A 144,179-nucleotide genomic window follows, 5' to 3' on the forward strand; every position below is an offset into this window, starting at 1 on the left:
GTAGCAGGTAACTTCAGATGCTGGCTAAGTGCGGAGCTAAAGTTTCAAAGGGAATTAAGGTAATGGATAGTCATGGAGGGGGTGCAGCCTGGTTGCTCCACAGAAAAGTAAACCCAAGATCCACTGATTGCAACACTTTTGCCAGGACAGTACGTAGCTCTTCATCATTCTCTCCTGAACAATTTTCTAGGGACCATGTGCCACTGGTGAGAGAGACCAGAGGGAAAGATGGGTGGAGCAAGGACTGAATGTAAATTTCACCTTTACAGATGCTCTGCCACGAAGTTAGCACTGAGATTCAAGTCCTAGACCAGCAAATTAGGACGCCCTGCTGTAAAAAGCAGGCACAATCAATTTCGCCTCCACCCCTAGTGAAGAATTACAAATGTGACAATGAACTGACTGACTACTCCACCTGTAGGAACCTGTAGCTACTCTTTCAGAAATAATCGTTTCAGAGTGCCGTTTCCCCCCAGAGCAATTACCTTTTTTCAGGTAGTCTGCAATATTACTTTGGTCCATTATTTCAATTGTCGTTGAGTTTCAGACTCAAAATGTTCTGACCATTAATAAATTGCTTCAAGTATGCTTTTGAGGTCTACACTTGCCTTGGTTACGAAAAACAGCCGAGATGAACTTCAAAATGTGGACAGCTGCTCATGAGAACAGATTCCTTGAAAGATGCATTTTACTCACACGTTTTTTGAATGCTAAGATTCAGGGCAGCAGTCATCCTTATTTTTCTCACCCGACACTCTGAATGTAAAGATGGGGGAGAACTTTGATTTGGGTCACATTTCGGTGCAAACTTACATATTTCACAACTTCCTGAAATGATGTACCAATGGAAACATAGCTATCCTTCAAAATTCTCAACTCTCCAGCCCAGAAAAGTGTAAAGAAATAATGTATATCGGGGTAAACGTGCATAGAAATACATAAACTAATGAAAATGATGTACCAAAAAAATACATTTTATTGGGGAAGTTTCTTGCAAAAATGTGCACATGATGGTGAATATTCGTGAGGACTATTTTTTTATTTTTTTTTTTAGGCAAAGTATTGTGGAAATGTGGAGAACTGAACTAGTTTGGTTTTTTGATATTCTGCTGCACACTTCACTTGAGGTCCTGTTAGTTTGAGAATCAAGGTCAGGAGGAAGAAAAGGTAGAGTATATAAAAGGATCCCACTGTGCTCAAAGGAAGATGCTGGGTACCAAAGCTCACTTTCAAACCTCACATTTTAAAGAATGGTATCTGGACAATTCAAGCTCCCCAGATGTCAATAACTTAGTGCACCGGGTTTTAGTTTTAACAGGAAGGAGACGAACAGACACTTGAATTTACAAGTTCTCCCGGCTCTCCTTCAGGATTCCTTGTTAATGGATGGCAAGACTTGTTATTCTATATGCTTGATTATCTTTAATGAAGCTTTCCACCAATTACCCAGAGTGGATGTGAAGCTCACTGGCCTGTAATATTCTGGATTCTCTTGCCCCCACCACCTCCATTCCCATATAACTTTTAATAATTCATGTTATGTTAGCCACTTCAGAAACGAGTACCATGTTTTTGCTCTGAGAGCATGCATTCCTAACAACATAAAAAGAGCCAAAGGCCAGGGCCAGCCCAATACATTTTGTCACCTGAGGCAAACCACAAAATGGTGTCTCTTTCTCCCCACCAGGAAAGAAGGTGTGAGTGAAGATCTATATCAGGAGCAAGGGGGAAATAAAACAAGGAGCAAGGGGAATCACTTGCCAGCTGAGGCTATCACCTCACCTTGCCTCATGGGTGGGCCAGCCTTGCCAAAGACCCATCCAGCATCCTGTTTTCACAGTGGCCAGTCAAATGAAGACATAGGAAGAGTCACAGAGAACCAGGCTATCAATAGCTACTAGCCACTGCCGCTTTGTTCTACCTCCACTGCCAGAGTCATTATGCCTTTCAATACCAGTTGCTGGAAACTGAAGATGGGCAATGTGCTGTTGTGATTCAGTCCAACTTGTTGGCTTCCTAGAGGCATCTGGTTAGCCACAGTGAGAACAGGATTGTGGACCTGATGGGCCATTGGCCTGATCCAGCAGGCTCACCTTACCTTCTTAGGCTTGTAGCCAACTAAGTCCAACTCAGAGTAGACCCACTGAATTTAATGGACCTATGTTAAGCACGTTCAATGGGTCTATTCTGAGTAGGACTAGCATGCAACACAACCATACATATATCATAGGAGTCCACATGCAGCCCCTAGGAGGAAAGAGCCCCAATGGAAAGAGAAGGTCAAATCATCTCAGGAATGCCATCTTGAATCCAGGAATCCATGAACATGGAAATCTTGGAATACAAGGTCCAGGAGCGAGCAGAGTTTGGCTGGGGGATATGCTGGGCACATCTAGTAGGGATTCTGTATAGGACTTGGAAGGGAATCAGCCAGAACATGCAATAAATGTGAAGGGTGCATTAACATAACTAGGACCTAGAAATTGTAGCTGACTTCTTGTTGTTGCTTAGTCATTTAGTCATGTCCGACTCTTCGTGACCCCATGGACCAGAGCACACCAGGCACTCCTGTCTTCCACTGCCTACCACAGTTTGGTCAAACTCATGCTGTTAGCTTCGAGAACACTGCCCAACCATCTCGTCCTCTGTCGTCCCCTTCTCCTTGTGCCCTCCATCTTTCCCAACATCAGGGTCATTTCCAGGGAGTCTTCTCTTCTCATGAGGTGGCCAAAGTATTGGAGCCTCAGCTTCAGGATTTGTCCTTCCAGGGCTGATTTCCTTAAGAACTCAGGGCTGATTTCCTTAAGAATGGATAGGTGTGGTCTTCTTGCAGTCCATGGGACTCTCAAGCGTCTCCTCCAGCACCATAATTCAAAAGCATCAATTCTTCGGCGATCAGCCTTCTCTATGGTCCAGCTCTCACTTCCATACATCACTACTGGGAAAACCATACTTTTAACTATATGGACCTTTGTTGGCAAGGTGATGTCTCTGCTTTTTAAGATGCTGTAGCTGACTTAGACCTACTCAAAGTAGACCCATTTAAATTAAGGGACCTAAGTTAGTTATGCCCATTAACATCAATGGATCTACTGCAAATAGGACTGGCATGGGATAAAACCCCAGCTGCTCACCAAGTGAACCATTGAATCATAGGATTTTAGGGTTGGAAGGGACAAAATGGATCATCTAGTCTAACCTCCTGCAATGCAGGAATAAAGATGCCAGCTGTCTTGAAAATATATAAGTCCTAGCTAGGCCAGAAGCAAAAGAATGCCTGCCTGCCTGCCTGCCTGCCTGCCTGCCTGCCTGCCTGCCTGGTGGGGGCAGGAGCTATTTTCTGGAACCAGGGATAATAATAGACCTGCTTCAACCTTAATTCTGCAGCCTTGGTCTGTCTTCTCCAACAAAGCTCCAGAGCTCCGGGTCCTAGCCCTCGTGAAGCCAATTCCTATCAGAAGTGCTTTTCTTAAATGTAAACCATGACATTCATTTGTCCATAGGATGCTGGCTAAAGAGGAAACTGCTGGAAGGACTGATATTGCGGAAGCTCAAAGGGCATTTTTGATGCTCTCCGACAAGCTGCTAACTTTGCAAGAAAGACGACTGTCAGTTCATATGAATCTGCACACAGCATCTCAAAAGGGCACCAGAGGCTTCAAGTCCAGGAAGTGGGTCTAACAGGTAGATCAGGGCGGGCACAGTATCCGCTTCTCCAGCAGATATTGCTCTGACAGATATATTGTCTTTTCCAGATTGCCAGCCCATGGCGCTGTGATGCTCCTATGAGCGTTCTGGGCTTTTCAGCTTAGGGAAATGACACGTAAGAGGTGACATGAGAGAAGCTTATAAAATTATGCTAGGCAGGGAGAGAGTGGATAGAGAAAGGTTTTCCTCCATCACTCATAACACTAGAATTTGTGGGCATCCAAGGAAGCTGAATTTTGGAAGTTTCAGAAGGGAGAAAAATAATAGACGTAGTTAAACTATGGAACGTGCTCCTACAGGAAGCAGTGATGGCCACCAACTTAAAGGTAAAGGGACCCCTGACCATTAGGTCCAGTCGCGGATGACTCTGGGGTTGCGGCGCTTATCTCACTTTACTGGCCAAGGGAGCCGGCGTTTGTCCACAGACAGCTTCCGGGTTATGTGGCCAGCATGACTAAGCTGCTTCTGGCGAACCAGAGCAGCACATGGAAACACCGTTTACCTTCCCACCGGAGCGGTACCTATTTGTCTACTTGCACTTTGATGTGCTTTTGAACTGCTAGGTGGGCAGGGGCTGGGTCCGAACAATGGGAACTCACCCCATCGCGGGGATTCAAACCACCGACCTTCTGATTGGCAAGCCCTAGGCTCTGTGGTTCAGACCACAGTGCCACCCACACACCTGGCCACCAACTTAGATGCTTTTAAAAGAGGACTGGACAAATTCGAGGAGAGGGCTGCCAATGGCTGCTAGACATGACGGCTGGGCTCTGCCTCCACAATCAGAGGCAGTGATGCTCCTGAATGCCAGCTGCTAGAAACAACAGCTCTCGCACTCTGGTTGTTGGTTTCCCACAGACCTCTGGTTTGCCACTGTGAGAACAGGATGCTAGGCTAGTTTGTTGGTTTCCCACAGACCTCTGGTTTGCCACTGTGAGAACAGGATGCTAGGCTAGATGGGCCATTGGCCTCATCCAGCAGAGGGCTCTTCTGGTGTCCTTATAACAGCCAGGATCCCCCTACATTCCAACTCACCGCCATCACTTAGATCCAGACGCAGATTGCCATGTTTCTATCTTACCTGGCTGGTGGGTCATTGATACTTTCCAGGAGGGAAGGAAAGGTGACAGAGATGCAAATGCACCAGGAGGAACATTGGGCGGGTTCTGCCACCACACTTGCACCACACCACCCTCGCTGCTAATTTGCCCCTCCCAATAAGCAACAGTGACTCATCTTGCTGGGAAGCTTGCGGAGAGACTCCCTTCCACCCAGTGAGTCGCGTCTGCTCGGATCCGTGGGTGGAAATTTGTGGATGGTGCCCAGGGCCAGATTTAGGTTTGATGAGGCCCTAAGCTACTGAAGGTAATGGGGCCCTTTATATGTCCAGCTGTCCTTTGTCAACAACAAATTGTCACTGTTTTTTGTGTGGAATATATGCTATATGGTAATTTATGGACCTAATAGGTATCTACAGGACACAGGTGGCGCTGTGGTCTAAACCGCTGAGGCTAGGGCTTGCCGATCAGAAGGTCGGCAGTTCAAATCCCCATGACCGGGTGAGCTCCCGTTGCTCGGTCCTTGCTCCTGCCAACCTAGGAGTTTGAAAGCACGTCAAAGTGCAAGTAGATAAAAAGGTACCCCTCCAGCAGGAAGGTAAACGGCATTTCCATGCACTGCTCTGGTGCATGGCTTAGTCGTGCTGGCCACATGACCCGGAAGCTGTACGCCGGCTCCCTCGTCCAATAAAGTGAGATGAGTGCCGCAACCCCAGAGTTGGCCACGACTGAACCCAATGGTCAGGGGTCCCTTTACCTTTTACCTTACCTAATTTGCACTTCTCAAAGCAATGCATGGGCTGAAACATAGCCATCCTACAACATTCACACTCCTCCAAACTTTGCAATGCAGTTCTCCGACCAAAATAATGTGCAAAAAAATACATATATTAAGAGAAAGTGTGCATAATGATGAATTAATCAATGAAAAACATTAGACGATGCACTATATTAAGGGAAAATATTTGCAAAAATGTATGTATTAGTCAATCATTCATGCACAAATGGTTTTATTGGGAGAAATTTGCACTAAATGATAATGAGCTTTCATGAGGATTAAAACACAAATAAACGGAAAATAGCTGTAGAAATGTAGAGAATGGAATTTTAGGCTGGTAAACTGAGGAACTGAGACAAACAAAAATTGACAGATGTGTCCATCCCTACCTGAGATTAAGGCCTATTGAGTTCAAAGTGACTTACTTCTGAGAGTATGGGTTGTATTACAGCTTTAGTCTGTTTTATTTTTGCAGATTTCAATCCCTGATGGATTTTTAATGTTTTAATACTGTTCTGAGGATCAGTATTAGAGCGGTTTATAAATCCTTATGTAAAAATAAGCAAATTTGTGACATAACACTGGATCAAACCACCCAAAAAGGGTAGCCGGGCACTCTGGATTGGATTAAATTATCAGCACTGGAATCTTTGAATAGTCTGTCTGAACTGGTGTGATGACCCATTTACTCTCCCAGCTCTATTGTAAAACAGAGCTCTGTCGTAAACAGAGATAGATGCAAAGGGAGAGAAGGCTTGAAGCTGAGAGTCGTGTTGCCTAATTAGGTGAATGGTGCACTAATTGTTGGGGTTGCGAGTTGCTGTTGGGTGTGGGTGAGCACACACATTCTGCCTAGGTGATTACACTTCAGCTAAAACCCAGGGGAAGATGTGATGAGGTACCGTATTTTTCGCTCTATAAGACGCACCAGACCACAAGACGCACCTGGTTTTTGGAGGAGGAAAATTTTAAAAAATTCTGAATCTCTCTTACTGTTCTGGCTTATGGGATAGTTGTGCAGCCTGCGTTCGCTCCATAAGACGCACACACATTTCCCCTTACTTTTGAGGAGGGAAAAAGTGAGTCTTATAGAGCAAAAAATACGGTAACTCCTCCGAAGGAGCTTCTGTTGGCAGAGTAGCAGAATTGCAGCTAGGAAGCCACATCATGTGAAACACTGTCCCTTTCCTTGAAATTAAAACAATGTCCAAACACTTGTTAAAATATCCCAAAGCTTGCAGAACATACAGCTAAAGAAAAATATATGCAGAGTATTTGCATTTGCATGTTTCTCCAAGCATGGCCTTGGTTTTTCTTAGTTGAAGATTACAGCTTCTTCCTTAAACATTCAAACAAGCTGCATCTTTCTCTCTTTCCAGTACTTGCATCAAGCCTTCTCCACATGCAGCCAGGTCATAACGTTCCTTCCTGAAGGTTTCTACTTGCTCCTTCCAGCAGACTACTGCTTGCTGCTTCTTTGGGAGAACATCAACTTCTGTACCTCTTTCTGTCACATACACTCACACAGAAACATTAGAACTCTTCTCCTCTATTGCATTGAGAGTGAGAGAGTTATCTAACACTGTCTCTTCAGTGTTCATGGAGATGCAGCCATTACAAGTCCCTCGCACACAAAACAAAATGGAGGATGCAATAAGATGCCTCCCGTGTGACCAGAGTTAACCTATCACACGAGAGTTCCTGGGGAACATTCCAGAATCGAACACACAGTAATGAATTTGAGCAACCCCAATTTCAGTAAATGAAATTGCTATACTTAAATGGCTTCTTCCCGCCCTTCAAAGTTCAGGAAGTGCAGGCAACTGAAGAGGCTGCACAGAGTCGGAGGAGTATTTAACAAAAAAAAGAGAAAAGGACAGAGTGCCAAGTCTAGCATCATTCTAGAGAAATTCTAAAGCACCCTGAAAAGGAGGCTTTTTAAAAAATTAAATTTGGACATTTCTTTTGCAGGAAGAGAAAACCTATGGGAAATGGGAGGAGAGATTTCAGCACTGCACAAGTCCTTATCCAGTCAACACCAGATGTCAAATTGATGTTTCTTTGTGGAAATGGACCACTTGCTTCCGCCCTCCCCTCTCCCTTCTGCTGTCCCTGAAGGAATTATTTGTGGGTTAGTTTGCTTGTTTTTGACAGAGAGGCCCATACAAATCGATTCATTAATTCAGTTACAGCTCTCTGGGTTAGCCTGAAATTGATACACTGCCCTGGACTTAGCATGCTGTGCTAATCGATCAAGCAAGTTCAACATGAGGCAACTGTTACTGCTCAGAATGGGTTTCTCTGGCGTGTCAACGTGTAGCATCCTATCCCCACCCCAAATACCCCCCAGGACAAGAATGCAGCCTATTTATGACTTGATGTTTTTTGACATTTCACTTGCCTTGCTAATAAGATGGGTGAGATGTCAGGACGGATTAAATCAGTGTGCACAGCAAATCCCCAAAGGCCAATACTGGGAGAATTGAATGTGGTTTATCTCTCTCTCTCTCATGTGTGTGTGTGTGTTTTAAAATAAAACAGAATTCGCTACCCAAATCTAACAGCTTGCAATCACAGCGTTTTGAAAGGCTTGGAGAAATCATGCAGTCTGGAAAGAGGCTCTGCTTTTGTACAAAACAAAAACCCCGTGTCTCAGTAGAAATCCATTTGGATCTTTGCTTCGGAGAAAGAAAAGCCACTCAGGTGCCAGAGGAAAGAGAGGGAGTGGCCAATCGTCAGCTTCCTCAAGCTCCTGACGTGATCCAAAGGCTGTAGCTCAGTGGCAGAGGACCTGCTTTTTATGCCAAAGGTCCACAGGTTCGATCCCCACCGTCTCCAGGTAGGGAGGGGAAAGTCTCCTGTGTGGAAACCCCTGAGAGCTACTGCCAACCTGTGCAGATGACAGGTGGGGAACCTCAGACCTGGGGTCTGAATGTGGCCCTCATGTTTCTATGTCTGGCCCTTGGGCCACATGAACACTGGCTTTGCCTCGCACCACCTTGAGGTGTGTTGGTTGCAATGTGTCCTTGAACATTAGGCCAATATTCTGTCATCATTGTCCAACTCTGCCTAAATGTACTAAGTATATGAGCGCCTTCTTTCACTCTTAAGTAACTTTTACACTGTTGCCATTTTCTTACATTTTCACTTCCTATTCTGTAATGAGTGAGATATTATTATTATTATTATTATTATTATTATTATTATTATTATTATTATTATTATTACAGTGGTACCTCGGGTTACATATGCTTCAGGTTAAATACGCTTCAGGTTACAGATTCCGCTAACCCAGAAATAGTACCTTGGGTTAAGAACTTTGCTTCAGGATGAGAACAGAAATTGTGCTCTGGCGGCACGGCAGCAGTGGGAGGCCCCATTAGCTAAAGTGGTGCTTCAGGTTAATAACAGTTTCAGGTTAAGAACGGACCTCCAGAACGAATTAAGTACTTAACCCGAGGTACCACTGTATTATTATGCCTTTTCCCAATATCTAGCCTCATTGTGCTGATGGAAATTGTAATCCAACAACATTTTGATGCCACCCGGCTGTGGAAGTGTGATCTTGCGTTACATAAACTTGCTGCAACAGCGGTTTGTTAACTCTACTTTTGCAGGTCCTTTTTCTTTGTGAATTGGTTAATAATGGAAATAAGTTACAAGCTAGATCTAAGTGTACTTCTTATTATTACATTTAATAATCACCTTCTAAACCACCATCTCAAGGCAATTTACACATAAGATCATTAAAACAGTTAAAACCACAAAAACAACAAACACCTGTGAAACAAGGCTAAAAGCCTAAAAACATTCCTTCTTTGCAACCAAAATCATTTTGCTTTGTTACGGAGCCACCATAAATGGACAAAGCTTCCAGTCACTGTTCCACATTTTCCAGCACTGACGTGGTCAAAATTCCAGGAGCAGAGGAGGGATAAAAAGGCATTGACTCATCACCGCCATTTTTGCAGTACCAAACCCCTCAGAGTCTGGGGCAGCTGCTCCTTGTTCCCTTAGTCTCAGACTGCAGTTTGTCTTCTTGACAGACCAGACCTCAGCACAGCGGGAAGAAGATAAACCCCACCCCACCACATCCTTTAACCCATCTTGTGGTGCTCCAAGTTTTGCTAGACCACATCTGCCAACATCTTTGACCTCTGGCCATGTTGGCTGGGTGTGATGGGAATAGAAATCCAGCAGAAGGGGGATAGGCACCAGGTTCCTTATCCTTGTTTTGGACTTCCTTCAAGAGGCATCCTTAGGTTTCTCCTCCTCTCTCTTCCCTGGGATTCCCTTCAAGGCTTATTATAAGCCTCGAGGAGGTGTCTAGAGTAAGGTTACCAGACGTCCCTGTTTCCCGGGGACAGTCCCCGGATTTACAAATCAGTCCCCTGACAAAATCCATCTACAGTGGTACCTCAGGTTACAGACGCTTCAGGTTACAGACTCCGCTAACCCAGAAATAGTACCTCGGGTTAAGAACTTTGCTTCAGGATGAGAACAGAAATTGTGTGGCAGCGGTGCGGCGGCAGCGGGAGGCCCCATTAGCTAAAGTGGTGCCTCAGGTTAAGAACAGTTTCAGGTTAAGAACGGACCTTCAGAACGAATTAAGTTCTTAACCCGAGGTACCACTGTATTTAGTAGGAAGTTGAAAAGTTTTCCTGGATTCATTGAAAAAATATGGTAACCTTAGTCTAGAGGCCTGATGCCAACCTTCAATCCTACTCATACCCACCTGAGCTAATCACTACTCAGGCGACTCATGAGCAGTGGCGGAGCAAGCTGATTGGGTGCCTGTGCTGGCACGCATGCCCTGTGCCTAGGGGCGGAGCCAGCTGCCCATGGGAGTGGGGCCAGCCACTCATGGGGTGGGGCAAGCCAGGGCAGGATGCTCCACAGGGCCTCCAAGGAGTCTGCCTGCCTCCTGCCACTCAGCCACCCTACAGCTGAAGGGGAGGTGACGGGCAGACCATTTGGTGCAATGCAGAGCCTGTGGTCCCGCGGTGAGTGCCGCCCGGCATTTTGTCACCCCGCTCAGTGGTGACACCCAGGGCGGACCGCCCCACCGCACCCCCCTTCCTCCGCCCCTGCTCATGAGCAATCAGGTAGCCTAGCAGATTCTTCCCCACATTTATTCCCCATCAAAGAAGATCCTGACAGATTTCAGTTCAACTGATCAGGAGCTTTATTAAAAGAATAGAGCCTCAGCCATGCCAAAGAGAAAAGGACTTAATCTATTTCTGTTAATCTAAGGTTACCAGACATCCCTGTTTCCCAGGGACGGTCCCCGGATTTACAAATCAGTCCCCATACAAAATCCATTGAAGTTGAAACGTGTCCCCAGATTCATTGAAAAAAAATCTGGTAACCTTATGTTAATCTGGAATCAATTTGGGGGAAATCAAGTAACAGTATATGTAAGTCATTACATACTCTCCAACATTTCTCTGATGAAAATAGGGACATCTAGCTTCAATTGTTATTGTTTCGTTATTGTTATTTTACTATTTATACCCTGCCCATCTGACTGGGTTGCCCCAGCCACTCTGGGCAGTTTCCAACATATATGAAAAAATAAACAGACATTAAACATTTTTAAGAACCTTCCCTATACAGAGCTGCCTTCAGATGGTACAGTGGTTGGATAATTCTATACCATCCAACATTGATCAAATGAAAATAGGGACCTCCTAAGGAAAAGTGGGACATTCCAGGATCAAATCAGAAACTGGGATGGCTTTTGTAAATCTGGGACTGTACCTGGAAAACCGGGACACCTGGAGAGTCTATCTTTATAATTGTTGTTATTTGTTAACTGTGTGGATTTTGAGTTAAGCTGTGCGATTTGCAAAATTGTGGCTCCCTCTAGTGTCAATTTTGGAAGCTTACTTTCAAGCTCACGTCAACCTTTTCAGGTGCCTAGAAAACTAGATAATAAATAATAATAATAATAATAATAATAATAATAATAATAATAATAAATTTTATTTATATCCCGCCCTCCCCAGCCAAAGCCGGGCTGAGGGCGGCTAACAACAATAAATGTGTGTTTATAATTGCTGCATTTGGCAATGGAAAATAGTTGCTTTTCAAAGGACCTTTGCTTTGAATCTGCATTGCACTGATGTCAAGGATTTAATATATGAGGAGTGCACAAGAGATACTGCATCTGTTTTTCCTAGAAGAAGGTCTCCAAGGATATTACTAAAATTCTTAAGGAAAAGATCTGTTTCTAAAGTCTCTTTGAAGGCTCCAGCTGAATTACAAAATATAGGGAACTGTTCATTTCTGCCATCTGCACAATTATATACCCAATTCAAGTTGTGCCCCACTGCTTCAAATTGGGCCGCACTGGCTAGCCCTGAGTCAAATAGTTGCTGGACCTGAGTTGCCCTGCCCTTGCATGAAGTCTTGGGTTTACAATTTTGGGAGAGGGGAGACTGTGGCACTGGGGGGTGAACAGGCTGGCAAGGCCCCCTAGATTTAGAGGCCCAAATTGTCCTGTCCTCACAGGAAGTCTTGGGTTTGCAATTTGGGGAGAGGGGAGACTGCGGCACTGGGGAGGAGGCAGGCTGGCGAGGCCCCCTACATTAAGAGGCCCTAGGCTTCAGACTACATAGCCTACACACAAATCCTGCACTGCCCTTTGAAATTCCTACACTGCATCAGGCAGTCCCCAGACAGGTTACAACAATCTAAAATTCAGCCTTGAAAACAGTTAGAACAAATCATAGCCACAGGGTAGTCAAAAACATGCATCTCACGTGTCAAAGACTAGGGCAAAGAGATTCACATAGCAAAGCCATGAGATGAACCTCTGTGGAGAAGGGATTCCACATCCTAAGAGCTACCATGAAAATGTCCTCTCACAAGCTACCACCATCCCAGATGTCTGAGGGTGGTAGAACTACCTTTGTGAACAGCAGCACCAGAGAGGGTCTATTGAGAAGTAGGCAGTCTTTCAGATATTTGGGGCCTACGACATTTAGGGCTTTGAACACTAACCTTGAATTTGGCCTGGAAGCAAACTGGAACCAATGCAGCTGTTTTAAAGCAGCTGTTCATTTGAGTTCTAAAGGCAACCCCTGCCAGCAATCTGGTGGGTGCATTTTGGAGCAGTTTCTGAGTTGTCTTCACGCGTAGCCCCATGTAGAGTTCATTGCAAGAATCCATTCTGGAAGTTACTAGAACAGAGTACTGTTTCCCCATATATATTTCCCCTAATTTGATTCCCCTAATATGACTCATTTGATATTCCCCCTAATATGATTCATTTTCACATGCTATTCAGTTGTGCAGTTTTATGTCTACATTACCCTAGTTTGGGTAATTCTGCACACACTTCTTGGCTGAAGAACCACACTGAAAAATTCGGAGAAGCTTGGATTTTGAAGGAGGCCGATTTTCAGTTTGTATCCTCCCCCCCCCGAAAGTGCAAATCAGGAAGGCCCATCTTTAAATGGGAACCAAATCCAGTTACTCCCTCTAGCCCTAGTTCCATTACATAAAATTTGTCCCATTGGCTATAAGGGTCTCTTACCAATTGCTCAACTGCACCTCCACCCATTGAAATCTTCAGCCCTGATTCATATTGTCATCACAGTTGTCCGGTCAGTAGTTTAGCAGAGGATGCTCTCCGTGGATCAGCTGCAGCTGGCAACGGAAGCTCAGAAGGCAATTGCCGCTGTCCGCTGTACGTGGCGGCAGACATGCACATCACCCATTGAGCCCATGGCAATTCAGCCAAACCCAAATCCACAGCTGTCAGAGGCTGAAAGGAAACGTTTGTGTCTACAGCTGACCCTGAGTTGGTACCGTGCTGTCTTTCAAATTGGCCTCATGAAGGGCTCTGTGGAAGGCCAGCAACTAGAAATAAGGAAAACTGAATGAAGAAATGAATGGTTTATCGCCAACCAGGCCTAATGCATAAACATACAAATGCACACATCACAAGGCAAAGGTAAGCATCAAAATAAGCATATGTCAAAAAAGTGCCTTTAAATACCTCCTAAAGACCCATCTTTTCAGTCATTCCCAGGTTCAAAAGTTCATCGTACTGTTGAGTTTTATTATTCATTTAATGGAATGGCTTCAAAGGTTTATTCCTTTGAATTTTTCATTTAAATGTTGCATATACATTCTTCTTTCTCTTTGCACAAAACACAGTAAGATAATTTTTTAAAAACTGCTTAGGGAGTTGGCATTTCAGCTGACTTCCTATTAGTGCCAGTTGAGTCTTTCCTTGCTGAGAAACTGCAGCTTCCAAAAGGCACTTTTGCGGGGATTGTGCAGTGCAGCCTAGTGGATAGAGTATCATGCTAGGACCTGGGAGATGAGGGTTCAAGTCTCCATTCAGCCATGAAGCTCACTGGGTGATCTTGGGACAGTCCCCATCTGCCAGCTTTACCTACCTCACAGGCTTGTTGTGAGCATAAAATGGGGAAGGGGAGAACCACGTACGCCTCTTGGAGCTCCAGCAGAGGAAATGTGGACTATAAATTAAATAAATACTCTTTGCTCTGTTTTTAGTGGTGCACATATGTCATTCTGCACATTGGCAAAAAACACCGCAAGAAAAGTCATCATGGTGTGAGAGTATGATCAGTTATATTAGGGTGGGGTTTGCATCCTGTAGCGCATCAGAAAAACCACTATTCCTCGCTTTATAAGAAATCGTGATGAATTTGCACATGGAATTGATTGAAGTGCAGGTTGTTGTTGTTTTTAGGCAATGTTTGCTGAATACATGCAAGAGCATCATTAACGTATTAAGGGGCAGGAGGAGCTGCAAAGGAAATGAAGAAAAGAAAATCCTGCAAACTGCACACACAGAGAGAGATTCCATAATCATAGAAATGTAATACTGGAAGGGACCCCAAGCGTCATCTAGTCCAACCGCCTGCAACGCAGGAATTTTATAAATCAATTTTATAAATTCTGCTAGTGAAAACCAGAGTTCTGTTTTTGGTCTATAGCTTCAATCCCCAACCCCATGGGGCTGATAGGAAGATTGGGAGGAGACAATACCTGGGAAGACATCACCCTCCCTTTTCAGGATCTTCCAGGGTTCACCTAAATTCTTACATGGGTTCACGTAAATCCTCACTATGCCAATGCAGTCACCACCACTCCTGAAATGTAGGAGACTTAGTCTGCCGGATCAGGCAATGGCTCCTCAGAGAGGGCAAGGTTGACAGAGAGGGTCCAGGTCAACCAACCTTCAGAAGGCCTGACCCTCCTTCTGAGACAACCAGCCAGCACCTGTCACAGAGATCTGTCCAGGGTGCTGACAATGCTTTGCCTTGCCTGATTGTCATCCTGTCCTACTGGGTTTTACTTTGCCTTTCTTGGGAACGGACCTCCAGCGAGGCTCAGGCTGACCACTGAAAGAAGAGTAGAGTGTTGATGTCGTTTCAGGGACATCAGGGGCACCAAGTGGGGGAGGGGAGGGGCTGCCCCCTCCCCAAAAAATCAGCAATTTCCATGTGCTGATGTCACACAGCCCAGGGCCACTCAATCAGAGGGGGAATGCAGTGTGCATGAATGACACTGATTGATTGATTGATTGATTGATTGATTGATTATTTTAAATCTGTATACTGCCACTCATCCACAGGGGTCAGTTCACAACACAAAAATACAAAATGAGACCACAAAACACACAATAAAACAAAAACAAACCAATAACCGCCCTCTCTCACAAACACATTTAAAAGGCCATAGAAAGTTAACCAGCCAATCGTGGTTGGTTGAGAGTGGTTATAGAGAAATGTTTTGGCCTTGCACCTAAAGATATGCAATGAAGATATAAATATGTGCAGGAGCGGCAGTCGTGTCTTAGTTGTAAGCTTCACCTTCTCTGTAATGTGTTTCTTAAGTTAAACCCACTCCAGAACACCTTCACTCCCATGAGGTGTAGGAAACTGTGGTTGGACTGGGTCTCCTGCAATGGAGACTCCTGAGTTGGAGGGTAGCAGAGTGACATGTTCTGGCTGAAGGGGCTCTGGCACAACAACCGTGTGGGCTTGCTTCTGGGGCGGGTCCTGCATGCAGTCTCCTTTCTGATTCAAAGATGCTGACCTCATCCCCTGAAAAGAGGGGATGTGGCCTGGATAGAGATGACTCTACACATCTCGATGGGACCCTGCCCTTCCGGTAAGTGTGATTGCTGCAACCCAGTCTGCCCTTGAATCTTAAGTCAAGGGAAAGCAGGGCAAATCCAGAAGGACGCAGGAGGGTGAAGCAACAGAGCAATAAAGGAGCGGAAAGGAGGGAGTCCTCCCATCCCTTGACAACACTAGCAATTGCCAAGTGCGAAGGCAAAAGTCTGTTTCCCTGGCATGGCTCTTCTTCACGAGGTCTGTGTGTAATTATTTTAAGGGAGGAGGTGGAAAAGGTCATTGAGTACAAGCCACTCGTTTGTTTTGCTTTCATAATCTGTTTTCTCCTCTGAAATGAATTGCCAAGTCTTTCAGCCTCCTAAGAGGCTGGGCAAACTGTGTATTGTGAGAGCAAGTTGTTTGTTTGTGTGTGTGTGTGTGTGTGTGTGTGTGTGAGAGAGAGAGAGAGAGAGAGAGAGAGAGAGAGAGAGAGAGCTCTGATACTTACAAAACATGTAGCCAAGCACATCTCAGAGACCAGACATTTTAGGGTGTGGTGAGTTTGAATGTTATTATTGGAAGGCACTGGTTTATAGTACCACTGAGCATCAACATTCAGACCTCCGTGAATGTAATAAAAGATACCCAAGTTCTTTAACTATCACGCAAATAGTTCTAATAATTTGTTTGCCTGTTTAAAGATCCCACAAGTACATCTCTCAAGAGGATCCTGCATGAAGAAAGCCTTGGAATTTAAATCCAAGAAGAACTTCACAAGTACAAGCCAAACAAGAACTGAAATAACAACAACAACAACAATTCATAGACCCAAAGATCCCACGACAGAAAAATACAAATATACAAACTACATAAAAGCAGAAAAACAGAGAAGAACAAAAATACAAATACATAAAAAGCCATCGTTTCTAGGGAAGGGGAAGAAATTCACCTGGTTGGCAGAGTTGCACTTCCCAAACCAATACATACACCAAAACGCAGGTATCTTTTGAAATTTGCACTTTTCAGAATTTTGCAATGTAAGCTTTCCAATTAAAATGATGCGTACAATAAATACATATATTGGGGGGACAATTTGCACAAAAGTACTTTAAAAAGGAGCAGGATGGTACAAAAATGCATTGTGCTGCAGAAAACTCATAGAATCACAGAACTGCACACACAAATGAATATGTTAGCCAAAATCAAAGGCAAAAGTGCATACCTTGGGAGCAGGGTACATGGAGATGCACACAAATTTGCACACCCAATCTCCATCTGATGTGGATAAATAGTGTGAACTGAATTGAAGATCGGGGTGGGGGGAGATGAAATATCTGAAACAGGCAGCTTCATCCATCAGCACATTAGTTGGGATTTGGTATCTATATGGACGTGTGCTTAGAGACAGGTTGTCTCCACCCCCATCCCAGTGTGTAGAAAGGATTATGTTAGACCAGTTGTTACTTTTAGTGCAGCTAAGATTCTTCCAAGGTTCTCCTCATCCACTTTCTCTCTGATGATTTCAGTTTCCCAAACTCTCTGGTGCAAATCATGCTTTGGGAATTCTCCCACCCCCTTTTTGATTTTTCAATTCCCAACCAACCCATTAACCATAGAAAATTGTACAACGCCAATGCATTACCAAGAAAAAAAAATCAGGTTTTTGTTTTTTTTTACATATAACCAATATTCTCCTGTCATCATCACTCTCGCCACTCCACCCCTCTACCCTCCTGTCCAATTAAACAACAGCAAAATAATTCTTTTTTAAAAATGTGTTAGCAATAATGGAAAATACAGCATGCCCTTGTATGCTCCTCGAACGTAAAGGAGGGTGTTCTGTCTTCACCTCTCTCTCTTTAATCTTTCTTGTGCACATCACTATATATAACTGTCTCTGTAACTTTAAACCTGAGATCGTTTTTTTTTTTATGAGTGACCAAACAGATTGCAGAGGGAGGGCCTTCCTTTCAGGACCACTTTGAATGCCTGCTCAGCCTTCCGTTAAAGTAAAAAACACTGGTTCTTTTCTCAGTTACTTTCCCGTCGCTCTTGTCAATGCTTCAGAGAAAGCAAAACTTTCAACTTCTTTGGCAGGCGGAGGAGAACTTGAAAACCCAAGCAAACTTTTTTTGCAAAACAAGAAGGCGCTTGATATAACTGGATTGCTCAAGACCAGACTTTTGTTTTAAAGAGTTTATCGAAGATGTTTATCAAGATGCAGCTCCTTCTTTTCCTGATAGGGAGCTTATCATTCCATGTTCTTGCTGAGGAAGGTAAGGAAAGTTTTCTTAGATATGCAGATGTCCAGAAAGGGATATATTCATACTTTCCTTTTTCTCTTTTTGGTGGCTGGCTGTGTTGTGTGTTATCAGTGCAAAGTTTTGCTTAGGCTGCGATCTTAACCCCACTTCTCTGGGAGTAAGCCTCATTGAAGTCCATAGGTTTTACTTCTTAGTAACCATTTTTAGGATTGCACTTAGTTCCCATCCTATCTTGAGATTCTATTGCTGCAGAATTCAGTATGACTGAGGCTGGTAAATTAAAAGTTTTTGGCTTTCGACTGGTTTTCGAAAGTGCACTAAAGAAATTCCACCTACCTATACAGTGGTACCTCGGGTTAAGTACTTAATTTGTTCCAGAGGTCCGTTCTTAACCTGAAACTGTTCTTAACTTGAAGCACCACTTTAGCTAATGGGGCTTCCCGCTGCCGCTGCGCCGCTGCTGCACGATTTCTGTTCTCATCCTGAAGCAAAGTTCTTAACACGAGGTACTATTTCTGGGTTAGCGGAGTCTGTAACCTGAAGCATATGTAACCTGAAGCGTATGTAACCCGAGGTACCACTGTACAGTGTAGCAGAGCGCAAAAGAAAAATAATGAATTAGTTTGCAGTAAATATATACATTATGGACCGTGGATTCTTTCGGGAAACAAAAATACAGCAGTGCAACCATCCCTGCCTTTTTTCAGGCATTTCTTTAAAAAACTATGCTTTTTATACCATATGAATTTTATTTTTTAACCAACCGGTATCTATTGATGTTTTGTTGATGCTTTGGATTATACTTTTTTTAGGAAGTAATTTAATTATTGTTTGATTTTATACCAATGTTATACATTTGATGTTAGCTGCCCTGAGACCGATTTCGGCCGGGGAGAGCGGGCTACAAATAAATTTATTTTTTATTATTATTATTATTATTATTATTATTATTATTTGCAGATACTGATTGATTTTGTTGTATTTTATGTTGTAAGCCTCCTTGATGTTTTATTAAAGTGCAGATCATAAATAAAGATAATACATGCCTACTCCAAAGTAAACCTCACAATTTCATTGGGAATGTATCTCCCCCAAGGTAAGGTAGCATAGGACCGCAGCCAAAATCTCCTCTATTTAGTAATAGCATTTTACTATTGGGCAATATTTCATATGGGAAACTTTCCAGTCGGACTGCAAATGATGGGGGGGGGGCGGTTATTGGCCCCTGGTTTTCCTAGGTTGCAGACTCAATTCCCAGAATAGCTAGTTCAAGTGATTTCAGGTATCAGAAGCAGCAGAGATCCAGAAGAGCAGTTGGCAGTGGAATTGGACTCAGTAGAAGACAGATTTCATGTATATGAGGAACACCACCACCCATAGCTCAGTTGTGGACAACATGCTTGGATGCCAAAGGTCCTATCTCTTGCCAAATGATGTCAGATATCAAGCATAGGAAAGACCCCTCTCTTCTCAAGAGCCAGGAGAGATTTCTTCAGCCAGAGCAGATAGTATTGGTCTACCTGGTAAAGAAGCCATGCTGATACTTCCTCCTCCTCCTTTTAATTTATTCTTTTTAAAACAAACACACACCAACCCTTAACAACAAAAACCCCAAAGCATACAGTGTAAGTCAGTGTTGGAACACACTGCAATCTAAAGCATAGAATATTATTTAAATCAGAGTAATCAAAAAAGTCTGGATGTCTGCAAAAGTTCAGGGTTCTTCTTCTTCATTAAAAGAAAAATTCAGTACCGGTCAGTTGTAAATGAGTCTTTGTGTCTCTGTCCTTTAGCTAGTCATATATATACTTTTAGTCAATTTGGGCCAATGGCCAAACTCTGTTAAGCCAATTCAATAAGGATGTCCCTTGCAAGTCTTTCCAAAACCGGGTTATATAACAAGTCTAGTGGCTAATAACAGATAATCAGCAATTCTTCCTTCTGTATGGGCTCCCACCCCTTTCTGTTTGGTCTGGTCTAAAACATGAAATAGCACATGCTACAATTGTCCCAATTTGCTAAGAATAGTTCCAGGTTTTTGGTCTTGTCCCTGGTAGGACATAGTTTCTAGTTTTGCCTTTTGATGGTTCCATTTTTAAAATATTGTTGCTTATCAGGATAAAGCTATCAATAGCCACAAGTCATGATGGCTATGTATTTCCTCATCGGAAGCAATATACCTCCATATCCTCGGCACTGACAATTATGTGTGCTGAAAGTGCTGTTCCTTTCCTGTCCTGCTTATAGGCTTCCGATCGGGCCATCTGGGTGGCAACTGTGAAAACAAGATGGTGGACTACATGGGCCTTTGGCCCGATCTAGCAAAACTCATTTTATATTCTGATGTTCAGAGATCAGCTCTCTTTGCAGAGTCTCTAAGCCAAGAGTGGGGAACCTGCGACACCCCAATTGTTGGTAGACTTCAATGGCCACCATCCCAATAGGCACTGGAGTCCAGCAACACCCCAAGGGCCACATGTTAGCCACCCCTGCTCTAGACAGTAGGCTGTACCCAAGAGCAGACCCATTGAAATAAATGGACATGTCTCGTTTAAGTCCATTCATGGAGGATCAAGCTATTGGTGGCTACTCATGCTGATGGCTGTGTTCTTTCCTCCACTGTTGGAGACAGTAGGCTTCTGAATACCAGATGCTGGAAATCACAAGGGGAGAGATCCATTATTTTAATTGGTCTACTCTGTGGAGGCCTTAGTTGGATGCAACCCAGTGACTCTTGGAATGAGAAAGCACATTGGCCATAGCGCACAGGCAATGTAAAGACAGCAGAGGAGGCAAATGAGAAACCCATAACAGGAAGGCATATTATTCATTTCAAATGGTTGGTGGACTAAACTCATTCTTGCAAACGTAAAGTAATGGGGGAGGGGTTGGTTTGCAAAAGCAAGCCATAGACTGGTGGTTGTTTTTTGCTTGTCATCCTGTAGGCTTCGTGCCAGCTGCATGTTGGCATAGCACAGGCCCCAGAGGGTGCCAGGCCCAGGTGTCAAGAGGCTCAACACCCACAAAGAGGATAGACAACATGTTGCTGGGTCTGTTGGCGTTGAGTTGGGCTGCCTCCATCGGCAGGCTGAATCAGTGTTGCCCAGAATCAAGGCGTTCTCAGCTGGCTGCCTCACAGATTCCTCCTGTTTCCATTTCTTGGCAAGGGGAAAGGAGGAGGAGGCAGAGACAAGGAAGCGAACATGGAAGGATGCAGATCAATACTGAGGATTGTTGTTTATTTCCCAGATGAGTCCTGGGATGTCTAGCCAAAGATGTCCGTCTCATGACGGACCTGCAGAAATACTTTGTGGCTCTAAGAATGTAAGGAAAGCCTGGTAGACCGGGCCAATGGCCCATCTAGTCCAGCATCCTGTTCTTGCAGTGAACAACTAGATGTGCCCACAGTCAGGATTGACTGTGGTTCAGTGGCAGAGCATCTGCAGAAGGTACCAAGTTCAATCCCTGGCACCCCCAGGTTGGGCTTGTAAAGACGACTGCCTGAAACCCTGGAAAGTGGCTGCCATTCCATGTAGGCAATGCTGAGGTCTATGACTTTGTCTAAATCCACTTCCTAGGTTTTCTTTTCCTGCACACTGTATCAAAAGGAATGTATCTTGCTATGGATGAATTCTTCTCTTCAGAGGTATTTGTGGGTGTAACCTACAACCCACCTGAAAGAAAACATCCAAGATGAAAATTCAGAGTTGCATTCCAGAGAGACTGGAATTCCTTGGTGCATTCTTGGAGCTTGCAATGTCATCTTCCCGGAACAATCTCACATACTTGGGTCTGAGGCAGCCTCCCCCAACCCGGTGCTCTCCAACTATTTGGGACCATCATTCTTTACCGCTGGCCATGCTGACTGGGGCTGATGAGAGATGTGAACCAAAATATCAGAAGGGAGCCAAGATACAGAAACATTTGCTTAAAAGTGAAGCAACATGCGCTCCAACTGCCCCTAATTACTGATGGTAGCTCCCATTTTCTGGTCATACCCCTAGTAAGACATTGTCTCTAGCGCAGCCTTTCTCAACCTGTGGGTCCCCAGATGTTGTTGAACCACACCTCCCATCACCCCTAGCCAGCAAGGCCAGAGCTCAGGGATGATGGGAGTTGTAGTCCAACAATATCTGGGGACCCACAGGTTGAGAGAGGCTGCTCTAGAGTATAAGAAGAGGCTGCTGGATCAGGCAGAGTCCAACATCCTGTGCTCAAAGTAGCTGACCGGATGCTTGTGAGAAACCAGCAAGCAGGATTCAAGCACAAGAGCACTCTCGCTGTCGGACCAACAGGATGCTGGACTAGATGAGCCATTGACCTAATCCAGTAGGCTCATCTTATGTTCTTCAGTTATATGTTGATTGGATCACAGATATCAGTCAGATTAAAAGGTAAAGGTAAAGGGACCCCTGACCATTAGGTCCAGTCATGGCCGACTCTGGAGTTGCGGCACTCATCTCGCTTTATTGGCCGAGGGAGACGGCGTACAGCTTCCGGGTCATGTGGCCAGCATGACTAAGCCGCTTCTGGTGAACCAGAGCAGTGCACAGAAACGCCGTTTACCTTCCCGCTGGAGCGGTACCTATTTATCTACTTGCACTTTGACGTGCTTTCAAACTGCTTGGTTGGCAGGAGCAGAGACCGAGCAACAGGAGCTCAGCCCGTCGTGGGGATTCGAACCGCCGACATTCTGATCAGCAAGTCCTAGGCTCTGTGGTTTAACCCACAGCGCCACCAGTGTCCCACAATCAGTCAGATTGCTCGTCTCCTAATATTGTGATGTAGTTCCAGTTGTTGTTGTTGTTTTAAAGTGTATAGAAGTGAACATTTTGTGGGGTTGTTGTTGGCATTCGCCTTTTTTGAGAGACAGTGGAGTACACCTCTGTGGGTGAAGTTAAACAGCAGAACTGGGCAAGCCTGGGCAAATATGAAGGCCCTGGGCTGCCCAGATGACAAGACCCCCTCTCGGTTTCACTGATGTGGTCCAAAGGAAAACAGAGCAATACGTTTGGCATCAGCTTGGCTGCAGGAATTGCTAGGAGGCGTACAAGGCACCATCCAACTGCCTTAGGGACTCCACTGCAGATTTGTGTAGGGTTTACTCCTTAGCTTTTTCTTCTCCCAAAGAGTTCCCACAAGGCAGCAGAGATTTAGGACCAGAGTTTTCCTTCTCCTAGATGGGCTACCTTCTCAGGTTGATGAGCCCAATCGTCCCCTAACTTCCCTCTACAGCACGTGCAGAAATAGATTTCTTGACCGTTGGACTCACTAATAGTCTGGAGTCTGTCTTTGCATGCAGGGGAAGTCCCTAACTCACTGAGGGTTTGAGACCCATCAGCTACCCTCACCTGGCTTAGCCGGCCAATCTAAGCCATTCCCAGGATTGTGGCTGCTGTCACATGGTGACAGCTTCTAAGAGCCACAGGTGAGAGCTGAGTGCAGGGTGGGGACCAAAGGTGGACAAAATGCCCCAGAAGGAGCATGACATGTCCCACACCAGAGGTACTATTCTACAAGAAAAGACATTGAAAAGCAATATGTATTTTAGGAAGTGAACAGAGTGCAGAAAATGTCATTTACATGCTTTTTGGGGGGTATGTGTTTCTTAATCTTCCAATTCAAAGAAAATTCAAACTCAAAGGTGGGGGAGGAATGGATCTATGATTGAGCAAGTGGGGGGTCTGACACATAACAGAAATAGAATGATCCCTTCCTCTATGAGACGTCAGAAACATCAGAGACGCAGAACTGGAATGTGCTATATCAGATTTTTGGCACAGCGAAGTGCATTGAGTAATTCACATCTGCACAAGCCTGCATCTGGAAAAACAAGAGAAATTTGGGAAGTGAGCTCATCACAAAGCCCTCAAGAGAAGAACACTGACAGTGAGCTGTCTGTATCCGCTGCTAATCCTACTCAGAGTTGACCCATTTAAATCAATGGATACGACTGATTAGGCCCATTCATTTCAGTGGTTCTGCTCTGACTAGGATTTAACTGGATGTAACCCAATGTTACCTCAAGTCTATTTGGACAGTATAGAAGTACCAGCCTCTATAAATTAAAAAGGGGCAGAATCTTGTTTAAAAAAATAAATTATTTGGTTTTTCAGATTACAATTCTGCAATCACATATCCAACATACAACATAAAAGCAAGATTCCAAAACTTCCCTCCTTCCCTTTGTGGGTCCTATTGTTAATCATTCCCTCCTGCATCTTTTATTATAATCCAAATCTTTTACCTCTCCGTTGTGTCCAAAATTCACCACTAAACTACAAGTGTTATTCCAATCCTACTAACGATTTTAACTGTTTACAATGGTTTTTAAGATAAATTACAAATTTCCCCCATTCCTTATGAAAATTTTGGTCTTCCTGATTTCTGATTCTTCCGGTCATTTTTGCCATTTCGGCATAATCCATCAACTTGATCTGCCATTCTTCTCTGGTAGGGACTTTATCTTCTTTCCACCTCTGGGCCAATAGCATCTGCGCAGCAGTGGTTGCATACAGAAACAGAATCTAAGTTTAAATCAGTGTAGTCTAAATTAGCAGTGCCCATTAATTGCAATGGGTCTACTCTGAGTAGGGCCAACAATTTCCAGGCAGAAGATCCTAGGTTCATAAGAACAGAATATGGGCTTGTTAGATCAGGTCAATGGCCCACCTAGTCCAGCATCCTGCTCTGGCTGTGGTTGACCAGATGTGGGAAGCCTGCAAGTCAGACATGAGCACAGCAGCACTTTGTCCACCTGTAATTCCCAACAACTGGTACTGTGCTGGTCCCGGGGGGGTTACCATGCGTCATGGTCTGAGTCCGGTCCTGGGTCGAGGGTCTGGAGGCTGTCTGTCAAGGGCGAAGCGGGGTCCAAGGCAAGGAGTCGGGCGTGGTCAGGAACTCCGGAAGGGCAGGTCAGGGTGCTGACAGGAACAGGTTTCCAGCAATGTTGCTCCCACAACCTGGGACTGGGCTGACTGGCCTTTATCTTCTCTGAGGCATAGGCCCACAGGTGACTCGCCTCTCCTGGCCTTAAGGCGAGCACTCCTTCTGTGAGAACTTTGTTCCCTCCGCCTCTCTGCCCTGAGCCTCTGCAGCTCAGGAGAGGCTGGAGGGTTACTGGACCCAGAGGCAACCTCACCTTCCCCTGACAGGGCTGGGATAGGAGCACCTGCAGGCAACAGATCCTCAATCACCTCCAGAGCCAGAGTGGATTCAACCAGAGTGGATTCATCTGGTGTCTGCTCCTGAGGATCCGGCACAGGTGCGGGCCCTTCAGATTCAAGCCCCTGCCCTGGCTCAGCCGGCCCTGGAGGCAGGGACTCCTGTGCAGGCTGGGATTCTTCAGGTTCAGCCTCTGAATCAGATTCCCAGGCCATCACAGGTACTCAGAGGCATTGCTGCCTCAGATGATGGAGGCAGAACATGGCCATTGTGACTAGTAGCCGTTGATAGCTTTCTCTTCCATGAAATAATAATAATAATAATAATAATAATAATAATAATAATAATAATAATAATTTTATTTATACCCCGCCCTCCCCAGCCAAGACCGGGCTCAGGGCGGCTAACACCAAGTATAAAAACAATTGATTAAAATACAACTTAAAAACAAGATAAAGTACAACATTAAAATGCAGCCTGATTTCAGTAGAAACTCAAATCAAAAACATTTTGGGGATGAAAACGTCAAATCTTCACCAAGGCCAACTATACAGACTGGTCCTAGGTGGGCCAGAAAATAGCCAGGGAAGTCCCCAAATAGGAGTTCCATCACAGAAGGAGAAAGGAAAAGGGAAAGAGGGGGAGGGGATCAAGTTGATTCCAAGCCAAGGCCAGGTAGAACAACTCTGTCTTACAGGCCCTGTGGAAAGAAATCAGATCCTGCAGAGCCATGTTCTCATGAGACAGAGCATTCCACCAGGCCGGAGCCAGTGTTGAAAAGGCCCTGGCTCTGGTTGAGGCTAATCTGACTTCCTTAGGGCCCGGGACCTCTAGGGTGTTGCTATTTATGGACCTTAAGGTCCTCCGCGGGGCGTTATATAATCCTTTTAAAGCCATCCAAGTTGGCAGCCATCACTGCTTCCTGTGGGAGAGAAGTTCTATAGTTTAATTATGTGCTGCATGAAGAAATAATCAATCCCTGGCATCTCTAGCTAGGGCTAGGAATGCCCCCTGCCTTAAAATCATTAATGATACATTGGGCTAAAGATATTGGCTATCATATACAATTAGAAGAATGGGAGAGGTTATGGAATGAAGGTATAAATTTCACTGCTTGCAGTTTGCTTAAAGAAAATGTAATGAAAATTATGTATAGATGGTATTCAACACCAGTGAAATAGGCTAAAATTTATAGAACAAAAAATGAATGTTGGAAATGTAAGGAAAAGGAGGGTACTTTTTACCATATGCGGTGGACATGTAAAAAGTTAAAAGCTTTCTGGGAAATGATTTATAATGAGTTAAAGAAAATGTTTAAAACACTTTTGTTAAAAAAAACACACCCCTATTGGGTATAGTGGGTAAAGAGATACCAAGACAAGATAAAAAATTGTTCTTGTACGCAACAACTGTGGCAAGAATTTTGCTAGCCCAAAAATGGAAACAACATGAAATACCAACCAAAGAACAATGGCAAATGAAAGTGATGGACTTTGCAGAACTGGCGAAACTGACAGGAAGAATCCAGAACCAGCGAGACCAAGCATTCCAAAAAGACTGGAATAAATTTATACTATATTTGAAAGTCAACTGTAGGCAACTAACATCACTAGCAGGGTTATCTGAAGATTTGTAAGATGAAATTGCTACCTGTTCAGGTTGAGTAATGTAACTTTTTAGGCAATGACATAATAAAAATAGGAAAGGAAGTGAAATTTTAAAAAAGCAAAACCTAAGTTTCTAAACCATTAGGCGGGAGGGAGGGAAATCGTTAGGCTCAGTTGAGCCAAAAAGGTTAAATAAGACGATATGATGTTACATAATGTGATTATATGTAAAACTAATTTTAAAAAAATATAAAAAAGGAATGTCCCCTGCCTGACACCTTCAAAGGCCATTGATAATTCCGCACAGAAAATACTGGGCTAGGTAGGCCAACGGTCTGATCTGGTAGGTAGCAACTTCCTAGGTTTCTATGTTCCCACATCCTCTCGTCAAAAAAAACAAGGAACCAGCAATAAAAGCTGTTGGCCACGGAGACAAGAGTTTTAATGCATTTCCCTGCTTCAGTATCTAGATTTCCTGTTCAGTGAGTGGATTTCCCCCCGCCTTTAAATATTTGATGCTCAATGCTCAAGGCAAGACTTTTATTAAATATTTGATGTTGACGTACCACTGCAGGGAGAAGCTGGACTGTACATTGTTAGATGTTTTTTCTCCCTCCTTAAAACTTTTGCCAAAAAAACTTTTTTTAATGGATTTAAGAGAGAGAGAGAGAGAGAGAGGGAGGGAGGGAGAGAGAGAACATAATATTCAAACCTCATAAAAGCCCTTTGGATCTTTGGATGTAGAAACACATGTTAGTGTGCTTTTGCTTTACTGCAAAGAGAAGCCCAGTATAAAAGATGCAAGCAGTCTGGATCTTAATTTATATTTTTGTGCTAGGGACGCTGGTGGAATTTGATTGCATTTTGCCTTGAACTGAGCAGACTGATAGCTCCCCAAGTAATGTCCAGGTGGGAACAAGGGCAACAGTATTTGCCAAGTCCCTTTAGGGTTTACTTCTGAGTAAACACACAGAGGAGGGACGCAGGTGGCGCTGTGGGTTAAACCACAGAGCCTAGGACTTGCCGATCAGAAGGTCGGCGGTTCGAAGCCCTGCGACGGGGTGAGCTCCCGTTGCTCGGTCCCTCCTCCTGCCAACCTAGCAGTTCGAAAGCACGTCAAAGTGCAAGTAGATAAATAGGTACCGCTTGGGCGGGAAGGTAAATGGCATTTCCATGCACTGCTCTGGTTCGCCAGAAGCGGCTTAGTCATGCTGGTCACATGACCCGGAAGCTGTACACCGGCTCCCTTGGCCAATAAAGCGAGATGAGCACCGCAACCCCAGAGTCGGCCACGAACTGGACCTAATGGTCGGGGGTAAAGCCTTTACCTTTACCTTTAAGCACACAGAGAATGGCAGCTAGTTAGCTGGTGGTTGAGTGCTTCCCACATGTTCCAGCCCATTTCTCTGCTCAAAAAGAGAGGAAAATGTGTTTTAAATTGTGTATTTTGCATAGTGTGTAGGAAACTGTCTTATACTAAGTCAGATCGTTGTTCCATCTAGCTCAGTATTGCCTGCACTGACTGGCAGTGATTCTCCAGAGTTGCAGAAAGGGAGTCTTTCCCCCCTACCTGGAAATGCCAGGGATTGATCCTGAGCCCTTCTGCATGCAAGGCAGATGCTCTAACCACTGAGTTTTGGCACTTCTATTTTGATTTTTAAAAACACACTTAGAAATTTGTACTTTAAATATTTAAGTGCATATTCAAAAGTGCATTTAGATGCATGTTTAAACAGGTATTTAAATATGTGGGGAGGAAGTGAGAGCTGGACCATAAAGAAGGCTAATCACAGAAGAATTGATGCTTTTGAATTATGGTGCTGGAGGAGACTCTTGAGAGTCCCATGGACTGCAAGAAGATCAAACCTCTCCATTCTTAAGGAAATCAGCCCTGAGTGCTCACTGGAAGGACAGATCCTGAAGCTGAGGTTCCAATACTTTGGCCACCTCATGAGAAGAGAAGACTCCCTGGAAAGACCCTAATGTTGGGAAAGATGGAGGGCACAAGGAGAAGGGGATGACAGAGGACGAGATGGTTGGATAGTGTTCTCGAAGCTACCAGCATGAGTTTGACTAAACTGCGGGAGGCAGTGGAAGACAAAAGTGCCTGGTGTGCTCTGGTCCATGGGGTCACGAAGAGTCGGACATGACTAAACGACTAAACAACAACAATATATGTGGGGAAGAGTGGCAGCTCAGTGGTAGAGCCTCTGCTTTGCATGTAGAAGGTCTCAGGTTCAGTCTTCGGCACCACTATGTAGGCCTAGGAATGTCCCTTATCCAGAACTCTGGAGAGCTGCTGCCAGCCATTGTAGGCAATATTCAAAATTTTATTGCAGTCCAAAGACCCACAAAACAATTTCAAAACTAGACCAGACAGACAGATGGAAGAAACCAAGGCAGTCATTTTGTTTTATCTAGGGCATAATGATCTTTGTTTCTTATAACCTCCAAAAGAAACTTTGCCACGGCCAGTGTAACATCCTTTGACCTGTCTTCCAAAAGATATTTAATATGGGAGGCTTCGGATTTTCCCGGCAAATTTGCCAGTAAGGGTTTGATCAGTTGACCCCTTGCTTGCTCATATTGCCCACAATGCAATAGGATATGCTTCATGTAATCGACGTCCTGAGAACATAAACAAAGCCTATTCTGATAGGGGATGCCTCTTAGTCTCCCATTTAGAACTTCCAAAGGAAATACATTTAGTCTGGCTTTGGTAAATAAACGCTGATAGGTAGGTACAGATAAATTCCTAAGGTATGAGGATATCTGAAAGTCGTACCCATATTGGATTCCAGCTGCGACTGGGCTACAAATTACATAAGATTGGGATCGCAGGTCGCTATGTGAGATGTCCCAAAGCCTTTGTCTTAGGGATTCAAGGGCAGTGTCGTAACCCAGATGATATAAGAGGGATGATGGCAGTGTGTAGGCAATATTGAGGTAGATGGGCCAATGGTCCGACTCAGTATATGACAGAGCCCAATGTTCCTATAGCTCATATATTCAAATACAAAATGTCCGTTTATGAATCCCTTCCCATGAACTGTCCCAAAGCCATGTAACAAGTGAAACAAGAAAAAATGTGAAATATATAGACGGTAACCATTTCAAGTTCAATACAGGAAAAGATTGCGATAAAAACAACAGCATCAAAAGGCTTGTTGCAAAAGGAAGATCCTTAGCAGGTGCCCAAAAGGAACCCCTTTCTGATACAAAATGAGAGAGCGTTCCAAAGGGAAGGCAACACCATACGGTGACCTGATTCCTACCCTGAAAGAACCAGGCCTCCTTTCCTGCAGAGCACAATGGTGGGATGAGCATATAAGGGGAGAGCTGATCTTTTGAGTGTCCTAGAAGCAATGGGCAAGAAAGTCAATTCAGTTTGTGCTTAAAGAAGAACGAGGTCAACTCTCACTTTCCAAAACCATGCGCGAATCAAATCCTGCGGAATTTGCACTTCTCTAAATTTCACTATGCTGTTCTCCAGCCAAGTAACACACAAAAAGAATGCACTCACAGGTGCTAAATGTGCATATATTACAATGTGCAAAAAAATGCAAGTATTTGTGAATGTGGTTTATGTGAATGGTAAGGAGAATCGCTTGCAAGAATATTATCAGGGGAATTGTTGTGAAGTATCTGTATGTTTTAGGAGAAATTCACACTAAAATGTGGATGGATGACTTTTTATGAGGGTTCTTTGCAGGTTCCATTTGAGTCCAAACCACCACTGCAAGTGGACAATGAAAGGGGCTTCACACAAGTACCGATCAGTTGATTGGTGCCGATAACAGGCCCCTTTGAACTTAGATGGGTTGCTGGGAACCACAACTGGGGAGGGTGCATTTGCACTCAGGTCGTGCTTGGAGACTTCCCATCAGGGCATCTGGTTGGCCACTGAGAACAGGATGCTGGACCAGATGAGTCATTGACCTCATCCATCAGGGCTCTTCCTACGTTCTAAGAAGAGTGCTATTTTTGACTGCAGCTCTGTGATGAGTGCAATGCATACTTACACGCCTAGCTCCACACCACATGGGCCTTAAATCTGAGGTATGACTCTCCTCTCTCATCGCACCCTCTTTTAAGTGGGAGAACTTCTAATAGTCTGGGAATTCTATTTGCAGCCAGTTATCTGTTGACATATATTAGAAGCTTAGCATCATTTCCTCCTCGGCTTTTCTCTTGTATTTTTGAACCAAAGGTTAACAGACAGAAGTGTCCCATTGCACACCTTTCCTGTCCTGATGGGATGCACACGGTGATGAGTGATGCATGAATAGTGCTGCATGGTACACTCTTTAAGCCAGGAAACCCAACCGTTCAGAGCTCAACATTTACAACAGAGCAAGCACATCCCAACAGCCCATTGCATTGCATTATTTAAAGGGGAAAAACGACTTAAGAGGAGGATGGTTTTAATATTAAACAGCAAATCTGCCCAAGTTAAACCTTGTTTTTTAATGGGTTGACAAAACCTCACTAATTTATTACATGCGGACGCTATGTTCCTGAGGTATGCATGGTGGACCACAATGAGTCGGAGTGGAGAAGGCAATTCTCTTGTCTCAGAAGGTTTGTTCATTTCACTGGGTCAGCTCCCGGTTGGATACAACCCAACTAAGTTGGCCAACAGAATCTTGATCGTAGCTCAGTGGCAATATGTAGCCAGTATTATCAAATCTCAGCCGCTTCTCATCTGTTTCATTTAGCAAGTACAGTCTCACTGGAAGATGAAGCACCAACTACTGACAGCAGAGATAGTGACGTTTCTGAATTTCCAACGGTGAGTATCATTTGTAGGGGGATAAGTCTGTTTCATTCCTGAAGGTTACTGTATGTATGTATGTACGTATGTATGTATGTATGAAAATTGCATACCGCCCTTCATGCAAAGATCACGTAACAGTTCACAACATAAAAATACGAAATGAGAACACAAAATATGTAATAAAACAAACGAATAACACCCCCCCACACACACAAATATTTATTATGGTGATCTCAGGCTGTCCACCCAGCTCTAAAGGCCTTCATTTATTATGGCAGACCATGAAGACCAGACCAAAAAGTATCTAGGTTCATTTCAGTGAGGAGTCCAGTGGCCTCATATTGACAAGCTGAAACATGTGCAGAGGTGGGAAACCAAGGTGACCAAGGGTCTGGGAAGCCTTATGAGGAACAGTTGAGGTTGTTGGGTGTGTTTAGCTTGAAGAATAGAAGACTGAGAGGTGACATGCATCTTCAAATATCTGAAGGGCTGTCACATGGAAGATGAGCAAGTTCGTTTTCTGCTGCTGCTCCGGAGGGTAAGAGCTGAACCAAGAGTTTCAGGTGAAGAGAGACTCCACCTAAACATCAGGAAGAACTTTCTGGTGGTAAGAGCTGTTCAACAGTGGAACAGACTCCCTTGGAAGATGCTGGACTCTCCTTCATTGGAGGCTTTTAAGCAGAGGTTGGATGGCTATTTCTCATGGATTCTCTACCTGTGATTCCTGCATTACAGTGGTGTTGGACAAATTGCCCCATTAGGTCCCTTCCAACTCTACAATTCTATGATTCTAACAACTTTGTCTTAGAGTCCACTTCATCAGACAAAGCTGGGTTTGGCTAAGGATTTTTTTTGCTGGGGATGAGGAGGGAAGACTTCAGGGATGGGGGATGAATGGGCCTTAATTATTCCCCAGGCCACACCTTCTTCCCACACCCTGCTTGAGCGCTTTAGCCTGTCTGAAATGTATCCTTTTGAATTGTGATAATGCCACCCGTTTGCCTGCTGGATGAAGGACCAAGTGTGAGTATGCAGAAATCTCCGGCTTTTGCAATTGCCGGAATGTAACTGACTGTGCAAAGGTGAGAGCCCCATCCAGTGTGCCAGACATTTCGGCCATTTGCTTACTCAGAAGGTTAAACAGCAGCAAAGTACATACAAAATGCACTAAAATATGTGACGCTAAAATATGATTGGACTAGGAGCTGTGCCTTCTCAAGGACTCTGCTCACCAACGTGGCTCAGCTGGTTGGAACGGTGGTTCTGATAACGCCATGGTTGCAGGTTTTATCCCCATAAGGGACGGCTGCATATTCCTGCTTTGCAGGGGGCTGGACTAGATGACCCTTGGGGTCCCTTCCAGCTCTATGGTTTGTTTATTCTATTAAACCAACTGCCATTCCTCTCACATGATCGTTATTGTTATTGATTAAATTTCTAGACTGCTCTTCACCCGAGGATAACGGGGCATTTTAGAATACAAAAACACAAAAATACACAACATGGTAGCAAACAAAAGCAATGCCCCTCCCCAACACACACACACACAGAGTTTAAAAAGCCATAGGTTGTTTAATTAGCCAAAGGCTTGGTAAAAGAGTGCCCGAAGATATGTTATGAAGGTGCAAGGCAAGCCTCCCTGGGGAGCACATTCCACAAATAGGGAGCCACCACCGAAAAGGCCCATTCTTGTGTTGCCACCCTCCAGACCTCTCACAGAGGAGGCACACAAAGAAGGGTTTCGTATGATGGCTGCAGGATCCAGGTCAGTTTAGGGCTTCCTCTTCACAACCCAGTTGGCTACTAAGCTTTATTTTCCCTGATCCCAGCTTGCTTTATTTATTTATTACATTTATATACTGCTTTTATTTTCCAAGGATTTCAAGGTGATGCACATGGTTCTCTCTCTCCCCCCCCCCCCAGCTGTCGACGTTTCCCTTTTTTTAAGGGAAATTCCCTTATTCCGAATTGGATTCCTCACAAGAAAAGGGAAAAGTTGACAGCTATGCCCCCCCCCCATTTCATCCTCACAACAACCCTGTGAGGTAGGCTAGGCTAAGACATGGTGAGTGGCCTAAGGTTACCCAGTAAGCTTCATGGCTGAGTGGGGATTCAAACTCTGCTCTCCCAGGTCCTAGTCCAACACCCTAACCATTACTCCATGCTGCCTCTCAATGCCCTATTCTCTCTTAGGCTGTAATCCTACACATGCATACCTGGGAGCAAGTCCCCTTGAAATCAGCAGAACTTCCTTCTGCAAAGACTTCCATAGGATTATGTTGTTACTGTTTCAAAATAAACAAATAAATACTGGCATTTGTAGCAGAGTTGCATCAAGGTGGATCAGCATTATGCACGTTTTGAGAAGAGAGACATAGAAATGAATTATGCTTGCCTTTGTTTTCCTCTCTTTAAAACACATATATCCCTAAAACGAACGAACATAGTTCCCGGTGACAACAGAAAGCTCTTCCTTGGATGATCTGGTGACCACAGACAGTCCCCTCCCAACCAGTGATGATGCTGAAAACTCAACTGACCCAAGCTTACCAGAATCTGATGGTATGTGGTGTGCATGTTTCTAAAATGTTTCCTATGCAATGTAGGGTCATTTGCAATGGAAGATTTTCTAATGCCCTGGAGAGCTACCTAAATTTAGTGCTTAATAAACAAAACCAAAAACTTTGAAACTCTCAAGCCTGCCGAAGATTGCATTCGCAAATGGTATCTAGTCCTCTCTTTTTGTTAACTTGTTTGCTAATGCACTTAGGAAATGGATTTTTTTCCATGTAAACAAAGTACTGGGGGAAGTCTGAAAAATTTAAAAATGTCCACGTCTTTCTCACACACACATATATGTGAAAGATTATGATTCTTAGTATTTATTCAATTAATAAGACACACGCTGCTTGCAAATTTTAAAAGCAATAAAGCATAACGTAAGATCAGAAAAAGAACAGTGTGCTACAGCAATAGCTATTCAATACCAGCAAAACGCAAGGAAAACATGTTGCAGAATAGTTTTATATTTGGCTAGATGGAAGACAAGCAAGGCTATCAAATGCAAACTGGATCCTTAGAGCCATCAACCATTACTGGTTACAACAAAAGTGAACAGGAAAGGTTTCCCCAATACTCGCTGCAGTGAAATATGTCACTATACTCACTACAGAGAAGCTATACTCACAACCCACATAGTTTTCTGCGCTTGGATACATTAAACACTTGAGTGTCTTTTTCTTCTCAATGTAATGAGTCTTAATGAAAGGGCGTTGCTTGTTCTAGCAAAACATACCATCCATAGGCAGCAAAAATCAGCACCAAACTCATAGAATTGTACAGTTGGAATGGCCCAAAGGGTTCATCTAGCCCTGCAGTGCATCATAGAGACAGAGATTCTGCGGGTGACACCCAATTTGCATGGGGGTTCCTTCCCCTTGCACATTGGCGGAGCATGCCCTGCAGCATGGTGAATAGACAGGGATGATGGGAGTTGTCGTATGTGGGTATGATGGCCAGGATTCCCTATTCTCAATGCAGACACTATCATTTTGGCTTCTTCTTCTTTTTAACAAATCACAAAGCAGTTTAAAATAATTTTAAAAAATAAATACATCCCTGCCAGTTTCCACGAAACCAGCTAGTTAGTCTAGCCAGCCATTGGAAGAGTGCTCCTCAGGCTGAGATTTTGGTTTCAAGCCAAAGGTGAATTAATAGTTACATAACAATGGTATTGGGTAGCATCCCAAATTAGTAATCTGGTCCAAAAGTGTACTGTCATCTCCTTGGCCCATGCCTGGTTCCAGTCCAGGCGGACGACTGAAGCCAAACTTAATCCAAAGAACAGCACTGAGTGATTAGGTTCCTTTCTTAAATTACCTTAATCCGTCTTTGAACCTACAGGCATGCTAATGAGCCTCAGCCCTCTCATGTAATGAATCCGGCAACAGGCCCTCTTTCCTGATGAAGTAGAAACCCTTTTCATGTTCACTGGAAGGCAGCCAGATTCTGATTATTCCAGAGAAATCATTGCTGGCTACTTAGCACCACTGTGACATCGCAATCCCTTGTGCACTGCGGACTGCAGCACAGGAAAGAAGCCTCGGGGACATTAAAACATGAACATAAAGATTTGCCAATCTGCTTGCACAAAGCTTACATAGAGGTTCAATTATATTGGTCATTCATTCTGATTTGTTTGATGTGAGATTATATGACAATAGGCATTCACCCTAACCAGCAGGCACTTTTCAATGCATTTCCCATCACTTTCCTAACTGCAAAAATGTCTGTTCCTTTTTTTCTAAAGGGAATCCGATGATTCCATGATTCTAAGTGAATTCCACTGCAGGGGGCTGGACCAGATGACCCTTGGTAATCCCTTCCAACTCCACAGTTCTGATTCCATAGTTGAACCATGTGCTGTGTGAGGACATTCACGAATTCCATGTGCTATGAGAGAGGGAGAGTAGGGTTGCCATATTTCACACAGTGAAAATCCAGACAGTTTAAGCTTCTATTTATTTTTGCCCAAAGTTGATCTTTTTTAGCAAATTTGCAAAAATGGCTCTATCAATTTCTGCCTGGACACTGCTGCCGAATGCAGAATTCTGTATATGTCCAGGAAATTCCTGCAACACTAGGAGAGGAACTTTTCTTTAATCACTATTAATCATCCAATTATTTTTTGTTCTTGTTTTAATTTATCGTATATGCTGCTCACAGTATATATTGTACCTGGCTCTAACCAAACGCCTTTGAAGCTCCTACCAGCTTTAGATGCGAAAAGAGATTTCAGAAGGAAATACTGTAAGGGGCAAATGGCTTCACATTGCCCTCTGCCCCTGGTCCAGACCCCCCACTCCCTGGTAGCTAAAAACAGACATCAGCCGATCTGACCATAGATCTCACCAGCCTAGTTTAGCTCGGAAGGCTCTCCTTCCCCACCTCTGCCACAGGCAAGCACTAATAACAAATGTAGTGTGAAATGTTCGCATCACATTTCCAAATTAGATGCTGTGCCTTGGTTTCACATTCCATCACAGGATCTGACCTCAGAAGGCTGAGCAGCTCATGGTGACACTTTATTTCAAAGTCAGCCCCCGAAAAGCTGAAGGCTGTGTCTGTGATGACGCATGGAGATGTCCTCTTGTGGGTTTTGTACAAAATTTGGAGCGACTCCTGCGTTTTCTTTCTGAGGTCTGGGTTTGTTTATCAGCTGGATGCAGAACTGCATGTTCTTAATTCTCCGTATGGCACATGCTTCCACCAGCCACATTCCTCCCACATTCCTCAGGAATGACCTGACCTCGATAAGGTAACAACGCATCAACCAGGAAAGGACTGATCACATCCCGGGCACATACCTATAGAATGACATTTCCAACCTAGCGGTTTCATTTTGCTTTTTGTAACTGTGAATCGTTCCCTCACTTCTCCTACAAAATAACAAAATTAAAATCTGAGAAACAACTCTATAAATGTGCACCCTGAGGCTGAAATCAAGGTTGAGTTGTATGTAGGCTATTCCCCAAATACAAAAAGCTTCTGAGACCTGTCCCCAGGGTGAGTGTGAGACGAGAAAACCTTACAGTAAAACCCAAGCTGGAGAATAATCCATAGGTTGCCATCCTCGACAAAATGCAACACTGGAGAGGCTGAGTTAGTGACCCATATCCTCCTGTTTTGCTCCTGTTACCAAGATCTGAAGAGAATCTTCATCAAACCCCTCTCACCAAACCTGCCAGGATGATCAGACACATTTTATGCCTTTCTACTCCTCTCAGATCAACATGCATCTACTACTCTCAGGGTTGCCAAGCAAAATCCACCAGGAACTGACCCCAGGGATGTAGCAATTTTCCTCTTTGGAGTTTGTGGCATGACTGTAACTTTCAAGGTGTCAATGCTGATTTGATGTTGAACTAACTTGGCCATTTGAATTCCCCTCCCTGCAGATGGCCTGGAAACAGCTACACTGGTTGGCATCATCTTTGGAGTCATTGCTGCTATCGCAGTCGCCACGGGGATTATCCTTTTGATTGTGAAGAAAATGGGGAGGTACTCGTAAGTATCACACAAAGCAGACACTGTGGCAGGGTTTTCCAAACTTTTCACGTTGGTGGCACACTTTTTAGACATGCATCATTTTGTGACACAGTAATTCAGTTTTGGGATGCGGGTGGAATGTCCAGGTGGGAACAAGGGCAACAGTATTTGCCAAGTCCCTTTAGGGTTTACTTCTGAGTAAACACACACAGGAGGGACGCAGGTGGCGCTGTGGGTTAAACCACAGAGCCTAGGACTTGCCGATCAGAAGGTTGGCGGTTTGAATCCCCGCGACGGGGTGAGCTCCCATTGCTCGGTCCCTGCTCCTGCCCACCTAGCAGTTCGAAAGCACGTCAAAGTGCAAGTAGATAAATAGGTACCGCTTGGGCGGGAAGGTAAATGGCGTTTCCATGCACTGCTCTGGTTCGCCAGAAGCGGCTTAGTCATGCTGGCCACATGACCCGGAAGCTGTACGCCGTCTCCCTCAGCCAATAAAGCGAGATGAGCGCTGCAACCCCAGAGTCGGCCATGACTGGACCTAATGGTCAGGGGTCCCTTTACCTTTATCTAATTCAGTTTTACTAGCAATCGGGGGTTAAACTAACCCCTTTCTGGCCCCTGGAGGAGCGCAGGGAATGTTCACATGAAAAAACCTACACACTGCAGCCGACACACTAATGTGTCACGATCCAGTTTCGAAAGCTCTGTAGTATGGTGCAGAGATGAGGAGAGACTCAGTTCACATAGACTTCTAATATAAACCTACCTAATTCACACTTCCCAGAGCCCACATTGTACAATGACATTTTGCCTAATCCATCGGGCTTCTAAGGCAAACATAGAAACTATATTCTGGCAAAATAACTGTCCTTTCCATCCTTGCTTTTCTTCTTCTTTTTAACAGTCCCTGAAACTCACTGAAGAGAGAAAGAGGAAATACGTCAGAAGATTTCTTCCTTTTTTGAGTGAGTCTCCTCCCATGCTAACCATGGAAGATGATCACAGGCAAAAAGCAATTTGAGGACTTATAAGCCCACAGAGGAGATCTCACACAATTTCCTGGAGCAAGTTTTTTAAAATACAAATATGCCTTAAAAATTGAGTATTTCTTCACCTAAAAGAGGGGTGAGGTGGGGAAGATTTTGTCGGGAAGATTTTGAAAAGAACAATGCACAAAGCTGTCTCCTAACAGTGCTGTTTACAGGCAATATATAAAAAAAGTATGTTGCTAGTAGGAATTCCTGAAAAAAAGATGGTTTCTGCACTTTGTTTCCTATAGGGCTGGCAAAATGGTAGGGTTGCCATATTTCAAAAAGTAAAAACCAAGACACCTCAAAAGTTGTTGAGCTTTTTTAATAAAAACCCCAAAATTGTATTTTTAGAAAAAACCATCAGCCCTAAAAATGGTGATCTGAGGGCCCTCCAGATGTGTTTGGACTCCAAATCCCATCAGACCCAGCAAACATGGCCAATGATGATTGGGAGTTGTAGTCTAGCAACGCCTGGCAGACCAGAGGCTTGCCAATCCTGCTATAGGGTTGATTTTGGGCTGCAACCCTAAACCCGAAGAGTAAACCTCATTAAATTAAGTGAGTCATACTTCTGAGCAGTGATTTTTTGGGCTGCACTGTTTGCTGTTTTTGTTTTGTTTTTCAAGAGACAGTTTTCAAAGTCATTTTTAAATAATAATAATTTATTATTATTCTGCTCTCTTTGGGGAGGGAGAGTAAAATAGGGTTGTGATAGATTCTGCACTGGGAAATTTTGAATTTTAGAAACTCGGATTTTGCAAACTGCACTGGGAGATTCTGAATGTTTACAATCAGAATAAATTGTGCCAGAAAATGCTTGATATCCTGTTTTCGAGTTTAAAGTCTCCCAAACTGCCTTCAGATAAATTGAAGGGGTCTAGATTGGCTTCCACGACTGCCTTCTTCCAGTGCTGGATTTAGGGCCATGTGGACATTTCCCCTGCAGAAGGCACCAAGCTGAGGGGGTGCAAATTGAGAAGATCCACAATTGAGAAGATCCATTTGGGGTCACAAAACATAGGCCATGCACAGGGTGCACCATATTACAAAATACTGCTGAAGTCTGCACCTGCCCCTTCTGACCCAGGTGAATTTATTTTATTTTTACTGAATCAAACTTATTTAACACATGATTGCAGTAAGACCTCTAAGCAGTTTCAAGAAATATTAGAAATTAAAAAACAGTTAAAAACAATTAAGAACATTTAAAATTAACAGCAAAAGACTTTTTAAAAACACACACACAAACTGATGTGGAAATGTGGAGAACAAAATTGAAGACTAGAAAAATGAGAGATGCAAATTGACAGATTTCCCCTTGCCAGACTGTGAGGGCCACCAATTTCAGAACTAATTTTAGGCTTTGAGCAGGAGTGGAAGAGAGGGCAGTGCAAAGCCAATCGAGAAATGATATGGGGGAAGCGTCTTTCATTTCTGGATGAGTGGCTCTTTGCAAAGTCGTTGCCTTGCATCATGGCAGCGGGTGGGATGAGCTGATCTTCTGGGTGCCATCCAGCTCTGACATTTGCCACAGCCTACAATATGTCAAGCGCATGGCTTGCTTCCTCTTCCTCTCCTGAGCAACTTCAAGAGAGGATGGGGAAGTGGGGGTGGTAGCCTCTGTGGAATTTCAACAACAGAGGGCAAGTGCCCGCTATCCCGTTTGTCATGGGCTAAGCCAGACATGACACAAAATTAGCCACAGAGTTGCCAAGTTTGCTCCAAGGGAATATTTTATTTTCCAATGCAAAGAGCAATCACAGAGACCCGACTCACAGTGGGAGGGAAAAGGTCAAATCCTTGCTACACACACAAGCACACACAAGGGTCCCAGTTGGGACCCTACACACACACACACACACACATACACACACACACCTGCTTATTTACTTTTAAGTGCATGAATCAGTAGAAGGTGACTTTTCCTAGCCCGGGGGCGACATTCCTTTCAGAAAAGCCTTCCAGGGGCTGTATGCAATGGATGCAACTCTTACCTTTGTTCAGTAGCCTACAGTTCCAGCCACACAATTCCAGCTACACACAAGCAGTCCATTTTGACATTATCACATTTCAAGGGCACAATCCACCCAGGCAAAAGCCTCCAGGGCAGGACCAATAAGAGGTGTGGTTTGGAGAGAGGCGTGTGGCCTGGAAGAGCCCGGAGAGTCCCATAGTGAGACCTAGAGCCCCCCCAAGCCCAGGGGCACTGGCTCTATGGGAACAAGCTGTCCCCCCCCCCCGCATATTTATTGGGAATGGGCTGGGCCCCCTCAATGTTGAGAGGGCAGAGGCGGACGAGCATGGAGCCCAGCACAGCGCATCTTCAGTGGCCAGAAGAGGAGCCGCCAGCCATTGCAGCCATGCTGGGCTGCGCTGGGCTCCGCACTCTGCCTCCTCCCAGCAATGCGTGCCACATATGTCGTGTGCATGTTGTTACATGCATACGCTGTGCATCAGGCCCCTGGTGCCTCTGCCTGAGCCAGAGTTTCCCTGCCCCTGGCACAGATGGTGTCTCATTTGGACCTCAAAATGATTGCCTTTATCTCAGATTGTCCCCTGAGGCATCGCACGCCTCTTCAGTCATGCACAGCTGGAGTTTATGAGCCAACCTCAAACTGCACCAATTTGACTCACATGGGCCTTGACCAGCATGTTCAGCAAAGCCTGGGCCGGATTTAGGTTTGATGAGGCCCTAAGCTACTGAAGGTAATGGGGCCCTTTATATGTCCAGCTGTCCTTTGTCAACAACAAGTTGTCACTGTTTTTTGTGTTGAATATATGCCATGCACCCAGTCCATGCAGAATGTAGGCACCCTATATATAGAAATGAGCAAACCAGTGATCTTTTAGGGAGCAGGCTAGCAGGCGGGGCCCATTACTTAAATCATAGGAGCCTACACAACACAAAACACTGTTACTGTATGTAGGTTTTATTTTATTTGTTTTTTTATCTTATATTTTGGAAATGTACATCTAGTTTTTTTCCCTTTAATTTTTTGGGGGCCCCTAAGCTATAGCTTGTTTAGCTCATATGTAAATCCAGCACTAAGAAAAGCTCAAGGAAGTTTCCGAAGTTTGTTCTCCAAACATGCAAGCCAAAGATAACTCATCCTTTCCAACATTTTGCTTGGGACACTCCTATTTTTATACAGAGCATCACTGCCCTTTCCCACACCTTACCCCTTGGTGAAGGCTCTTTTTATTCCTGCTGTACATCATATTCACTGACAGTTCCAGCCCATAATAGTCTGCTCTCTTCTGATTCCCAAGCTGAAGGGCTGTTTGTTCTTTGGGTTAGGGTTAAATGGGGATGTGGAATCCCCAGTGCTGGGGCCCAAATTCAGCCCACCAGCCCACCAAGCAATATCTTCTTTTAAAACCATCCAGATTGGTGGCCATCACACCTTCTGTTGGAGTAAGTTCCCTAGTTTAAATCTGCACTTTGTGAAGCTGTGCTTTCTTTCATCTATCCTGAATCGCCCAACATCCAGCTTCCTTGGATATGTTCTAGCAGTGGCGTGTGGTGAATTTGTTTGTATTAATATAACAGATAATGGTGTGCTGTCAAGGCAACCTGAAATTTGGGGATTCCTGCATATGCATGATTGTGTTGGGAAGTTGTCCTGCACACACACACACACAGCCCTGAAGAAGCACAAGATCAGATTGTGCTCACATATTTTGGCAGGTAGCATGGATCAAATGAGGGCAACTCCATGGGTGGAAATTGATGCCCTGCGTTGATGCTGTGGCAGGCTACCTTGGAACTACAGCCCTGCTTCTGAGGTAATTTTAGGACAAAACTAAGCTTCTCTTCGACCTGCAGGCACAGTGGTGTGAACCAGAATAAATATTTGATTGGGCCCAAACAGACCAAAATAGCACTGGTTCAGCCAACAACTTAAACTGTGTTTGCTTGTTTTTTAAAAGAGTAAATACAACTGTCTGAATATTTAGGATCTGTTTGCCCAGAGATAATCCTGAAGAAAAGGAGGGGGAAATGATGGCATTTAAGGAGAGCTGTTCTGAATCAGGACAAAAGTCCATGTAGTCCAACATGGTGCTGTTACAGTGGCCAACCAGATGCCCCAGAGAAGGGGTGTCCAATGTGTGGCCCAAGGGCCCTGTGTGGCCCTCAATGCCTTTTTTTGACACCCCCACCCCACAGTACTCTTGCTGCCTTCCCAAAGCTGGGTAAGCAAGGCACCATCAATCCCAGGTAGCAGGTTCAAGGATGCTGGGAATTGTAGTCTAACATCATATGGACGGCTTGCCCTGACGGTTCATCCACTCATCAGGATACAGTGGTGTGACATGTCCCAACTTCTTGTTTGGACATTATAAGAACATGATGAGTCCTTCTGGATCAGGCCCATCTAATCCAGCATCCTGCTCTTGCAGTGGCCAACCAGATGCCCCAGTGGGAAGCCTGAAAGCTGGACTCCCCCCCCCCCCCCGTTGAATAAAAAATGCTGTAAAATGGCTACATACAAATTCAATAAAACAGAGAATACAGCACAAAGCAATACATAGTATAACAACAGCAGTTCCAAAGCAGCTCAAAAAGCCAGCCAAAGGGAAGAAGAAAGTAAACCTCTCCACCCAGCCTCACAAACCTGTCTGTGGGAGAACCTATATGGATTGCAAGCAGAACTTGAATGCAACAGCTCTCTACCCACCTGTGACTTACCAGCAACTGATATTCAGAGGCATACTGCCTCCCACAGTGGAGGGAGGACATAGCCATCGCTAACACAGTTGGAGTTGTCCCTGAAGTGGGGAGCTATCTATTCCTCCAGAATTCCTGATTATTGGCAACAATAATCTGGGCCTCAGGACTACTGCAGAGCAGGAGATCTGTGGAGATGCCAAATCCAGGACGTTGAAATGGTCTTCTTGAGGAGCAGAGGGAGATGAAGCCACTAGGCTGAAAAAAGTTAGCTGCCCTAGCATTATAGCAAACCAGTGATGGGGAACTTGTGGTTCTCCAGATGTTGGTCTCCAAAGCTCATCAGCCCCAAGCACCAGGGCCAAATGGTCAGGGGTGATGATGGGAGATGGAGTTCCACAAAGTGTGGAGAGCTATAGGATCCCTAAGCCCGCAGGAAACCCACACCAGTGTCACAGCGGCCAAGAGAGGCCAGATGGTTGCTGTCTGATGCGGGCCAGAAGAGAGCAGCAGTGCAGGCCAGTGAAAGGTCAAGTTGCATAAGCAGCCGCCAATTATCCAAAGTGATGGAGGAAGGCAGGGTGTAATCGAAGGCAAGCAGGAGGTAAGTTCCCAAAGTAGCAGCTGACATTCAAGAAGGTCAAGTAGAGGCAGCCAAGGAGGGGCAAGGAGCAAGCACTCAGTTGCTCAGCCAGGCAACGTCCCTTCCAGCGAGACAAGAAGTTAGCATAAGTGCATAAGAAGTGCCTGCTGGATCAAGCCAAAAGCTCATCGAGTCCTGCACTCTGTTCTTGCAGTGGCCAGTCAGATGCCCATGGGAAGCCAGTGAGCAGGACCTGAGCGCAACAGAACTACTTGTAAGCATAAATAGTAAAAGCAGCATGAAAACAGTGCATGTGCACATGGCATTCCATGGTCTGATAGACTGGACTACTGCAATGCACTCTACATTGGGCTGCCCTTGAAGGTAAGAACCTAAGAGGCCAATGGAACAGGTCAAATGCCCATTTGTTCCTGGAGTAAAACTCCTACCATCCCTGACCATTGGCCATGCTGGCTTGGTGGTGACAGGTGTTAAGAACATAAAAACATATGAGCCTTTGGATCAGGCTAAAGAGCACCAAGAGCCTTCTGGAGGTTTCCTTACTGCGAGAAGTGAAGTTACAGGGAACCAGGCAGAGGACCTTCTCAGTAGTCGCACCCATCCTCTGGAATGCCCTCCCATCAGATGTCTAGGAAATAAATAACTATTTGACTTTTAGAAGACATCTGAAGGCACCCCTGTTTAGGGAAGTTGTTAATGTTTTATCGTGTTTTTAGTATTCTGTTGGGAGCCACCCAGAGTGGCTGGGGCAACCCAGTCAGATGAGTGGCATACAAATAATAAGATTTATTATTATTAAATTATTATAAAGGCACATTAGGTCCATCGTCCTGCTCTCACAGTGGCCAACCAGAGGCCCGTAGGAAGCCTCCAAGCAGGACCTGAGCAAAGGAACACTCTCCCTCTTCCAGTGGTTTCCAGCAACTGGTACAGTTATACCTTGTGCTGCGTTCTGCTCATTACAGACTTTCAGCTTATGAACGCAGCAAACCCAGAAGTGTTTACTTCTGGGTTCGCCACCCGCGCATGTGCAAAATCCATCTGCATGCTTCGCGCATGCGCAGAAGTGATGTGTGCTTCACACCCACGCAGAAGTGCTCGATCACACCACGCACATGTGCAGAAGAGGCGCTCTAGTTGCGGACTTTTCGGGGTGCAAACGGCACCCCAAAACGGATTAAGTCCGCAACTAGAGGTACCACTGTATTCAGAAGCATTGCTGCCTCTAACTGTCAAGGCAGTGCAAAGCCATCTCCTCCATGAATCTGTCTAATCCTAAGCCATCTAAATTGGTGGCCATCTCTGCCTTGTGTGGTAAGGAGTTGTGGTTGAACAATATCCAGAGAGCATCAGGTTGCACAAGGTTGTCCTTGAAGCACATGGAACTAACCAGGTTAAGTCACTGAAACCTATGCTGGTGAAACAAACTGGTGATGTCAGAAGCAACGGAACCTTCCCTGATTTAAACGCCAGAGCCCTGCAGAATACCATATGCCAAAGCATCCCCACATTTCCCATATTTGATTACAGGAAGCCATTTCCTCCAACGTGTGATTTATCTGTAACTTGGTGTGTCTGCAGTTTGTGTTCCTCTGCAGTGGAGAAAAGGCTTGGGGGCAGGGGGCATGCTCAAGCAATCTGCTCCGTAAGCAACCCTTTTGCAATGCACCTGTTCTTTTACACCTGCGGCTTGGGTTCCGCAGCTTGGCTGCAGGGCTGGATAGGGGTCCAGGGATAAGATGTGCCACTCGCTAACATGCAAAACCCAAAAATAAGCACAGATGGATTAGACAGCTGTCAATGGAAACATTTCAACAGGAGGGGAGCAAGGACCGCATCAGAGCTCAGCAACACCGATACTGTTCTGGATTAGGGCTCCAAGGACTGAAAAGCCTCCTTGCCTCTTTTGGAATAGTGACATCATCCCCTTTCTCGACCACTAACAGGGAAGAGTCATGCTTTCCAAGTAGCAGAGGCAATGAATATTAGCATCATGCTTCTCTGAACTTTGCGTTGTGACTGAGGAAACACTAGAATGGAAAACCTTTAGCTGTCTGGGCAGCTACCCTCATGTGGTGAGCTAGTAGAACGACAACTTAGGACATCAAGCAGGCAAATAAAGCTTTCTCAGATTCTGGGCTGCCGTTCCCTCCAGAATGACATTTGGGCTTTCCAGGACATGAAAGAGGCTTCCTGTTTCACTTTACCTGAAGAGGAGAGGTCTTTTTGCCTTCGGTGCAGTCACTGCCACTTACTTAAAGCTCAGCCCTGACATACAGACCTGTACAAAGGAGGCTGCGGAAGAGACTTATCACAATTGCCCCGTCATTAAACTTTTGGTGCTGTCAGCCTCCTCTGGAGAAAAGATGTGGGAGCCAGCTGCATAACACCTGCCCCTCCTCTCCAAACTGTACAGTGGTACTTTGGGTTACATATGCTTCAGATTAAAGACTCCGCTAACCCAGAAATAGTACCTCGGGTTAAGAACTTTGCTTCAGGATGAGAACAGAAATCATGCGGCGCGGCAGCAGCAAGAAGCCCCATTAGCTAAAGTGGTGCTTCAGGTTAAGAACAGTTTCAGGTTAAGAACGGACCTCTGGAACGAATTAAGTACTTAACCCGAGGTACCACTGTATTTAAGCCAGGCTCCTTGGAGTGCAGCGAGCAAGACCAGTATCAGAAACTTTATTGTCGGATAACACTGGTTTTGCTTTGAATTTATGTACTTCAGTCTAGAATAGATTTTTGTTTTGCGATATTGAATTGATTCTGTGTTTTCTAAACTGCTGTTTTTTGTCATTTTTGAATTTACTGGCACGCTCTGTATTTTGTATATTTGTATTTCCAATGCCCTGCATTTTGATGTTTTGAATGTTTGCTGTAAGCTGCCTGGGGCAGAGCTTAGTGTAGAAGTAAACTCAATCAACCAAACTCAGTTATTTGCTATCTGGGGAAATGGCCATGGAAGGGTGAGAGCAGGGCGCTGGTGTCTTGTGGATGCACCTACAAGCATGTACATAAGACTCAGTTTGCACCAGACCAAACTTTTGAAGATCTCAGGCTGAAAAGGTTCACAGGGTGTATGTGCACACTCTAGCAGTATGTTTCTAAAGGCACCTCCAGGAAAGGCAAATAAACAGTGGCAATGGGTAGCATCCAACTACTCAGAGTAGACCCACTGAAATGAAATTAAAATTAACAGACATAAGTTAAGGGTCAGGCTGTAGCTTGGTGGCAGAGCATCTGCTTTGCATCCAGAAGGTACCTGCTTCGATCCACAGAATATCCTAGGACTAGAACAGACCCTTGTCTAAAACTCTAAGAGTAGGGGCAGCACAGACAATACTGAGAGAGATGGGCCAGTGAGTCATGCCCATTAATTTCAGTAGGTTTACTTGGAGTAAGACCAACATTGGATACAACTCAGTACTTTGAACAGGTGTCAGAAAGCAGGAGAAGCTGAAACAATAGCAAATATGAGAACACAAAACAGCCTCTTCTGTCTTGTCCCTGAAGGGCTTCATGCTTCACTCAGATTAGGAAAACAGGACTGTTTCCTGTTATCTTCCAGCACGTTCCTCCAGCAGCATTGGGGCATTTGAAATGTTTGGCATGTTCTTCACATTCCAACCAACAAAGCATTCTTCGGCAATGTCAGAAAGAGGGAAGGCTGCAGTCGCATCAGGTTCCACCCATGGGATGGAGCTGTCAGCGATTGTGGTGAGAGAATTTCTCCAGTTCCGTTCCTGTATCGCTCCTTTTGTTTGCTCCCCATCTGATGCCCCACTCTTCCTGGATTCCAGTTTGACTAGAGCAGTTTCTAAAATGGATTCTCAAATTCAAGCATGCCCCCTTTGCTGCAGTTTCATCATTCCCTTTCATCTGCATCTGTCTTGAGTCCAGAGCAGACATCCTGGAGGGGCTGGTTGGGAGTTGCAAGTGCTCAGGTCCAACCCTCCAATTCTAGTTTGCTTGCCCAGTCCGCTCCTATATAATGGGACACAAGGGGGCATGTCACTTGCTGGATCAATGTCTTAGCTTGCTTAGCCATGCACAGTACTGATCTGAGCATTAAAGATTTTGGAAGAAAATGAGTTTGAATTCCTTATCCTCCAGGGACAGCTAAGACAGCACCATTGCAACCTTCCTGATTTTTCTGTGTACATGTGCACATCAATAAACACATGAGAACTGATAAAACACTGTTTTATTGAAAAATCTTGCTGCGATTGTATGATGACCGCAACATTATTTGTGTGTGTGTGTTACTGGTCCACAAATATGGTCCTGTGTGTTGGCTGAAAAATATCTCCCCCTGAAAAACTTGATACAATATGTGAGAAGCTTCACCCCAATGTTGCTTAATCAATATGAAAAAAGGACAGGGGGAGTCCCAAATTTGAACAAATAAATAAAAGAAATATCAACAATATAATCCTAGGCAATTATCCTAGGCACCCCTAGAAGTGGGAAATGGGGATGTTTCTAACTAACGTTTTTCAGGGTGGCAGGACAGAGGGCAGCTAATAACAATGGATGACATATTCCAGGAGTGAGGACCTGAGGGCTGCATTCAAATCTGGGCAAATGTCTGGGGGGCCACATGACAGTGGTGGGCAGGGCCAGATGCAGAAATGGGTGGACCAATGTACAGTATTTCCCCGTGTATAAGACTAGGTTTTTTCCCTAAAAGATAATGTCAAAAATTAAGGGGTGTCTTATACACAGATACATCTCTCCCCATTTTCTTAAATCTAAGACCCCAAGATAGGGGGCATCTTATACATGGGGCATCTTATAGACGGAAAAATATGGTAACTTTGTTCAGTAGGCTAGTTTCCACACATGCTCATCCTGCTCCCTGTCTGCCCTCCATACAGACAAACAAGGCATGTTCAAAGTTCATGGACACATTCCAGCCAGGCAAAAGCACTCAAGGAGGGTGCAAAATTGTTGAGTCTTCGGGACCAGAGAGACTCCTAGCTAGCACATTTGCAAAGATAAGCAGGGTCTGGTATGGTTTCAAATTGGATAGAGGATTGTTGAGATTCCTGCATTGCAGGGGGTTGGATCAGATAAGCCTTGGGATCCCCTCCAACTCTATGATTCTATGACTCCTGGAGGGCTGCATTCAGTTCCTGTGCCTCAGGTTCCTCTACCGCAGGCATATTTGGAAAACTCCCTGCTCCATGAGACATCACAGAACAAGTGAGCAACAGGAATTCCTTGGCAGGGCCTCACTATCTTTACCTGCACCCCATCCACTGTATTAACTGATGACTAATGATAAGATTTTCTTTATAGAGCAGGATGCTTTATAAATGGCTTTCTAGCACCAGCTAGTGGCAACATTAAGTGAAGACCAGTAAAATAATGATAATATTAATGAAGCAGCAGCAGCATCCTGGCTCCCACTCAACGAAGAACTCAAACTCAGGTTGCAGCTTCTACCCAACAAAAACAAAACAGAGGAACCAAAATTAGAACCGTTTAAAACATTTTAGCCAGTTGCCCCAACCCAAGAGTGCATGCATGAGAAAGTAATGTGGGGGATTTCTAGATCTGAATAGCGAATGACCTGAAGAATGACTTCTTCCTAAGGTTTAGTTGTTATCTCCTTTCCTAGTTTGAACCCACTGGTTTGGGTCCTACCCTCTGGAGCAGCATAAAACAAGTTTGTTCCGTCTTCCATGTGGCAGCCCTTTGGAAACTTGATTTTGGCTCTCATATCACCTTCTCAGTCTTCTCTTCTCCCTGCGATGTGATCCACCCTGCAAAGCCCTTGGGTGCAGGGTCAGTTTGGTGCCACTGCCAGTGGAGGAATGGCTGCAGCTTAGGGTGCATTGCTTAGGGCAGGAGCAGCCAACCAGTGGCTCTGCATATGTTCCTGGACGCCAGATCCCATCATCCCTGATGACTGGCCACACTGGCTGGCACTAACAGGAGCTTTTCCTTTTTCAAAGTTACATTGCTATCTTGTCTTTCTTCTGAAGAGCTTAAAGTGCTGTCCATGGTTCTTTCCCCATCCCATTTAGCCTCACAACAACCCTGTGAGGTAGGTTAGGTTGAGAGGCAGTGGCTGGCCAAAGGTCACCCAGCAAGCTTCATGGATGAGTGGAGGATTTGAACCCTGGGCTCCCAGTGTAACCAGTATTGTAAGCACCACAGCAACAACCTGAGGACTTCTCTCATCCTCAGTGAGGGTGAGCTTCTTCCGCAGTCACCAGAACCCCACGTAGCCTCTAGTCTTCATTGAGGACTGGCTGCTTGCTCCCCACATCCCTGGAAGTCGCATAGCGAGTGCTGTGCTCCACATAGTCTCTAGTCCTCATTGAGAACGGGCTGCTTGCTCCCCACATCCACGGCAAGTTGTCAATAAGGGGGAGATGCCTATCCACTCACTGAAGACCACAAGCCCCACATAGCGAGTGCTGTGCTTTGTCCCTATAACCCCACAGCCCCCTAGTTCTCAATGACGACGAACTGCCTGTCTCCCACATGCCTCTAATCCTCAGTGAGGGCAAGCTTCAGGTCCGCTCACTGAGGACTGCAAGTCGCACAGCGGGTGCTCTACGTTGCCTCTAGTTCTCATTGAGGACAGGCTGCTTGCTCCCCACATCCCCGCCAAGTTGTCAATAAGGGGGAGATCTGCCTACCCACTCACTTAGGGCCGGATTTAGGTTTGATGAGCCCTAAGCTACTGAAGGTAATGGGGCCCCTTTATAGGTCCAGCTGTCCTTTGTCAACAACAAATTGTCGCTGTTTTTTGTGTTGAATATATGCTATTTGGTACTTTATGGACCTAACAGGTATCTAAAGCCATTTGCACATAACGAAATATGTATTTTATCAAAGTAATTGTTGAACTGAAATACAATTAAGAAGTATATTACTAGTGAAATTTTGGAGGGGGTCCCGAGAGCTATAGCTTGTTTAGCTTATACGTAAATCCGGCACTGCGTGACTCACTGAAGACTAAGAGCCCCGCATAGAGCGGATTCTGCTGTGTTTTGTCCCTATAGCCCCACAGGACCCGTAGTCCTCCATGACGGCAACCTTCTTGCCTCCTACACACCCCTCTAGTCCTCAGCGAGGGCAGCCTTCTTGCCCGTTCAGCATGCGCTACAACCCCACGGGGCCGCTAGTCCTCAGTGAGGACGGGCTGCTTGCCGGAGCCCCCTCGGAGCGAGAGCGCCTGAGCCCCACACATCGCTCTAGCCGCCGGGCTGCCTGCTGCGCTCCCACCCTAGAAGCCACCGCCCTCCAATCACCATCCCTCTAGACCTCAGTGAGGACGAGCTTCTCACCCGAGAGCCAAGAAGGCCGTTCCCCGCGCGAGCTCTTATTCCCTCGCGCGCCGCCGGCCGTTGAGTGGTCGCCTCGCGCGCCCTCCTCCCTCCCTACCTCGCACGAGGCCCCCTCCCCTCCCCTTCCCTCCCTCTCCCCCTCCCCTCCCGGCCTCTCCGCCGCCGCCGTCACTTCCGAGGCCGGAGACAAAATGGCGTCCGGAGGGGGCCGAGGGGCCCTATGGGGCCTTTCGAGCTGAGCCGGGGGTCGGCTCTCGAGGAAGGAGGAGGAGGCCGCGGCCACGGCGGCGGGCAGCGCAGGTAAAGGCCGGCTCGGAGCGAGGGGGGCGAGGGCAGGGTGAAGGCGGCAGCCACTTGCCCGCCGCTTCTTCCCTTCTCAGCGAAGGGGGCTCGGCGGGGTGGGGAAGGGGATTTCGCCCCAAGGGTTGTTGGGGGTTTTTTTGGGGGGGGGGACGACACACACACACACCCTCCTCGCCAGCCTCACCCTCTTCCCCCAAAGGAAGCGGAGTGGACATAGGATGGGGATGGGGTGGGATGCGGTGTAGGGGTGAGAGGTGTGAATTGGGGTGAGGTTATCCTAATTGGGGGAGGCACCCCCTCACATGTCCCAAAGTGGACTGGAGGGAGGGGGCGTGGATTTGGGGGGGGGGCGGGAGGTGAGGCGTGCATTGATGGGGAGGGGTGTGGTGGAGTGGGGGTGGGGATGGGGAGTCTCGTTGCAGGGGTTGCCCCATTGGGAGTAAAACTGGGAGGGGGACACACAAACACACCGCTTCCGGGGAAACCTCCCTCCCCCACCCCGCTTTAGCAAAAATGGAGGGGTGCAAGGGATTTGGGGTGGGGGTAGAGTAAGGATGAGGTGTTGATTCAGGGGTGTTGTTTTTTTCATCTTGCAGGGTTTTTTGTGGGGGGGGGGATCCCCCAAGCCCCCAAAGGGATGGGGCTTTTTCTTGAACAGTTTTAGGCCTGCTTTGATGGGTTGGTGTTTGTGTGTGTGTGTGTGTGTGTGTGTGTGTTGTATTTTATCTCAGCTGAGGAAGTAGGTCTGTAAGGGGGACCCCAGACCCCACCCCACACGTGTTGCAGTGTATAAGTAGAGTTCTATGTTCATGTGCATGTGTTGTGTTTCACATAGCAGATAGGCATGGGCCAGGAAAGGGGTCTTCTCCCTCCCTGCCTCCATGTCCAAATTGTGGTGGAATGATGGGAGTGTGTTGGTGAATTTTGCTCCCAGTTAGAGGATAGGTGGGAGGACGCCTCCGGAAAGGATTCCTGCCCCCTGCTAAAAGTGGAGGTGCAAAAATGGATAGTAAAGTTCTAATGGGAAGGAGCAGGGTTCTGGAAGTGGGACTCTGTCCCATGCTCACAACTAAGTTTGAAGTATGGAGTTGAGTGGTTCTGAAAAGGACCCCCCCCCCCAACACACACACCCAAAGTTTGGTTATAGGAGGTTGCATAAAAGTGTGTGCATCTAATTGCCCCTTAGACAGGAGTTTGACTGAAGGAGGGATCCCCCGTCCTCACAGAAGTTAGGTTCTGGATTGGGGGTGCGACTGTAGCATGAATGGGAGTTGTGCTGAAAGCTAGGATGAAAAGATGTATCAGTCCTTCCCATTGCATCCCAAAGTCAGAGTGAGTGCCTGGAAATAAAGCCACAAGGAATCTAGAGGTCCTGCTGTTGTACTCTGAATTTTGAGTCACTTGTATAGTGTCCGTAGAAGGAGAAGAGCCAGGAGATGTAATTGTAACAGTAATGATGATACGCATACAAGGATAAAGGATGAAAATGAATATCTTTGAGGCATATATTTTCCTTCAGGCAGAGTTTCCTCATTCTTCCTTATCTCCACCCTGCTTCCACCCCCCACCCCCAAAGCTGGCTGCTCCCACAACATGCTACCTCCATAGATCTAAAGGGAAATGTGTCTGAATGCTGTTGGCTTCCGAAAATTGAAGCCAATGCCCCTTAATTGGAACTAAGGGAAAGGACTAACTGGGGAATTGTTGTGGTTTTATGTTAGAAGAGGAGGGTCTGTGGTGAGTGATGGGGTAGCTGGAGTACAGGGCATGTTTAGCCAGAATATTTTTTTTAGACATGATGCTGATAGTGCTTGTAAAGTGCTCTTTCACTTATGTGCATTTTAGCCAATGAGAGCATTGAAACTGATACATTATTCTCTCCCCCCCCCCTTTCAAATGAGATTTGCAAATACACTAAACAAAGCAACAGACTAAAATAGATAGTAAAAACAGTCATAAAGGCAAGGAGAATAAAAATACAAGATAAAAAAGAATGAATAGCAGTGTCTAATAACACAACTCCACTTCTTAACACAAGAGAAGTGCATTCAGGGACATGCGTGTGTTGTAATAGCCTTTTCATTTCATAGAATCATAGAGTTGGAAGAGACCACAAGGGCCATCGAGTCCAACCCCCTGCTAAGCAGGAAACACCATCAGAGCACTCCTGACATATGGTTGTCAAGCCTCTGCTTAAAGACCTCCAAAGAAGGAGACTCCACCACACTCCTTGGCAGCAAATTCCACTGTCGAACAGCTCTTACTGTCCGGAAGTTCTTCCTAATGTTTAGGTGGAATCTTCTTTCTTGTAGTTTGGATCCATTGCTCCGTGTCCACTTCTCTGGAGCAGCCGAAAACAACCTTTCTCCCTCCTCTATGTGACATCCTTTTATATATTTGAACATGGCTATCATATCACCCCTTAACCTCCTCTTCTCCAGGCTAAACATGCCCAGCTCCCTTAGCCGTTCCTCATAAGGCATCATTTCCAGGCCTTTGACCATTTTGGTTGCCCTCCTCTGGACACGTTCCAGTTTGTCAGTGTCCTTCTTGAACTGTGGTGCCCAGAACTGGACACAGTACTCCAGGTGAGGTCTGACCAGAGCAGAATACAGTGGCACTATTACTTCCCTTGATCTAGATGCTATACTCCTATTGATGCAGCCCAGAATTGCATTGGCTTTTTTAGTTGCCGCGTCACACTGTTGGCTCATGTCAAGTTGGCTCATTTCAGCACTCCCATCCTCTGAAACAAAGCAGAAGTTGGCCTGCTGTTATCACCTTATCTGCTTTGTGTACACACCCAAAGTTAGCTAATGTGAGATAGTCCTTTCAACCACTCTCTGGTATTCAGAATCAAGATACATAAAATTTCATCCAACCTGTTTGGTGCATCTCTGATACTCCTTGAGCTTGTGAAGTCAAGGGGTGGTAATTATTACTTAACACAGAATATAGGAGTAATATCTTGTTTTATTGTATCAATATTATACTGCAAATGCTAGGCCATACTATGCACTAGCCTCCTATGGGGCATTAGTCTCTTGTGGGGAAATCACCTCCCTTCAATAGCACATTGTGGTACTGGACAACCATAGTGGTTGATGGGAAGGAATGTGGCATTCTTGAGATGTCACCCCTAAAGATGGTACCTGCAGGATAAAGGACTAAACATGCAGAAGACAGAATGAGGATTCAATGTACCTTATCAGATTTGATAACGGTCAAAACTAATAAAATGAATTTCAGTAGGGACAAATGCATTTTTGCACTTAGACAGGAAGAACCAGATGCACAGATATAAGTTGGAGTACACTTGCATTGCCAGTAGTACATATGAAAAGGAACATGGGGGCTTAGTAGACCACAAGCTTAACATGAGTCAACAGTGTGATGCTGCAGCGGTGGGAAAAAGCCATTGCTATTCTAGGCTGCATCAGCAGAACTATAGTATCCAGGTCAAGGGAAGTCATAGTCTGGCTCTATTCTGCCTTGGTCAGACCACACCCTTAGTACTGTGTCCAGTTCTGGGCACCACAATTTAAGAAGGATATTGACAAGCTGGAATGTGTGCAGAGGAGGGTGACCAAGATGATAAAGGGTCTGGAACCCAAGCCTTAGGAGGAATGGTTGAGGGAGTTCTGTGTGTTTAGTCTGGAAAAGAGGAGACTGAGAGGAGATATGATAGCTGTCTTCAGTTATCTCAAGGTTTGTCACATGGTGACCAGAAAGAAGATTCCAACTAAACATCATGAAGACCTTTCTGACAGTGAAAGCTGTTTGGCAGTGGAACAGACTCCCTTGGGAGGTTGTGGACTCTCCTTCCTTACAGGTTTTTAACAGAGGATGCCTTAGTGCTTTAGTTGAGATTCCTGCACTGTAGGGGGTTGGACTAGATAATCCTTGGGGCCCCTTCCAACTGTACCATTCTATGATTCTATACCATACAGGTGGTTGGCACCTACAGAGAGAAGTCTTGTTATACGTCTGGTAGAAGTTGTAGGGCGGCTGCATACTTTATTATTGGGATTTGTGTGTTAAGACAGGAAACTGAGATACATGGTAGTGTTTGTGTAGTGTTCCATTTTTCTTTTCCCTATGAATGTCAGTCTTTTCTTCCCTGCCTGCTCAGTATAGCTAGCAGATTGGAATGTTTTCAGGTGTGGGCTTCTTTCATTCGAAAGTACACAGGGAAATGTGTGAAATGCTCAACGATGACATTCAAAACAGAGCAATCTAGAGTAGGGATGGGGAACCTATAGCTGTCCAGACATTGTTGGACTTTATCAGCCCCAGACAGTGAGGCCAGTGATTAGGGATGATTGTAATTGTGGTCCAACAACATCCAGAGAGCTGCAGTTTCCCAATCTCTTATCTTGTGGTATTGCAATTAATGTAAATCAGACAATGCTAATTTTGCATTGTTCAGTTGTTTTGTACTACACCCACCATATAGCTGTACTGGCTGGGAATGATGGGAATTGTAGTCCAAAATATCTGGAGAACACTAGGTTGGGGAAGGATGAGTTGCTGCCTTGCATTTGAAAGTGTATTTTAAGCGTAATGAAGCATCCTTGGTCGTTTTACAACAGTTCATCACATTGTTGAGGTGTATTGTATGCTCAGTCAGTTTCTGTTTGTTCCCACATATTACTTTCTCTACAGGGCGTGTGCAAAATTCAGCTATATCTGATTACAGCAGGGAAGTGATTGGGGATGTTAGCACTGAAATGCTGGCTTAATGCGGCTTATTTCTTTCTGTGCACATTTAAAAACTATTACCTCAATGTCAGCAAGACCACTTGTACTCTTTGTGCATCCATAAGAGTTAGAACATCTTGTTCAAATGTGAGTGATTAAAAGTTAAGCCACGCCTTCAAATTCTTGACAGCATTCGGGAAAAACTAGCATCTTATTTCAATTTTTAATGGCTTGATTTGTGGAGTATTTTATGGAGCTACAAAATCAAGAGTGAATGGGTCCTTAATGTATCAAACTGGAATGTACACTGTGTGTCAAGGTCAGAATATTTGTCCATCTAGGCTACTTAGTTGGATCGACTGGCAGCAGCTCTTTAGTCTCAGACAGAGGAGAGGCTTCCAGGCCACTTCCTCCCTGATTCTTTTAGCTGTAGAGATGCTGGAGGTTGAACCTGACCTTCTCTTTCTTTTTTTTTTAAATGCACAGTATGGTAAGACACCACCTGTTAAATTCTTATCTGTATTCATTCTGCCTTAATTTCTTAGAATGTGAGTCTGCTGTTCTGTCCCGTCCCCCCCTCCCCCACCAAATCACAGGATGCATGTGTTGAAGTAGAATACCTGTGCTCTAAGAGCAATAATTGCTGTGACTATTTTGCAGCAATAGTGAAACACGCTTCCTAGGCTAGAGGCACACCATGTTCTGCAGGTTCAACAGTGGTATCCACACTTCCTCATAAGCCGAATAGGAGTAGCTGACTTACTATCATTTTTGAATACTGTAATGTCATTTAAATAGGGTGGACACCCCATGTTAAAGATGGTGAGTTGTCTCTAATGTGCTTACTTTGAATTCATTGCCTTTAAATATGAGAAGGCAAGACTCTTTGAGGGGACTTGCAATGTAGCTTTTACATACGTGAATATTTAAAAATAATAATATGAAAATTCCTTTAAAATATCAGCTCGATTTTCTTATTTCTTATAGAGCAGGGCTGGAGAATTTCTGGCCCTCCGGGTGTTCCTAGACTACAATTCCCATCATCCCTGACCTTGCTGGCTGGGGATGATGGAAAGTGGAGCCCAATAACATTTGGAGAGCCACAGGCTTCCATCTCTATTAGGTTCTCCTTAGGTGAAGTAGTGAATCCACCAAATCTCAGCTTCAGTTCCCCATGCCCTCCCCAGTCTGCAGACCAACTTTATCAGCTTGTTGTGATGCAAGGATGCAAGCAAAGTGCTTAGAGCACTTGAAAGTGCTACATAAATGCTAATTATTACTATAACATTTTGAAACATAGCTAGGAAGTTATGCAGCTTAGGTGCCTTTACAGTTATTTATTTTCTTTTTTAAAAAATGTTGGGTGAAAAATTGTAGTTTTCTAGTTTGCTGCTATCCTCCTAACTTGAAGAGGATCAGCTTCAAATCAGTTATAAACCTGAAGGTAGGCACATATGACAACTGTCTGTTTTTCTTTTTAGGGTTCATGTAATCACAGGAGTTACTTTGTTGTATGTATCTTTTCAGAACGCAACAGGATTTCAGAATGAATCAGGTGAGTTTAAATGCAAGACTTTCTCAAAAATATAATTGCTCAGATGTTAGCATACATATCTACACTTACTTTCTTCTGGTAAAAATAGTAATCCCAACTGAAATCCAAAATGTAAGTCTTCATTATTGCAATGCCAAACGTCCTGCTCTCTCCTCCTCTCTCCCTCTTTCTGGCTGGGAAGTTGTGAAGTTCCATTATGTGAAAATTGATTTGTGTTCAGTTAACTAGATTGTAGAATAATTTCACTGGCCCCTTCTTCAAGAGCACTCTTCTCTAAGAAAGCTTTAGTTATTTTACATGAATAATACTTATATTTAAGCCATTTTTAGAAATCAGAAACTTGAGTTCACTCTTTGTCCCTCCTCCCTTCAATCTTAGCTCCATAATTAATATAATTTACGCCCCAAAAGAGAGAGATATTAAGCAAAGATCTTTGAGATGAGCTTATTAGTAAAAAGAGAGGGTGCCCTCGGTTCTTCATAGTCTGGCCCATCTCCCCTCCAGGTTGCACTTTGGAGAAAGGGAAAATTCCAGTTGTGTCTGCGCCCAAACTACAATCTTAATACCTATAGAGAATTTGGTGGCACTTTCCATTAGAGAGAGTTTTTGTCGCTGTTTCTATTTGCGTTGTATTTGTCATGTTGAATCTTTGTGATGTTCCTATCCTTCTCACTCTGCCAATGGCATTTTGTGAACTTCAATTAATAACAGCATCATTAGCATCAGCATCATTATTAAATAAAATCATTGGAGGCTATATGTTGCACCCTTTTTTTCCTGTGCCAGAGCATGCATCTACTTTAAAAGCAAAGCCAGGGTGACATAGGATCTGAAAAGCTATTACTTTCCCACTTCCTCTCCCATTCCGTTGCAGACAGATGCTGCTGCTGTATTGTTGTTGAAAAGGAACAAGCCTGGGTGATAGGGCACAGCTAAAATGTTGTCGCAGGATACTCAGTGTGGTAGGATTGCCACACAGGAATCCTCCTAGTAGCCATTCTGCTGTGATTTGGACTCTTTCTTCTCATATGTTGTCCCCACCCCAAGCCAGCTATGTACTCCACTAGTGGTGGTACTGGTGCAACAAAAGTTGGCAGAAGGACATTGGCAGACTTCACATGTGGATATTGACATTGGCCTACAGTCGGTGCAGTCTTTTTATACCTGTGTGACCTTGATTAAACATGTTTCCTTCTCCCCCTTTGAATTGAAATGGGGGGTTGACTATGATAGTGGACAGATGATGTGGATCTATTTATTTATGTGGATATTACTGGTGTATGTTTATAACCTTTCTCTCCTGCCCTTCCTCCAAGGAGAAAACAGCAATCCCCTGCGCGTTTTATCTTCATAGCAACTCTGCTTTGGAGCCAGTAGTGGCAGCTCCCACAAGGCAGAACTGATTTACAGGGAAGGCCATAGCTTTGCAGGTGAAAGGTCCCTGGTTCAATTCCCAGCATCTCCTAAGTAGGCATGAAAAGAACCTCTGCCTGAGATGGGGAACTGCTGCCAGTCAGTGTAGTGATAAAGGGAACTGCTGATTTTGTCAACCTGGTGCCCTCCAGATGTTTTGGACTACAATAAGTTCCAGCCAGCATGGCTGCTGATCTGGTCCAAAACAATGATATCCAACAGTAGTCATGGCAAAGGCTCTATTGGATTTGAAATTGTTTTTATATGTGCAATTGTTTTAACTGTTTTTATAATGTAAGTTGTTACTGTATTTTGAAATTGCTTTGAGATGCTTCATAGGAAGAGATTCATAAATGAAATCATCACCATCACCTGAGTTTTTGAAGACAATAATGAGCTAAACTGACCAATGGTGAGACTTCCAATGAAACTTTTTTTTAAGAAAAAGGGAGGCTACATCCGCCAGTAAGAGCACAAGCTGTAGAGGAGAACTATTAATAGAATTTTGGGGCCATAATTACCAACGTGAAGAGACGCGGGTGGCACTGTGCTCTAAACCACTGAGCCTAGGGCTTGCCGATCGGAAGGTCAGCGGTTCGAATCCCCGTGATGGTGTGAGCTCCCGTTGCTCAGTCCCAGCTCCTGCCCACCTAGCAGTTTGAAAGCATGTCAAAGTGCAAGTAGATAAATAGGTACCACTCCGGTGGGAAGGTAAATGGCGTTTCTGTGTGCTGCTCTGGTTTCGCCAGAAGCTGCTTAGTCATGCTGGCCACATGGCCCAGAAAAACTGTCTGTGGACAAATGTCAGCTCCCTTGGCCAGTACAGCAAGATGAGCGCCACAACCCCAGAGTCGTTTGCGACTGGACTTAACTGTCAGGGGTCCTTTACCTTTTTTTAAAATTATCAACATGATGCAAAAGTTGACATCTCTGCTTGAAGGTAAAATGTCAGCTGATTACTGGGGAAAGCATGTTAAGATGACATCTAATGACCTCACCATGTTAAAGTTTATTCCCCATGTAGGGTGGTTCTTTTTAGTTGAAAAAGTCTCCTTCGTGGTCACTACTTGCTATATTGAAAGCTAAGAGTTTGAATTTGAAGTTAACATGTTGTAAAGCAGTTGGAAGGGTGCAATGCCTCTCGAATGACTGGCCATGAATCTCACCTGAAAGGTCCTAGTCTGGTTATTTCAAATAAGCATGCAGCTCCTCACCCATGCAACTGTTGTATTTGTGTATAATACATACATACAACAACCCTTCTGTCAGCAAGCAAAAATCAAGGGGAGAGTTTTAAAAGTTGCAAAATACCAAACAATAAAAGCACTCACAAATTTCTCTTAGGTCATGGCCTTACCTAAGGTGGGTCACAAGAGCAACGCTACATCATAGAAACATATGTTAACAATTGATAAATGGGCCCGGGATGTTTGTTTGGGTTAAAGGTGGGTGCTGAGTCTGAAAAAGAAGACTGCTGAGCTCAGTGATTGTGCTGAAGTCCCCCAAGGTTGTTGTCTGGCTGTCAAAATGACATCAGATTTGATGCCAGGCAAACTTTCCTGGGGAGGGTGTTCTACTTGCATCAACAACTGAGAAGATTGTTCTTGAATTCAGAAGTTGGGGTCTTTGAATAACACATGTACCAATAGGGCAGGCTCATATGGCGGCAGTAGGATTTCAAAGGTTAGAACTAGCACTTAAAATTGGGTTCAGGGCCAGCAGCCCACATACTTGTTGAAGAAATGCCAAGATAGCTGAACTCTGCTAGTATAGAACACAGCTGCTAGGCTGATAACTAGTTTTCCTGAGCAGTCTTCAAAGGCAGGCCCACCTACTACATGTTTCAGCTGCACAATCTGGAGGCTTACCACGGCCAGGCTATCTTTGTCCAGGAGGTGTCACTGTTGGTGTGCCATTCGTAGCTGGAGGAAGCCACTTTGTGCCTCAGTGTAGTTAATGGTCAGGGGTGATGAGGGTTGCAGTTCATTGATCCCTGGCGAGCCAATGGTTACCGTTCTGTGCTCTAAGTAAATAAATATCTGCTTGCTGCAAACTTGACTAGCGGGTCTTTATTCACAGATTTATGTAGATATACCTACTTGTAGTAAAGGGCATCTTGTTTCATACCCCTAGTATTCAGAGAATAGTTCTGTGTTTCATATCCTCCTCTCTCCCACATGCCAGTATTACATAGATCTTTTCCAGGTGAGATAAATAATTAGAAAGAACTGTTGAAATTAAATAGGTCGGGTCTTGAGCACTGCTTGGGTGAGTGATCACTTGGAGTCATAATTCAGCTTCTCTGAACTCGAGCAAAAGCCACAAGTGTAACATGCATTTCTACTTAGCTGTTCTTTCTGTCAGTAAAACCTTTAGTCTCTTCTAAGAAGGAATCAACATTTTAAAATAGTTACGTTTTGTGCAGATTTTTGATTTGTGACTTGTGAACTCCATTAAAATTACCTGCTTTTGAGTACATCTCTGTGTGAAGGATAAGGAATGTGTTTGCCAGCCAGATGTTCTTAGACTCTGACCTCCATGAGCAGGGTTCGAAATTAGCAGGGCGCCAGGTGCATTTTGCGCCTAAAGATTCTCCATTTGCAAGCACCTCAACAAGTCTGGGTGCCATTTTTTGCACCTGGCTGACACTCAAGGATTACTGAAATGTATGTGCTTTGAAGCCTCAAAGTATATGTTAAGGATAGACAATATATTAAGGAGTTCAACAATTAAGAGTAGAGTGTTTTGAAAACTGATGTTTGGTACCAATATTTTGATTGTAAACACAAAATTAAACATGCATCAACAATTTCTGCTAAAAATGTGCTATTAACAATGTGCCACTTATGTGGATTGCATATTTATTCATGCTTATCAAAATAATAAAAAGTGTTGCCGACCCCCCCCCCCCAGCCCAAGTGGCAACTAGACATTCTGTTTTGGTGCCCACAACCCAGGTCCCAGAAGCCATTTGGCTCCTAGCTTTTCTACCCCAGTTTCTAACACTGTCCATGAGCCTTAGCTAGCATAACTGATGGCCAGGGATGATGAAAGTTTTAGTCCAGGCACATCTGGAGAGCCCCAGGTTGCCTGCCTCTGCTCTTTGGCTCCACTGAACCCACATTTTGTAAACTGAATGCAGGCTGCTGCTGAGAATGATTCTGGCAGATTTTTTTTTTAAAAAAAATAAATCTTCATGCTTATCCAAATGAGCAGGGTCCCACAAATACTGGATTACAACCAGCCTATCTTTGTGCTTTGTGGAGGAAACATTTCAAGGTGTGATGAAAAAGATCCAAACTTTGCTGCTTAGAACAGTCTTAAGATGGAGAGCAGGAGGGGCCAATGCACACTTATAGTGCAATCCTTGCATATTTACTCAGATGGGTTCCTCTGTGTACCAGAAGGGCTTATACCTTGATGAACGTACAAAGGATTGAAATCCAGTTATGTTAGACTGAGCTAAGAGCAAGCATGTTTCAAGCAGTACCATAGGTTACTGGGACAGAGAAAGATGGATGTCCTTGCCTTGAAAATTAAACACCCAGTGGTAATTTAGATCTGCCTCTACCACTGCTCAGAACACAGGGGACTCTTTGTAGGGTAGAGGATGGGGTGAGGAACAATTATTTTGCTTTACTTTGCTTCATAAGCAAAGTTCCAGAATGAAGAATGTTGATGAGTTGAAGACATTGGGACTGATAGAATTGCTGGAGCCCTGGTACGACTCCCGATGACCCCTTCCAATAACATCCTCATTGTTCTGTTCTATACAGTCATACCTTGGGTTACAGACGCTTCAGGTTGCGCGTTTTCGGGTTACGGATGCGCCGAAACCCGGAAGTACCAGAATTGGTTACTTCTGGGTTTCGGCACATGCGCAGAAGCACTAAATTGTGTTTTGGGCATGCGCAGAAATGGCGAATCGCAACCCGTGCATGCGCAGACACAGCACTGCAGGTTGCGAATGTGCCTCCTGCACGGATCACGTTTGAAACCCAAGCATCCACTGTATTAGCTACTGCCACAGAAGAGTCATCAGGACCTCTTGTAGGCATAACAGTAGTGTTGCCACAATGCCAAGAGCTGTCATTCTCCTCTTGGAGAGGGAGAATACCTTCATGGCAGAGCATGTGTTTTGCATGCAGAAGGTCCCGGGTTCAATGTCTGTCATCTTCAGTCTAAAGGATCAGGTAGCAGGTGATGGGGAAGACTTTCTACCTGAGACCCTGGGGAGATACAGCCAGTCACCGTAGAAAGCACTGCACTGGGTATAAGGCAGGTTTCCATGTTCTGTTGCCCACAGGGGGAAGCTGTTTAGTATCTGAAGTATTAGTTGTTAAACTTACAGCATACTTGGTCTTTCTTTCTTTCTTTCTTTCTTTCATTCTTTCATTCATTCATCTCTGTATTTTATAGCTATTTCTTGCTTACTGAAGTGAATTTCACCACTAGCTCTGATATACACCATGCTTGGAAGTGATATTAAGAGACAAACTGATATTTACAGCTTAATCCTGGCCAAGCAACACTGAAGCAAATGGGTTTTACATATACAGTCTTCCACAGTAAAGCTTGATCTGTTATTTATAAGTATTAATATGATTTTATTAACCACAGTGAAGCTTGTTTTACTTAAACTATGAAGCCCCGGGTTCAGGCATTCCACCTCTCCTTTTCCATCACTTCTCTGAGTTAGATAATTTCACTTCTGGACTAGATGAACCACAGCTGCTTATGTGCAAGCCCAAGAAACTGCTTAATCTTATTTGTGGTTTGTCTGAAACAAGCCTGCTTCAAACAGTTTTATTTAATCAAACCATAGTTAGTATTAAGTGCAGTTTAGGGTTCAGATGTTACGCTCTTCTGTGTTTAAATGGAATGAATTCTCATTTCTCACAACCGTATTGGAAGACTTTGAGGAGAGTACATAATCCTCAGGCTTATTGAAGCTAGCTTTCATCACACCAAACTATTGTTTATTGCAGGGTTCACCAGGCTTTTGGGGCTCATCAGGAATATTGAGAATGTTGTGAGCACCAGTCCCAAAATGACCGTCAAGGGGGCATGGCCTATCACAAAGTAGCTGCCATGGGGACATGTCTTAACACAAAATAGATATTTTCTGAGATATTTTATGGATGCGCATACTGTGATATTCACACACAGCCTATATCTTTGCTTTATTTTACTCTGCTTTGGTCTGTTGCTTCTGTAATGACTAGAGTAGAAGCGGAGTGAAGCATATATCTTTGACTGAAAGGAAGGTAGCTATATTTGCTATTAAAATAAGTGCTCCAAAAGTGATTTCCTTCACATACCTGTGCCTAGCCTTGTAATCCCTTTTGAATAGCAGTGCTTCAGAGGAATAAGAAAAAGAATTATTCATTGGCAGTGACGCTGATCTTTAGATATACATGCTGGGTGCACAGATAATATCTGCTTAATTTGGTTGGGGCATATCAGTACACAATTGGCTTCCAAAGTCAAGAGTCATCCCACAATACTTGGGGGCAATGGGGGAAGAATATATTCAAGTACAGGTAGAGATGCTTAGGCCAGGTGTCTGTAGTAGGTGAGGAGCATGGTTTTGAGGAAAAGTTGTGAATAAAGCCCAGATGTAGACCATCGTAACCTACTTTGCAGACTCCTTGTAAGGAATGGCAACAAGAGCTATACAACAAGCAGACCATATTGGAGACATCCCACCCTCCTTGTTTGTTCTTGCATATTGTGTGTCTGAAAATGAAAGCTGCATTTCTGTTTAGTATGTCTAGTAGCTAGCGATAGCCCTACCCTCTCTAAGTTTAAAAGGTCACGTATCCTGCTGGCCATCACAGCATCTGGTGGATCACTGAGTAGATTATGCATTGGATGAAGGATTTGCAGTGTTTCTCTTGATGTCATCATTTTCAAATGTGCTTGGTAAACTAGTGTTTATGTGAAGTAGAAATGCCAGCTATTGCAACACAGCTTTGTTTATGGATTCTTGTGTTGTGCTGCCAATTGTAACACAGGTGGGTTGTCAGATTCTGCCATGTGTTTACCGTTGGGCTGTCCCCTTCCTATTTTTGTTTTGTTTTGTTTTCTTCATAGAACTCAACGGAGCCTTCAGTATCAGTTGAGACTTTGGCCGATGTACCTGAGCACGTGCTTAAAGGACTTCCTGAGGAAGTGAGACTTCTCCCATCTGCTGTTGACAAGACACGGCTTGGTAAGTAAATCTATAAACAAGCTGCGGGCAGAGAGGCTGCTTGCACTGAAGAATGTTTAACCTGGGGAGTGTGGGGTGGAATCCTTCTCACGATTTGCTACAACAGGGTGACTACATGATGCACCCTCAGCCCATGGTTTGAAATGTGGTATCCAATTGTCTCCTGCACTCTAAAGTCAACAGCACTACCTGGTATGAGGTGAACTTAGATCAGCAGCACTACTGGCAAATGGCAGCCCAAAGCTGAATGTTTTGTTTTGAGGTTTGGACAAAGACTTTCCAAGTTATTAACCCCAGTTGGTATACGGACATTACTCACACCTCTAAAACCCTGATACTTATCCTTGGCAACCAAACAGTTTGCAGTCCTTGGGGTGGCAAGCTGAAATGTAGAAGAGGCATCCCTAAATGAGTAGACTTTACACATATTGCTATCATTGAAATTGCCCCCATGGATACATTATCAAGCTGCCCTCAAAGAGATACATCTGGGTCCCGTGAGAGAAGGTTTTGTCTCTTAAGGTCATCCAGGAAACGTGGGTGTATTCAGGAATGTTTCCCAGGGATGGAGGAGATGTAAAGTAGTACACCAAAAGGTGGGACAGGCTGGTTTCTTCCCCCCACCCCCAAAAAGAAGAAGCGTGCCTGTCCATTTTGCCTTATATCTCAGGTTCTACCAACTTTTCATTTCGAAGTGAATGCTGGAGATGACCCCTTCAGAACCTTGATCCAGGTCCCTTCTCCCAGCAGATTGTATCCATTTTTACTGCCCCCCTCCCAGTTCCCAATCCCAGATTATGTAGCCATCAGCATCCTGGCATTTTACTGCTTTTTCTGTGTTTTGCTGTTAGTTGCATGCCATTTTGTGATATGCTTGTTTCCCCTCCCCTCTTTTTGGCTTCTCTGCTGTTCCCCCCTTTATTTAGCCAGGCAAAGTTACAGTGTATTTATGGAATCGCTTTGTTGTCGCTACGCAGTGTTGCAAGGTTTTGAAGTATGCAATACTACCAAAGAGTCTGATTGTGGTTTCTCATTTGATCTTCAGGTGTCTGGGCAACAAAGCCAATTTTCAGAGGCAGAAAGTTTGGCCCGTTTGCTGGTGACAAGAAGAAACGATCTCAGGTTAAAAGCAATGTGTACATGTGGGAGGTAAGCAGTGACTGATGAGCAATTCCTTTTTTATATATAATGATTTGAAAGTTCTATAATCCTTTTTAAAAAGTAGCTCATGGTGGCTAATGGCATCACTATCAAACAATAAAGCATATAAAATAAGATATCAAACAATAAGTATATAAACTATAGATAGTTTTTCTCTTGGTTTTAAGGATCACCAAAGGCAAATCAGAAATGTAATTAAAATTAAAATGTAGCTTAACTCTCTTGCTATGGTAGCTGGCATTGTTAGACCAAGCCATGGTTTGTTTGCTTTTTAGTTTCTGAGAAGTAGGGGTAAGAGACTACTAAGAGGGATGCAATAAATGCTTATAAAATCATGACTGATGTATAGAGCAAGTGTGAAAAATCTCAATCCTGCCTGGGGGCCAAGTGTAACCCTTGGGCTTCCCTGTTTGCCCCCGGAAGACTCCTCAGGCCATTCCTTGCTGGTCCTGCTGAAATGTGCCCTTGAGCTGTAATAATGCCTCTTGTTTGCAGGCAAGGAAGGCAAAGAATCTCTTGTAAATTTTCAATAAATATTGTGCAGAACGGTGTCTGCAAAAGTTGTCCTTCTTGCTTATTCACTGTGCATCCAGCCGTAATCTAATGCAGATGCAGTAGTTAAGATAGATTCCAAAGTCAATGATCTTGTTGCTGCACATCCCTTTCTCCTCCACCACCACCAGTGAGTAGCAAAAATAGGCCTAAAGCCCAGACTTCCCACTTCAGAGAGCAACTTCCTGTCAGCACTGCCATGTGAGTAGGTAGTCTTCAGTCTTCCAAGGTGCTCCATATGGACCCAGTCATATAAAACACCCACATTTTAAAACTGAGACAATGGGCGCATGCTCTCGTGATTAATGAGTACTTTTGTTTCTTTCCTCCTCTCTGTCTCCATGCACACATATGTTCAACCTCACAAGGTCTATTACCCAAACTTGGGATGGATGTGTGTTGATGCCACAGATCCAGAGAAGGGGAACTGGCTGCGCTATGTGAACTGGGCTCGCTCAGGAAAGGAGCAGAACCTATTCCCTTTGGAGATCAACAGAACCATCTACTACAAAACTTTAAAGGTAGCAGTGCCTCTGCTTATATCAGTTGCCTTTGTACAAATTTCAATACCCTGTCTTCCCATTGCTGCTGTGCAAAAGTGCAACCTGCTACTACAGGAGATGCAACATAGCTTCGTGGCGGAGTACCCGAGTGGCAGCCAGAAGCCCTCAAGTTCATTTCGTGGCATCTTCCACTTTAAAAGTTCTCTGGTAAAAAGCATAGCCTTAGCTCTTTGGGGTGGAGCTGTGCTAGGCTAGATGGGCCAGAAAAGTATGACTTTTTAAAAAGCTGTTCAGCTCTTTCTCAGGGACTTTGGGAGTCTCCCATACATCTCTTTGCAAGAGACTGTAGTTCAGTGGTAAGATTGCTTGTTTTGCATAGATTTTTTTTAAAGTTGTGGTCCATCCTTATTGTTTCAAATGCATTTGAAAGGGTGGGGTATAGGTTTTCCAAATAAACTGAAGAAGGGCCACGTTAGAAATAGATTGGTGACCACAGTTAAATGGTCCATTTGAGGGATATGTGCAATTGCAGTACATTGCGTCTGATATTTTATGACATAGGGCTGTATCCAGTGGTTAGTCCTACTCAGATTAAACCCATTGAAATTAATGGGCACGAGTAACTTAGATCTATTGGTTTCAGTGGGTCTGTTCTTAGTGGGATACAGCCCATAAATCCCTAGTTGGCTGCTTGACCCATCGTTTTGCTTCGTGACATGCAGTCCTTGAGCCTTCTGGAGGGATCCCTAATATTGATGTCAAATAGTCCTTCTTTCTACTGCCAGCATCTCCACTCTCCTGTAAGTAAGGGGGGGGGGGAGAGACCCTGTGGCCTTTTCTGACACTTCTCTGACATGCTAGCCGTCTTGAAGGCATGCTTTTCCCCCTTTAATGAAGTGTTGCTTCAATAAAATAGCTGTGTATTCTTGTTTCCTCTTCCACTCCTCGTTCCTTTAGGTGCCCTATATTTTCTTCTGGTTTGTAAGTCATAAGCCAAGAATTGTCTCTTTTAAAAAATAATAATGGTATAGTTCCTAGCAAAAAAGTAAAGGACCCCTGGACAGTTAAATTCAGTCAAACCTGACTATGGGGTGCGGCGCTTATCTCACTTCAAGCCAAGGGATCTGGCATTGGTCCACAGACAGCTTTCCAGGTCATGCGGCCAGCATGACTAAACCTCTTCTGGCTCAACGAGACACCCTGACAAGTGCCTTGGTTATGTTCCGTTGGTCACAGGTCATTTGCCAGAAAACCTTTTCTCCATTGTTTCCAATAAACATTACTGTACGTTTGACACTTGGCCATGAAACATTTGCTCTTTATTCATATTGCTGTTGATGCGGGGTGGGGGTGGAATTGATGCATGCTTTTCGAGACAACACTTATCCAAGTTACAGATAAATTCTTGAGGTTGCAAAACTGTTACAGCGATCATAGCTTTTTAAGGTGCATTAACAAGAAAACATTGTTACAAGAAAACAACCAGTGACATCCTTCTTGGTTATTTTTGTAATCACGTTCAGAAACAAACAGTTTAATGTTAATAATATTAGCCAAAACACCAGATATTATGAGAAGATGGTTACAAATGTTGCATTGGTGACTACAGAATTACCTGATACTGTTTCTTCTTCTGTGTTGTTTTATTTGGCTCATTTTGCTGTTGATATTTTGTGATGCTGGTGTTTAATGTTGCTGTTTATCATAGTTGACCTTTAAAAATATTATAAGGTACCTTGGATATTTTTAATTCTATGTCACTGCACACTTGTGTAGATAATAGCATTACTTGTAGAGTGCGTTTTCCTTTCTTGGTCAGTTCTAAATTTATACTAAGCTTCTGCTATAGTCAAAATCTGAACAAAACTTACCTATGTGTATCAAATTGTAGACTTCTGTGATCTAATCAAATTGTTAATCAATGATAATTAGCCAAACCCATTTTAATGCTAATATGTTTTCCCCAGTAGAGTTGTACATCTTCAGCCTTTTATATTTTGCTATCTTGCCTATTTAATTAGAATGAGGTTTTTATAATCCTTGAATATGTCACTTCATCACAATTTCAGAGCACCTAGATCCAGGAATTATTAGGAAGCTGTAACAAAATTAAATTATTTCTACTACCTGTTTATTCTTGTAGGGGAGGAGACTTATGGCAATCAGCCTTTTGAGTGTCAGCTGTCAGTTTTTTCAACAGACATGTAATTTGAGATTCTTTATATAGGTGGAAAGCCACCGCTAACTTTCCAAGGAAGCAGTGCCAGGAACAACATGATATCACCTGCTGAATACCATTGAGAGCACCTGGTAGCATGGCTCTGTTAATTGTGCTAAAAATCTGATATTTTTTTTAAAAAAATGGGTGAACCTCTTTGAGAATCATAACGGTTGAAAAGTGTTCTGAAAATATGGTAAAATTCTTAGTTTTTTTTTAGAATTGTGTTTTGATCCAATAAAAGGATTAGTTTTGATCCAATATAAGATGAGCCCTGCTGGATTAGACCAAAGATCCGTGTAGTCCAGCCTCCTGTTCTCACAGTGGCCCACCAGATGCCTGTGGGAAACCCACAAGCAGGACACAAGCACAAGAGTTTTCTCCCTGTGATTTCCAGCAACTGGTATCCTTCTCCCTCTTTTTCTCCCTGCATATGCATGAATTCCCCCTGGATCGCTTTTACAAAACCGGTGTTAGATTGGCTACATTCTAGTCCACAGGTATGGATATTGATCTAAGGGACAAGTTGCATATTTTTTCCAGAAGTTCAGCAACTTTACATTTGAGTGTTTTGAAAACTCTCTGGTGGATGCTGCCTTGGGCCCAGTGATTCATCTTGCACTTAGGCTGTAATCCTATGTGTGCGTTCTCAGGATTAAGACCCAATGAAGACAATGTGATTTACATCTTAGTAAACATGCTTAGCATTGCACTGTTTAAAGTATTTTCGCTACCTTTTTACAGCTGTATTGTTGCAAAAAGACATACAGACAAAGGTATAATGGAAAAAATAATTGCATCAGAACAACTGTGTGCAAATTCATATGAGAAGCTCCTCTGGACTAGCTGTTCATGCTATCGGTTAAAAGCAGCCTTGACTTCTATTACAGTATCTATGGAGGATGGGGAGCATTAGAATATGTCAGCATAACCCAGAATGTTTGTGTACGTGCCTGGTCATGAACTTACTCAGGAGACTTTGGGCGATGTTAACGATAAAGAACTGTATGATAGTGAATGTAAAACAGTTGATACTCTTATCAGGTCTGAGTGTTTTCTGTCCTGCAGTTCTCTTACATAAGCTAAAACTGGTGGGGAGAGTATCGTTTCATTCTTGCCCTGCTTGTGGTTTTCTGATGGGCATCTTGTTGGTCACTGAGAACAGGAAGCTGGAGTAAATGGGCACCCTTCAGTCTGAACCAGCAGGACTCTCACTATGTTTGTAAAAGTATGTATTCCCTGTTGCATAGTCTCCTGCACAAGGTTTCAGAGTGGGGGCTGCTGAAATCAGTGCTCAAGTTTTTAAAATATATTTAAAAAGTCACAGAGCTTTCAGCTTTTATATATGATGGGTTGTGCCAACTAGGTTTTCCTCAGAGGAAAAAGGGTAAAGATACCCCTGCCCGTACGGGCCAGTCTTGACAGACTCTAGGGTTGTGCGCTCATCTCACTCTATAGGCCAGGAGCCAGCGCTGTCCGCAGAGACTTCCGGGTCACGTGGCCAGCGTGACAAGCTGCATCTGGCGAGCCAGCGCAGCACACGGAACGCCGTTTACCTTCCCGCTGGTAAGCGGTCCCTATTTATCTACTTGCACCCGGGGGTGCTTTCGAACTGCTAGGTTGGCAGGCGCTGGGACCAAACGACGGGAGTGCACCCCGCCGCGGGGATTCGAACCGCCGACCATGTGATCGGCAAGTCCTAGGCTCTGTGGTTTTACCCACAGCGCCACCCGCGTCCCTCAGAGTAGATGCATTGAAATCAGTGGCCACTACCATTCATTTCATTGAATCTACTCTGAGTAGTACTAGCATCCAATACAACCCAATATATACAACCTCGGGTTACAGACGCGTCAGGTTACAGATGCTTCAGGTTACAGACTCCGCTAATCCAGAAATAGTACCGGGTTAAGAACTTTGCTTCAGGATGAGAACAGAAATCGTGCGGCGGCAGCGGGAGGCCCCATTAGCTAAAGTGGTACCTCAGGTTAAGAACAGTTTCAGGTTAAGAACTTAATTCGTTCTGGAGGTACCACTGTACAGGGTAAGGAATCAGAGGTAAATGTACTTTGGTATTCCATCACATCATGACTGGCTGGAAAAGGTTCGTGTATCTGTAGGAGGGAAATTACAATGTGTTCACTTATATGTTAAGAGGCGCTTTAGTAAGAGCTTTTCTACACTTTCATGAGGTTGGGCTGAGTGATCTTTTGTAGTCCCTTGCATTCTTTGATTCTGAAATCTACTTTTATATCCCCACCTGAATGTTTATTAAAAGGCTGGTGGATATAAATAAAAATGCATGTTATTATCAGTGTATACTGATATTGTCAGTACAGTCAGTTAACAGGTCTCAAAAGCGAAGACAGACAAGGTGGGCAGTAAAACTGATTCGGCAGTCTTCATTTGCTTTAGTGCAAGGAACTGTAGTCTCAAGGTTCTGGAGGGCACCAAGTTGTTAAAGGTTGATTTAGGTCTGGTAAGCTAGATACACAAATGTTCTGACAGCTACCTCCAATTGCAGGCAGGGGGGTGGGGAACCTTGGGCTTCAAGGCCTACTTGCTTGGTGACCTTGGACCTGTTACTATCTCTCAGCCTAATTTACTGCAAATAATTGTTGTGAGGCTAATCCAAGCAGGGGGGGAAATCCAAATAAAGGCCTTGCAAAACAGTTTTTATACCCCTCTGTAAAAGCTGGTCTTTGTGATGTGTGTGTGTGTGTGTGTGTGTGTGTATTTTCTGCCCTGCCAGTAGCATGAGAGAGAGAGAGAGCCTCATTACTTTGCATTCTTTGGCGTTTGGCCTGCTGGGTTGATCAATTTTACTGAGCTGACCCAGTGTTTAATTGTATACTTTTATCTGCTGGGCTTTTTCCTGTACTGTATATTTTGATCTTATTCTATTGCTGTGGCAGGGAGGGTGCTGTTGTAGAAGGGAAATAAATATCTCTAATACATGAATGAAGTCTTAAGATGTTGGGGGGGGGGGTGGACTTGATGTGTAAAAAGATGCCAAGGTCATAGCTAATTGTTGGGACTCTTGTTGATGAATCCACCTGAAATTTAAGATCAAAGTCAGAGGGAGGGATGAACTGGGGAGAGGGACATTTTAGTGGTGGTGTCCCATTAGAGGAACATCCTTTCCCCAATAGATGAGGGGGCTTTTTCTGTTTCTTAAGAGAAGACCATTCTGTTGCTGAAGTTTTTAGAATCGTCATCATATTTGTTTTAAATCCTTTCTATGTGTGTTGATCATTACGCTTGAGCTGCTTGCTTGTAACAGCAGAAAATATGGGAGGTCAGACACGAACATCCTAGAGATGTTTAAATTAAAATGTGAAAGATTCTGTTTCCTTTCAAATGCATTGTTCATTTTTCCTCCTTGCCTTTTTGAGAAGAACCTGTTGAAATGAGCGATGCCATTTGGAGAGGTGTGGGTTTTCTTGTGCTTTTTTTTTTTTTTTTTTGCTTGCTTGCTTCTCTCCCAATCTGCCATAAAGCAAGCTGGAGTTTCAGTGCAATGTGCAAGTCATGCTAATGCGCTGGATAAATGCAATCCTCCTTCCAGCAGAGGGGTGTGGTGCAACTGGCTCGCTCTTTCTTTCTCTCTTTCTCTCTCTCTCTCTCTCCTCTCTTCTGTTCCTTCCCTTGTGACGCTGCGCTTGCACAAGCCACCAAGGGTTAAAGAGTCCTTCCTGTTTGGCCAGGCAGGCAGTTAGGAAATCTGTTCTTAGTGCAGAGTACAGCTGTTTGTGATCGCACAGCAAGCTCCACGCCCTCTGGCCCTGAGCCTGCTTCTCTCTCTGTCTCTCTCTCTCTCTCCCCCCCCCCTTCTTCTTTTTTTTATTAACAACCTTCCTCTTGATTGGTGTCCTGCTTGTCTCTTCTTATTCCTCCAGCCAATTGAGCCAGGCGAGGAGCTCCTGGTGTGGTACAATGGGGAAGACAACCCAGAGATAGCAGCTGCTATCGAAGAGGAGAGAGCCAGCAATCGCAGCAAGAGGAACTCTCCGAAAACCAAGAAAGGTAAGAAGTTTCGCCTCCCTCTCTCTCCCATCTCTCCCGTTCTCGGTGTGAAGGAAAAATCCAAGGTGGGGTGCGTGGCATGGAGTGGCATGAAAAAAGGCAAACTTTTTTTCTTCTTCTCTTCCTTCCTTACCCCCCCCTCCCCCAGTTCCTGCTTGTAGGATTAAGAAACGCTCCTAATACTTTCTCACTGAAGGGAGTGTCATACCAGCAAGTATGTCTGTGTGACCTTCCCCCCGCCCCCAGCTCTGGTGCTTGCCTCCTCAATTTAAACAGCTTCCAGTTAAAGTTGTGTGTATATATATATATTTTCTGCCGTTTACCCCCCTTTCATTCGATCAAAGAGTAGAACGGTCACATCAATTTCCTTGGGGGGGGGGGATTTGACAGTTCTTTCTCCGCTGTGTCGGTCCTTTTCAAACCAGAAGTTAGTTAAAACTTGAAGGAGAAAAATAACCTGCTGGCAAGTTGAGTTTTTAAGGTTTCCATGTTTTTGCTTTATCAGACGTGTTGGGAGAACGATGTGGTTCTCTTTTTTTAACACCGTGGAAGTATTTTTAGTTGCCTTTGTTGTTTATTGCACTTTGTGCCAGCAGATGGATTCTGAAAATGATTTCAAAAGATTTAAAAAGCACTGCATTTTTTAAAAATATTTTAAGTATGAAAACATTTTATATTGCCTCCCGATAGTGTTAACTGTCATGAGTTTAGGTAGCAAATGACTTTTTGGTGCATGGAGAATGCCAAGTATTGAATTCAGACAGGTTGCATTTAGGGTTTTATTTCAGAGTGGTGTTGAAATTTGGGTGATGACTCATCAAGACACAGCATTTGCATTTATTCCTTCATTATGCCTTTACTGTTTGCAGCACTGCACTAAAGAAAACTAGGCCTGTAGTTTGTGTTTTTTAATTCTAAATTTCTTATTGCGGGCGGGGCTGCTTTTGAAATTAATGGGAAGGAAAAGATCAGTTTATATTCAGAGAGGTTAACGAAAAACAAGACCTCCATGTGTACATATTAAAGACATGTTTCAATTTGTAATGAATCAAACAAGTTATTATGATTGAAATAATAACAAGACAGGTGAGAAGGAAGAAACTCATTTGTTTCTGGGATTGTAAGCAAATAAAATATTTCAGCATCATTGTGAATGAAAAATACATTGTTGTTTTTTAAAAAAATAAATAAATTAAATGTGGTTTTAGATAGTGGCTAAAATATAGGTATTCCTATTGTACTGCCGAACTTCTGTGATAAGATGTAGGTGCCTTTGAGTTATAACTTCTGCACATTTCTGACAATGATGGAAGAAACAGAATATTTCTTAATATACTGTCCAGAGTAATTGGGGTTGTATTAAATTAACTTTAACTTAGAGTAGTCCTATTGAAAATAATGAACCTAAGATAGTCATGTCCATTAGCTTAAGAGGGTATGACTCTGAGGAGGACTAACATAATGTTTTGTTTTGTTTTGTTTTACTCCAGAAAATGTGCTTCTAGGCTTTATATATGTATCCAGTCCTAACAAGAAAGCTGCTGCTCTTTTTAATATTAGTAGTAATTAGTATTAGTAGTACAGTGGTACCTCGGGTTACATACGCTTCAGGTTACATGTGCTTCAGGTTACAGATTCTGCTAACCCAGAAATAGTACCTCGGGTTAAGAACTTTGCTTCAGGATGAGAACAGGAATCGGGCTCCTGTGGTGCGGCGGCAGCAGGAGGCCCCATTAGCTAAAGTGGTGCTTCAGGTTAAGAACAGTTTCAGGTTAAGAATGGACCTCCGAAACGAATTAAGTACTTAACCCGAGGTACCACTGTATTAGTAGTGGATCCACATTCCAGGAGCGATAATGTTACAGAGTGAGTTGGTGCCTTTATTTACTTCACACTAGTTTGTGGGGAAGGGCAGGGTGAAGCCAGCCCACTTGGCCATTGAATCATTGAAGGATCAAGGACAGACAGTCCATATGGTCCCCTCCAGATGTTCTGGACTCCAGCTCCCATCGTCCCTTGTCATTAGCCATGTTGTCCAGGTCTGATAGGAGTTGGAGTCTACAATATCCTCAGTCTAAGAACAAAAATGGAGGATGTCATCTTATGTTCACTAACTTGGAAACAATCCCATTGGTCAGGTGAGCAAATCACATGCTGGGAATGGCACCGGCCTTATTAATTGTGAAGTTGCTTGAGCTAATCCAAAGGAAACAACATAAGAAAAGCCCTGCTTAGATCAGGCAAGAGGTCCAGCATTGTTTGTTTATTGTTGTTTCATGTTTATTGTAAAACCTAATAAAATATTATATATATATATATAAAAGAGGTCCAGCATCCTGTTTTCCCAGTGGCCAATGAGGTGCCTAAATGGGAAACCCACAAGCAGGTCCTGAGTGCAACAGCCCGCTTTACACTTGATAGTCACAACAGCCAGTATTGAGAGACATAACACCTTCAACAGGGAAGGCAGAATATAGTCATCGTGGCTACTAGCCATTGATCACCTCGTCCTCCAGAGCTTACATGGCTACTTCATAAGACTGTTCCAGGAGATGGGAAGTGCCAAATGGTCAGGTTCTCTCAACTGATAAAGGAGGGCCTTGCTGTTTGCACTTTGCCCTCTGCCCATGCAACCCAGTGGAAGGAGTCATTTTGGGGGGGAAGGAGGTGCCAAATGGCAATTAGTCCCAGCTGAGTTGATTCAGCCAGCATTTTGGTTGAGGAGTGCAACCAAAATGGTCAAAGGCCTGGAAATGATGCCTTATGAGGAACGGCTAAGGGAGCTGGGCATGTTTAGCCTAGAGAAGAGGAGGTTAAGGGGTGATATGATAGCCATGTTCAAATATATAAAAGGATGTCATATAGAGGAGGAAGAAAGGTTGTTTTCTGCTTCTCCAGAGAAGCGGACACGGAGCAATGGATCCAAACTACAAGAAAGAAGATTCCACCTAAATATTAGGAAGAACTTCCTGACAGTAAGAGCTGTTCAACAGTGGAATTTGCTACCAAGGAGTGTGGTGGAGTCTCCTTCTTTGGAGGTCTTTAAGCAGAGGCTTGACAACCACATGTCAGGAGTGCTCTGATGGTGTTTCCTGCTTGGCAGGGGGTTGGACTCGATGGCCCTTGTGGTCTATTCCAACTCTATGATTCTATGAATGTCAAAAACTTGAGGGCTGCAATGCTTGGAATCAAAAGCTCAAAACAGTCCCCACTGAGTCCCCTGCCACTGCACTGCTTCCAGTACTAGTCCTACTCAGAGTAGACCCATTGAAATAACTAGATGTGACTTACTGCCTCCAACTATGGAGGCAGAGCATAGCCTTCCTCTCCATGAATTAGTCTAATCTTTCAAAGCCATCATAAGTTGATAGCCATCACAAGTTCCATAGTTTGCTATGCATGACAAATTGCTTCTTTTCTGCCCCAAATCTTCCAATGTTCAGCTTCAATGGATGTCCATGGGTTATGAGAGCAGGAGCAAAATGTTTTGCTATCCACTTTGTTATGCTATGCATAATTTTATAATCATCTGTTATGTCACCTCTTACTCTCATTTTCTCTAAATTAAAAAGTCCCGACCACTGCAAACTTTCTTAGAAATGTGTGTTTGGGGAAGAATCTGGGAATAATTATTCATTATGGGGGGGTCCCTTTTGCCACCCCCAACCCTTGCAGACACATCAACCAATATTGGGCTTATAGGACAATACATACTGGGGAAGAGTTGGGTGACTTCCCTCTCTACTTTTATTTTGTCTTTACAAAACTGCCGCGTTTTGTCTTTTGTTGTTGTGATGTTTTTTTAAAAAAAGAATGCTTTTGAAAACTAGGAATGGCTGCATGTGCAGAATCAGTTTGGTTGCTGTTTTGAAGCCTGAGTCTCCAACTGGAATTCAACTGGAGTTGGGAGCAAAGGAATGACCATATCTGAGTGAATCCACTTAACCTTGGAAAATACATCTGCAGTTTGTTTCCCTGTTCTTCCCCAGAGTAACTAAATCAGAAGCAACTCCCTCAGAAGCTGCTCTGTGTCTCTCTGTCCTGTGTGTAATTTCTGTTGCTGATGCAGCTATTAGGAAGTTGGGAAGCTGCCTTGTGCAGAGTCAGACCATTGGTCTATGTGGTTCAGCATTATCTACACTGACTTGTAGCGGCTCTTTGGGATTTCTTTCCCAGCTCTATCTAGAGATGCCTGGGATTTGACCTGGGACCTCCTGACTGGAAATTAGATGCTCTACCGCACAGCCTAAAAGCAAAGCAAGGCTGGTATTGTCTACACTGGCTGGCAGCAGCTCTCCAGGGTTCCAAGCTGGGCATGTAACCTGGGAGCTTCAGCATGCAAAGCAAGAGGAATGGTCCTTTCCCAAATTTGCAAGCTGTTTCTCTTTTTAAATTCAAGGTCGACACTTAAGCATACCTGGGCTCCTTTGGGAGGAAGGGCAGGATATGAAATAAAATAAAAGCCCCATGAGAAGAGCCCTGCTGGATCAGGCATCCTGTTATCACACTTTCTAACTAGTTGGCTATGGGAAGCCTGTAAGTAGGTCCTAACTGCAGCAGCGGTCCCTCCATTTGTGATTCCCAGCTACTGGTATTTAGAGACATAGCACTTCCAACAGAGGAGGGAGAAAATAGTCATAGCCTAATGAGACAGATAAAGTTGACATTTATTTTAATCTGTAATTTTAGTTTATAATGTATATTTGTAACTGTTGGTTTTATTCATTTATTAATTTTTTAAACTTGTTTTTAACTTGTATAGTGAGATTATACACACACACATTTGTAAACATTAAAAGTTCTATTTACAACTACAAATTTTGTTAAATAAATAAAATATTGCCTAGTAGTCATTCTACTTCTATAGAGGCAGTGATGGCCACCAACTGGGATGGATTTAAAAGAGGATTGGTTGAATTTGTGAAGGAGTTATCAGTGGCTACTAGTCATGATGGCTGTGCTCTACCTTCCCAGTTGGAGGATGTATCGCTTCTGAATACCAGCTATTAAAACACCAGGAGTGGGAGGGTTGCTCTTGTGATTTGTGCTCGCAGGCTTCCCATAGACCTCTGGTTGGCCACTGTGAGAATAGGATGCCAGTGGCCTGATCCAGCAGGCCTGTCTTACATTCTTAGTATTGAGAGGCATACTGCCTCACACTGAAGGTAATACAGAGCACAGGGGCACCTTCTGATGAAAATTTCCATGCCCGTGAATGTATACATAGCAATAAACTTCTGCCCATTACTACCAATAATAATAATACATGTGCATAAAAACCCCAAGTAGTAGCCCCATGTGTGAAGCATGGTGCAAGTGTTATCTCAGACATCTAATACACACACAGCAGCAGATGCTTGTTTTTACATACAGTGAGCATCTCTGTTTATTATATAATGGTGATGATGATGTATTATTTATACCCCGCCCATCTGGCTGTGTTTCCCTAGCTCAGGGGTAGGCAGACTAAGGTCCATGGGCCAAATGTGGCCCAATCGCCTTCTAAATCCAGCCCGCAGACAGTCCGGGAATCATCGTGTTTTTGAGTAGAATGTGTCCTTTTATTTAAAATGCATCTCTGGGTTATTTGTGGGGCCTGCCTTGTGTCTCTACATTAGTAGAATACGTGCTTTTATTGAAAATGCATCTCTGGGTTATTTGTGGGGCATAGGAATTCGTTCATTTCCCCCCCAAAAATTTAGTCCGGCCCACTACATGGTCTGTGGGACAGTTGACTGGCCCACTGCTGAAAAAGGTTGCTGACCCCTGCCCTAGCCACTCTGGGCTGCTCCCAACAGAATATTAAAAACACAATAAAAAATCAAACGATAAAATCTTGCCTAAACAGGGCTGCCTTCAGATGTCTTCTAAAAGTCAGATAGTTGTTTATATCCTTGATATCTGATGGGAGGGCGCCACTACCAAGAAGGCCCTCTGCAATTGTATGCAATAGCCTTGTGTGTTAATGTTAGAAACCTTTCCCAAGTTTACATGGAGCAGGCATGCCTGGCTGGAGGTTAAAAAGAAAAGTTTTCAGAAATGAATTAGGTTCCTACCATTTCACCACTTCACACAACACGCAGTAGATATGCAGAATTTGTGATGACAGCCTCTAGTTCAGCTAGCTTTAAAATGGGATTAGACTAGTTCAGCGATGTGAAGAGGTCTATCAACAAGCTGTTGGTTCATGGTGGCTGTTGTAGATCCTCCACATTCCTGGGCAGTGTACCATTGAATCACAAGTGGGAGGGCTTTTGCCTTCAGGCTTGGCTGCTGGGAATCCAGGAAGCATCTGGTTGGCTAATGCTGCAAAGAGGATGCTGGACTAGATGGGCCTTTGGTTTTTCTGTAGCCCAGACATAGTAAGACAAGAAGGCAGCATGCTGCCTCTGAGCACCAGTTCACACGCAGCACAGATGGGGAGAGGCTATTGCATGATCTCCTGCTTCCGGGTTTCCCATGGGCATCTATCTGGCTGGCCACTGTGAAAACAGGAAGCTGGGGCAAATAGACCTTTGCATGATCCAGCAGCATTCTTTTTATGTTCTTAGTCTTATGTTTGTCTTACATTCCTAGTCAAGAATGAAACCTGGGTAAGAGAGCTTACCTCTCTTCTGGCCTGTTGTGGTGAGGGGAGATCAATATCGGGACCATAACTTGAATGATAAAGAACATGCAATTTCTCTTGAGGCATTTCCACCAGAATCCTAACATAAATCTTCCAGTTTCTGCTTAGATTCTCCCAGAACAGCTTGCCATGGTTCTGCATGGGGTATTTTCATGGGTCAAGGCAGTTAACGAAGTGATCTACAAGTCTGGGGGTAGTTTGATAACAAGCTATCCAAGCATACTGCTCTTCCCAGCTGGAACAACTGCTCCATTGTATTCTGGGGTTTTTGAGGAGGGGGGCATGACTTCGAGTAGAGCCTGGAAAATGACAATTATTCTGCTTTTTTGCGAATAGGCATACTAACAGGTGCTGAGGTAAATGTGTCAGGCTCTGAATATACTGTAGCTGGGCTCAAAAGATGTTGAAGGGCTTATGTAATCCTCCTGGAATAGTTCCATAAACTTCCCTCCGGGGCCTTGAAAACTTCTACGGCTATTCATACCAGCTTCCACAGTTCACTTTACAAAGTGTGACCAGGATCTGAAAAAGCTGGTTAGTTTCCTGTGCCAAAGTGGGTTGTGGACTTGTTTCAAGTCTGTATAAAAAAATGTGTTTTTCCCCTCTCCAACTAAAAGCGATTTAAAAGTAGTTTGTGATGTGGGGAAGGGTCTGGAATCCCAGCAGTGCATGCAGTCTGTCTAAAATTGCTCTCTAGCTAGGAACAAATGAGACAGTCTTATTCCAAGGCAGTGTATGAGTCGGTCTAGCACAATATTTTATACTCAGTAGATTCTACAGTGACTCTCCAGAGTTTCAGACAAGTGCTCTTTCCCAGTCATAGCTGGAGATGTTGGCAGGATTGAATCTGAGTCCTCCTACATGCAGAACAGCTGCTCTGCCATGGATCTGCAGCCTATATTGAATTCAATATCTTCCAGAACTGAATTTGTTCCTGAAAGTTAACTGGTTTTAGAGGATTCTGTAACCTAATACGATCTACTAGTGTCATACATTTAGTTGAACGCATAATAAATTTTTAGCGCTATGAAATGAGTTTGCTTTAATTTTTATTTATAAAAGTATGCATGTACTGACAAGTCATGTAAAATATTGAGGTGGTTTGCAAGATATTCAGTATAATGCAAGATCATTAAAGTGTGGCTCGTCAAGAAAGTTTATTACAGTTATACCTTGGGTTACAAACGCTTCAGGTTACAGACTCCACTAACCCAGAAGTAGTACCTTGGGTTAAGAACTTTACTTCAGGATGAGAACAGAAATCACGCGGTGGCAGTGGGAGGCCCCATTAGCTAAAGTGGTACCTCAGGTTAAGCACAGTTTCAGGTTAAGAATGGACCTCCAGAACAAATTAAGTTCTTAACCAGAGGTACCACTGTATTAAGATTTGAGTCAATGTGTGTGCTAAAGGAACTGCCAAGACCGCTGCCAATTTCCAAGTTTTCACAGGGAAATAGAAGGGAGAACTGCTATATTAGATGTGTATGCTGCTCTTGTGTTGCATTAAACCACAAATTGAAAACAATCACGCAAAATGAATAAAATATCATATTAATAATTTTGAGAAACCTTTAAAAAGAGCATGGAACCGCTTGAACTTTACAAAGGCCACTAGACTTGCATGACTTAAAACCAGCTTCTCCGCTTCTGCCACCTTGGTTCCTTTACGTAGGAACATGTGTGTTTGTGCATTTCAAAACATTCTCTATTTCAATTGATGCGGATGAAGAAGGACTCTAAGGCATGCAAGAAGCAAAAGGAGCCCGAGGTTGTGCTGTTCAGGTGCCCTCAGCAGCATATTGTGGGAGCAGTGTGCCCAACAGGCCCCTAAACTGCACCAGATACCTGAGGATATTCTGTATTCTGCAGCCCCAATGGTGTTGATCATTGAATAATCCAGTCAAACACACTAGGAATGCTCTCATTACCACCTTTGCATTTTGGCTGTACAAGATTTGCCAAAGCGTGAATTGACTGTAGCAGTATGGTTGAATGTTTCATAAGAGGTTTCCCCCCACAATCCATTTTTACCATTTCAAGCTGTGAGTCCTCGTTTTTCTTCCTATTCTCCCCCACTCCATCCCTAATCATTCATCTTGCCTTAATACTTTCCCACCAAATACCCCAATCTGATTGGCCGTCAAAATGTGTGGCAACAATTCAGCTCCAAGAATAGGAGTTATAGTGTCACAACTTCATCTTTCCCCCCTTTTGGGAAAAGTAGCAATAACATCTCTCTTATTTTATTGTCCATTAAAAAAGAAAACAAAAAGGATTAGTTTCAGTCATGCTTTTTTTTTAATCTTCTGACGGTTCCTTCATTTGTCAGCATCTTTTTTCCCCCACTTGCAGTGTCCACAAATTAATATGGTGGTCCAGGTGGGTTTGCATTAGTTACGTCCCTGAGTCAGGGATGGACTATATAGCTTATGCTATGGGTGTCATAGCGCTCCCAAACCCAAATGCAGTGATCTCTTGTAGATGCCCCTGTGCCTTGGATTCCCACTGCTGTAATACTTAATTTGTTTACTTTGCTAAATTTGCATACACCTTTTCACCTCTTTAAACAAATGGAGTTGGGTTCAAAGCAGCTTGCAGCCAAATAAGAACAAAACAAAGCTATCCTTTAAAAGCAACCCAACTCCCCCTGCCCCCCTCCTTGCAGTGAAACATAAGAACCTGAAGCATGCCCAAACAAAACTGTCCTATCCTGCTTCTAGAAATGCCAGCAGGGACAGAACTGAACAGGCAGCCTGTTGGAGGATGTGTCACAGCTCTTGTGCAGCAACTGAGCAGGTTCCTGCTTCTCAAAAGCCAGCCTGGCCTCTGAATGCAGCGTAACTTGAAACAAAGCCTCTTAAACTGTGCAGAAAGTACTTGCAGGGAGGTTGTGGGAAATGCAGGGAGTGCTCAGCTTGAGTGCTTTGGCTCCTTCGCTTAACTTGTTGCATCTGAAGGCAGCCGTAGAAAACAACTTCTGGAGGAAGGCTAGGAAAGAGCCCCTTCCCCTTGACATCTTGTTTCCCCTCTTGTAAGAGAATTTTGTAAATATTTCATGCAGTTCCCACTTGCCGTCTATTGTCTAAGGGCCCAGGAGCGGTTTTGCCACCTCCTGGGTTGTTATTGTGAACGAGGCTTCAGACTGTGCATCAAAACCCAATCTGCAACTTCCAAAATTCCATAGCGGTGCATTTGACTGTAACCTCATTCTGACATCCCTGCTCTGGCTGAGTTGTGTCAGCTGCTTACATCCCAGTCACATGCAGTCATCATGGTTGTAGGATGCTGCAAGTAGGACCAAATGAAGTATGTTCCACCTCATCACTTACTTTTAAATATCCGTCTGCTGCTTTCCCACTTTTTAAAAAATGATAAGGTGCACTCCAAAAGTTTCTTGCATAAGCAGCCCACAAACTAAAGCAAGATAAAACTAATACTCCTTTTTTATTTTAAAAAATGGCAACAAGTAGCACACACAGTCGATAAAACAAATGGATAAACAGCAATCAGTAAAACAAACAAATCAATGAGGGTAAAGTTAAGTTAAATGCCATTGAAGATGCTCTTTGCCACCCATCTAATATTTTGACACAGGGTCACCTGGAGAATAACTGGGGGTGGGATAGTGTTAGAGACCACTCATTGTGTGCAAACTGCTGTTTCTAAATCATTAAGCCTTTCAGCAGAAGTAGACCACTATTAATCCCATTTTACAGAGGAGGCAGTTGAAACCATGGGAGCATGCCTTGCTCCAGATTCCACCCAGAGAGACCTGGCTAAGTTTCTGTTGCACTCCAGGTCCAGTGGGCTGCACCAACTCCAGACAACATAGGAAGTCGCCTTATACTCGGTCACAACACTGGTCCATCTAACTTAGCCTTGTTGACACTGTATGGTGGCAACTCTCCAAACTCTCTTTCAGGCAGGGTTTTCCCCACCTCCGCCCCCTCCCTGCCTTACCTGGAGATTCAACCTGGTATGCTCTACATCAGACTTCCTCAACCTTGGCCCTCCAGATGTTTTTGGCCTACAGCTCCCATGATCCCTAGCTAGCAGGACCAGTGGTCAGGGATGGTGGGAATTTTAGTCTCAAAACATCTAGAGGGCCAAGGTTGAGGAAGCCTGCACTACATGGAAAGCTACATCCTTTCCCCATCCTTGTATCCACAGGCTATATTTAAAAAGAGAGAAAGAGCCAGGGCTGTGCACCAGGTCCGGCCAAATCACAGATCACAGACAGCTTTGGGATGACTTGGGATTCGACAGGATTGGGTTGAGGCAGCCGTGGGTTGGCTCAGGTCCACCCAGAGGAATCTGGGGCTGTTAAAAGAGGGGGCGGTCTGGCAACAAGGTGGGATGGGGATCACAAGAGCCTGTCTGCATCTCCGTCTCCCCCCCCCCCCAATTGCTGTTTAATTAGGATTTTTATTTAGGGGCTACTCCGAAGCATGGGCCCCAAAACGGATCTGCGCAGCTTTAGAGAAAACCCTCTACCTTTTCCTTGTCTCATCCTTTTAACCTCTTGGCTATTTTCTGTTCCTTTCATGTGGTCTTGTTCTTCTCTGTTTCGACAGAGCATAAACCTGTTTGGTTCTACTTTTTTCTGTTTTCATTTTTTTCCCTTTCTTTCACTGTTCTCATTCCACTTCCCCTGTGGTTTCATTCCTATATCTTTCTTGTTTAGACCAACTGGAGGATCCAGCCGGCGGTAGCGCAGGCATATAGGACCCTTCGGTAAACCTGATGGTAAGTGCACTCACTCGTGTGCTTCTATCAGGCTCCTAACAGGCTTTGGGGCGTAGCAGCCACAAAACATCTGGCAGGTGGGAATTGCTATTCCGTGCACAGAAGGCAACAGCATTGCCTTCTGCAGCTACAACACAGAAGTTTTCAGCCATGTCGTAGTAACTGGTGTAGAATGCCAAGGACCCAAAGTTTCATTAGTCATGAGTTCCCTCTTCAAAGAGGGAGGGAAACTGAAAAACTTGAGTGACTTGTTTTGTCATAACTTGCTTGTGACTCTCCGTGTTAAGCTGAAAAAATATTGCCTCTTTCTAGGTCCTCTGGTAAATACGCAAAGGGGGTTCTCCTCCCCAACTTTCCTATCTGGTGTCAAGATTGCCAAACTAAGGATGTTGATTTCTCTGCCTGTTGTGTCATTTAAATCTTCATTCCCCACCTTTTCTGTCCTCGCCTGTGACATGTGAGAGACAATTTGGTGTGGTTGTTAGAATGTCTGAACGAAACTTGATAGACCAGGGTACAAATAAATACTCACTCAGTCCTGAAGCTCACTGGGTGAGCTTGGACCAGTCACACTTTCAGCCTAATCTACTTTGCAGGGCAGTTGCAAGGATAAAATTGGGAGGGGTGGGGAACCATGTCTGCCACCTCGAGCTCCTTGGAAGAAAAGTGGGATATAAAAGTAGTAATAAATGAAAATGGCACTTGGAAATTTGCTGATAGTCAGGAGTTAAAATGGAATGCCAATAAGTAATTAAAATAAATGCTGCACAGCAAGTAAAAATGGCGGCCACATAGATATGAATACTACCTGCTCCTAAAACATGCTGCAATAGCAATTTTTACCTGGTGTTCTGAATGCCAGCAGAGAAGGGGGCAGACAAACTTCCAATATAAAGGGAGATCGCCTGGTTGAGAAGACTGTCTTTTTCTTGTTGTTTTACTCAGCTGTAGCTATAATGGGTAGGAAATAAAATAGGGGGAAACCAGGTAATATTGCCCAGGATGAGATAGTCCTTTAGAGTTTTACTGATTCATTCATCAGTATTTATACCACCTGTCAACGAATTCCTCTGGGTGGTTTACAGACTCATTACAAATAGAAAAATACAATTAGTAGTGTGAACTCAGTAACCCAACTTCATAAACCAGCACACACACACACACACAAACCAAGCTAGGCCAGCATAAATGCATCTGCATTAAAATCAATACAAAACCAGTGTTAAACCAACAAGTGAGCTGGGGGAGTACAAGAATTTTACAAAGAACCAAGATAATATAACTAGTATGAACTAAAAGGTCCAGAAGGATAAAGATAGTTTTTGCCAAAGAGGAGGGTGATAAACGTGTAGAAAGTGCTGCATGGTATGGAGAAAGGGTTTCTTCCTCATAATCCTAGGAACCTGAGGTCATCCGATGAAGCAGCTCTTCTGCATGCTGTGATTTTATTAATTACTAGGAGAGGTCTAAATGCAGCTGCTGGGAGCCTGCAGTTAGGAGACTCTCAGCATAGCTCACAGTCCATTTTCCACAGCCCTTGGCCCTGTCACACTTTTCCAGTAGTTTGTAAACTCCAGCTGCCTTCCTCCAGACTTTCTAAAGGTTGAAGTAGAAATAATCCAAATTCTGTTAAGTATAAGTTGCCAAAGCGGAGTGCAGAATGTTCTGACTTGTGCAGCTTATTTCTTTTCTTTAGAAAAAATACAATATTTATATATTTCAAAAAAATTACAACACTTTCCAAATTAAAATCAAATAACTTTGGAATCCCTCCCTGGTGGTTTCCTCAATTTTCCAATTAATGCTGCATATTGTAATTATTCTCCACACTGTCTTATTTTGCCTTATTTTCTCCACACTGTTTTCAGATATAAATTTTACTGCTGTTCTTATTCTTAAAGCTACTTGCCTTTTAACATGTTCACATTTTTTTTTAACAATCTGCAAACAATTTCCAATCCTTCTTAAAAAAATTCCCTCGTCTTGATCTTGTAATTTTGCTAGTTAAACTTGCCGTTTTGGCATATTCCGTCAGTCTGACTTGTGCAGTTTCAACGTTTTTACACTATTGTTGCTTTCAGATCAGATACTTTGGAGAACCTTTTGAGTGCAGTATTTCAGGCTATCAGGGTCCGAAGGGGCATAATCCTAGAGAAATTGGACGATATTTTTGGCTGGGAGAAAAAGATTTGGCAGGTCTCACATTACTTCTCTGCGAAACACAGAAAAAGCTTGTGCAAACCAGTTTGAAAAGTGATGGAAGTTGCTGAAGCAGTGGACACTGAAAAGCTTTGGACGTTTCCGTTTGCTCCTAGGACTCTGATCCAGTGGATCTAAAATTACATTTGCTCTCAAGTTGTCATCCTGGCTGTTTTTAGTAAGCGGGAGCAGCTGCACGCTGAATCGCCTCTTCCAGGGTAATTCCGTGTTAAGGTCATTCAGGTCTAATTCCAGAGCGAGTGTTTGGAGCTAGGAGTCTCATTAGGAGACTTTTAGGTGAGCCACTTATCTCTGGTATTGTTTCATTTCCAAGCCTATTTATTACTAGAATTCTTACCCAACTGCTCCTCAAAGGAACTCCCAAGTTGCATGTGCCATTTCCCTTCCCACCCTATCATAGCCTTACAACTGTCCTGTGAGGTAGGTCTAGCCCAGGGGATGTAGGACTCCAGTTCCCATCAGCCTCAGCCAACATGGCCAGTGGGCAGTGTTGGTGGGTCCAGTAACATGAACTCAGCTCCACTCCCAGTCTTCACATTAGATTTCACTGCAGTGATTTGTTCGTGAGGCTATTACAGGCAAATCAAATATAGAAAGTTGGGACCGCAGACCAGCAGCAAAGTACGGAGTGCAGAATGAATGGTGATGAAGGAAAGGAAACAGCTCAGTGATCAGTACTATAAAGCAACTTAAGCATAGGAGAGAGCATCTCGGAGGAAGTTCAAGATGGGTTTGTGAGAGTTGCTGAGAAGAGAATCAGACTTCCCATCAGTAAACAGGGAGCAGAATAGCAATTACGTGGAGTTAGTTGCATGCCCAGTATTAGCCCACATTTGACCTATGAGAAGTATACAGTCAGAAGGGATAAGAGATTATCAAACCTGCTTTTGGTGGCCGAGTCTCCAATTTGTTTTTTGTTGGTCATGGGTAGCTAAATAAAATTGTGCAGTGGACCACCAGCCCTGCTCTTTCCAGACATGGGGAAAAGATGAGCTAAGTTCCTCATTTTTCACCGGGCTTGTGCTTCCACATGCCTCCAAAACTCACCACAGTATCTAGGACACAGCCCCCTTTCTTCAGGCCCTGAAGAAGGGCAGAGGCTCACCTGCATGTGACACTGGGCATATATATATATATAGAGAGAGAGAGAGTATTCCATAAATGGGATGCTGTGGGTTAAACCACAGAGCCTAGGACTTGCCGATCAGAAGGTCGGCGGTTCGAATCCCCGCAACGGGGTGAGCTCCCATTGCTTGGTCCCTGCTCCTGCCAACCTAGCAGTTCAAAAGCACATCCAAGTGCAAGTAGATAAACAGGTACCGCTCCGACAGGAAGGTAAACAGCGTTTCCGTGCACTTCCGTGGAGTCATTGCTGCTATTGCAGTCGCCACAGGGATTATCCTTTTGATTGTGAAGAAAATGGGGAGGTACTTGTAAGTATCGCACAAAGCAGACACTGTGGCAGGGCTTTCCAAACTTTTCACGTTGGTGGCACACTTTTTAGACTGCATAATTTTGTGACACAGTAATTCAGTTTTGGGATGCGGGTGGTGCTGTGGGTTAAACCACAGAGCCTCGGACTTGCCGATCAGAAGGCCAGCGGTTCGAATCCCCACGATGGGGTGAGCTCCCATTGCTTGGTCCCTGCTCCTGCCAACCTAGCAGTTCGAAAGCACGTCAAAGTGCAAGTAGATAAATAGGTACCGCTCCGGTGGGAAGGTAAACAGCGTTTCTGTGCGCTGCTCTGGTTCGCCAGAAGCGGCTTAGTCATGCTGGCCACATGACCCGGAAGTTGTATGCCGTCTCCCTCAGCCAATAAAGCGAGATGAGCGCCGCAACCCCAGAATCGGCCACAACAGGACCTAATGGTCAGGGGTCCCTATACCTTTATTCCATAAAATCAAAAACTGGGGAGATGATTTACCAAGGAAAGGGACCAAAAATAAGTGTCTGTCCCTTGCAAACAGAAAGTGTGTATGCCATTAGCTGTGTCGCATCCTAAATTAGTCTTGAAAAATATGCAGTCATTTTTTGTTTTAAAAAAAAGATAGGTCAGAATTATAAACGGGCTTATGTCTGCTGCTGATCTTGTTTCAGTTGAACATGAAAAGATCTATAATAGGAAGGAGCTGAAATTGTAAGGGGGAAATCCCAATATTTTGTATTTCACCTGCGCACAAAATTGTAAATCCTTACAATATTTCTGTAAGGTGGGTGATGGTTATTTTTCCCTGTTTTTCCCATGTTAGACACTACAAATGTCTGTGCATGCTGGGATCCATGAGTGGCCTGCTGTTGTGCTCCACTTACACTATGCTTTTACAGTGTGTTTTTTTCTTTTACACAGTGTTTTATTGTTATGTGTTTGTGTGTGTTAAGCAATATCTCCAGAAATTTGAAAACCGATTTGGTCACCCTAAACATATAATTTATATGGGGTACTTAGCACCATATCTCCTTAAACAAAATTTTATAGTAGTAATAGTACTAGGTGATGGAGGTGCAACCATCGTGGCTGACTTTTTAAACAAGTATTGAGGGTGCCCACAACCTATTGATTCCTAATTCGATCTCATGCTGTGCCCTAGTTATTTTGTTAAGTGATAATAATAGAGAAAGATAACCCAAGTGGTAGCAAATAATAATAATAATAATAATAATAATAATAATAATAATAATAATAATAATAATTTATTTATATCCCGCCCTCCCCAGCCGAAGCCGGGCTCAGGGCGGCTAACAACAATAAAACAGTACAAAAGTACAACACAAACAACACTCTAAAATCATTCATTATAAAATTTATTCTGCAAAGCAGTGTGCAGCTCATTAACTGTACTGTAGTTGCAATTGGGTGTGAAGAATGTGTGGGTCTTCAGAGCTCTGAGTGTAAAATACAGTAAGAGGTGGCAAAATTTTGGAAACTGGCAGAAAAGTCAAGGAGGTACAGTGGTACCTCAGGTTACATACGCTTCAAATTACAGACTCTGCTAAGCCAGAAATAGTGCTTCAGGTTAATAACTTTGCTTCAGGATGAGAACAGAAATCGTGCTCCGGCAGCGTGGCAGCAGCAGGAGGCCCCATTAGCTAAAGTGGTGCTTCAGGTTAAGAACAGTTTCAGGTTAAGAACGGACCTCTGGAACGAACTAAGTACTTAGCCCAAGGTACCACTGTATATGTGTTTAAGAGAAGGTGACTGGATAACAATTAGTTAAATTCTATAAACTCACTGGCTTTCTTTTATATTCATGAAGGAAAGATTTAATCTAGAGAGATTTGGGAAGGTTTCTGTGCTGAGAAGAAGTGTGTTATTGGAATAAGATACTATTCTTAAATATGGTACTAGTGGAACAATTTCTCTTGCTGCAGCAGAAACAACAAATAATCTTTTGGCACCTTAAATAATAACAAATCTATTAAAAACAGAGCCTTTTGTGATGGTACTCATTGGTACAGAGTAACAACACCTCTTTCTTATCCCCATTAGCAGCCATTTTGTGCTGGCACAGTCAGTGCTTTTATTGAGACGAGTATCAGCACCACATTTTTACCAAAAAAAGAAGAACCCCAAACTGAATGCAGCATAATAAATTTTGTGGGCAGCAGGCCACTTCATCAGGTGCATGATCAAACATCTGCTGACATGTATGACACAAAAGCTTATGCCATAATAGATGTGTTAGTCTTTCAGACGCCCTCTTGTGCTTCTGGTAGAATTACTTTCTTGTTCATTTCTGTATGCATGGATACAATATTTCTAACGTACTTGAGATTAGTTTCAGAATTAAAAGTGACCAATATTGAAATTAAAAGAATGTTTAAAAAGAGAGGAACATGCAATGGTCCGAAGACTGTAATGCTTTTGAGTAACCATTCAGTTTGAGTAACCATTCAGTTCTGGAAGGAAGTTTGTCATTTTTCCAATATGGAAAGATGGATGTATTTATTGTATTGTGAATTTGAGCTGATGGTTTTAGTTTTGTGCTGTGGTGGTTTAGGTTTGCCCCCCCCCCCCTTTTCGTCTCCTGTGCTTTTGTTTTTCTTTATGAAATGCAGTGAAAAGAGAGAGATAGAGATAAACACTGCCTCTCAATTGTTTTTGGAGATGTTGCCTTTAAAAGAAGTCAAAGCAATGAAAACAAATTGTCACGTCTTTTTTTCTTCTTCTCCACCCTCTTTGTTTTTTTTAAAGGGAAGAAAAAATCCCAGGAGGCTAAAAACAAAGGAAAGAAAGCAGCCGATAAAAAGCAGAAAACTCTTTTGGATTTAACTTCTGCCGACATGAAGGAGCCTAAGGAAGGTAAGAGTGCGTCTGTATGTGTGCACATAAAAATGAGAGAAGGTGCTTCCAGATTATCTGTTTATTGAGCATTCATTCCAATTTGCTTGTAGGGAGGTTAGATAACTGTTGCATAAAAACGTATTATTCCACACTTTCCAGGTCATTTTTCCTCAAAAACTGCAACCTTTAGGGGAAGTGGGGTTTGTTGCACAAGAGTTCCAAAGCAACTTTAATGATGCAGCCTGAATTTGCTGGTATTGAATCACATTGAAAAATACCAAAAGCCTAGAAACGCCCAGTCCCTCCTTCTAATAGCAATCCTCTTGTGATTGCCGCTAAGACTGTAGCCAGGTGGAGCCATTTAGAATCAGTAAAGGTAAAGGACCCCTGGACAGTAAAGGTAAAGGACCCCTGGACAATTAAGTCCAGTCAAAGGCGATTATGGGGTTGTGGCGCTCATCTCGCTTTCAGGCCAATGGAGCCAGCGTTTGTCCACAGACAGCTTTCCGGCTCTTGTGGTCAGCATGACCAAACCGCTTCTGGTGCAACGGAACACTGTGATGGAAACCAGAGCGCATGGAAACGCCGTATACCTCCCCGCCACAGCGGTACCTATTTACTATATTTACTTGCACTGGTGTGCTTTCGAACTGCTAGGTTGGCAGGAGCTGGGACAGAGCAACAGGAGCTCACCCTATGTCAACCTTCTGATCAGCAAGCCCAAGCGCCACAGAAAACAAAAATATCTGAAATTCTAAAGGGGCAGGAACAAAACAGCTCAATAAGGACTGAGCCTACTCGGTAAATACATCATGGCTGATAAAATCTAGCAGTAGCGGATTGCCTGGATTGATCCAGGGATAATAATAATAATAATAATAATAATAATAATAATAATAATAATAATTTATTATTTATACCCTGCCCATCTGGCTGGGTTTCCCCAGCCACTCTGGGCGGCTTCCAAAAGAATATTAAAATACTGTGATACATCAAACAATGACATCCAGGGAGTCATTAGTGCCTTGTTGCAGGAGGGAGTTATGCCTGTTTCCTTGAAAGAGATGGTGGTAAGCCCCTCCCCCAAGGACACATTAAACAGAAAGAACCTGAATGAGCAACTCCCCCGGTATCAACCATCTTTGGCCCTACAATCATCAGGGGAGGCCCTTTTGATTGTTCCACCTCTGGCTCCTGCCCATGGCAGGCCCTTCTCACTGGGGTTCCCCATTGGTGGATTGCCCTCCCTGTTGAGGTGTGTCTGTCTCCCTTGTTACTGACTTTCAGGGGAAATCTGAAAACACATTTAAAAAAAAATATTATTGTTGTTGTTGTTGTTATTATTATTATTATTATTATTTATTTATTTATTTGTTTTAAAGTTTGATGTTTGCCACACTCGGCTCCGTTGGGGACATGATAGAAATTTGATAAATAATAGTAATAGATAACAATAGAAGTAAGTGTGGCACTTGCGCTGGAAAAAAATTCCCTGCCCGTTTTATAGGATGGAACCTATTTTAAAGCCAGACTTCAAAGTCAAAGGAGAAAATAAATTGAAAATGCATTTGGAAAGGTTCTATACATTTTAATTCCTCCTCCCCAATTTTTTTTTCTTTTATAGGCCATAAACAGGAGGATGAAACTCCCTCTGTTTCAGCAGTGCTGTCCCTGGAGCAGACAGCTGTGATCCAGGAGATGGTAAATCAAGACACACTTCCAAACTTGGTTATCCCCAGTCCGGTCAGTGGGCCCCATCCGGTGCCTGAAGACAAGCCGGAAGCAGTAACGTGTGGCTCAAATGTTTTAGAGGAGGAGCCAGAAGAGGATGGGGAGGACCCTGAGGAGGATACAGGGGAGGAAGAAGAGGAGGAGGAGGAGGAGGAGGAGGACGAAGAGGATGAACCTGAGGAGGAAGAGGAAGATGTCAGCTTCCCTAAAGGAAGTCCTGACATGGAACCCATGCCCATATGTGAAGACAAGCTGGAATCTGTGGAGGAGCAGAGCAGCATATCTGAAGACTCGCCAGAAAGCTCCCCCAAGAAAAAGGCTGTGGCGAAATTCCCCAAAGCGAGAGATGAATCTAATGGGAATATCCATGGTACGTTTATGTTTCCATGTCAGCATTGTGAAAGGAAATTTACCACAAAGCAGGGTCTCGAACGCCATATGCATATCCACATCTCGGCAATCAGTCACGCTTTCAAATGCCGCTATTGCGGCAAAGCTTTTGGCACCCAGATTAACCGGCGGAGGCACGAGCGGCGCCATGAGGCCGGACCGAAAAGGAAGCCCTTCCCAGTGCTGGCTTCAGCCCAGCTGTCGGAAGGCAGCGCCAAGAACCAAACAATTCCTGAAGATGGTATTAAAGACGAAACGAACAGCAGGCAGGACTTAGTAGCTGCGGAGACTGAGAAAGTTTCTCTCGAAATGCCAAATCCTGTTCTCTTTGAAGAGAGCAAGGGACCCAAAGAACTGCACCCGTGCAAATATTGCAGGAAGGTTTTTGGCACCCACACCAATATGCGAAGGCACCAGCGAAGGGTCCATGAGCGCCATCTCATCCCCAAAGGTGTCAGGAGAAAACCTGAGGAGCCCCAGTTTCCAGCAGAGAAAACCCAGCAGTCCTCAAATGTGTACGTAGCAAGCACAGACCTTGAAGAAGAGGGAGAGGCAGATGATGTGTACATTATGGATGTTTCCAGCAATATATCTGAAAATCTCAATTATTACATTGATGGTAAGATTCAGTCCAACAGTAGCACAAGCAATTGTGAAGTGATAGAGGTGGAATCCAGCTCAACAGAACTGTATGGAATAAACTGTTTACTTAGTCCAGTGACGGTGGAAATATCCCCAAGTGTAAAGGCCACATCAGTGCACCTAACTGACGTACCGAAAGAGTCACCAGTCAGTGGAAGCGCCGAACCCAAAAAGAGGAGGACCGCAAGTCCTCCTCTTCTGCCTAAGATAAAAACCGAAATGGATCCAGAACCAATCACATCATTGTGTTCCTTGACTATTCCTCTTACTATATCAGCAGCCGATAATTTGCCTTTCCCCAAAGAGAAAAATATTTATTTATCATCAAAGCTGAAACAGCTTCTCCAGACACAGGATGGGAGTAAGGTAGCACCGTCTCCCCCATCATCATCATCATCGTCCTCAGCCGAAATCCCCAAACTGGGACTCACAGCTACATCTTCGCCTCTTCTGCCCGCCACCTCCAGCAGGTTCAAACGAAGGACCAGTTCCCCTCCCAGTTCACCGCAACACAGCCCAGCTCTACGAGACTTTGGCAAAGCAGGTGAGGCGAAACCTGTTTGGAATGACGCGACTCTGGGCTCAAAGATTGCCAAGCTAGAGAGTCATAGCAATTCTCCTGTATGGAGTTTGTCTGGGAGAGAAGAAAAAGAGACAATGAGCCCTCTTTGCTTGGAAGAGTATAAAGTATCAAAGGACTGGACGCCAAGTCCTCCATTTGGCAATGTGTGCAACCAGCAGCCTTTGGACTTATCCAGTAGCATGAAGCAAAGGTCCAACTGCAAGAACAGGGCTCAGGCTCCCTGGGAATCGGTGTTAGATCTCAGTGTGCATAAAAAGGCATGCAGTGACACTGAAGCCAAGGAGAGCAACTCGGCGCCACCAGCATGTAGTGGTGTCAAGAAGAAGCCAACCACATCCATGCTGCAGAAAGTGCTTCTGAATGAATATAACGGGACTGATTTGTCGTCTGAAAACCCCGCAGCTGAAACAAACCCAGGCCTGGGTGCCTGCAAAACAGAAGAGCATCCAGAGCCAGAGTCCAGGGCTAGCCTCCCTGTTCCAGTGGTCGAGTCAGGTTCCCTGTGCCCTTCTCCTGAGACACCTTTACTGCCATCATCTACTGCATCTTCAAGTCAGGTGCCACCTCTCCTGACGCCAACAAACTCTCCTTCCCCTCCACCTTGCCCTCCTATGTTAAAGGTTCCCACTCCACCACCACCTCTCCTGCCTACTGTTCCCTCTCCGCTCCCAGAGGAGCCCACAAGCATCACTCCAAGTTCATGTCCTTCTCCCTTATCAAATACCACTGCTCAGTCCCCTCTTCCAATCCTTTCCCCTACGGTCTCAACATCTCCTGTTCCTTCAGTAGGACCTCTTAGTTGTCCTTCCCCTGGACCTCCCAACCTCTCTTCCTCCTCCTCGTCCTTTTCTTCCTCCTCTTCTTCGCCACTGTCATCCTCATCTCCTTCTCCACCTCCACTCTCAGTAGTCTCTTCTGTCCTTTCCCCTGGCGATAACCTAGAAAACTCAGTCCCTATTATCTCTTTTAAGCAAGAAGAGGTGGAGAGTGAGTGTCAAAAGCCAAGGGAAGACCCACACAGTTCCAGCGAAGCTAATACCATCCAGGAGACATTTAATAAGAGCTTTGTGTGCAATGTTTGTGAGTCCCCTTTTCTTTCCATTAAAGATCTCACCAAACATTCATCTGTTCATGCTGAAGAATGGCCCTTCAAATGTGAGTTCTGTGTCCAACTCTTCCGAGAGAAAACGGATTTGTCAGAACACCGCTTCTTGCTCCATGGCGTTGAGAACATCTTTGTGTGCTCCGTCTGCAAGAAAGAATTTGCTTTTCTATGCAATTTGCAGCAGCACCAGCGGGACCTCCACCCGGACAAAGAGTGCACACACCACGAGTTTGAAAGCGGGACTCTCCGGCCACAGAACTTCACAGATCCCAGTAAGGCTAAGACTGAACACATGCAGCTCCTGCCTGAAGACTCCTCCGAACCTTCTAAGGAGGAAGAAGAAGAGGAAGAGCTGAATGACTCCTCTGAAGAGCTTTATACAACTATCAAAATAATGGCTTCTGGAGTCAAGTCAAAAGATCCAGATGTCCGCATGGGCCTCAATCAGCACTACCCAAGTTTTAAGCCCCCTCCATTCCAGTATCACCACCGCAATCCTAACGGGATTGGAGCCACTGCCACAAATTTCACAACCCACAATATCCCACAGACCTTCACCACTGCCATTCGCTGCACAAAGTGTGGGAAGAGTGTAGACAACATGCCTGAATTGCACAAGCACATCTTGGCTTGTGCTTCCGCCAGCGACAAAAAACGGTATACACCGAAGAAGAACCCCGTGCCGTTAAAACAGACCGTTCGCCCTAAAAATGGTGTCATCCTCCCCAGCCCCACGAGCAACGCGTTCAGGCGCGTGGGCCAGCCTAAGAGGCTCAACTTTAGCGTCGAGGTGGGCCGGATGTCCTCTAACAAGCTCAAAATCAGTGCATTAAAGAAGAAAAACCAGCTTGTCCAGAAAGCCATTTTGCAAAAGAAGAAATCTCAGCAGAAGGCAGAGTTGAGGAACAGCACAGCGGAGCCCAGCACTCACATCTGCCCTTATTGCAACCGGGAATTCACCTACATTGGGAGTCTGAACAAGCATGCTTCCTACAGCTGTCCCAAAAAGCCTATTTCCCCTTCCTCTAAGAAGAACTCTAAAAAGAAAAGTGGGGCATCCTCTTCCAGTGGTGATAAAGCTAGCAATCGGCGGCGGACAGCAGACGCCGAGATCAAAATGCAAAGCACTCAGGCTCACCTAGGCAAGACCCGAGCCCGGAGCTCTGGACCCCTGCCATTGCAGCTGCCATCTGCGTCCTTCAAACTGAAACAAAACATCAAATTTGTGCCACCCGTTAAATCCAAAAAGCCGAGCACTTTGTCGGCAGCGAGGAACGCCAGCCCCGTAAGGATGTCCAAGATGATTCCAGGAGAGGGCAAGAAAGTGAAAGGGGTGGCCAAGAGCAGCTCCCCCGGGCTCTCGAGCAAAGCATCCCGCAAGTTGCATGTCAGGATACAGAGGAGCAAAGTGGCCTTGGCCAGCAAGTCAGCTGTGGCAAACAAGAAAAAGGCGGACAGATTCAGCATGAAGTCGAGAGAGAGGGTTGGCGGCCCTGTCACCCGGAGTGTGCAGCAGGCAAGCAGCTCCGATGCCCCAGAGAGCAGCAAGAGGGAAGAAACCAGCACACGGCAAGAGCTGAAAGATTTCAGGTGAGTTTCTCTGCTGTGGCGGATCTTGCTGTTGCAAACACACTTGAGACGGTGTAAACCCCGCTGAATCCAGTGGCGCTTTAAGAAATGCTTAAGATTGCACTATGAAGCAGTCCCTTCGGGCTTTAAAACAGTGTTGGAGACCTCTAGCCCTCTGGCTGTTGTTGGATTCCACTTCCCATCAGCTCCAGCCAGCGGGGCCAGGGATTATGGGAGTTATAGTCTCTAGCAACAGATGAGCTTGGTAATACTGCAACGTGCTTCACATGGAGCTGGTGCTTTGAAATGCTTTGGGGGCAACTGGCTTGTTATGGGACATAGAATCATAGAATTGTAGAGTTGGAAAGGGACCCTGAGGATCATCTAGTTTGACCCCCTGCAACGCAGGAACATGCTGCTGTCCCAAACAAGGATCAAACCTGTAACCTTGGTGTTATCAGCACCACCAGCTGGTTAGAGCGTGGTGTTCTAACTAACACTAACCCCAAACTCTGCCCCTGCCACAAAATTCAGCCAAGAGATTACCCGAGATCTTTATCTGGCAGATTGAGAAATAAGAATACACTTTCAACAAGCTAACCCACAAATTCACTTTCCTACATGACTTTTTAAAGTAGTTTCCAGTGATCCTATTTCTCCTTCCATCACCACCACCTATGTGGGCTTTCTTAACTCTGCCACATTTCAGATCTAGCTAGTTAAAATATATATATTTCCTTCCTCTCCTGTTCCATTTTGTTAATCTTCCTTTCTCCCCCACTGTTTCTTGCCACATAGGAACCTCCTGTGACACAACGAAACAGACAACCACAAAGAATCTCTGAATTGTAAATGAAATTTCCTCACCGAAGAGCTTGAGCGGTTGCATGCTCATCTTAAGAGAGGGACGACTGTGGAGGCCCCAATTCTCCAAGCTTGAAAGGTCCAACCTGAGACAACTTTGACCCCCAAAGGGTAGACGATTGGTTTGCCAGCGTGCTCACACCGGGGTTGAGAATCTGTATGCACCAACCAGGCTCAAGGAATTATCAGCTGCGAGGAAAGCAGTAGGGTGCATGGTTCTTCCTTGTCTCCCCAGCTTCGGTTTCATTTCAAAAAGGACATGGATCGAACTGAACTGGAGTCAGTCCTGCCACAGAGTCCATAGCTCATGCTTCTACTTCGCTTCTTATCTGATGGGAAAGCATGGAAAAATAAAGGTCGATAATAAGAGAGGGTGCCGCCAAAACTTATGCAAAACCAGGTCCTCACCAGAAGCTCCCCATATATTCAGGGATGACAAAACGTTAACTGCACTCGAAATCCTTTTTGCTTGCACGTCGAGTATCTCAAAGCCTTTGTTTTATATCAGCCAGGATGAAAAAACTTAACGGGGAGACAGGAGACGCCTTTCCCCTCCTTCTTGGCACCTGCACTCACTTCCCAAGACTTTCCTTTTGTTTCTGAACGGGTGGGCACAGGTTTGGACGTTGATGTTGCTTTCACCAGTCTTCTTTATACATGGGAAGAGGAGAGGTATCTCTAGAAGGGGCGGAAGGAAGGTTTTGCCTGTCAAGCCCTACTGGCATCCATACCTGAAATCTCGTCCAACGTGGAAGTCACCCAGTTTTATCGTGAATGACTTGTTCGCCATACAAAACTGTATAGCACAACTAAATACACAATTGGCTGACTTATCTGTATCTAATAACAAGAGCTACAAATTTTTCCTAGTTGTAAATCAAGATTATTATTATTAATTTCCTGGAAATATAGTTTTGTTTTGTTTTTGTTTTTTTTCACAACTGGGGGGAGGGGAGCAGTTAGCTTTGTTTGTGCACCCCGTTTGTTTGTGTTTTTTTAAAAAAATCTTATTTGTTCTTGACTTCAAAAGTAATCTACCTCTTAAAATTTGTAGTTTTAATATTGTTTGGTGAAGTTGTGCCACTTTAACGCTTTCTCTTTCACTATCATTCCCTTTTTTTGTTGTTACATTTTTTTTTCCATTTTATGGGGACTTCTGCATCAAACTATTGTATAAAGAATTTGTAGCAAGTTTGGAAAAAAATAAAATATTTAAAATTATTTAAATTCTTTTTTGGACACTTCAGCTGTATTATATGTGATTTATATTTTACATTAATTTTGTTGCAGAGGGAGGAAAGGGTGTTGTTAATCTGAAGACTGTTCCTGTATTAAAGTTTGCTGTTCTGTAGGGGTTTTTTTCCACCTTTTTTGGCTTTTTTTTTTTTTTTTTTGAAGAGAGATATAAAGGCTATTCTAATGAAAACATTAAAATTTCCAATTTGCCATACAAGAAGAGGGAGGTTGTCATTGCTTTTAAACATGGCATCTTTGGAGATATTTAAAATAAAGAAGATAGGTAAAGTGTGTGTGTTGAGAGTGAGAACTTTCCAAATGAAATTGAAATCTGTTGCTGTAGCTATTCCATATGTTGTTGGAGTATGCTTTCTTACTAACCCTTCACTATAAGGTCCCGGGATGGGTTGCAATGATATAATTTGTATTAATTTGCAAACTCCTGAACAGTTTAATTCCAGCGTACCTTAGAGATTGCCTCAACCCTTCTATCCCAAGTTGATGAGTGAGATCATCTGCAGAAGTGCTTCTGCCTGTTCCCCGAGTTGGTGAGGCTCATTTGACAACAAGAAACCAAGCTTTTAGTATCATTGGCCGAGTATTGTGGAATACTCTGCTGTGGCAGCAGAGATTCATCAAACGCTTTCTATTCCAACTTTCAGACATCTGCTCAAAACTCATCTATTCCATTAGGCTTGTATGCAGGCAATTAAGAATCCACATCTTTCCACAACGGTTGGCTGATTTTAACTTTTTCATGTGGTTTATACTTTTTGGTTTTATTGTTGTAAAATGCTCTGGGTTTTTTTAATGAATAACGGCATATAAATATTTTTTTACAAATAAAAGAAATGGAAATAACAGTGTAGTAATGAAAAAAATAATGAATGAAATGGTGACAATTCTAAAAACAAGCGAGACCGTTATGAATAATGGAGGTCGCCGAAAGAGGTGGGTCCCGCAAAGCAAAATATCTTCAGCATTGAAAGCCCGGATAAAGGGGTGTACTTTCAGCATACAGCAGAAGACACACAACAAAAAGATCTCAATGTGTCAATGTGAGGAGGGCTCCATAGGGAAGGAGCAGCCACAGAAAAAGTCCTCTTCCAAGCCGAAGGTCCCAGCCATGCCCGTTTGGGAACTGTTGGCATCCGTCTGTCTCAAAAGAGAATGGAATACAACTGGGGGTGGGGGTGAAGTCAAACTGCACCAAAGTGACCTTCCCAGGGTGCAAGTATTGGAGGTTACCGCTCACACACTTTGGCTGTGCTTTTCTGCTTGTGTGGTGGCATCTTGGTAAAACCGCTTCTTAATGTTTGTAGCAGAGTTTTCCCCGGAAGCAGAGGACAAGAACAGGAGTCATACTCAAATTCACCGTCAAGAGCTTCTTTATTGCTTGATTGGTTGCACAAGCATTTCTGTTACTGTTATATACAAGCTGTTTACATTCCTGCTTTATCTCTCCAGCGCAGTATAATCTCAGTCCAGTAGTTATCAATCCTGACACAGCAAAACTCACAGTATCAGCAGCACACATTGTCTTGCTTCCAACCTTGTCAGCGTGCGTGCTGACAGCGTGTGCTTTCCTTGTGTGGAAATTACAATCTGCAACTTCCTTTATTTGCACCTCCGGCTGACACTAATCAAGCCTAGAGTGCCACTCCTACACACTAAAGAAAATTCTGGAACCCTCTTTAAAGCTTCCAGGAACTTTTATCTGTTTCTTAAATAATGTTTTCCTAACAGCAAGCCTGGGCAGTGCATGTGGAGATCCTGGGCTGCCCAGATGACAAGACTCCCTTCTCGGCCACCCTAATGTGGTCCAAAGGAAAGCAGAGCAATACATTTGGTACCAGCTTAGCTGCAGGAGTTGCCGGAAGGAGGCGTACAAGGTGCCATCCAACAGCCTTAGGGACTCCACTCTGACTTTGTGGTTTGCTCCTTAGCCCTCTCCAGGAAGACACCCCGCAAGGCAACAGATGTTTCGGATCAGATTTGTCCTCTTTGATGCGCTACCTTCTCGGGTTGGCAAGGCCCATCTGCCCCTTACTTATGGAGGGCACTGTCTTGACTCCTCCTGCATGTGCATTTTGTTAGAATCCTTTTTGCAAGCATTTGATTACATGCCAGGGATCCCTCGACAATACCTGAATCCTCTAGCATTCTGCAGGAGGTTGTGTGCAAGGCTAGATTAGAGGGAAAGCAGGAAGACGATGGGAAGGCATAGCTCTGTTATGAAACGAAGATGCAGGCAGCTTCCTTCTTCAAGTCACTATTGGTTTATCTAGCTCAGTATTGGCTGGCAGCAGCTCTCCAGGGTTTCAAGGAGGGTTCCTTTCCATACCTATCAGAAGATGCCAGGAATTGACCATCAGATCTGCTTCCAAAGCAGATTTTCTATCATGGGGCTCCAGGCCTTCATTCAATACTGCTTCCTTCGCAAGCAGGAAGTAGTGGGGTGGAGTTCCTGCTGAGCCTGTAGCCAGCCTGCCACTTCCAAGGGCGACCATCCCCAGAGTTTTCCAGTAGCCTGGGAGGAAGGAGGACTATGAGCAATGTGAGCACGTTCCCCTCTTGTGGCTGACGACAGAAAGGGGAGTACGCCATGGGAATGCCAAGTTAGCTACTCTCAAATAACCTAGCTTTGCAACTGCAGAAAGCATTTTCTCTTACCGTCTTTTGCAACAATATTTCCTTAAGCCATAAAAAAAAAAAAGCCAACTCATTTTCTGCCCAAAAGGAAATTCAGATCTCTGCATGTGGTTCAATAATTAAGGGAGCATCTGGCTTCAGCTCAGAAAACAAATGGATAAAAACCCTCCAAAGTTTTACAATCTCACTTTCCACCATGCTAGATTTATAAGATGGCTGTTTTCATACATGCAGCAGGCTTATGTTTATTATTTGCAATGGAGATTTAAGAAAGCAAGTGGTTTTCTCGGTAAACTAGATGGATCCTTGCTACTTCCTCTGATCCAGCAGAGCAGCTGGGATGGCTATGACTGCCTCTCAGCTGAGAGGAGCCAAGCAACAGCACCACCTTGTGGGAAATGTATCACACTCCCTTTTGTGTAGCAAACAAAACTAAGTTGCTGGGAAAACATGTATGTGCATGGTGATTTTTTAGAACTGAAATGGGGGAAGGCACACCTATTTTCCACCCCAGAGTTAGACTGACAAGAGGTATGTAGTACTGTAATGGAAATGACTTTGCTGAGAGGGGGTGGGAATAATAATCTGCAGGTGCCATTGTCTAAATGGAAAATTTCAGACCTGAAAACTCAGTGCAGACCTCTGGCCAGCAGGACTGTCCTAAGACCAAGCCCTTTTCAAGGCAGAACTCTCTTCTTCTACGCTCTGCACCCTGGTTGGGTACTTTTGCCTGGCTGGAATGTGCCCTTGAACTGGGGAAATGCTTCTTGTTTGCCTGGAGGGAGAGAGATTGTTTTTGTGTGGTTGGAAAGGTAAGAGTTCCACCCATTGCTTTGCCCACTATTGCTTGCTGCCTGCATGTAGCTCCTGGAAAGTATCCCTCAAGGGAATGCTCCCCTCTGGCTGAAAAGCACACACACACATGCACATGGTCTAAGCTGATCAATGCGTGTGGACACAAAGTGCGTAGAGGGAGAGAGTGCGCCACCTGCAAATGTTTTTTGAAACTTCAAATACCTAGGCTCCCAGGCCTGTGGGCCTAATGTCTGTTCAGGGGAATACAGTGGTACCTTGGGTTAAACACTTAATTTGTTCCGGACGTCCGTTCTTAACCTGAAACTGTTCTTAACCTGAAGCACCACTTTAGCTAATGGGGCCTCCTGCTGCTGCCGCGCTACCGCTGCATGATTTCTGTTCTCATCCTGAAGCAAAGTTCTTAACCCGAGATACTATTTCTGGGTTAGCAGAGTTTGTAACCTGAAGCGTCTGTAACCTGAAGCATATGTTACCCAAGGTACCACTGTACTGATGCAGGCCAACCCTGTGTGTGTCCCGGCCCCTGACTTTTCTGTATAAAACAAAAGCCTGAAGAAGGGGGATCAGACCTTCCTGATCCATGTGATGTGGGAGAATGGGAAAACCTATACGGCATGGAATTTTAATGTATAAGATGTTTCACTTGGGAAGTAAGTTTTATCATGGCAGAAGTGCATACAGGAGCATAGGAAACTTGCCTTATACTGAGTCAGAGCATGGAGGTATTTAAGCAAAGGTTGGGTGGCCATCTGTCATCTATGATCTAGTTAAGATCCACACATTTCACGGGGTCTGACTAGATGACCGTTGGGGTCCCTTCCAACTCTACCATTTTACAATTCCATGAATGGTCCCATCTAGCACAGTACTGTCAACGCTGATGCACAGTGCCTCTCTAGAATGTTTTTGTAGGAAAAGGCCATAGCTCAAGGGTAGAAAACTCACTTCTACACATTAAATTTGGATTGCATGATGAGCCACTACTCTTGTACAATGGTCTCTGCCTGCATGAAGCTTACACTTTAAAAAATCAGCACAGGGGGAGGGACAACAGAGGGAGGGAGATGGCCAGGGTCTAGAATATGCAGTAACATCCATTGGGTGCATAATTTTGTCTGGCGTGTAGAGGCTGGAGATTCCTGCATTGCAGTGGGTTGAGCTAGATGACCCTCAGAGGTCCCTTCCAATTCTACAATTCTGTGATCCCCCAATTCTTTAAAAAGCAGGGCTCTATCATTTCCTTAAGGGTTATATTCTAGGGGAGACACATCCTCTGGTCCTCTTCATCATCATTTCATCCTTGATGAACACAGAGGTGGGGGGAGGCAGACACTTGAAATGGGTCCCTTTCTCTTGAGCCTGCTATTTCCATCTTTTTCCAGAAGAGCTTTCTCTTTCTTTCATTGCCGAGTTGGAGTGGGATGTAAGTGGGGGGGGGGGTGGAGGAGGAGAAAAGACTGCAGCAGATGCAAAGGCAACACTCGGAAGCTCCTCCTGCTTCTCTGTTTCAGATTGGGAGGGAGGGAGAGGAGATTTTGAGTGGAGGCACGAACCACAAACCGATGCCAGGCAGCAGACTGGACTGTGCCATCAGTGGACGCTTGCGTGCTGTCAAGTGGTGCAACTGCAGCTGAGGAGGGGGGTGGCAGAGAAGAAGATGAGCTGGGAGCAAAGAGGCAAGCAGCGGTGGTAGCAGTGGCAGTCAGAGAGGTGTGTGTCCAGCACCTTTGGATCAGGGCCTGCCTCAATTCTCCGGCCACCTTACTGGAATATTTTTGCCTCGTCGGCAATTCCTGGAGCATTGGGAGCCTGACAGAGTGATAGATGATCTTGGTTCCTTGCGAGAGCCGGGAAGAGCGTCACCCTCTTCAGAAATCAAAAACCAGAGACTTTAAACAACAGGGGAAAGAGTTGAGATTTGCAAGCTTTAGAAGGCTTGGTGCCTAAATGTTTGCTAACATCGTCCCGAGCACATGTATGATGGGGTGTGCGATGGTGCATTTCGGGAAACATTTGGAACCTCTGCAAGGAAGCACTTGATTTGACAGGCTTCAAAAGAGGGCTTTCTGGAACGGGCTGCGCCAGGGAAGAGAGCACTTTACAAATTGCAGAAAGTGTCTTTCGAAAAGGAGCCTAGTTCCCTTGGAGCAGCCTCAGAGCCAGATCCTCAGTGAGCGGCCTGCTCCCACCTCATTGCGTTCTTCACTTAACAGGGTGTGATAAAGGAGGAGAGACTTCCAAGATTGAAGTCTCTTCCTGCATACAACTAATCCAGGAGATCCTGTCAAAGTTATGGAGACCTCAGCTATGACCTCCGGCCCTGTGGTTTGCCCAGTCACCTTTTCACAAGTCTTTGGGCATCAGTGCCAACTTCTGGAGGCAGGTAAGGAGGAGGGCCAAAGCATCTGAAATGGTCGTTTTTGGGTGTGGCAATGTTTTCAGAGCACTGGTGACGTCACTGAGAAATGGCATCCCTTGCAGGACACATCATGTTAGGTGGCCGCTTGGAGAGGTGGGTGGAAGGGGGTGGTTTTGAAATCCTGGTGAAGAATGTGAAACCTAATTTTCTCCTCCTCCTCCTCCTTTTTGCATGTTGTAGAACGTTGTAGACACCTGTCAGGGATTTGATAGGAAATGCTTCTTTTGCTCATGGCAAAGAGCAAAAAGGTGCCACGACTATACCAGGGCACCTGTAACACTCCAGATATTGCTGGACCTCTGCATCTGCTTTGCATGCAGGAGGTCCCAGGTTCAAACCCTGGTTTTTCCAGGTAGGGTGGTGTAGCCCCTTGCCTAAAACATTGGATAGCCTGGGGCAGCTGGTGTAGCCAATACTGAGCTAAAAACGGACCAAGGGTTTGAGTCAGTGCAAGGCAACTTCCTGTGTTGCAAACCCATCCCAGGTTCTCACTCCCACGAGCACCATCCAGTATGGACAATTATCAGTCCTCCAACAATGTATGGAGGCCTCACCCCAAACTACACGGATGTTATCTCATTGCTCTATCATGAGACAACATTAAGCAGACATGCTGGTCTCTGTTGGGGTGGTTGGGTGGGAATGTCAGTCTGGTTTGGACTGAGTTGTGCTCCAAAACAAGAAAAAGGCTAACATGTAAGGACTGAGGGACTTGTTTCAGAGGAGAGTGGGATGTGGGGTGGTAGGTCTGCTGACAAAGGCTGCAGAAATGTTAGCGAGGATGGGAAGTTTGGGGAGGGAATATTTAGGCTCTGTGGCTGCTTACCAACTCATTAAGGGACATTGGTAGGTCTGAGGCAGATGATGAAGCACTTTCTGCAAAGCAAAATAAATTTAAGCTGCAGGAGCAAAGAGGGAAAAAGCTCATAGATGTTGCTCTGCCCTGACTGTGATAAGGACAAATGCCAGAAGACAGCTTATAGTGTGGGTGATGGTGGCTGCAGCAGCCTTCGTTTCAGGACCATGGATAGCTCCAATGGTATCTTACTCAATAGAGGCCTTTTCTCCCTTTTGTGTCAGGCCGCCCTTGGCAGGCTCCGCCCCTTCCTGAAGAGTGGTGAGCCTTAAAGAGGCAGTCCCCTAGCCTGGCTCCTACTCTCATTGGTCACCCCCACCCTCCCACCCTCACATTTCCCATTGTTTGTGCAACACTATTCAAGCAGAAACTGGGGGAGTGTGAGGCCCTTGGCATAAAGTGGAATAATTCCTTGGGGAGGTGAGGATCTGGCTTGGAGGATGCTCAGCAGGTTACTTGCTGGCAGGGTCACCCTTGGTGTTATCAGTGCCTAAGCCCAGAACCTCTGGGCCTTGTGTTGCTGGTTTCCCTGGCCCAACCAACTCCTGGCTGCTGCCTGGTACACTCCCCTTGGGCTTGGGTTGCTGTCACCAGGGTCATCACCAAAGGAAGTCAACTCTTTGACCTCTCCAGATACGGCTGGGAGATCCCTAGAGAGCTGCTGACAGTCCGTATAGAGATAGATGGACCCCATGGTATGACTGCATAAGTTTGCTTCATATGTTCCTGATGCTATGTTCCTGGGCTCTTCCCAAACACAGACCCTCCTAGACCAGGCCCCTTTCCCACAAGTCACACCCCTTACCAGCCATGCTCCTTGCTGTCCTTGAATGCATGAATGGAGTGTGCTCTTAAACTGCAATAATAATTCCTCTGGCTTGCCTGGAGAGATCTGTAAAATTTCTGCTTTGGGTGGAATCCCTGCAATACATGAAATGCTACAGTAAGAGGCACATACATTTCTCTACCCACTTCTGCCTCTGCTCCCACCCACCCCAAGCTTAGTTTCCCACGAGGCAATGCAGCCCTCAGGCTGAATCATTTCCCCACCCCATTGCAATGTGATTCCTAAGGCAAGTTCCCCCCAGCACCATTGAAGCCTCATTCTGTCCCAGCCAGTGTTTCTGTACATTGCTCAAAAACATAATGCATTGTGATGATCCAGCCTAGAAGTAACCAAGGCATGTAATTATTATTATTATTATTTATTGTTTATACCCCCGCCCATCTGGCTGTGTTTCCTCAGCCACTCTGGGCAGCTCCCAACAGAATATTAATTATAATAATAATAAAGTAATCAAACATTAAAAATTCGCCTAAACAGGGCTACCTTCAGATGTCTTCTAAAAATCCGATAGTTGTTTCCTTGACATCTTCCTTGACATCTGATAGGAGGGCGTTAGACAGGGGGGTGCCACTACCGAGAAGGCCCTCTGCCTGGTTCCCTGTAGCTTCACTTCTCACAGTGAGGGAGCCACCAGATGGCCCTCGGAGCTGGACGCTCCTGTATACTGGGCCGAGGCTATTTAGAAGCTCTGGCCAGCTCAGGAACAGATGCAGTTGGCATACAGGCTTCTCCTGGGAAAGGTTTTCCTGGTTACCACTGCCACCTGTGCACCCTGATATAAGGTTGAATCCTCAAGCTATGAACTTCATTCTTCAGTGGCGCTACTGGGCCATCCAAAAGAGGTTGAATTTCTATCCCAGAGTCTGTTCTCCCTCTTGGCCTCCAACATTTCTGGATTAAATCTATTAGCTCTCATGCAACCCTTTCCTGCCTCCAGTTGAGAATCTCAACAACTTCTCTAATGGTAGATTATTAGTTTTACCCTCCTCCAAATGTCTGTATTCATCTATTCAGCTGTAGGCTATGCAGAAGCCTGAACCTGGAAGTCTATAAGGATGAGACTAACACCCAGAATGGGGTCTAATGCACTTCAGGACATAATATGGAACACTAAGACTTCAAGGCTTTAATTTTCAAAGCAGTATGTTTCTAGTCATCAGGATTGAAGAGGAAAGGAAATGCAAGTGGGTTTTACAAATAATTTAGAAAACTGATAGGATCTGGTGCATGTGGTTGGAATGCAGGCTTTTTATGCATTCCCCCACCCAAGAAATCCACACACAAGGAGAAGGGAACAGACCAATGATTGAGTACCAGCAAGACTCAATTGGGACTAAATTATATGTTCAGCCCATCCCTAGGACAGAGCATGTAGACTTCATGGCTATTTGTTCATTTATATCATTGTTCTATCACCTTATATAATTTTAAATCTCTAAATGTTTTACATTAAAAATAAAAGTACAAACAATAGCATTCAATCAAGTTTCCAAAAAACTATGTAAATGCAGGACAAACAAAATATCTCAGATAAAACCCAGAGCTCTCTGTGAAGAGGGATTGATTGTTAAACCCCTCTTGGAATTATAGCTCTTTGAGGAGAATTTGTTGTTGTTTAGTCGTGTAGTCGTGTCTGACTCTTTTCGACCCCCTGGACCAGAGCACGCCAGGCACTCCTGTCTTCCACTGCCTCCCACAGTTTGGTCAAACTCATGCTTCAAGAACACTGTCCAACCATCTCGTCTTCTGTCGTCCCCTTCTCCTTGTACCCTCCATCTTTCCCAACATCAGGGTATTTTCCAGGGAGTCTTCTCTTCTCATGAGGTGGCCAAAGTATTGGAGTCTCAGCTTCAGGATCTGTCCTTCCAGTGAGCATTCAGGGCTGATTTTCTTCAGAATGGATCGGTTTGATCTTCTTGCAGTCCATGGGACTCTCAAGAGTCTCCTCCAGCACCATAATTCAAAAGCATCAATTCTCTGGCGATCAGCCTTCTTTATGGTCCAGGTCTCACTTCCATACATCACTACTGGGAAAACCATAGCTTTAACTATATGGACCTTTGTTGGCAAGGTGATGTCTCTGTTTTTGTTGTTGTTGTTTTTTGTTTTTGAGGAGAATAGGAGACTCCTAACAACTCTCAGCACCCTTAACAAACTACAGCTCCCAGGATTCTTTGGGGGAAGCCATGACTGCTTAAAGTTAAATGCATGTTGTGAATATGGCCTCTGTCTGGCAGCCATACATTGCTTCCCCCATTCCCTGCCTGCCTTCAAAGTACCAACCCAAACAAATTTGCTTTGCAATGACCAGCCAGTCACTCAGCACAGCATGATCTGAATGGACGTAATGAAGTGCAGAGTATTTTGGGCTTTCAGAAAGACAGAAAAATCCCCTTGCCTGTGGCAAAGGGTGCTTTGTCTCCTGTCAGCAGTAAGCAGAAAAGAGGTAGCTAACATGCAGAGGCTCCGAAAAAACAAGAGAGCTCTCCAGTAGGCAGTATTAACACTTCTGAAACCTCTTGTTCCAACTTATCCTGGGATCTCTCTTTCTTTAAAGTTATTGCAATTATAAGAAAATTAAAAGGGGGGGGAGCGGGACTCAGCTCTCATTAACAGTAAGCATAGTCCACCATCCAAAGAGATTAAAATAGACTGCCAAAACTAATTTAAACATATACAGTACGTTTCCAAGCACAATTCAAAGTGTTAGTGCTGACCTTTAAAGCCCTAAATGACCTCGGTCCTGTATACCTGAAGGGGAAGTTTTTAATGTCTGTTGCTGTACAGTGGTATCTCAGGTTAAGTACTTAATTCGTTCCAGAGGTCCATTCTTAACCTGAAACTGTTCTTAACCTGAAGCACCACTTTAGCTAATGGGGCCTCCTGCTGCTGCTGTGCTGCCGGAGCATAATTTCTGTTCTCATCCTGAAGCAAAGTTCTTAACCTGAAGCACTATTTCTGGGTTAGTGGAGTCTAACTCCCAGCCACTCTGGGAGGCTTCCAACCGAATATTAAAAACAATACAGTGGTACTTTGGGTCACAGACGCTTCAGGTTACAGACGCTTCATGTTACAGACTCCGCAAATCCAGAAATAGTACCTCAACTTAAGAACTTTGCTTCAGGATGAGAACAGAAATTGCATGGTGGTGGCGTGGCGGCACCGGGAGGTCCCATTAGCTAAAGTGGTACCTCAGGTTAAGAACAGACCTCCAGAACGAATTAAGTTCTTAACCCGAGGTACCACTGTACTATTATTATACATTCATATAGAGTAGGACCTGAACTATGGTACATGGACATAAGTGGTCCATTAACTTCATCCAGGTTGTCCGGGGAAGGCAGTGAACCCTCCTTCATTGCAGGTATTTGAACAGAGGTTGTGTGGCCGTCTGTCAGAGCTGTGGTTCCTGCATTGCAGGCGGTTGGATTATACGACCCTTAGGGTCCCTCTTCCAACTCTATGCTTCTGTGATTCCATGTGGTGTGTCTGTAAAGAACGGCAGAGCCAGCAAGCTGCTTTGCCATTTTTAGAACCTAGTACTGGAAGTGACTGGGGGAGGCAGTTGCAGAGAGGATTAGCAATGTGAAAGACATTGGAAGAGAGGAAGAAAGAAGAGGCAACTTGAATGGAGTGGAGAGGATTAGCAGCCAGAAAGAGAGGAAGGGAGAGGAAGAGGAAGGAGAAGGGGAGGGGAGAGAGAAAAGATGGGAACAAAGGTGAGAGCGATGGACCTGAAGTGACGCTGGAAGAGGCACTTGAATGTTCATATTTAATTGTATTTTTATTGCTTCTTAGTATTTTACGGCATGACAGTTTGAATTAGGGGTGGGGAATCATTTAAAATCATACAATGCCTAGCAGAGAGCATTACTATTGCTACATCAGGCAGAAACCCCCCCCCCCCACTAAGTGGACTTCAAAGACCCTCAGCAATTTTCAAGCGGTCTGTGGAGAACAAAGTTTGGGAACCGCTGCCTTCATGGTTCCAAGCAAGATTGTTGATTATGATGTGGAAAGGGTGGTAAGTTCTTCAGACCATTGAGTCTGAGTCTGACTAGTGTTTATCTTGAAGCATTCACCAGTGCTATTTTTCTAGAAAAAGAGGTGCCAAAACTCACCATGAACCTTGTTCTCTTATCATGGCAATGGTGTCCACCTGAGAGGTGCTGGAACTGAGTTCTGGAGAGTTCTGACTCAAAAAAAAAAATTGTCAATTTCAGTTTTATTTCTCAATTTTTAAAACTTTTAACTTCAGTTATCTAACAATTTCAGATTTTTTTTTAACCCTCATGAAAATTAATCAGCATTTTGGTCCAAATTTCTCCCAATAAACACATTTGTATGCAGTTTTGACTAATATCCATTTTTCCAAGCAATTTCCCCAATAGAATGCATTTTTGTATCTTATTTTCACTGACATTTGCGTTTTTATGCAGACTTTCCCCAGACATGTATATTTCTGTACACATTGGCTGGTTGGATAAAGGCACTGCAAAATCTGAAGGTGTGAATGTTGAAAGATAGCTGTGTTTCAGTTTGCAGATTGGCTCAAGAAGTGCAGATTAAGTGCTATTCCATTAAAATGCAAACAAAAGCAAAATCCTCCCTCATCTCTGGTGCTGTGTTGCTATTTTCCTCCAATATTCTCCACCAATTTATAGGAAAAGAAACTGCCCTTGAACATTATCTAAGGAGACGGTACATTTCAGTGAAATTCTCAGGTATAGGATTGCATTTTGCTTCATGTGCTTTCAAGGGTGCCAAATGGGGATTGGTGTGTTGTGGGTGTAAAGGTAAAGGGACCCCTGACCATTAGGTCCAGTCGTGACCGACTCTGAGGTTGCGGCGCTCATCTCGCTCTATTGGCCAAGGGAGCCAGAGTACAACTTCCGGGTCATGTGGCCAGCATAACTAAGCCACTTCTGGCGAATCAGAGCAGCGCATGGAAACGCCGTTTACCTTCCCGCCGGAGTGGTACCTATTTATCTACTTGCACTTTGACATGCTTTTGAACTGCTAGGTTGGCAGGAACAGGGACTGAGCAACGGGAGCTCACCCCGTTGTGGGGATTCGAACCGCCGACCTTCTGATCGGCAAGCCCTAGGCTTTACACCCGCCATGTTGTGGATGTAGAATCCATCATTGGCAGCATGCTAAGACCCCACCCCAAAAGACTGGCTCAGCCCTTGTCTAAAGTCAAAGACATTACCCACCACATCTCAAACTGCTTTTCCTAAGCTCCCAAATCACATTGATCATCCCTGCAATTCTTATAACATCATCTGCCATGTATATTACAAAACAGGTCTGTTGAAAGCAAACAGATACATTTAATAAGATAATAAGCCTAGTGGTGGCACTAGTCCCTGTGAATATGAATAAACCCAGTTAGGCAGGATGGAAGCCTTCATTTTGCACTGAAAAAGGCTGAGCAAAGAACCCTAGAATTGTAGATTGGAAGATACCCCAAGGTATCATCTAGTCCATGGGTAGGCAAACTAAGGCCCGGATGCCAGATCTGGCCCAATCGCCTTCTAACTCTGGCCTGTGGACAGTCCGGGAATCAGCGTGTTTTTACATGAGCAGAATGTGTCCTTTTATTTAAAATCTCTCTCTGGATTATTTGTGGGGCATAGGAATTCATTCACTATTATTTTTCCCCAAAATATAGTCCAACCCCCCACAAGGTCTGAGGGACAGTGGACCAGCCCCCTGCTGAAAAAGTTGACCCCTGATCTAGTCAAACCCCCTGCAATGCAGGAGAGAACGCAGACAAATTATTTGGGGGGGGTGTAAGGAGAAGGAAGGAAAACATTGGCAGAACAGAAGGTTCCTTGTGGTTTGTTTCTTCTCTCATTTTTCTTTTTCTTTTTAAAATCCACAAATCAATATTTGTTTGCACATCCCAGTTATATTTCCACACAGTTATATTTCCTTGCATGGGATAAACCATTGATTATAAGAGGACTGGCTGTGAGCTGGTATTATCTATATTCTTTGTGATCTAAATAAGAAAGGTCTTTTGAAGAGAAATTGAACATGTTTTGAACAGAGGTTGGATGGCCACCGGTCAGGAATTCTTTAGCTTCAATTCCTGCATTTTGGGGGGTTAGAATAGATGACCCTCTTTGGGTCTCTTCCAGCCCAGCTCTACAATTCTATGATTCCATTTACATACTGAGATCTTTTGTGAGCATCATAAGAAGGTGCCAGGATGCTGACCTCTGGTATATAACCTGCATACAAAGTAAAGCTAAAGAGACCCCTGACCATTAGGTCCAGTCGCGGATGACTCTGGGGTTGTGGTGCTCATCTCACTTTACTGGCCAAAGGAGCCGGCGTACAGCTTCCAGGTCATGTGGCCAGCATGATTAAGCTGCTTCTGGCGAACCAGAGCAGCGCACAGAAACTTCGTTTACCTTCTCGCCGGAGTGGTACCTATTTATTTACTTGCATTGCGTGCTTTCGAACTGCTAGGTTGGCAGGAGCAGGGACCAAGTAACGGGAGCTCACCCCGTTGCGGGGATTCGAACCGCCGACCTTCTGATCGGCAAGCCCTAGGCTCTGTGGTTTAACCCACAGTGCCACCCACATCCCATACATACAATTTAAATGCATATTTTGGGGGCATGTCCTTTTAAAAAAAACCCTCTGCAAAAAAGGATCAGAATGGACCTGGTCATACAAAACTAATGTGGAACAGGAATAGGTTGATCTCTAGCATATTTGGCTATGAATAAGTTGTTGTTGTTGTTTTAAACCCTCCTACCCCAAAGGCAAAACTGGGTCACATTTAGGCATTGATTTTCCAGAGGCAAGTTCCATAACTGAGAAACCTGAGCAGGTAGACCACTTGTTCTTGTTTCCACATTCCCTCTGCTGCAGAAAAAGAAGAAACAAATTAAAACTGAGCTTGCAGGAATCTGTCGAAACAAACCTTTAGTGACAGCTCCACTTCCCGAATACCCACAGTGACTGAAAGTCATATATATGGTGGTGTCAGTCTCGATGTGACCCTAGCTGCCCATGCCTGGAAGCTCAATCCTTATTCCTGAGTGCATGAAAGTTTCTCAAGCACATTTGCTCCAGTTGTGAATCTTTCGTGATAGCAAGTCAGAGAACTGTTGGAGGGTATGGAGTTATGCCACCCCCGAGCCAAGGAGATAAGTTACTATACAACCTTTAGAAGACATCTGAAGGCAGCCCTGTATAGGGATTTTTTAAAAAAATACTTTTTTGATGTTTTATTATTTTTCTATATGCATTAGAAGCTGCCCAGAGTGGCTGGGGTAACCCAGTCAGATGAGCGTCATATAAATAATAAGATGATGATGATGGATTAAAGGTAAAGGGACACCTGACCATTAGGTCCAGTCGCGGACGACTCTGGGGTTGTGGCGCTCATCTCGCTTTATTGGCTGAGGGAGCTGGCGTACAGCTTCCGGGTCATGTGGCCAGCAAACTGCTTCTGGTGAACCAGAGCAGTGCACGGAAACACTGTTTACCTTCCCGCCGGAGCGGTACCTATTTATCAACTTGCACTTTGATGTGTTTTTGAACTGCTAGGTTGGCAGGAGCAGGGACTGAGCAACGGGAGCTCACCCCGTCACGGAGATTCGAACCGCCGACCTTCTGATCGGCAAGCCCTAGGCTCTGTGGTTTAACCCACAGCGCCACCTGCGTCCCTGATGATGGACTAGGACATCCCTATTTTCATTAGAGAAATGCTGGAGGATATGCATGTTAATGAGACATTGCCCCACAGAGCAACTTAGCCAGGCTTCCTCAACCTCAGCCCTCCAGATGTTTTGAGACTACAATTCCCATCATCCCTGACAACTGGTCCTGCTAGCCAGGGATCATGGGATTTGTAAGCCAAAAACATCTAGAGGGCTGAGGTTGAGGAAGCCTGATGCATTTTGTACTAGTTGCAACTTCCAAAGCAACCTTAAGGGTAGCTCCCCAAACAACACATTGCAGCAATCCAGTCTTGAGGATACAGAAACATCTGCTTGACCACCATAGTAAACAGACTAATGGACCAGATAAGCCTTTGGTCTGATTCAGCAGGGCTCTTTACGTTCTCAATACAAATGCCATCTTTGGAAGTGTGTGGGATGCATCGCTAGCTACAGTAATGGGGGCCATTTATCTTCCTTTCTGACGGAAGGATTTAATTTGGGCAATTAATGTTCCTGAGTGGTCATCGTCGTTCCTGGAAATTGAAAGCAGGCATTTGATGTTTATGATGCTGCAGAGACAAGCCAAGCATGGGAGGCTGATTAGATTAGTCAAGGACAAGCATGGATCCAATATCCACGCTTAAAAACAGTGGAAAGAATTGCAGCCGGGTCCTGTTGCCTCCCTCCAATAAATGCACAAAAGCCAACCCCAGAGTACAGGGTCCTCTGAGCAGACTGCCAATTCAGGTGGGGATCACCTGTTAATGGACGACACCTTAATTAGTTCTAGGAACCAAGGAACAGATTTGAGGCCTGATTCTTTGTGGCCAATCAGATGCTCATTTGAAAGCCACTGGGGCTACTAGCTATTGACAACCTTCCCCTCCATGAATCTGTCTAATCTGCTTTAAAAGCCGTCCACATTGGAGGTCATCACCACAGCCCATGGTAGCACATCCTACAGTTTAACTATGGGCTGAGTGGTTATGGTACCTTCTGTTGCCTATCCTGAATCTTCCAACAGCTTCACTGGTTGACCACAGGTCAACCAGCATTTTGCCAACATGTTGACTCTTATGAGAATAAGCATCTCTATGACTAATCCAGAATGTGGCAACAAGAGTGGTGGCTGGAAGCAGCCACTGGGACCATATTACACCAGTGACCTACATTGGCTCCCAGTACATTTTGAAGCACAATTCAAGTGTTGGTGCTGACCTTTAATGCCCTAAACTGCCTCGGCCCTATATACCCGAAGGAGCATCTCCACCCCCATCATTCAGCCCAGACACTGAAGTCCAGCGCCAAGGGCCTTCTGGCGGTTCCCTCACTGTGAGAAGTGAGGTTACAGGGAACCAGGCAGAGGGCGTTCTTGGTAGTGGCACCTGCCCTGTGGAATGCACTCCCATCAGATGTCACAGAAATAAGCAACTATACAACTTTTAGAAGACATCTGAAAGCATCCCTGTATTGGGAGGTTTTTAATGTTTGGTGTTTTATTATGCTTTTATATTTATTGGAAGCCACCTAGAATGGCTGGGGCAACCCAGTCAGATGGGTGGGGTATAAATAATGCAATTTTCTATTATCTGTAATAGAATTAGTATTATCTGCATTGAATATAAAAATAAATTTAAAAGCACACTTTATTGATCAGAATGGGCCATGCATCATACCTCTTGAGTACAAATGCATAAGATAGTGCTGTTATTTTTTTATTATTATTTCCAAGTTATTTTTATTGGCATCCATCCGTCTCGAGAGACAATGGACAATGGACTTTGGGGTAAAATCAAAGCACTGGAGAGTTATAGCTCCTGCTGTGAATATAGAAACTGATATGGGAATGTGGTGGGCGTGTAAGGTAATAAAAGCATTCTGGGAAATGATACATAATGAATTGAAACAAATGTTTAAAATAACTTTTGTTTTAAAAAGAATTTTTTTTTAAAAGGAGGTACCAATATTCCAAAGGAGCAGAAAAGACTTTTAATGTATGTGACGACTGCCGCACAGATGCTACTAGCCCAGAGATGGAAATAAGATAAATTCCCTACCAGGGAAGAATGGCAAATCAAAGTGTTGGACTATGCCGAAATGGCAAAACTGACCGGAAAGCTCAGGAACCAAGAAGGCCAAAACTTTAACAAAGAATGGGGGATTTTTAAAAAATAATTTATCACTGTAAGCAGATGAAAACATTAGCATGATTGCAATCACTGGTAATGTAGATAAGGTAGCTAATGGATTTATATGAAATATGGATTATTGCAAAAGATGCAGAAGAAACGGTTTAATAATAGGACCCACAGAGGGGAAGGTGGGAAGTCCAGAGATTTGGAGGAATCTTCAAATGTGGATGTGTATAGTTGTACAGTGGTACCTCTGTTTACGAACGCTTCCGGTTATGAACGCTTCAGGTTACGAGCTCCGCTAACCCGGAAGTAGCTGCTCCTGGTTGCGAACTTTGCCCCAGGATGCAAACGGAAACTGCACGCCAGAGGCGCGTGTGGGCAGCTGGAGGCCCCAACAGCAAAAGCACACCTCAGGATAAGAACAGTTTCATCTTAAGAACGGACCTCCAGAACAAATTAAGTTCGTAACCAGAGGTACCGCTGTATTGTTATAATTTTATACTTTTAAAATCAAAATCAAATACAGTGGTACTTCAGGTTACATACGCTTCAGGTTACGTGATTTCGGGTTGCGTACCGCACCCAACCTGGAAGTACCGGAACAGGTTACTTGCGGCTTTGCGCCTGCGCAGATGCGTCGAATTGTGACCCGCGTGTGTGCAGACACAGCGCTGCAGGTTGCGAATGGTGCGGGTTGCGGACGTGCCTCCCGCACAGATCACGTTCACAACCCAAGGTTCCACTGTAAAAATTATTTCAAAAAGAAGAAGAAAGAAACTGATATGGGAGAGACTGCACCTGGGGCAGATGAAGGCATGAGGTTTCGCTGTTGTAGATGGGGTTTCTTCTCTTTGCATTCCTCCCAGGGGTCATTTCCCCTCTGGTCATGGCTGTGGATATGCAACCTGACTGTCTCCAGGCACCTGCAAGAGATTCCCACACAGCAGGCTTCCAGCCTTCATGTCACCTCTGCCGACATCTTTATAAGTGCAGAGATGGTCTGCCAACAGGTTTCTGAAGCTAGCTCATCCTTGGGCAGAAAAGCGAGTAGCGCTGAATAAATTTGACTTGTGCCTATCGAGCAGTTGTCGGGCAGTAATCGCTTTCCACTGTGAGACTTCAGAGCGATGCTTTAAATAATGCCCAAAGACTCTCCAGGATGATTCCCAAGCAAGTCGTTTCTGTTTGCAGAAGTGACAGCCCGTCTCCAGCAAGAACCTCTTTGCCCGAGTCAACACCAACAGATCGCATTAAGTCATATGCAAGAACAGTGTCAGGAATGGCATTTTTCATGGCTGTTTGCAAATGACGCTTGTCATACGAGGATGACTGTGAACTCATTGAAGCAGCCAGTTTCTCACCAGGGGGTTGGTTTGTTGCACTTAACTCCACCCTGTGCAGTCTTGGGGCTGGACAAAATCCCTGTGGAATCCCTATTCAGTCTCCTTAAAAAGCAACTACTTAATCCTGGGGTTGTGTTATGATTACAGTGGTACTTCGGGGTAAGTACTTAATTCGTTCCAGAGGTCCGTACTTAACCTGAAACTGTTCTTAACCTGAAGCACCACTTTAGCTAATGGGGCCTCCTGCTGCTGCCACGCTGCCGGAGCACAATTTCTGTTCTCATCCTGAAGCAAAGTTCTTAACCTGAAGCACTATTTCTGGGTTAGCGGAGTTTGTAACCTGAAGCGTATGTAATCTGAAGCATATGTAACATGAGGTACCACTGTATTACTACTGCTACTATTACTAAATTATTAGTCGCTTGACACATCATAGGTCTCTAAGCGCTGCACAAAATTTAGAAGCTTCAAGGATTACTTAAAATCAGAGGGTGGAGGACAATGCATAAAAATGAAAGTGATTACAATAATCTTTTTCCCCCCTTCAAAAATAAGCAGCAAAACCAGCCAATGTTTCTCACTTTTTCAGCTTTAATTTCAGTTCTTTTCATTTCCGCATCAGCTTAGCTTGGTTGTAAATTTATTTTTTCTATTTTATTTTTGTCTCATGCAAACTTATGAGGTACTTATACTTTTTGATAATGATAATAATGATGATGACAAGCACAATTTTTTCACACCGAGCATTTCTGCTTAGCAATTGTGATAGTGACCTCCAGTGGCTGAAAAAGATTCATGTGATTTAAAAAAAAAAAATGTAGAAGGAAACAAAATACAGTGGTACCTCGGGTTAAGAACTTAATTCGTTCTGGAAGTCCATTCTTAACCTGAAACTGTTCTTAACCTGAGGTACCACTTTAGCTAATGGGGCTTCCCGCTGCCACTGCGCCACAGCCGCACGATTTCTGTTCTCATCCTGAAGCAAAGTTCTTAACCCGAGGTACTATTTCTGGGTTAGCGGAGTTTGTAACCTGAAGCGCCTGTAACCTGAAGCGTCTGTAACCTGAGGTACCTCTGTAACCAAAGAGGAAGGCACAGAAACCAGAAAATATATACAAAAGGGACAAATCTGTTAACAGAAGTGCTGGCTGATAAAATTTATCAAAGGGCACAGGACCCCTTCTTCAGGAACCATATTGAACGTTCATATATTCCATACCGGAACAGAAGCACCTCAGGCATAGAATGCAGCATGGAGCCAAAATAAACCTCCACAGCTCTTCTTTTTGAGAAGATTCTCCTCCTTGCATTCTTCTGAGACGAAAAGAGACCTTGGAAGGTTTTGAACCTCAATGATGTGAGGCATTTTGGAAGGCCACCTAATCCCCGTGTCTAGAAAACCAGTGTTAATGTGGCACCCCAATATCTGAGCCAGGGGTCAGCAAACTTTTTCAGTAGGCGGCCGGTCCACTGTCCCTCAGACCTTGGGGGGGGGGGGGCTGCACAATATTTTTTTGGGGGAAAATGAACGAATTCCTATGCCCCACAAATAATCCAGAGATGCATTTTAAATAAAAGCACACATTCTACTCATGTAAAAACATGCTGATTCCCAAACCGTCCATGGGCCGGATTTAGAAGGCGATTGGGCGGGATCCGGCCCCTAGGCCTTAGTTTGCCTACCCATGATCTGAGCAGTGAGAGAATCAAAGTTGCTTACTCATGCTCACTTTCCTTGGAATGAAGGCCAGAAGAAGTTCCTGTTCCTTTCATTGCTGCTTCCTCACCTTCCAAGAGACCCCAAACATCATGTCTGGCCCTCAGATTAAAAAAGAGTAACTGCTTTGTCAGTCACCCCTTACCTTACCTTTCTTCTGTTCTCCAAGATGGCACAGAGAAACCGGTTTGACCTGTATTTTTGACCCTGCCAAATTCTGCACCTGGCACCTTCTCTTAATACTCCAAGTATTTCTTAAATTATAACATTTGCCGAATCTAAGAATTAGGAGGAGGATCTGGCACCCAGGAGTTTTGAGGACTTTTGCTTCCCCACCCCGCAAACTTACAATGATATTGTTGACATTGACTGACAGCTGCTCTCCAGATTTTGGGACAAGAGAGATGCCAAGCCCTACCTGAAGTTGCTGAAGATTGAATCTGGGAACTTCTTAATGCAAAATGGATGCTCTGCAGTCTGCCGCTCTGGCTGTTCCCCAAGCTACGGCACTGATGAATTATCCCCCTCCCTCTAAACTGCCTTTATCTTTAACCACCACGTAGAGGAACAGTTATATCCCCATTCCTGAATGTCAAACTGCGGTCCAGAGTTAGGAGCCTTGACTCTTCCCCCACCCCCATTTCTTTCTGCTCGGGAACAGTTTCTATTGAGGAAAGCAGCAGATGAATTCTTTAACATTTTGAAAGCCAATTCATGCATATGCATTTCCGAGAAACCCCACTGAAATTGAATTTTTCATTTTTCATTATACTCTCTGTTCCTGAACTATAGAATTTAATGTCACAAGTGGCCGAACAGAGAAGGAGACCTAGGCTGCGTTTGTATGGAAGTGTATTCCGTTTCCCTGACATTTGCCTGATGTTTCCCTTACTGTTAATTTCCACATTGCAGCTGAGCTTTCAGGTGACGTAAAAGCCCCTTCTGGAAACCTGGTGGAATCTACTACAAGTTTAGCACTCTATTTCCGTGTTATTTCATTCCAGGAGGGGGCGGGAAACCTGCTTGCAGCTGCTGCAAGATATAAAATCATGGACTGTCCCGAACCCTTGGCTTTACCTGGCAGCAAGTCAGTAATGCCAAGTCTAAGAGTCGGTCCAAAGTCCAGGAAATGTGGTCCAGGGTTGATCCAAATAGCCAAGTCTGAAGTCCAAACACCAAATCACAATCCCATGGAGGTCCAGGAGCATCCAAATCATGGTCCATCAACAGGGGCAGTTGAGCAGACACAGCCCCTCAGCTCTGCTTCCCTTGTGATTGCAGCACCTGGGCTTGATGAGACAGATGACCCTCACCTGTTCCAAGCCTACTCCAGCTGAGGAATCACACCCCTCCTCCCAGAGCTAGTGAGCCCCACCTGGCCAGCTAGGGAGCTGGGCCCTGGGCCCTTTCCTGCCTAACCTCCTCGAGCTGCCCTTCTGCTGTGTTTGTGGAGACAGGGGCCCCTGTGGCTCTGGTGATGGGTCCTGCTGCTCTGGTTCCTGTGCATTGACCTCCATCCCCTTGCCGTCCTCCATCACCCTGTGAGTACTTACTTCTCCATCCCCTGCTGTATTACCTAGTCCCTGGCTACACCCCTCACCAAGATCCTCTTCCCCCTTGTCCTGTCAGTTCATGGCATGGATGTAAAGTGACAAAATATAGAGTAGGACAAGGGAATCTCATGCCCTTTTTCATGGGGGAACAGAAAGGTGGGGTGGGGGTAGCAATGTTCTCCTATTTATTTATTTCATAAAATTTATACATTGCTTGACTATAAAAAAAACCCAAACCAAGAAAAAAAATTAAGGTCATACTTTAAAACATACAAAAGTTGAATACTAAAACAGATAACAATTGCCTAAGGCAGTGGTTCCCAACCTGTGGGTCCCCAGATGTTGTTGGACTACAAGTCCCATCATCCCTGAGCTCTGGCCTTCCTAGCTAGGGGTGATGGGAGTTGTAGTTCAACACCATCTGGGGACCCACAGGTTGAGAAAGTCTGGCCTAAGGGCTTCTAAATGTCTTGGTAGACTTGTCTAAACAATAAAGTTTTTAGCAGGGGCCAAAAGGAGTACATTGAAGGCACCTGCTTGACAACTGTTGTTGTGTCACACCATGCCAACTGCTGTGGATGGTGTTTAGTACAACATGCTGGTGACAAAGCCATAGTTCCTGCAATGTAAAAGGTACACTAGAAAACAGAATAGCCAAACTCCCTGGGGTTTCAGGCAAGAATCTTTCCTCTGCCTAATCTGGACCTCCTGGATTAAAAACATGTGTTCCTGCACTGAGCTATCGATGCCGCTGCAGTCTAAACAACTGAGACTCTTGGGCTTGCCGATCGGAAGGTTGGTGGTTCGAATCCCCACAACGGGGTGAGCTCCCATTGCTCTGCCCAGCCCCTGCCAACCTAGCAGTTCGAAAGCACACCCCTGCAAGTAGATAAATAGGTACCACTGAGGCGGGAAGGTAAATGGCATTTCCGTGCGCTCTGGCTTCCATCACAGTGTCCCATTGTGCCAGAAGCGGTTTAGTCATGCTGGCCACATGACCCAGAAAGCTGTCTGTGGACAAACGCCGGCTCCCTTGGCCTGAAAGCTAGATGAGCGCTGCAACCCCATAGTCACCTGTGACTGGACTTAACCCTCCAGGGGTCCTTACCTTTTTACCTTTACCCTGTTATACACTTTGATCACGTTCCATCCTTACTTGCCCTAAGCTGGAAAAGTCCCAGTGTTGCAACTTTTCCCTATAAGGGACTGCTTGGTTTTGGATGTCCTTTTCTGCACTTTTTCCAGTCCTACAATTTCCCCCTCCTTTAATTTCTGACTTCTCCTCTGACCCAGCAGGGACCCTTGACCCCCTGACCTTTCCCCATCACCATTCCATTTTTATGGTCGAACAAATCCTCATAAAAGATAATTGTGGGGGAGAAGATGATCTGGAACTTTCCATGCAGCCAACGATTCCCCCACTCAGAATAACAGCCACTCAATCGAACACTCCCTAATTCCCCCCGTGGGACTTTTCATGTCTTGCTCTTCTGAGGGAGTAAATGAGGAATTGACTAATAAAAATCACAATCCTTGCCTTGTTAATAACTCATATTGCCCTTTGCTGTCAGAAGAGGCAGAGAGCCTGCCGCTCTGTTCAAAAGCTCATCAGAACGGGATGACCTTGGTGTCGAGAAAAATGGCTCCATATGGTAATGTAATCACAAAGGAGAAACATTATTCTCCTATAGATTATCCCCTCTAGAAATCTTAATAAGAGAATCATCATGTTGTAAAAAAGAAAAAGGATGGTGGGGGGAGAGAAAGAGTTGCAATTCCAGGTCATAAATCTGACTTCCTCTTAACCCCTTTCTTTCAAAGGTGGAGCATGCTTCTCTAGTGATTATGCTTGCAGCTACAGTCCTTTCTAAAAGTTCGCTTGGTAAACCAGCATGTTTAAATTGCTCAACTTACATCCACATCCACATACTAGGGGCTGTGCTCCTCTCTCAGCTCAACAACCCCTTGCCATTTCCCCATGCCAATGCCCTAGAGCAGGTATAGGAAAACTTGGCCCTCCAGATGTTTTGGGACTACAACTCCCATCATCCCTGATCACGGGTCCTGTTATGGATGATGGGAGTTGTAGTCCCAAAACATCTGGAGGGCCGAGTTTGCCTATGCCTGGCCTAGAGCTTCACCTTTATACCTCCTCCTGTTACCGTTTTCTGAACCCTCTTGTGCACAGATCACCCCCATGGTAACCTCCTGCATCTTCTTCCTCCCAAACAGAAGCACACAGAAAGGTTGGGGGAGGAGCAATGGCACCCAATTTATAAAATTTATGCAACACTTGTTTGTGTGTGTGTGTGTGTGTGTGTGTGTGTGTACCGTATTTTTTGCACCATAACACTCACTTTTTTCCTCCTAAAAAGTAAGGGGAAATGTCTGTGCGTGTTATGGAGGGAATGCCTACGGGTGGCATACCTACGGATTTTCCTCCTCTAAAAACTACGTGCGTGTTATGGTCGGGTACGTGTTATAGAGCGAAAAATACGGTATATATATAGGATTACAAAGAGAATAAAACAATAGAATTTTCAGTAAAAACATTTGAAAGTCAAAATCGGCAGTAAACTAAAAAATATATGAAAACATGCACCAATGTTCTACACGTCTGAGAAGGCTTCTGTAAGCAAATACAGTTGTTGCTGTTGTTGTTGTTGTTGTTGTTGTTGTTATATTTATATGTTGCTCATGTAAATGGGTTGCCCCAGCCACTCTGGGCAGCTCCCAACAAAACATTAAAAACACAACAGGACATCAGCCATTCAAAACTTCCCCGAACAAGGCTGCCTTGAGATGTCTTCTAATAGTCAAATAGTTGTTTGACATCTGATGGGAGGGCACTGGAAAGCATACAGTGAGGCTCTTGCCTGAAGTCAACAGGCAGGGAGTTCCACAGTATAGGTGCTGCCACGCTGAAAGATTGATTTCTTACAAAAGCGGAATAGGTATTGTGTGGCACCTTTAACAGTGCCAATTCCATGGATTGAAGCAGTCAATATATGGGCATATATGGGGTAAGTCAGAGATAAGTCGTCGTCCCCAAAGCTATTAAGAGCTTTGATTACTAATAGTAACAGCTTGAGAGTCTGGTCCGGTAGCAAATCGGCAAGCAGTGAAGATCTCCGAGCACAGGTGTTACGTGCTGCCACGTTCCTCCTTGTGTCGTGCCCCGTACACTGCTACAAATTAAAATTAGCCAACATGTCGGTATATCAGCCATAAAGTTGCAGTTCCAGAATGCAACAGGTAGCTCAGTGTGAAAGGAGCATTAAGAGTACAATGCTAGCCCTTCTAACACATTATTGGCCATGTATGAATGCACCCTAAATCCATCCCTTTCCTTTGCCTCTTGTCATTTCCAACAGGAGCAAAAGCATAAAAGGAGGAGGAGGATTAGAGATGAACCAAAATGCAAAGTCCTTCCTTCTCCATCCTCTCCTCTGCCCTGGTAGCTTGAACCTGGCTGGGCCTTGGATATGGTGGTTGGACTGCCATTACTATCCACCATCTCCAGTTCCTTCCCATGGCAGCCGAAATTGCTTCCCATTCTCTTGTGCCTTCCACTCCTGCCCCAGTATTTTAAATATCTCAGATCCATGTCTCATTAATGCTGCACTTCTGAGTAAGAAGAAAGGGGTGTGTGGATGTACTACTTCTTAGGTTTTCTACCAAACAGGTTGCTATGGTAACTCACACTCACATATACCCCTAGCTGTTGATGCTGATGAGCCTGCGATCTAAATGCTAGGCTTGTTTCCTTTCCATAAATTAATCACATTTTAAATTAACACATGGCACTGTGTCATGTTCATTAATTTGTGCATGGAACTAGATATGCTGGCTTTCCTTCGTTTCTTTCCGCTATCCTTCCATCCCCCACATCGATACTGTAAAGAACTGGATGCCAGTCACTGCTGGAAATAGATATATTTTTACTCCTGTGTTGGAGACATCCATGTCCAAACTAATTGCTCCCCCAAAGCCCCTCTTGTCCCTGGATGTTTAAGGCCTAATGAAATAGTGTCTGACTTCTCAAGAATGTGGCCGGCTGAGATTGTACTTGGATGGATAAAGTTCAGGTGCCTCTGTCTTTAGCACATCTTCCACTCAATTGCTATTACACCCTCCTAACTCGTAGGGTGTCCTTGGTGAACAAGATGGATGGGAGGAATGCAAGAAGGCATCATTTTCAGTTCCACCCTGAATTCGCCATGACACGCTGTTTCCCTTCCTCTGCAATTCGCCTTCTGCCAAAAACAACTGTCCACTGAGGCAAAATTACAAAAGGTGCCATTGCATTATTCCAACCCATTTACTTCAGTGCAAAAGAAACGCAATGCAAAGGGGCAGGGATGGGAATGCAATAAATTACATACAGTGCTACCTCGGGTTAAGTACTTAATTCGTTCCGGAGGTCTGTTCTTAACCTGAAGCACCACTTTAGCTAATGGGGCCTCCCGCTGCCGCCGCGCCACCAGAGCACGGTTTCTGTTCTCATCCTGAAGCAAAGTTCCTAACCTGAGGTACTATTTCTGCGTTGGCGGAGTCTGTAACCTGAAGCGTCTGTAACCTGAAGTGTATGTAACCCGAAGTACCACTGTATTGTTTACGAATTGAAAGTAACAACAGCAGTGAGTGCCCACCCTACTTGTGGTATTGATTTCCATTCCAGACATGGGACAAATAATCAAACGTTAGGAATTTCCCCTTCTGGATCCTGCCTTCTTTCGAATTCCTCTCAAGCAGCGAGAAAACACTTGTGAGGAACAAACTCCTTAAGCAGCACTGGGGAGCGTAATGGAAATATTAAAGGGCAGCTTTAAAAGTAAGGACACTGGACTTGTGTTGAATATGAAGAAGATGGAAAGCCAGGTTGTGGACCACAGAAAGCTTTGGAGAGTGAGTGATGCACCACGAAGAGGAAGCAAATAGGAAAGGGCAGCTAACAAAGACCCTCAACCCTAGGAGTAAAGTCCTGGGTTCTCTGAACCGGAGGACTGGGGTGAACATCTATTTTATGCTTTCTGTTCACTGTTCTGCACCTTCCTTATGCACTGAAGTCCTTATGAAAATGGCCAGTACCCGAACCTAAAAGAGGTGGAGAAGGGCTGTAGTGCAGTGATCCGATGTGTGCCTGACATGATGAAGGTCCCAGGTTTCAAGTCTCTGGGATTTGGAGAACTGAGTCAAAGCTAACAAAATGAATTTCAATAGGGACAAATGTAAGGTTCTAGAATTAAGCAGGAAGAACCAGCTGCACAAATATAAGATGGGGGGGGGGCACCTGGGATTGCCTGTAGTACATGTGAAAATGACTGAGAAGTCTTAATAGACCACAATCTTTACACGAGTCAACAGAGTGATGCAAAAACAAAAACAAAAAACCCCACAAATGCTATTGCTATTCTATACTGCATCAACAGAAGTATCAACAGAAGCGACTGCCCTGGTCATTGCTCCAGCCTTGGTCAGACCACACTTGGCCTACTGTGCTCTTGTTCTACCAGTTCTGGGCATCACAATTTAAAGCTATTGACATGCTGGGATGTGTGCAAAGGAGGGTGACCTAGATGATTAAGGTTCTGGAAACCAAGTCTCATAAGGAACGGTAGAGGGAGTTTGATATGTTTAGCCTGGAGAAGAGAAGACTGAGAGGTGATATGATAGTCATCTTCAACTACCTAAAGGGTTGCCACAGGGTGAATGGAGCAAGCTTGATTTCTCGAGGGGGCTAGGATCCGAACCAATGGATTCAAGTGACGAAAAAAGAGATTCTGACTTAACATCAGGAAGAATGTTCTGACAGTAAGAGCTGTTCAACAGTGGAACGGACTCTCACGAGAGATGGTGGGCTGGAAGTTTCTTAAGCAGACATTGGATGGTCATCCGTCATGTATACTTCAGTTGAGATTCCTGCATTTCAGGGGATTGGTCTAACCGACCCTTAGGTTCCCTTCAAACTCTACAATTTTATGGTTCTGTTATTCTGTTTCTGGGAATAGCTGGGCATTTCTCCTGTCTGAAAGCTTGGAAAGATAATATTAGTCAGCATAGAGAATTATGCACTAGATGGACAAACGATACACTTCAGTATAAAGCAACTTCCTAGGTTTCTAGCTATGTAGTTAAAGTGCTGTCTAGTTTGGCTCCTGGAATTCAAGGGCAGATTTCACCTGAAACAGCTGAGGGCAAATGTATCATGAAAGCAACGTACCATTATGCCCAGATCATAAACCATTTCCCTCTTTTGGAAAACGAGGTGGGGGGTGCTCCAATGACAGGAAGATTACAAGGGCAGAAATATTACCTCAGCTCTGAATTTGATTATAGAAGCTTTTTTAAAAAAAAAAATCAATATCGAGCCTCTGTGTAAGTTTGCCTATTCATAATATTGCATAAATTTGATTAGGATCATAATTATATGTTTGCCTTTCCATATAAACTTGAGGACTCGTCTCCCAGAGGAAGAACTGGCAAAACAACAAGAGCTTCTTATCGCCACTGAGAATTCACAGTGAGAAACTGTTAAACACCTGAACTGGCAATCATGCACAAACAGCGGGGATCTGAAATGAAATAGTGACTCCAGTCACCAAGGAAGGGTCACTGTGTGAGATTCACGCTGCAGTTCACAAAAGGAGAGGGATCGCTGAATCGGAGGATTCTGCCCCACTAACTTGCACTCTGAATAGCTGTAAGGGAAATGGGTAGCAGAGGAGTAAAGGTAAAGGGTAAAGGGACCTCTGACCATTAGGTCCAGTCATGACCGACTCTGGGGTTGCGGCGCTCATCTCGCTTTATTGGCCAAGGGAGCCGGCGTACAGCTTCCAGGTCATGTGGCCAGCATGACTATGCCGCTTCTGGCGAACCAGAGCAGCGCACAGAAATGTCGTTTACCTTCCTGTCAGAGCAGTACCTATTTATCTACTTGCACTTTGACATGCTTTCGAACTGCTAGGTTGGCAGCAGCAGGGACCGAGCAACGGGAGCTCACCCTGTCGCGGGGATTCGAACCGCCGACCTTCTGATCGGCAAGCCCTAGGCTTTGTGGTTTAACCCACAGCGCCACCCGTGTTCCTATAGCAGAGGAGTACAGTTATTCAAATTCCCACAGGTATTCAAATTCTGGACGATGGTTTGTCAAGAAATAACCAAAACATTCCACCCCAATTTCACCACAGCTTTGTTTGTTAAATCTGTGGGATGATAACTGAAGGGTTCCAGCTCTCAGGGACTCTAGGTATGGTTGCCAGAATCTCAATTGCCCCAAAGTGAAACACCTTACAGGATTTGCAACTTTTGCTTTGGTATGAAAATATGTGGAGTTTAGCAGGGGTGGGGGGTGGGGTTACATGTTGCCAAAGACTTGGAGGAACTTGAAAAATTCTGTGGTGTTTGGTGGGATTTTATATACAACAAATACAGACATACAGGACTTCTTCTCTGTGGTACAGTGTAAAATGTGACTTTCCCAATTGTCTTTTAAGTACCCTGCTTATTTCTATTATTCTTATTGTATTGATTTGTCTGATTTTGCTGCTTCAATAAAATACTATTTTAAGACAGGGCTGCCATACATCTTGCTTTTTCCAGATGTTACCGAGATTTCAAAGGCACAATTGAAGTCTGGGGGGGGGGGATTTCCAAAAGACGGCACTTTGCCCTGGATCTCCGGCAATCTTTTGTCCTGGATTTTACTTTTTGAAATATTTCAACCCTATTTAAGGGGGGAAAGGAAGGGAATTGGTGGTCAGGTGTGGTGGAAGGGCGGTTGGCAAAGGGGGAGGTGGGGTTGAGGAATTGAGAGAACAGAGGGAGCAGCCCTGTGTGTGTGTGTGTGTGTGAGAGAGAGAGAGAGAGAGAGAGAGAGAGAGAGAGAGATCCAGCAAGCAAATTCCATTGAAGAGAAGCCTTAGCTTGAGGTGCAACCACCCAAAATTTCCTTGATATTGAGAAGTCTTTCGTTCCTGCTTCAATGGCTTTTGTGTTCAATATAGCACAGGCTTGCTGAAGCACAACCAAGGGCAATGCAGAGTGTCAGAGACATAAAGACAGCATCCTGCTAGGTCACGGTGGCGGCGGCAGCAGTGGCGAAGCAGGGCCCGAAACCAAGTAGAGCATTACCGAGAGGAATAACAGCTATTTCTAGAGGTATAAGTCAAGCTCCATCCTCTGAAAATGCAAGGCTGATCTAAGAGCCTTTGCCTTTTAAACTTATTGAAAGGGCAGCTAAGGCAGGGATGGAGGGATTTTCACTTGTTTCATTCCGTTACTTTTTTCTGGCTCATATAGAAAGGCCAGAGAAATTCAATTTAACTTTTGCGTCTGAGGTTCAACCTTCCCCATTCACACTTTCTGAATCAATATGCAACCCAAAATGCAGCCGTCCTTCAAACAGCCACGCTTCTCTGAATTTTGCCATGCAGTTCTCCAGGCACGCAATGGTTAAAGCTTGTGCAAAAATTGCAAATGTAAGTGAAAGCAATATGCAGAAATGCATTATATTGGGCAAGATATATGATGAGCCTGGATAGCTCAGTTGGTAATAACGCCAAGGTTGCAGGTTCGATCCCTGTATGGACCAGCTGCATATTCCTGCATTGCAGGGGGTTGGACTAGATGATCCTCAGGGTCCCTTCCAACTCTACAGTGCTATGATTCTGTGCTATGCTAAGATTGCATTAAAAATGTGTATGTGAGTTCGTACTAAAATGCTGCTGAATTTTCACAAGGACTGTTTAATAAATAATGCCCAAACTGATGTAGTAATGAGTTATGGTGAATTTAAGATTGGAAATATGGGAATCAATGTCTAAAATAATTAAGCAACCTGCTCAGATTTAACCACAACTGTCTTTTCTGAGTAAGTGGATGGACAACTTGGAAGCTAGTTGCTCTAATGAGGTTTTGATATGGATGTCAGCTGCAGCTAGGATTCCAATAGCTCAGCAAAGGAAAACCTTGAAAACTCTGAATTTCTCCTTGTGATATAGAACATATGGACTCTGACTATTGCAGGAAAAAAATACACATGAACTACATGTTTCTGAGGGGATGGAGAATCCAGAACATTTATTGCTTCAGACTTAGAGGCACAGCATTCACCATAAACACCAGAACATTCACCATAAACACCCATTCCCTGCCATGGGTGCCTTCCTATAATTTCTGTTGATTTTAATTGCTTTTAACTCCAGTCAAGAGAATAGGGCAGAGGGAGGGAGGGCTGCCCCATTCTCTTGACTGTCATTTTTAAAAGGCAATAATATTCCAATCGCCTCATAAGCTTTGTGCAAGCAAATTAGGACAAATTCTGCATAAAGAAGTCTGAGAGACCTGTTGAAGAGTGCCCCAGACACCCCACTGAGAAGGAAGGACACAGCAACACTGACAGATTCTCCACGTCCTCCCTCCCAGTAAATTAATTTTGCTGCCCAAGTGGCAGGGAGATAGGAAAAGCTGCTCCAAGTTCATTGCACAAAAGGCCAGATCAACTTTTGCAGAAGGAGAATCTGACAGACTGTGACCTCCGAAGCAGCTTCAATCTATCACCAGCTGAGACATTTTCCTCTCTGGAAGTACAGAGGAAAGCCATATAAATAACTTAAAGTGATGGGGGGGGGGACACTGGGGGCAGAGAAGAGAGAGCACTGAAAATCAGCTTGCTTTTCCTCATTTTATTGGGCAGAGTACCTGACTTTATGATTGCTGTTTCTGAAACATCTGACAGCTCTCTGACAGGTGTAGAGGGGTGTGTGTGTGTGTGTGTGTTTTAAGGCAGGCGTAGGCAAACTTCGGCCCTCCAGATGTTTGGGACTACAATTCCCATCATCTCCGACCACTGGTCCTGTTAGCTAGGGATGATGGGAATTGTAATCCCAAACATCTGGAGGGCCAGAGTTTGCCTATGTCTGGTTTTAAAGCATCAGTGCTGGATCTCAAATATATATATATATATATATATATATATATATATATATATATATTCATTCACAGGGCATCCAATATGTACAGAATATTTTCCTATGCATTTTTTAACATTCATGAGTTCTTTCATTAATATTATAGAATCTGTAGCAAAATGGTTATTTATTTATTTATTTGCTTATTTCAAAATATACACACTGCTTTTTAAGGAGCTACTTCGGCACACACACACACACACACAATCACAATGTAATACAGAGTCAAAATATATAATACCTTCCGACTGGGATGGCTCAGTTGGTAGAGCATAAAACTCTTGATCTCAGGGTTGTGGGTTCGAGACCCATGTTGGGGCTAGATGACCCTCGTGGAGTTCGGGGCTGGACTAGATGACCCTCGTGGTTCCTTCCAACTTTATGATTCTATGAGATTGTCAAAACAGTTGTAAGACATCAAAAGCGGCTGAACTTTTAGACTGCAGAAATAAACTAGATTTAATTAAGGTAGGTTTTGTGGGGTGGAAAGGACAACTTTTCAGCCAATGCAGTGTTGGGACTTGCTTCCCTTCTAAGGAAGGGAAGAGAATTCAGTGGGATTAAAAGTAGGAACTGGAAAGATTGCAGCCTAGGAGTCCTCCGGTCTAGAGTTCCAGTGGAGGCAGATGTACCTTCATCCTGGATACTCCATTCCCTCTCCCACCTGCTTTTCCCTCTCTTCTTCCTCCTCCACTACCCCAAGAGTCAATCAGCGTTCAGCGGCTGCTGAGCAACCTCAGTCCTCAATGGGCTGTTTAGGGGAGGGGATACCTCCCTTTAGTATTCCCCTAACCCCAAATAAGCTTTTACTTCTAAACACCTTGTGGCTTCCCTGACACTGCTGATACCCCCCTCTAGTGTCGTTTGTGAAAGCATATCTTCCAACAACCCACAGATCAAAATTGGAACACTCGGTTTTTTGTTTCTGAGCTCTCGCGAGAGTGAGAGTCCAAAAGACAGGGCATTCTGGGATCCCGGAATGACTTCTGTAATTCTGGGTTGTCCTGCTCAAATTGGGATGGTTGAGAGGTGTGTGAATGGTGCTGTTTAGGCGACATAAGCAGCAACACTTACCCCTGAACGTTGGAAACAGGTGGATTATTTAGTATGATTTATTGCTATTTATGAAATTTTTATCCCACCCCTGCCTAAGAACATGAAATGAATCTGTTGGATGAGGCCAATGGTTCTTCTGGTCCATCTTCCTGTTCTCACAGGGGCCAACCAACTGCCATTGAGAAGCCCACAAGCTAGACACGAGCACAACATTTCTCTCCCAGTGTGGTGTAGTGGTTAAGAGCAGTGGACTCGTAATCTGGTGAACCAGGTTCGCTTCCCCGCTCCTCCACATGCAGCTGCTGGGTGACCTTGGGCTAGTCACACTTCTCTGAAGTCTCTCAGCCTTACTCACCTCACAGAGTGTTTGTTGTGGGGGAGGAAGGGAATGGAGATTGTTAGCCACTTTGAGACTCCTTAGGGTAGTGATAAAGCTGGATATCAAATCCAAACTCTTCTTCTTTTTATTCTCCTTCTTCTGAGGTCCAGCGGTGAGGGCCTTCTGGTGGTTCCCTCACTGCAAGAAGTCAAGGGAACCGGGCAGAAGGCCTTCTCAGTAGTGGCACCCTCCCACCAGATGTCAAAGAGAACAACAACTACCAGACTTTTAGAAGACATCTGAAGGCAGCCCTGTTTAGGGAAGCTTTTAATGTTTGATGCATTACAGTATTTTAATATTTTGTTGGAAGCCTCCCAGAGTGGCTGGGGAAGCCCAGCCAGATGGGTGGGGTATAAATAAATTATTATTATTATTATTATTATTATTATTATTATTATTATTCCTCTTCTTCTTCTCCCCACCCAAGATTCCAAGCAACTTGCAGTGGATGTGGAGCAGTAGTTATTGTGGCTAGTAGCCATGGATAGCAACATCCTTCATGGGTCTAATCCACTTTTAAAGCCATCCAAATTGGTCGCCTTCCTGAGAAGCCCAGAGTGACAAACACACAAACAGAAAAACAATTCCAGTACCCTTGGCATTTGACACCTGAGATGCAGATTTTTCAGGGCCCACCCTATTCCTGTGACTGTAATCAGTTTTAATTCTGCTTTTAATTCTGAATTCTAAATTATTGTAACCTGGGACCCGCCGGTAAAAGCTCTCTACAAAAAGATTGAAACTTGGAGCCAGAGAATGTTCTGTGAAAGCAAATATAAGTTTGCATTTTCATCTCCCTCAATGCTTATGCTTGTGTACAAGAAAAGCTCTTTAAAGCGGGAAGGGAGGGGGAGATAAGCCTCCCACAGCAGCCGTCTTAGGTTTGCTTAATCCCTTATTATTTATACATCACAGAGTTTTGTTTTGGTGGTGGAAACTGATGGATATTAGTTGGCAAGCAAAAAAGCTTCTATAAGGAGCAGATGGATTGCCTATGCCTGTCTCTTATCAATGGAGAGTGAGAGTTGACTTGCAGAAAAGCCACATTAACCCCATAATTAATTCTTTTTTTAAAAAAAATCTTCCACTTGGGTCCCAAATTAGCAATTCTCACAGAAAATTATGCAAGCCAACAATGTGCAATATTACCGCTGCTAACGACCCTAATGGGCAATTGTTAAAAGCTTCGTTTCTCCAAGAGGGACAGGAGTAATTTTAAGCTGATGCTCCATTAGCAAACTATCGACCGCTGGCTACCCTCTCCTTCCATGGCACAGGCTTTGAGATGAAAGGTGTATAATTCATTTTGAAAGGGAAATGAGTGATAACGTTGTGAAAGCCCAAAGCTCCATATTTTAAATGCATATTTTTCTTTATTATCTGAATGCGGGAAGCACAGTTCCAGCAGGGGTGTTACTCACTAGTAGAGCATCTGCTTTGCATGCAGAAGGTCCCAATCCCTGGCATGTCCAGGTATGGCTGGGAGAGACACCTCCCTGAAGCCCTGGAAATCCACAGCTAATCAGGGTAGACTGCGGGGAGAAAAATTGTGCAAATATTACGCAGAATGGGGCCAAATATTTTCCTATTCTAAGTGTGGGTAGAAAGTAATTCTGATTTAGCTGTCAGGTGTGGTCACATCCATTCTTAAGGAAATCAGCCCTGAGTGCTCACTGGAAGAACAGATCCTGAAGCTGAGACTCCAATACTTTGGCCACCTCATGAGAAGAGAAGACTCCCTGGAAAAGACCCTGATGTTGGGAAAGATGGAGGGTAGAAGGAGAAGGGGATGACGGAAGATGAGATGGTTGGACAGTGTTCTCGAAGCTACCAGCATGAGTTTGACCAAACTGCAGGAGGCAGTGGAAGACAGAAGTGCCTGGCGTGCTCTGGTCCATGGGGTCACGAAGAGTCGGACACGACTAAATGACTAAACAACAATGTGGTCACATGTAGCAGAAGATCTTTGTCATCAGGTAACTGCGGTATCATCCCACTGACTATATGAGCCACTGAATTGTACTGGCCAAAAGGAAAAAAAAAACATTATTTTTAAACAAAGAAAGGAAGAAATTGCATCAAGCCTCCTTTTCCAGAGGGTCAGTGAACAGAAGCAAAATGGAGCAAAGTGTTGCTAGAAGAACCAAGGCAGGGACGTCCCAATCTTTGGCATGTCCAGGTGCTTCAAGCAGCTCCCTGGTACTTCCATGGATGCATGTGACGCTGTGGTCTAAACCCCAGAGCCACTTGGGCTTGCTGATCGGAAGGTCAGTGGTTCAAATCCTCTTGATGGTGGTGAGCTCCTGTTGCTCTGTCCCAGCTCCTGCCAACCTAGCAATTCAAAAGCACGCCAGTGCAAGTAGATAAATAGGTACTGCTGTGGCAAGAAGATAAACAGTGTTTCTGTGCGCTCTGGTTTCTGTCACGGTGCCCTGTTGTGCCAGAAGCGGTTTTAGTCATGCTGGCCACATGACCTGGAAAGCTGTCTGTGGGCAAACGCTGGCTCCTTTGGCCTGAAAGCGAGATGAGTGCCGCCACACCATAGTCGCCTTTGACTGGACTTAACCGTCCAGAGGTCCTTTACCTTTTTTAACCTTTACTTCCATGTTGCATGTCCAGAACTCTACCCAACCCACCTCCTTGGGGTCCCATTGACATTATTTTCTCTCCAATGTCAGTCTGGGATGGATTCTGTTATGTATTCAGTGGTCTGTGTTTGCCTGAACTTGAGTCTGGACTAAGGATTCTGAGCTCCAGATTCCCAGTGGAGGCTTAAAACAGGCACCAACAAATCTTTCTGATCTTGATTTCAGTTCTCTGTGTTTCCGCATAAGTTTCCAGATTGCCATAAAAAATTACCCAGCATTTTAGGACAAACGCACACATTTCTGAATTCAGTTTTGCTCAATGTGCATGTTTGGCAATCCATTTCCCCCCTAATTCGGTGCATTTATATTTAGATTGCATTTATATGCTATGCACACCTTCCCAGAATATGCACATTTGGTTAGAGCACTGTGAAAAGTGTGAATTTCGAAGGATGGCTGCGTTTCAGTTTGAGCTTTGTTTTGGGAAGTGTGAAACCTGAAAGGAGCCAGATTTCTCCCCCATCTCTACATAGAAAAGTATATTTAAATATCTGAGCAGAATGCACTTATGACTTGTGAAAATGAGATGAGCTATACATAGACCGATTTGTCCATTCTAAATTCCATGGGGAGTTGACAACATAATTAGACATTGGCTATGGAGGAAAACGGTATGTGCGAGCTCCTGAGTGCTAGGATATTTGTGGAACATTATTTCCTTGTCCAGATGAGGGCAGGATTCCCTCATATCTTGAGGATATCTCTCAAGTCAGATTTAACATAAAGGGGTTGGCGGGTGCCGGGAGTGTTGCTGAATCAATGCCCATAGCATTCATCGGATGCAGATCTCACTTTTTTGCATCAGGACCAGGTTCCTGCTTGTCAAGGCACTTTTAGCATGAAAGTCTTTCTCTCTCAATTTCTCTGTTTTCTTCTTGCTGTTGTCCCTCTCTCATCCTGGAGTTCAAGCCATGGGGATGATTGGTGTGACAAATTGTGTTTTGTTTTGTTTTTTTAAAAATTGCCACCTTTCCTGTAGCACTTCACCCTCAATAAAAGCTGGTGGAATTAATAAGATTGCATAATTGTGCTAAGAGGGGAGGAGAGGAGAGGAGAGGAGAGGAGAAGGGAAGGAAGGAAGGAAGGAAGGAAGGAAGGAAGGAAGGAAGGAAGGAAGGAAAAGAGAGAGGCTTTCTCTTTTCCTTTCTTCCTTCCTCCCTTCCTTCCTTCCTTCCTTCCTTCCTGTCATGCTGAGACATGTATTTCTTATTGGTGGGCAATGGATGCTGCATGCCTTGTAACATTTTTTAAAACCTGGACTTGAACTACTCTAGGCTCCAGTGAACTAGGACACACAAAACACTGGCTCTTTTCCCTTAACATTGCTGTGATTGCTATCTGTTTGTGCTAGAACCACTTATGGGGGGGGGGGCTGCTCTTGACATTTTGGTAAAAGAATAGCAGTGATACTGTTGTGTCCAGTGCTAGCACTACTCAGGATAGACCCATTGCACCATGAACCACCTATATTAGTCATGTTCATTCATTCCAATGGGTCTACTCTGAGTAGGACTAGCAAGAGACACAAGTCAGCAAGTTTATATTTCAGGCTGACGTTATTGCTGTGGAATCATTAAATACAAACAGAGATTCCTCACGGGGGAGGCAGATGCACTCTGTGTATGCTCAGACTGTATATTTCTCAGGCTCATAATTCCAAATCATGTCTCCCCTGCTCTATTTAAACCTCTTAGGATGCTTCATGCTTTGATTGAGTAGTATATTGCAGAACATTTTCCTTCTTAGTAAGACAGTTGTATAAATTTTATGAATATTGCCTTAAAATCTTTGAATTTTAATTCATTTTAATCTTTTAAAGTTCAGTTTCAGGTGGACAGAAGTGTTTTTCTTTTTACCACTACAGATACATAAATCAATGGTGAGAAACAAACAAAAAATGCTGCTTAATGATATGATGCCCTCCACAAGTCTGTCTGTTTATTTGTTTTATTCCACTTATGAATCACTTCCCATACAATATCTCAAAGTGATTTCACAGCAAAGCATCAACAATGAAAAACAATTCCATATGGGGGGAAAGCAGTTCCATATGTGCAAAAACAATAATAAAAGAAAACAATAATTGGGGGGGAAAGAAATTCCATATATTAAAAACAATGAAAAATGTCATATGCAAAAAAAAAAAAAAAAAAGACTTGAAAATCCAGTATGAATGCAGGCTAAGATGAAGCTTGTCAAAAAAGGAAGGACTTCAATAGGTGTCAACTGGCACCTCTCTGATATGGAATGGCATTCCTGATAGTAAGTGTCACCATGCTAAAGACCCAATCCCAATACTGCAGGTGTGGGGAGCCTTTGGTCCTCCAGATGTTGCTGAACTCCAACTCCCATCATCCCTTGCTCTTGGCCATACTTGCCAGGGCTGATGGGAGTTGCTGTTCATCGGAATCAGGAGGATCAACTGTTCCCAACTGGTGCTAAACCATACCAAATAGACCTCCTGATAAGACGGCATCTACAGGAGCCCACACACCCATGCTTTTAGTAGGCACTCTCCCAAACAAGAAAAACAACAGAATAGTAGGACAGGGGGGACATGGAGAGTATAAGGGGCAGCAAATACTGGGGTGCACAGGAAACTGGGGGGGTGGTAGAGGAACCTGGTGATAGGCAAGAAAAACTAACAAGGAACCAGCTGGAGGGACTGACTTGTGGTTTCAGTTGTCTCTACAGTGGTACCTTGGGTTAAGTACTTAATTCGTTCCGGAGGTCCGTTCTTAACCTGAAACTATTCTTAACCTGAAGCACCACTTTAGCTAATGGGGCCTCCTGCTGCCGCCGTGCCGCTGTTTTCATCCTGAAGCAAAGTTCTTAACCTGAAGCACTATTTTTGGGTTAGCGGAGTCTGTAACCTGAAGCGTATGTAACCTGAGGTACCACTGTATATCCTAATGAACTGCATACAATGAAATGAAATCTCAGAGCCGCTGTCTATAATCTTTGAGGGTTCTTGGAGAACAGATGAAGACCCTGTCGACTGGAGGTGGGCAATGGCCATCCCCTTCTTCAAAAAGGGGGGGTTGCGGAGGGAACCTGGGCCGCAACCAACCTGTCCATTTGACATCAACTCCAGATGAGGACCTGGAACAGATAATTAAACAGTTTGTCCACCTCCCAACCCATCAATAAAGTAATATTTCCCAGTCTCGTGGTTCTGAATAAAGGGATGGTTTAATAGATAGCTGCCTTGTACCGAGTTAGACCATTTCACCATCTAACTCAGTATTATTCACGGCAGTGCTTTTCAAATATATAAAAGGATGTCACATAGAGGAGGGAGAAAGGTTGTTTTCTGCTGCTCCAGAGAAGCGGACACGGAGCAATGGATCCAAACTACAAGAAAGAAGATTCCACCTAAACATTAGGAAGAACTTCCTGACAGTAAGAGCTGTTCAACAGTGGAATTTGCTGCCAAGGAGTGTGGTGGAGTCTCCTTCTTTGGAGGTCTTTAAGCAGAGGCTTGACAACCATATGTCAGGAGTGCTCTGATGGTGTTTCCTGCTTGGCAGGGGGTTGGACTCGATGGCCCTTGTGGTCTCTTCCAACTCTATGATTCTATTCTATTCTATTCTATTCTAACCTCAGATACTTCAGTTACTTTTGGACTGCATTGTCCCTGATCAGCCACCCCTAGTCTCAAGAGCTCCCCTCTTGTCCTTTCTCCTTAGCTGTGCAGTCGCTACACACCTTGAACGACCAGATCTCAGACTTCATCATGAACAAGGCCAAAGCGCTCAGTGAAGATGACAACACTTTCCTGCCTAACGAGAAAGACACACTGAAGAACTCCATGGCGCTCATGAGACACCTCTTAATGGACGCGCAGGTATGAAAGCAATGTGTTGTCCTGCCAATTATTGCTATTGATTTTCTGATATAAATCCAATTACACAAATTAGTTCCAAACTAATACAATTTTGTTAAGAGGCTTCCCGTGCACCATTCTTGATGGACCCTTATGATCTAATATTACTGTGTTTCATATTCTTATTTATTTCTATTGCATTCCTTTTTTCCAAAATTATCACATAATTAACAGCTGCACTCTTAATGATTTATATTCATGTTGTTATATTATTTAACTCCCCCGCCCCCAAAAAAGGCTTCAAGTCAAGAACCATAGCTTTTTCCTTTTCATCCTGCGTCCAAAAGTCAGTTGTTGGCCTTACATGTCTCTCTGACGGTTTACTTTTTCTTGCGGCATTTGGGGCTATCTCTCAACGTGTTGGGACAGTAGTAGCCTTGCATGCATCACAGATGGAGGGAATGGGTTACCTTTTAATGGGAAGTGTCGAAAGCTGTGGTGATGGTGGAATGTACATAAGAAGAGTTTGAGCCAGCAATCCTATGGTTCCTAAGAGGGAATCCCAGGGGCTATCAGAAGTATTGGGGATGCTTCCAACACTGTCACTATTTGCGGGTGGGATTCAATCACAGTTCAAGAACCAGACATTTGAGAAACCTTCATATCACACCCAGTAGATCAACACCCTGTAGTTCATGGCAGTTTGCAGGAGAGTTTCTCCTATAAGTTCCAGAGATCTCAGAAGCCCACTCCATAGCAACTCAGAGCAGAGTTTTTCACGTGGCTGCCCCTGTTCTTCTTCTTCTTCTTTTTTTACAATAATATTTATTAGTTTTCAATAGACATAACACAAAAAAAGAATATACAACAACACAACAACATAACAACAACAACAACAGTATAGAAATAAAAAAGAAAAAAGAATAACAGACTTGACATACCTAAACAGAGGAAAAAATCAATCAATTAATTAAAATCCATTTCCATAAACATTTTAGTTGACTTCCTCTAATCTCCTCCATCTGAATTTCCTCTTAAATTGAATGTAGCAGTTTCCAATATCATTATTTCATAAAACAATATTACAGTCATATTCCACTTTCTTTACCTTTCTTATAGTGCATTTTCTTATTTATACATATAAATCTAATTTTGTCCTAGGCCTAATTGGTTCTTTCAAGTGGTTACATATCTCTAATGTTAGAATATTTATTCAAATCGTCTTTAAATTTCTTCCAATCTTCTTGATGATCCTCTTCTTTCTGGTCGCGGATTCTCCCCGTGAGGTCCGCCAGCTCCATAAATTCCATCATCTTCATCTGCCATTCTTCTACCGTTGGTAATTCTTGTGTTTTCCATTTACTGCCTAGTAAAATCCTAGCAGCTGTTGTGGCATACAAAAACACTTTCACATCTTTTTTGGGCAGTTCAGTACCAACTATCCCAAGGACAAAGGCCTCTGGTTTCTTAATGAATGCATATTTCATCATTTTTTAAAATTCATTATAATTTTTTCCCCAGAAGTCCTTTACCCTGTTCTGTGGAATAGCATTCCTATTGAGATACGACATTTCTGCTCTGTGGGCTTTCATAACCTGATAAATTGGTGTTTACCATGAGCCTCTACTCAACAAATCTTTACTACGGTCATAGACCAGCATTTGAAATCTAAAAAGCGCTTTAGAAAGCTAAAAGGTATTAAAACACTAGGTGAATATAAAAGTCTGTAAAAGAAGCTAAAACAATTCAAAAGAAGGTTCAGGAACATTGGACTGGTGTGGAAGAGCACAAAAGGTTGATATATAAAGGTTTTAACTATCATTTACAGAGCATTCTGATATGTTCATTAAAACTGATTTGTGGCACAAGTCACCCTCCTACGATTCTCAAGCGCTGCTGTGCAGAACCTAGCAACACTATACGTTGCGGCAGGATCGGTCTCCAAGAGCAGCAGGGAGGTGTAAAATTGTCCTGTGTGCCCTGGGTACTTTTGAAGTAGTGGGGAAATCAGGCTAGTATGAATGTCTCTGTAATACATGCATTAGAGAAGGACATGATCTGCTGTTTCTATTTGTCCCAGGTCACATGGGCATTGTCTATCCAGGTAGTCAATCTTCCTGTGTCGGCCTTCAATAATGGCTGAGGGGATGGCATGACACTGAGCCAGGGTAAAAGCCCTTTGGTGTTCAGGGACTTCGATGAGTCTCTACTTTCTTTTAGACTTGCTTTAAATCATGTATGTATTTATTTTTAACTGTTTCTAATTATCTTGTGTTTTAATTGCCTATGGATCAAATTGTAACTGACAAGCCAATAGGCACCGTATCTCTATAGCTGCTAAAACGGATGGTTTTCATTGCATTCTTTCCATTGCATTCTCACTAGCCACCCAAAGAGAGTTGTTGCTAACAACCCATCTCTAAAATTGCCCATGCTGGGGGTATTCATAGAAAGATAAATTTGCCAATCATTTTTCCATGCTAACGAACGCACCTTATGATATAAGCGGATGTCTGGGAAATTAAAACCACCACCAGATATCAGCAAGCACATTATGTTCAGAGAGAAATGTGTTAAATATGTAGAGACCTCTGGGCACCAACAAAATCACCAATTAGTGTGCAAAGCAGGTGATCTAAAATTGGCCGCCAGTACTATTTCAGATTTTGACAAATTTAGCTGTATGCACTGAAATACTACAAAAAATTTTTTTAAATTAATTCTGGTACAGTCATACCTCTGGTTGAATATGCTTCATGTTGAGCATGTTTGAGTTGCACTCTGCGGCAACCTAGAAGTAACGGAGCATGTTACTTCCGGGTTTCACGCTAGCGCATGCGCAGACGCTCAAAATGACGTCGCGCGCATGTGCAGAAGCGTCGAAAAGTGACGCGCCCGTGCGCAGACATGCCGTCACTAGTTACATTTGCTTCTGGATGCGAACGGGGTTCCGGAACAGATCCCGTTCGCATCCCGAGGTACCACTGTAGAGATGTTTCAAATCTACTAATAAATAATAATAAATCATCAGCATATGAGGTTATTTTAAATCTTACTTGCACATGAACAAAACCATGAATTCCCCCAAGATTCAGGAACCTTTCTAGGAGTTCCAAAAATAAATCAAAGACCAATGGAGGCAGAGGGCTGCCTTCTAGTGTATCAAATACATCCAAACCAAACACATCCAAAAGAATTCCATTTCTCCTTTTTTGTTATTTAGAGGAAGAGGCATAAAATTCTTATGAACTTTATAAATTCTTGAAGAAATTGAAACTTGTCCAAAGTAACAACAGAAATTGCCAATATACTTCATCAAATACCTTCAGCATTCTAAGATTTAAGTGCAGCTGGAGCTATTCTATGTTATTTATGGCCATGGAATTGGATACCAGTCTTAGATGATCCACTCCCTGTCCATGCTGCATAAAATCCACTTGATTTAAAATGTACTACAGTTGATAACCAGTGTCTGAAATCTATTAGTCGAAATGGCTGTTAGCATTTTAACACGGACGTAAATTAAATATATTGCTCTATAGTTTACATAACTAGTATGGCCTTTGCCAGGCCAGGATATAAGAGAAATATAGGCTCCATAGGTTGACAATGGCAGGCCTATTCTCCACTTTTTCCAGTTTTCCTTAAATAATATGCTTAGGCAGTTAGGGGAAAAAAATAATATCAAAATATGTCTTATACCAATCTGTAAGAAAACCATCTGGTCTAGTTCTTCATGGACTTGGTTTCATGAATAACACTCGTAATTTTTTCAATTTATTATTCTAATTCAGTCAATAGGGTTGGTGTTCTTCCTATATAATTTTAAATGCTTCTGAAATTCTAAATTTATTTCTGGAAAGCTCAGAGTGCCAGGCTGGTGGTTGCTGGTGTAAGGTAAAGTTAAAGGGACCCCTGACCATTAGGTCCAGTTGTGGCTGACTTTGGGGTTGCGGCGCTCATCTCGCTTTACTGGCCGAGGAAGCTTCCGGGTCATGTGGCCAGCATGACTAAGCCGCTTCTGGCGAACCAGAGCAGTGCACGGAAACGCCGTTTACCTTCCCGTCGGAGCGGTCCCTATTTATCTACTTGCACTTGGACATGCTTTCAAACTGCTAGGTTGGCAGGAGTAGGGACTGAGCAACAGGAGCTCACCCCGTGGCGGGGATTTGAACTGCTGACCTTCTGATCGGCAAGCCCTAGGCTCTGTGGTTTAACCCACAGTGCCACCCACGTCTCTGGTTGCTGGTGTACTAGATGCCAAACACCATCCAAATTTGGACAGATATATTTTTACCATTGACCTCGCTGAAGTCCCAATTTTACAAGGAGGAGCTCTGCTATCTGAAATCAGATAAAGAACCCTCTACAATGTCCTGTAGAGTGTAGGTAGACCACTGTTATTCTTACTCAAAGGGAACCCATTGAAATTAATGAACACAGCTACCCTAGGCCTTTTTGATGGACCAAGTGCATAGAACCACTATTGGGTACAAATCATTGATCTGATATGGTA

At 44.2% G+C, this 144,179-nt stretch overlaps 2 protein-coding genes and 1 long non-coding RNA gene across 4 annotated transcripts; 2 read left to right on the top strand and 1 right to left on the bottom strand.

Annotated features, from left to right (window-relative positions):
- The first annotated feature begins 17,585 nt into the window (after positions 1-17,585).
- Positions 17,586-39,352, top strand: PDPN (podoplanin). Its single transcript, XM_083452315.1, has 5 exons — positions 17,586-17,920; positions 31,401-31,474; positions 33,907-34,021; positions 37,417-37,525; positions 38,412-39,352. The coding sequence occupies exons 1-5, from the start codon at positions 17,851-17,853 to the stop codon at positions 38,416-38,418; spliced, it is 375 nt and encodes a 124-aa protein (XP_083308441.1). The 5' UTR covers positions 17,586-17,850; the 3' UTR covers positions 38,419-39,352.
- Positions 39,353-47,187: 7,835 nt separating this feature from the next.
- Positions 47,188-51,244, bottom strand: LOC310682968. The gene is made up of 2 exons (XR_014514219.1): positions 51,119-51,244; positions 47,188-47,798 (listed from the first exon to the last, which is right to left on the bottom strand). It is a non-coding gene; the product is annotated as an uncharacterized lncRNA (long non-coding RNA).
- Positions 51,245-51,267: 23 nt separating this feature from the next.
- Positions 51,268-99,751, top strand: PRDM2 (PR/SET domain 2). 2 transcript variants are annotated; one of them, XM_083452039.1, is made up of 9 exons: positions 51,268-51,418; positions 57,604-57,677; positions 65,187-65,304; positions 66,350-66,453; positions 67,386-67,538; positions 73,638-73,764; positions 91,551-91,658; positions 93,265-97,681; positions 98,459-99,751. In XM_083452039.1, exons 2-9 carry the CDS (start codon positions 57,636-57,638, stop codon positions 98,469-98,471), a joined length of 5,082 nt encoding a protein of 1,693 aa, XP_083308165.1. In that variant the 5' UTR covers positions 51,268-51,418; positions 57,604-57,635; the 3' UTR covers positions 98,472-99,751. The 2 variants fall into 2 exon arrangements, with proteins under 2 accessions (XP_083308165.1, XP_083308166.1); XM_083452040.1 differs by lacking the exons at positions 51,268-51,418; positions 57,604-57,677; positions 65,187-65,304; ... (1 more) ...; positions 67,386-67,538; positions 73,638-73,764 and adding an exon at positions 85,077-85,138.
- Positions 99,752-144,179: the final 44,428 nt, after the last annotated feature.

Source organism: Podarcis tiliguerta (assembly GCF_965153285.1).
Source record: "Podarcis tiliguerta genome assembly, chromosome: 8".
NCBI lineage: Eukaryota > Metazoa > Chordata > Lepidosauria > Squamata > Lacertidae > Podarcis > Podarcis tiliguerta.

Bases quoted from the DNA above. Each gene is read 5' to 3' on its own strand.
- PDPN (XM_083452315.1), top strand. From the start codon at position 17,851: ATGTTTATCAAGATGCAGCTCCTTCTTTTCCTGATAGGGAGCTTATCA. The intron at 17,921-31,400 runs GTAAGGAAAGTT...TGTTTCATTTAG, and splicing joins CCATGTTCTTGCTGAGGAAG to CAAGTACAGTCTCACTGGAA. The intron at 34,022-37,416 runs GTATGTGGTGTG...CCCTCCCTGCAG, and splicing joins AAGCTTACCAGAATCTGATG to ATGGCCTGGAAACAGCTACA.
- PRDM2 (XM_083452039.1), top strand. From the start codon at position 57,636: ATGTATCTTTTCAGAACGCAACAGGATTTCAGAATGAATCAG. The intron at 67,539-73,637 runs GTAGCAGTGCCT...TTATTCCTCCAG, and splicing joins TCTACTACAAAACTTTAAAG to CCAATTGAGCCAGGCGAGGA. The intron at 73,765-91,550 runs GTAAGAAGTTTC...TTTTTTTTAAAG, and splicing joins CTCTCCGAAAACCAAGAAAG to GGAAGAAAAAATCCCAGGAG.